The sequence below is a fragment of the Rhinolophus sinicus genome, linkage group LG05, assembly GCF_036562045.2.
Source record: "Rhinolophus sinicus isolate RSC01 linkage group LG05, ASM3656204v1, whole genome shotgun sequence".
In the NCBI taxonomy this organism is placed as follows: Eukaryota; Metazoa; Chordata; class Mammalia; order Chiroptera; family Rhinolophidae; genus Rhinolophus; species Rhinolophus sinicus.
The window spans coordinates 1,934,053-2,078,231 of record NC_133755.1 but is presented as its reverse complement, the minus strand read 5'-3'; positions in this window follow the sequence as shown (position 1 = coordinate 2,078,231).

Sequence of the window (144,179 nt, the reverse complement as noted above, 5' to 3'; positions counted from 1 at the left end):
AATCGAGTGACGTGATCGTGGTGAGGAAATGCATTATTGAACAGTGCTTCCTGCTCAAATCCACAGGTATTTTCCATTTAGGAGTCTGGTCACTTACAACGCTGAAGATGACTTCAGAGGGAATAAATAATTCAAACTGAAAGAGGTGAAGCTTTTAAATTCAGAAAATGGTTATTAAAATCTACATTTATCACAAGTGTAATTATAGCATTAAAATTCTCTTTTCCTTTCTACTTCCTGCTTATATTACACTGAAATTTTCATCATTTATAATTTTGAGTTGTACACTGTGTGAGACACAAAAGTTTATACATCTAAAAGAAAAAATTGTCTCTGAAATATGGTGGAAATCATATTAGCAAAAAAAAAAAAAAAGCATGACTTCTGTACCCCAAGTCTAGAAATATTTAGTGATGAGAGTAACACTGAACACAACTGTAACTTGCAAAACTGGAAGACCTTGTCACAGCCAGGGAAGCACTGGGTTAGCCACCGAAGGTTCTGTGCTCAAGTTGTGACTGTCACCCGTAGATTTTAATTCCAGACCCTCAGTTACTTCCTGTAGAAAACCAGGCTAGTACTTAATTCAGAGATGTGCTGTGACAATTAAGTGACTTCATTTATAGAAAAGTGCTAGATAAACTCCAGGATGCCACATGCAATAATGAAATAATCATACTGCCTCTTCAAAATCCCGAATGAAGTCCTCAAGCCATTGACAAAAGAAAATATTAACTTGAAAAAGCTCAGCAGTATAACGAGAACCAAGAGTTATTTTCGCTGCATAAAAATAAACAAATGACAACTAAATAAATCAGTAATAAACAAATCTACTAAAATAGAAAAAAGGAAAGCATGAAATCACAGGCTTGTCCCAGGGCTTGGTACCTGGTAGTTGCGATAGACTTGAGAGAGACGGTTTAGTGAGTCCAAGTACGCAAGCGGCGTCCTTGGAAGAACACTGTGTCCAACTCTAGTTCACAAGGCCTGAAGCTGGAGCACCTGCATTTGCAAACCAGCCCAAAGCTGATTAAGCAACTAAATTAACCTTTCAGTCCATTGGCTTCCTTAGTAATAAAATTGGGAAATTAATAGTCCTGCCTCTGTAAGGGTTAAATTAGTTGAGATGCATAAAACACTGTGTAAGCATTACTAGTATTAGTATTATTGTAGTCTGGTCTTAAATATATCTGCCAAACACAAAATAAAACATGTCTCAACAAGGATGGACCCGGGACACGGCAAGTTTCACTCAGTTACACATTACTGGTCTGTATCTACACATTGCTTTTGCTACATCTCGCTTACTCTAAATGCTCTATGATAGCATTTTTTGAACACAATAACAATATATGCTGTGTATAGTTATGGTGAACTGCTGATGTGCAACAACCCCAAAACTTAGTGAGATTTTAATTTGCTCATAATTATGCGGATTGTGAATTATTTGAGGATCTAGCTGGGTGGTCTGATCTCTGATTCATGTTAAATCCAACTTAAGGGACATTCACTGAGCAAGATGATTACACCATATATATACACATAGAATATATACGTGTATATATGCATAGAATATATATGTGTATATATACATAGAATATATACATGTATATATACATAAAATATATACGTGAATATATACATAGAATATATACGTGAATATATACATAGAATATATACGTGTATATATACATAGAATATATGTGTATATATACATAGACTATATATATATGTATATGTATATCTATTTCTATATTTCAGAAGCTGGAAATTGAAATCAACCATATTAACTACATATTTACATATCATAAAAATTATAATATCTAGCAAAAATTATCAAAACATGTGCACAAACTTTACATTAAAAACAAAACATTGTGGAGACAAATTCCAGGGATAGCTAGAAAAATGAGATACACCAATTTCATGGTTTGAAAGCTACTATTGTCAACACGGCCATTCTCTCCAACTTTAATATATGGTTTCCACAAAGTTGTAATCAAAATCTCAGAAGACTTTTCTTATAGATATCGACAGAAAAATAGGAAAATTCAAAGGGCCTTGAATGGGCAAAATTTCTTGGAAAACAAAATTGAAGGACACATACAACCTGCTCTCTAGATTTATTTACAGGACACAAGTCTGACATTGGCATTCAGATAGACATGAAGGTCGAAGGCCTACTTTATCCAGAAGTATACCCCTTCATATGTGATCAACTGATGTCCAACAATGACACCAAGGCAATTCAATCGGGAAAGGTAAGTCATTCAACAAATGGTACTGGAAAAACTGGATATCAATCCAGAAAAAACAAATGATCCTTGATGTCTGCTTTACACCAATGCTAAAATTAATTGTAAGTGGGTGATAGACTCAAATGTGAAAGCTATTGTTCAAAAGATTTAGAAGAAAACAGAGTACCTTCCTAATTATTTGGTAGACAACTATTTCTTTAAATGCAGAAAGCATTTTCAAAAATGATTAATTAAGTAGAGGTGTTTAAAATTATAAATTTTTGCTTATTGAAAGAAGAGAATAAAAAATAAACTATTTATTGGGAGAATATTAAAGAAACATTTATAGACAGATCCAAGATGGCAGAATAAACACTGTGAGTGCTTCCTTCCATGAACACATTAAAATTACAACTAAATTATAAAACAATCAATCTGGAGAACCACCTGAAGTCTAGCTAAACAGAGTTTTATAACTAAGGATATAAAGAAGAAGCCACGTTGAGACTGGTAGGAGGGCTGGAGACTCGGAACAGGCCCACACCTGCATGTGGCAGTTGAGAACCAGGAGGGCTATCTTGGCCACAGGTTCCCCACAGAGAAGGAACAAACCCCAGTCCCACACCAAGCTCCTCAGCCTGGAGTATTGGTGGCAGGAAGAGGAACCCCCACAACATCTGGCTGTGAAAATAGTGGGGATTCTGACCATTGGGTGGGACGGAAGGCAGTGGGAAACCCAGGTGTCCTCTTAAACAGCCCGTGCGCAGACTCACTTGTTCACAGGCACTCACCTTGGGCTCCAGCGGAGGGAAAGTGACTGGGCGGGGTAGGGGGAACATCAGAGGCATGGGGGAGGGGCGACCAAGGAGTGTGGCTTCAAGGGCTGAACTGAAGAACAGCCACCATTTTCCCTGCATGGAGCACCTCCTCCTGTGCTGCTGGCAGCTGGCAGGCAGGCGCCATTTTTCATGCATTGAGCCAGCCGGCTCATGGCCAAATCTGAATCTGATTAGCCCGGTGAGCTCCACTGTTCCACCCTGCTGACCCTCTGGGACCCCACGCCACCCAACTCCCCCAGTGCTGGAGGCACTTTCTCTGCAAGCAGCCAGCCCCACCCACATTGTACTCATTCTTGGAAAACTATGGGAGTTTGCAGGCTCTGTAATGGCGGGTGGCAACTGGCATTGGTGAGCTCTGAGACTTTTGCTGAGTAGCTCTAGGCTCAGTACTGGCACCAAATCAGAATCTATGTTAACCTGATGCCCACAACTCTTGCCACTCTAGTGACTCCTGAGACCCTGTTTCACCCAACTCACATAACCCGTGAGGCTTTATAAGCAGCTGAACCTTATGGGAGCTGGCAGGTGTCAGCAGGCCTTGGAGTGTCCTGGCTTTTTGTGGAGCTGCCCCAGGCCTGGTATTAGTGACAGACATCCTTAGTGTGCAGTGTGGTCTCTCTCCTGTGCCTACAGGATTAGCACAGGCAGCAAACAACTGCAAATCACTTTGCAGCTCTTACCAGGTAGTCCCCAGCCAGTCACAGGTAGAGGCTGACCTGGGCCTACTCCAGAGCCCCTCGCGAGAGGCCCCAGAATCAACATACTAGGAGGTTGTCTTCAGACCATAGCAGAGCACCGCCCAATTAGTTCCACAAGTGGCACACACAAAGGGCAGTCCCAACAGGCACCAGAGCCCACTGGGGCAAATCCCATTCAGTGGCGTAAGCCTCTCACACAACAGCCTGTAAGCTGTGGATGTGACCTAACCCCACAGCCAGTCGGCCTGATAAAGAGCTTCCCAGATAAGAAAAAGCTAAAGGAGTTCATTACCACCAAACCAGTATTATAAGGAATGTTGAAGGGACTTATTTAAGATGGAAAATAAAATCGCAATTATGAATAACGAAATGGCAATAGCTACATATCTAGCAACAATCACTTTCAATGTAAATGAATTAAATGCTCCAATCAAAAGATGTAGGAGGGAGGCCTCTGGTGAGCCCCTCGAAACCAGCACTTTGGGGTCACTGCTGGGCCCATCTCACAGCCGTACTGAGGAATACAGCTTCTAGCTTGGAAAGGTTACACTGGGGCGCAAGTTAAGATGGGGTATAAGGACAGAAGGGTCTGACGAGGTGGGGGACATACTAGTGATGGGAAAGGTGGCTGTTTAAAAATAAGTGGTGGTGGACGTCATAGGAATGGCAGCAGCAAGGTGGTCTTTAGTTCTCCTCCGGAACTTACCACAAATTGAACATCTACAACCCATCAAAGACTCTCTGCTCATCACACAGAACAGCTAAGAGACTCGGACGAGAATTACTCAAAGGTGGGCAAACTGGGCAAGCAGGGGAAGATGGAAGGGAGCAGTATGGAGACACGGCCCACATCCACGGCTGTGGAGACGCGGGGGCCCCAGGACACAGAACAGAGATCACAAGAGCCAGGAGGTGGGCTCTTTCTCTGCGTCCCACAGCTGATCTCTCCTGCCGAGAGAGTCGCATTTCCAGTGTTTGAGGCAGTAAACTCAGCTGAGACCTCCAGGGGGCCCTAGATTGAACAAAGGAAGTAAACACCATACATGGGCCCCTCACCCCACTCTCCCAATCCTACCTCTGCTCTTCCAGAGTCTCAAGCTGGCCCCTGAACTGCAGAGTAATGTCAGATTATAGAGGAGCCATAGCGCTCAGGATCTGGGAAGACCTGGCTTGCAGCTCTAACTCAAGGAAAAGGCTAGGAAGAGTGTGATACTGCTGGGCTAGGAGACAGAAGACGCCTCCATCCCCAGCCCCCACCTTTTCTGGCCTGCCTAGGACAAGGCAATTACAACTGCAGAGACACACCAGGAGTCAGCAGCAAGTGGCAGAGGCAGCTCTGGGCTTTCAGCAGCTCAGAAATCTCATGCCATCCACACACACACACACCCATGGAAGAAGTGCCCAAAGACTCAGGAAACCTGGGCACAGGGCTGGCTATGGTACTCTCATCTGGTGCGCATACGGGCAGGCAAGAGCAGAAACTGCACTGACTTTGTAAAAACTACCATCCAAACCCCATAGCCCCACTCATCTAGATCTGAAGTGCCAGGGTCACTCTGGGCACCAGGTGGCGGAATCTGCCTGCACAAGATGCAAAGGACTCTTTGGTACAGCAGAGGACAACATGGAATTTACTTGGTGGGCTTAAGCCAAGACTGGCACTGCCTTTTTTGTTTGTTTGTTTGTATTTTTGATATTTTTGCCTGTATTGAGTGTGGGTTATCAGTTGTTTCTACACGTGAGTGCATCTGGCTTTTTCTTAGTTGTTGTTGTTGTTGTAGTTGTGCTTGGTGATTTGTTTTGTTCTGAAATTGCCCCACCAGGGCCCAGCTTAAGAGGCACAAGATTCAATGCACCCAGAGACCAACTCCAGACCAAACCAGAGTATAACTGGGTTTGACCCACCAGTGACACACCCAGAGGGAATTCTCTACAGGCACAAGAGCCCATTAGGGGCCAATCCTCATTTGAGTGGTCAACCCTCACACAGTAGATCATCCACAGTGGGCAGAGCCAAGTCTCACAACTAGTTAGCCTAGGAGTCAATCCCACCTATGACAAGCCAAAAGCAATTAAAGCTCAACTTTAACAGGAAAATATACACAACACAAGGGTCACCTTTGGAGCACATGCACAGGAAAACAGGTAAGTGGTGCAAGTCAAATATAAAGAAAACATACCACATAAGATAACCCAGCAAACACCGAGAACCCTAGGGCATCTACCTAATCCATTGAAGCAAACACAGAGAGTCAGCCAGACTGTGAAAACAAAGAAACATGTCCCAAATAAAAGAACAGAAGAAACCTCCAGAACTGGTATCAAATGAAGTAGAGGCAACCAATCTATCAGAGACAGAGTTCAGAACATTGATGATGAAAATGTTTAAGGAGCTTAGTGACAACATAAGGAAGGATAGAGAAATTATAAAGAACAACCAGTTGAAACTAAAGAACACAATGACTGAAATAAAGAACACAGAACACACTTGAAGGAATTATCAGCAGGTTAAATGAGGCAGAGAAATGAATCAGTGACTTAGAAGACAAGTTAGCAGAGATCACCCAAGCGGAACAACCAAAAGAAAAAAAGAATAAAAAACAATGAAAATGGTGTAAGAGACCTCTGGGATAACATCAAGCACAACATGTGCATCATACGTGAAGAGAGGGAGCAAGGGATTGAGAACCTATTTGAAGTAATAATGACCGAAAACTTCCCTAACCTGGTGAAGGAAACCAACATACAAGCCCAGGAAGTGCTGAGAGTTGCAACCAAGATGAACCCAAACAGGCCCACACCAAGACACATTATAGTTAAAATGGCAAAGGTTAAAGACAAAGAGAGAATTCTAATAGTAGCAAGAGAAAGACATACATACAAGGAAACTCCTATGAAACTATCAAATTACTTTTCTACAGAAACTTTGCAGGCCAGAAGGAAGAGTCAGGAGATATTCAAAGTGATGAGAAACAAAGGCCTACAACCTAGATTGCTTTATCCAGCAAGGTTATCATTTAAAATTGAAGGAGAGATAAAGAGCTTCCCAGAAAAGAATAAGCTAAAGGAATTTATTACCACCAAGTCAGCATTGCAGGAAATGTTAAAAGGGCCTCTGTAAACAGAAGATGAAAACAATCTAATTAATGAAGACCAGAAATACAAATAACAAAATGGCAATAACTGTGTACCTATCAATAATCACTGTAAATGGATTAAATGCTCCAATCAAAAGACACCGAGTGGCTGAGTGGATAAGAAAACAAGACCCTTGCATATGTTGTATACAAGAGACCTCAGATCAAAAGACACACACAGGCTGCAAATGAAGGGAAGATATTTCATGCAAATGGCAATGAGAAAAGGCTGGAGTTGCAATACTTATATCTGACAAAATAGACTTTAAAATGAAGAATATGTTAAAAGACAAAGATGGGCACTATATAATAATAAAGGGATCGAACCAACAAGAGGACATAACCCTAGTAAACATCTATGCACCTAACGCAGGAGCACCTAAATATATAAAACAGATATGGACTGACATAAAGACAGAGATCAACAGTAAGACTATCATAGTAGGGGATTTCAACACACTTCTGACAACAAGGGACAGGTCTTCCAGACGAGAAATAAACATGGAAACAGCCATCTTAAATGACACATCGGGCCAATTGGATTTAAGTGACATTTTCAGAGCATTTCACCTCAAAGCTGCAGAATACACGTTCTTCTCAAGTGCACATGCAACATTTTCCAAGACAGTCTACATGTTAGGCCACAAAGCAAGTCTTGATAAATTTAAGAAAATTGAAATCATACCAAGTGTCTTCACTGACCACAGTGCTATGAAATTAGAAATCAACTACCGGAAAAAAACTGGAAGACATACAAGTATATGGAGGCTTAATAACATGCTACTAAATAATGAATGGATCCACAATGAGATCAAGGAAGAAATCAAAAGATATCTTGTCGGATTCAAAAGAAATCAAATGAAACTGAAAACACAATGACCCAAAAATCTATGTTTGCAGCAAAAGCAGTCCTAAGAGGGAAATTCATAGCAATGCAGGCCTACCTAAAGAAACAAGAAAAATCACAAATCAGCAGTTTATCTTAACAATTAAGGGATCTGGAAAAAGAACACCAAAATAAGCCCAAGGGGTGTACAAGGAAGGAGATAATAAAGATCAGAGTGGAAATAAATGAAATAGAGACCCAAAAAACAATACAAAAGATCAATGAATCCAAGAGCTGGATTTTAGGGAAGATAAAGAAAATCGACAAACCTTTAGCCAGACTCATCAAAAAGAAGAGAGAGAGGACCCAAATTAATTAAATTAGAAATGAAAGAGGAGAAGTGACAACACACACCACAGAAATAAAGAAAAATGTTAAGAAATTACTATGAGCAACTATATGCCAACAAACTAGACAATCTGGAAGAAATGGACAATTTTCTAGAAACATAAACCCTTCCAAGGCTAACTCAAGAAGAAATGGAAAACCTGAATAGACTGATTACTAGCAGGGAAATTGGATCCGTAATCAACCCTCGAATAAACAAAAGCCCTGGACCAGATGGCTTTTCAGGTGAATTTTACAAAACATTCAAAAAAGAATTACCACCCATTCTCCTCAAACTATTTCAAAAAATCCAGAAGGAGGGAAGGCTCCCAAACACTTTTTACGAGGTCACTATCACCCTGATCCCCAAATCAGACAAAGACATTACAAAAAAAGAAAACTACAGGCCGATATCCCTAATGAACATAGATGCAAAAATCCTCAACAAAATATTAGCAAACAGAATTCAGCAATACATTAAAAAGACCGTACACCATGATCAAGTGGGATTCATTCCTGGTATGCAAGTTTGGTTCAACATCCATAAAATCAATTAATGTGATACACCACATTAACAAAATGAAAAATAAAAATTATATGATCATATCAATAGATGCAGAAAAAGCATTTGACAAAATCCAGCAGCCATTTATGATAAAAACTCTTAAGAAAGTGGGAATAGGGGGACCATGTCTCAACATAATAAAGGTCATATATGATAAACCCACAGCTAACATCATACTCAATGGGGAAAAGCTAAAACCATTCCCCTTAAGATCAGGAAAAAGGCAAGTTTGCCCACTTTCTCCACTTCTATTCAACATAGTTCTGGAAGTTCTAGCCACAGCAATCAGACAAGAAAAAGAAATAAAAGGCATCCAAATTGGTAAGGAAGAAGAAAAATTGTCATTATATGCAGATGATATGATACTATATATAGAGAACCCTAAAGACTCCACCAAAAAAACTATTAGAACTGATAAATGAATTTAGTAAAGTAGCAGGATACAAAATTAATATTCAGAAATCAGTTGCATTTGTATATACCAATAATAAAATATCAGAAGAAATTAAGAAAACAGTCCCATTTACAATTGCTTTGAAGACTATAAAATACATAGGAATAAATTTAACCAAAGAAGTAAAAGATCTGTACTCAGAAAATTATAAGACACTGAAGAGAGAAATTAAAGAAGATACAAATAGATGGAAACACATACCATGCTCATGGATAGGAAGAATTAATATCGTTAAAATGTCCATACTGCCTAAGGCAATATACAGATTCAATACAATTCCTGTCAAACAATCAAGGACATTTTTCACAGAGATAGAACATACAATCCTAAAATTTATATGGAACCATAAAAGACCCCGGATAGCCTCGGCAATCTTGAGAAATAAGAATAAAGTGGGAGGTATCATGATACCTAACATCAAATTATATTACAAGGCTACAGTAATCAAAACAGCATGATACTGGCATAAAAATAGACACATAGCTCAATGAAACAGAACAGAGAACCCAAAAATAAATCCATGCCTATATGGCCATTTAACCTACGACAATGGAAGCAAGAATTTACGGTGGGGTAAAGACAGTCTATTCAATAAATGGTGCTGGGAAACCTGACAGACTAATGAAAAAAAATGAAGCTGGACCACCTCTTTACACCATATACAAGAATAAATTCAAAATGGATTCAAGACTTAAATGTAAGATCTGAAACCATAAAACTCCTAAAAGAAAATATAGGAAGAAAGTTTACAGACATTCCCCTGAGTAAGATTTTTACTGATACATCACCTCTGGCGAGGAAAGTAATAGAAAAAATAAACATGTGGGATTACGTCAAACTAAAAAGTTTTTTCCAGCAAAGGAAACTATCAATAAAACAAAAAGTGATCCTACTTGAATGGGAGAAGATATTTGTCAATGATATATCCAATAAGGGGTTAATATCCAAAATTTATAAAAAACTCACTCAGCTCAAATCCAAAAAAACAAACATCCCAATTAAAAAATGGGCAGAGAACATGAAAAGACATTTTTCTAAAGAGGACATACAGATGGCAAACAGACATATGAAAAAACGCTCAACCTCACTAACCATTAAAGAAATGCAAATAAAAACCACAATGAGATACCACCTCACCCCAGTCAAGATGGCTATCATCAATAAATCAACAAACAAGTGCTGGTGAGGCTGTGGAGAAAAGGGAACCCTTGTGCACTGTTGGTGGGATTGCAGATTGGTGCAGCCACTGTGGAAAACAGTATGGAGGTACCTCAAAAATCTGAAAATGGAACTACCTTATGATCCAGCAATTCCACTCCTAGGTATCTATCTGGAGAAATCCAAAACTCTAATTCAAAAAGCTTTATGCACTCCTATGTTTATTGCAGCACTATACACAATAGCCAAGACATGGAAACAACAGAAATGCCCATCGGTAGATGACTGGATTAAGAAACTGTGGTACATTTATACAATGGAGTATTACGCAGCCATAAAGAAGAAAGAAATCTTACCATTTGCAACAACATGGATGGACCTAGAGAACATTATGTTAAGTGAAATAAGTCAGACAGAGAAAGACAAATACCATAAGATCGCACTTATATGTGGAATCTAAAGAAAAGAATACATGAATGAACTAATCAGAAATAGTCTCAGAAACATAGAGGAAAAACTGAGGGTTGCTAGATGGGGGAGAGATGAGGGAGAAGGTGAGGGGATTAGAAAGCACAATTGGTAACCACAAGATGGCCACGGGGATACGAAAGTCGGCTTGGGGAATATAGTCAATAACGTTGTAAAGATTTTGTAGAGAATGCGATGGACACTTGTCTTCTTAGGGAGACCACCTCAGGGATGATGTAGATGCCTGATCACTGCACTGTACACCTGAAGCTGAAGCTGAACAATAATGAATGTCAACTATAATTTTATATATATATATACACACATACATATACAGTCACAAGAAGTGGAGTATAACATTAGGACTAGAGATAGTAGAAATGTAACGGCTGTACGTGATGTCAGAGGGGTAGTAGATTGGGGGAGGGGGGTTATCACTTTGTGAGCGATATAAATGATAACTGTCTATTACATTGTTTTGTACACCTGAAACTAATAAAAAAAATAATTAATAAATAAATAAAAGAAGTCATACAGAGAAACACACACACACACACACACACACACACACACGACACAGGAGTGCTGAATGTATAAGAAAACAAAACCCTATATAAGCTGCCTACAAGAGACTCACTTCAGCTTGAAAAACACACACAGTTGGAAAGTAAAGGGATAGAAAAAGTTACTTCATAAAAATGGATTCAAACAAACAAAAAAAGTGGGGTAGCAATACTTATACCAGACAAGATAGAATTTAAAACAAAGGCTGTAACAACAGCCAAAGAAGGACCCAGTAATCCCACTTCTGGGTATTTCCCCAAAGAAAGCCAACATGCTGCTATGAGGGGACCTGTGCATCCATATGTTCATTGCAGCTTTGTTTACAGTGGCCAAGATGTGGAGGCAGCCTGTCCACTGATGGATGAATGGATAAAGAGGAGGTGGGACATGTATACAATGGAATATTGCTCGGCCAGGGAAGGGAATGGGTTCTTGCCACCTGCAACAGCATGGATGGACCAGGAGGGTATTGTGCTGAGTGGAGTATGTCAGACAGAGACAGACAGATGCAATGTGATTTCGCTTATATGTGGAATCTAAAGAACAAAACAAACAGACAACAACAAAAAAGACAGAAACAAACTCATAGATACAGAAAACATTTTGATGGTTGCCAGATGGGAAGGGGTTAGCGTATGGGTGAAAAAAGGGGACGGGATTAAAAAGTACAAATTGGTTGTTACACAGTAGTCATGGGGATGTAGGGTACAGCATAAGGAACATAGTCAATAATATCTTAATAACTATGTATGGTGTCAGACGGGTACTAGATTTGTTGGGGTGATAGGTGGGAAGAGGTTGGGGGTCAGGGTGAAAAAGGTGAAGAGATTAAGAAGTATAAATTTGTAGTTACTAAATGTCATGAGGATGTAAAGTAAAGCATAGGGAACATAGTCAATAATATGGTAATAACTATGGTTATGGTGCCAGGTGGGTACTAGACTAGTCAGGGGGATCACTTCTTAAATTATATATAAATGTCTAATCACTATGCTGTACAGCTGACATTAATACAAAATAATATTGAATTTCAACTGTAATTGAAAAATTAAAAAGGGTAGGAAAGGTGAAGGGAAATAAGGGGCCCAGATTTCCAGGTATAAAACAAGTGATGGGAATGTGATATACAGCATGAGGAATATGGTCAATGATATTGTGATAACGTGGTACAGTGTCCGAGGGTTGCTGGACTCAAGTGATCAATTCTTTAGGTGTATAAATGTTGAACAACTATGGTGCACACCTGAAACTGTTATAATGTTGTATGTTAGCTATATTTTTAATAAAAATCTTTTTAAAAAAACGTATTTATAAAGGTACCATATGATATATATGTCAAAGAAATCATATCAGTGATATAAAGTGTATTCCTATAAATTGATACTTAAAAAGACATAAAAGAGTAAAAACATCACTAAGGACCTAAACAGGCACATCCCAAATAAGGTTCTTCTCCTGGCAAAAAGCATGTGGAAAAAATTATAAAATGATCCTTTTTAGGTATATTAAAACCATATAATAATCAACACACACATACAAAATGGCTAAAATCAAGACAACTGACAATAACCGGAGTTAGCATACGGAGCAGCCGAAAGTTCCCTCATATATTGATGATGTCCATGAAAATTCATACAACAAATTTGAAAATATATTTGGCATTATTTATGATACAACTATGCTATCACTCCTATATATGTACCCCAAAGAAAAGAAGGCATATATCTAGCAAAAGACAGTACAAAAATATTTCTGTAAGCTTTCGACATAGCAATAACAAATGACCTGTACATGCCAACACAACAGCGTCACAGAGGGTCTCACGGAAATAGTGATGTGTTGTAAATGCAGAAACTGTGATGAAGCGAAGGCCTTCGGCACAAACGGGTGCGGTGGTGGCCGGTAGCACGCATGTGCGGAATCAGCAGGCTCACAGAAGCCTTTGTAAGGGAGCTCGCACATTAATATTAAACCTGGGACTTCAGTGTAGAACCATCTCATTCCAAAACCCAGGTCTTTGCTTTTTGCTTCTTTGCGACTCCATCTTTTAAAAAATATGTCTGAGACACTCATTTAGTTAGGAAAAAAGTCATTTTTTGAGCTTCAGTGTGTATCCATGCGACCTTTTAAACACTTCTCACTAGCGGTGCGCTACCAGATTTTATAGTCCTGCCACGTTCTTTACCTGCCATCAGAACCTAGAGCAGCTATCTTGGCTTATTTCCAATTCCAACTGGCTCCATGTCTCTGATGACAAGCTGGTCTATATGATGGCGATGACTGAAGAGCAAAGGGGCTCCTGGAACCTGGAGACCAATGGACAACCAGACTTCATCAGATTTCAACCCAAAGATGTCATTAGGCGCTTCTGTTCTGCCAAGGTCAGCATTAGCTAGGTGGGTGCCTGGACTTGCTGCCTTTCTTAATTAAATCAGATTCCACTTTCACCCACGCCCAGGAGACAGAGCAAAGAAAGGATGGTTTCAGCACCCTTCCCCTTCAAATACTGTAATAATTACCTAAGCGGTGCAAGTCCAGAATCAGAGGTCCCTGCAGAGGGTGCCCTGACAGGGAGGCCTGCTCTCTGGTGCCTAATAACAGGCAAGGATGTCTCCCACCTTCCTCCCTGCGACTTCTGCCTAATAACACCTTCGACGTGTCCCAGTTACACCTTTTCAGCATTTTAAAAGGAATTAGTGTGTTGACTGCCTCCAAAACTCGTGTCCACTGTTGTCGACCGGATTATACTGCTGCAACGCAAAGCAATTATGGGAGCGGAGGCGCTCAGCACGCTGGAAGGAGGGTGCCCTGGGCAGCAGTCTGGATGGGCGTCTCCTTCTTGTCATTCTTGACAATCGCCTGACATTAGAGGCGTCACCAGTGAGAACCACTGGAGATGGTTCTCACTGGTGACCAAGTTCGAATGACACAGGAGGTGGCTCCACGTGGTGTTAGAAAGGGGTCCGCTGACCAATCAGAGCACGCCACACACCAAGAAGAATGTGGAAGGGGTGTTAAATGACTTAGGCAATTAAGATCTTGGAGGATCTCTAACAACAAGGAGAAGTGGGCTTTCACCTCACTGATGAGCCTGCACCGGCTTCTGTGCAGTGCTGGGCAGACTTATGAACCCCGAGACCAATTCAGGGACCTGCCATTATTATAAAAGGACAGCCATTTTTTGGGGTTTTATATCTGTTCTCGCACAAATACACTGTGCTAATTCCACTTCCAGTGAAATCTGGATAGAAAAAAGTATAAAAGCTGTTACTGTGGACATACAGAACATTTCTGTATGTAATCTCTGAATCTGTCTCCCCACTTAATCAATACTCAACTAATACCCCAAGCTTGGGACATGATTGAGGAAATTATCATAAAAGTACACAATTGATTATTAAGCAAGCATTAAAAATGCTGTTCAAAAAAATTTAAGTCATGGGTAAATTCTTGCTGTCCTATTTCTAATGAGTTCCCAGCACCTGCCTGAGTGTCTAGCACAGAGAAGAAATTCAGGGTGTATGTACTGAAGGAATGAATTAGTGAATAGATGAATAGATAGATAGAATGTGATGCTAAGTTAAAAAAAAAAAACTAAAGTCAAAATTGCATACTTAGATGGAGTTATGTAAAAATTTATAAAAAATATTCAAGGAAATGTCAACCAAGTATTAGTAGTGATGATTGAATTACAGTGTCATTGCTGTGTTTTCTTTCTACTTTTTGATATTTTCTATACTAATGATGTAAGGTTTTTACAGTGCTAATAAAAAATAAAATAAACTTTAAGGGAGTAAAAACACCTTTACACATAGTAAGTGAACCCACCTTCCCTGGTCTGTGTCAGGGCTTGTTCATAGGAAGTTATCTGCACGACTCAGAGCTTTACTGATCCACAAAAGAATCAAACTGGAGTCTCAAATCATCCTCTAAGTGACATCATCTGTCAGTATATTCCCAGACACTTTGATCTCTGCCACCAGTGTAAACAAAGTCAGATCTAAAATGTAAAGCTTTAACATAAAAATGAATCTTCAGCAAGCCAAGAATAAAGGAAACACATCTCCCATGAAACAAATCATTTGCTTCAAAGAAGTGGTCTCTGCTAGAAAGTTGACACACCATTCGGCCCAATGCCACCCTCTGTACTCTCGTGGGTCGCTTGTTCATGTGTCTGTAACACTGCAGGCCTAAGCATAAGCTTCAGTTTATTTCTCTCTCTCTCTCCCCCCAAATGTGTGTGTGTGTGCGCTTAATATATGCATGTACACATATATTATAAAAATATGTGTGTATATAAAAATATGGTGCTGGCAAGTCCAAAATCTGAAGGACCAGCGTGCAGGCTGCAAACTTAGGCAAGAGTCAGTGTCTCAGTCCCGGGCCTGAGTTCTGCAGACCGGCTCGTGGGCTGAGAACTCAGAATGGGATTCAGGCACCAGAAAGCTGGTAAGTGTAAGGAAGAAAAACCTACGAGGAAACCAAGGGCCGTAACCCGTGAGGCAGTCTTTTCAATTGCATCACAGTCTCCTCAGTTCCCTTTAGTTCTCACGAAAACATCCACCAAAATGCCTCCAGCTGCCGCCCACCGTCCAGTTGTCACGCTTCTCCTAAACTTTAGGTTTTTATGACCACAACCCCTAACACAGGGTCCACTCCACAGGCAGCTCAAGAATCCAATGGCTTCCTGAGTGGGTGACTCCGGAGAGAGCAAGTGAAGGGCGCGACGCCTTCTGTGACCTGGTCTTGGTGCCACATGCCACCGTTTCTACAGAATGTTCCTGGGTGCAGAGATCAGCCTGTTTAACGAGGGGGAGGGGTCTCTAAGGGCAGTGAGAGGAGCGGTCTTATGGGTCGCCTTGGAGGACGCCTGGCACGGGTGTTCCGTGTCCCACTCGTCATCCAGGGGCAGGGGTGACGCGCTGCAACACATGGATGGAAGTGTAATGTTTTGCAAGAACGTCCCGGGGCAAGCACAGGTGAGATGACGTCTAGTGATGTAACTCCTGCCTGTCTCCTTCCCATAGTCGCCTTCTTTCTTTTGCCTCCTCCATTGCCGTCGCCAGCCACGTTCTCTTTATCTCAGGAATGCGTGTCCTGAAACAGAATAAAATTGGTGTGCAGAAATGTATTGTGTGGAAAACACGTCTGGGAAAAGCAGGAAAAATCCGGCCCTTCCATATCCCATCACTCTAGATGGAGATGCTGTGAGCCAGAGAGAGGAGAGCGGACGAGAGACCAGGGAAACCAGGAGATCCAATCGCAGCTGAGACCTAAGATTGCCCTTGTAAGTGCTGCCTCCGAGGCAAGACCCAGACAGAACACTTGTGTCAGCCTCTGATAATGTGACCGCGCAAGATTTTCTAGTGCCCCCACCACAGCACAGAAGCCAAAGAAAGCCGCAGGCTCAAAGGAAGACTTGCAACAGCCAATAGCTGAAGAACCTGAAATGCCCAGGGACAAAGGAGAAATATCGAAACCTGTGTGAACTGACAGCCAAGGACCAGAGAAACCACTTCCTGACGTCTTCTCACTCCATGAGACCCGGGGGGGGGGGGGGGGGGGGGCATGGACGCCCTGAGGTGTGTGTGTGCCCAGTGGGTGGGGACTCAGACTGTAAAGTGATGACTAGAAAGTGGTTATGCGTGCCTCACACTCTGGGTGTGTAGTTGTGCACCATCACCACCCAAGCCCCACCTAGAAAACAGCTTGTATCACTGAACATCTCTTACAAGGCTCTAGATTTTGAGGTGGCCCCAGTCCTACATGTGACAAGGAAAATGCCTGGTTTCAAAGACTTTTCAGTGATAACAGTGGCTCACTACAAACATTTGTTAAAGCATGCTAACCATAGGTTACAAAAATTTGTCCGTTTTAAAGTTCCTATCTGATACCAGATTCACCCAGGCACCCAAATAATTGCTTCACCTACAGAATCTCATCCAGCCCCATTTTCTGGAAGAATACTATGGCTTCAAACGTCTGGATGGCATTGTTAAGTGTGTAAACAGCCCACCCTGTCTTGAAACTCTCTCCATCTCCAAGCCCCAGTTTACAGACCACCTAGCCAGGGCTCTTCTCAATTTCTGTGTTATAATTACCATTTCCCACTACACTTTCGTACTAATTTGTGTTACATTGCTGATTTTGTCAGCCTCTGTCTGTGTGTATTTCCCTGTCTAGGTCTTAGTTTCTCAAGGTGACAAGTTGTTTATTTTCATGTCTATAGAAAGAAGCAGTGACTTAACCAAAGAAATAATTGAATAAACTATCATTTCTTAAATGCAAGCAAAAATATGAAACTGGCACCCTCTCATGCTGCCTTTTAAAATTAATCTCTGTAATGTTCTCTTCTCTTGTCTGATCCATCCTTCTCCGTCCCACAATCACGCCGCCCCCCGACCCCCCGACACCTCCCACAATGCAACCTCGCTGCAGAACAGCTTTTCACATTCCAAGTCAGAGCCATCTCAGGCAAAGCTCAGGTAGAAGCCGTCTGGTGTCCTGAAAAGCAAGGCAGGACACAGCCTACTGGACGAGGACACGACACAATCAGACGAGGCTGGGTCAAACCCTTCGTGGCGACGGGCCAGCTGTCTGACCTGAAACACGCTGCTCCATCTCCTGACTTCACTTCCCAGTCTGTACGGCAGATGCAATAATAACAGTGTCAGAGGGGCCTCAGTGTCCAGAGAAAAACCCACAACGCAGAGCTCAGATCAGAGGCTAGTGACACAGGCGTCATCACAGCCTCCCCACTGCTGCCCGGTGCTCTCCTCCTGAGTTCCCCCTCAGGTCAGCCAGCTACACCCAGGGTCGGCTGCCATGGTGAGGAACGTAGCCACGCTCTTTTCTTTCACTCTCCCTTCCCCAAGTGAGTCTCCACGGAGCTGAGAAGCACAAGCGATGGATAATTGTGCTCCAAAGCACTGAGACCTCAATTCAAATACAAAAGAAGGGAAACTGAGTCACAGCATGCACTTCAGAACTGCAGAGCCTGAAACCCTCTGTCAGATTCATGTAAGTCTCCCCAGTCCTCCACCCCAATTTCCTCAAGCTGCTCAAGTAAAGCTACACTTTTCGCGAACACCCCATGAATTCACCAATTCAGTTTTATGCAGCTATGCAAACACTGAGCTTAATTTTGTTTCCTTTATGAATGGGGCAAAGAATCTCCAAAGGTAGTAAATCAGGGTCAATTATTTTGGTTACCAAGCCCTTCCCCATGAAACTCCAAGTCAGCAGTTGAAATGACCAGCCTCTTAAAAATAATTGAAAGCAGACATCTGGAAAACACTGGTTACTGAGGCATTCATAGCCTCCAAAACATACTCTATGTCTCACCAAGCTTTAGATGTTTTGTTTTTTTGGTTTTTCATAAAGGAGTATTTTTCATTTTCTTTTAAACAGAAGCTTATCGCCAATGAACATGAAAGACAAATGTCAAAAAAATTTTACTTTTTTATTTCAGCAAGTTAATGTCAACACGTGTTACTAATTTTCGCTACCCAGCCAGTCTTGGTGGGGAGTCTGGAAGCATGGCCAAGCAGAGTTTAATGAGCTGGGGGTCGTTCAGCAGCACACACTTCACGGGAGACCAGATGTGCCGGTCACTTACACCCTCCACATGTTTTTGGGGAAAGGCTGCCCCCACCCCCACCCCGTGTCTGTGGCAAACCACTCAGTTGCTGTACAATTCTCTCATTTTAGGTCCTATCCATGCATCCTCATGCATTCTCCAAGACCATATTAACCCCAGACACAGGCTTCGAGAAATAACGTCAACAGCCCCTGTCAGCTGAAGCCCCAACATCACCCTTCCTTTTTTTTTTTCAAAGAAGTGACATCAACAACACACATATTTCATCTCTTGTGGCTCATTGACTTCCAATCCCTTCACGTACAGGAAAACAACTCCCTGTCCACTGAGTACATTTCTGTGAGGTGAACAAGCTAAGCTTTTACTTTTTTCACTTTATTTTTATCTGAAGTGCTAAATCCACATCAATCTGTCAATTTTGAAGAAACGTGGCTTTTCTGTGAGATCTACTTAAAATTGCAATGGCTTTTTAACCATTCACCTTTTAAAACAGAAGAAATAGGCACACATTTGGGCATAGGCATAGCTCCTTTAAATAATACAATGGCTCCAAGACCCCAAGTGGTCACAATGATGATTCTTAAAACAAATAAACAAACTGGCCTCTGACTGCTTTTAAGTGCACGTGACATTGATCCCATTCACTGAACAACTAGTAACGTGCAGAGCATGTGCCACACATGAGGGCATTCAGCGTCTCTGGTGGTCACACCAGAGGGACCAACTTATTCTTAGGCCACGATTTCTGGTTTCTAAGAACAACAATCCAGGACAGAGGAGCCCTATACATGGGTTGTGTGGAAGGTCAGCTGTTGTACGTCCTGCAAACCTTTGGCTTTGTACTGCGACCTTCTCTGGGCCCACAAACACCTCTGCTTGCACAGTGAGGTTTGAAAGGAAAGTAACTTGTCTTATTCATCTTCGCATCTTTAGAATCTAACAAAGTAGCTGGTTCAAGATATGTGATTTTATATATGTGGAGAGAGAGACAGAATAAACACATGAACTACTGGTGATTCCATCGAAAAGCGAAAGTCTCTCTAAGGTCCCGAGAAGTGACCATTAGCTAGATAAGTTGAGTACGAGAGAAACAGTGTGTGTACAGGAAGTAACTTTCCCATGGGTTCTCCCTCCGCCTGCAGACGCCCTTCCTACCCACGCTGAGTTTCTCTGAAAATAGGGTCCTTAACGCCAAGGCACCAAAGACCAAGTGCTCAGCACCGGAAAGAACTGCCAAATCTGAGTCAGAATACCTGGGTTTTCCGTGGAAGTCAGACACCTAACTCACATACTCATTCATTTAAGTAGTGTAGCTCTACCCCAGACACGTGTTTACCAATGGACACAGCCTGGAATGGTGACCAAGCAAAGGGAACCAAAGACATGAGGAGGGTGACTCTTCAGGGTACAGTGGTCAACCAGAGTGTGAGTCATTCTGCAAAGGAGTGTGTAAAGCTTAGAGTGGAGAAACAGCCAACGACAAGGTCCGGTTTCTTGAGGCATGTTTTGTGTGTGTGTTTTTTTCCCAGTTAAGTGAAGATTCAGTGTAAGTCTTTATACGTCTTATGTGTCAACAAAGCTCCTAGAAGGCAAATATATAACCTTATCACTAAACATAATCCAAACACAGCCAACTTTCTAGATAATTTAGACCACGCTCCAAGAGTCCCTCAAGTTCCTGAGTGTAACGTACTAGAGGAGGAAGATTGAGGGACTTTGCTAATAACAGTCATGGCGATTGTAATGAAGACGCATATGTGTATAGTCCTTACTTTTGGTCACACACTGTCCTAAAACTTACATGTACAAAACTCATCTAATCCCGAAAACTCCATAAAACATTGAAAACTCTATTCGTATCTTCATTCTCTACATGGGCACTTACACACACAGAGTTTATTAATCTTGCTCTAGGTCATTACAGCTATGAAGGTCGGGTTTGGGTTTCAAACCAGGCTTTCTGACTTCATAATGATATCACACTCCATGGCCAAAATTTTAGAGACTCGTGTTTCTAAATATCTGTTGTAACTTTATATTTATCATTTAAAACTTGTGGGAAAAATAAATAGAAAAGAAAATTCATTCCAGTAATTTCCATTTAACAGAATTAGGCAAATACCAGAACATGGTAGAAGCAAATAAACCAAATTGAAAACAAGGGACTGGATTGTCTTAACCTTTTCAACATTTCACCTGAATTTTTAATCTCTCAAGTGAATACTGCATCAGAAAATATTTTTAAATTAACTCATAACTACATCATTAAATCTCATTTTTAAAAACTTCTGTGACGCATACCTGCTATTATTGTACCTACGCCATGGACATGTCAGGTTGCCGCACGTCTCCAGACTGTGAGAAATATGAATGCTGGAAGTATTCCATCTGGTTGGAGATTTCCTTTAGCAGGACGGCGAGTGCATCTCAGCAAAGCCCACCACGGAGCATGCGCTTTTCCTGCCTGAGTCAGTGAACTTGCACAAAAAGAAAACCGTGTTCCTTGACCTTAGGCTTCACCCTGGCTCTAGCCAACCACATCTCAAAGGTGTTTCCTTAGTCATTGGAAAAAATGCAAAAGGCTGTGCGTGATTTAGTTATCCCATGGCCACACTTGGTGTCACCACTCGAAAATATATTCTATATATAGCTCATTAATTCATTAGGTAGAGGAGACTGAAATAAGTTTTAAAAAAAACATGATTTTATAATATAAACAATTTAAATACAATGCTTACAGACAAGTTACCAAAACTATACAAGAAACCAGAGATAGAAAATCGGAAGCATGGGTTCCTGTTTTAGTAATATAATAATGTAGCATGATCTCCCAAATGACATTATTGAGAAATTAAAAACCTTTTTAAAGTAATTTTTATCGCCTTTAGTATACTGGAAATAAAATTTCAAAGACTGGCTTTATTTTCCTACCAAAAAAATGCTGTTAGTAAGTTTAACGCTACATTGAACATAAATGCTATTAATGAAAAAAACGTATCATTATAGCAAATTGTTAGTAAATCGGGCCTTGAGTGCATTTTTCATTTAAAGACTATTTTGGGTGGGCAAATGTGTTGTATTTTGTTCTTGTGCTTACGATGTGGCAGCTAATATTGCTTTGGTTTAATTTCCCAAAGTAAGCTTGTTCGGCTGCCAGATGAGAGCAGGGCAGTGACTTGCTGTCTCCACCGTCTAAACAGTGAAATCTGGTTTTCTTTGTAAGTAACAACGTGGATTGAGGGTTAGGAGAGACATCGCCCCCAAATGCTAAGTGAACAAATTAAAGCAAACTTGGAAAGAGAAAGGCACCCTCTTGAGCTGCCACGCCTGGGTGACGACCCATCAGCTCTGCGGGCTCCATCACTGCTTCAAGGTAAATAGAGAGGAAGGAGCAGCCGTAGGGACGGGCGAGGCGCTGTGTGCTGGGCCCCGGTGGCCATGGAGTGCGACGAAGCCCGCGTGTGCCACTCCGCGCCGTGGCACCCACGCACCACTCATTCCCTCGATGCGACACGTGTGTTGAGGATTCCTTGGCAACCGATTTCTGAGGAGGACGAGTAAAGAATCCCGGCAGCTGGTAACGCCGCTCGCAGCAAGGGCGTCCAGTCAGAAAGAACCGGGTCTGAATCCTTGGTCATGAGCAGACTGTCCTCCAAAATCTGTTTACATTTGTTTCCGTGTTGTAAATTTCACATAGCACACACAGAGGAATATTAGAATGCATGTATGAAGAAATATGTATGTTAAACATACATCGTACCCAGGTGAGAGATGAGAGAATGATAGTTCACATTACACACTTATGAACATTAAAATGTATAGGAAATGAATGCTGCCTAGCGATTACATTTACGTATTAAACCACACACCTGAGGGGTCATGAGCGCCAGCACTCCGGGTGACTCTCCATTACATCACTGCACACTGCCTGCTAATTATCTAACACGGGACTGGCACGTGGAACTAATCACATAGGAGGATAGCACATTTCAATTCAAGAAGCATGCAGGTCCCATCTGTCCAGCTTTTAAAACTCAAGTTCTTTCTAAAAGGGAAGACTCGTTCCCCTTTGCAATGCTGCCGTCCTCTCTGAAAACGGAGAAAGAAATCTCCTTTATTTTTCTGGCAAGATTCTCTATACACACTCCCAGAGCAGGAATGCGCACAAACTAACCAACCCACGGTCAGATGTTGCAATTCAACACTTCACAATGTGGCTGTGCGATCTAAGCAGCGAAGGACAAAGTCCACGTGGCTCCAGGGACCTGACAACTGGGCCCACCGAGACTGGGTCTCGCCGCTCCTGAAAGCAGAGCTGGACCTGAGACTTGATGCGGGGCCACGCAGGCTGGCGTTTCTGCTCGTCCTGCTGCCTGCTCAGCTTCCTGCATGCAGATGGCAGAGACAGCCTTCCAGACAGGACATACTTTCCCTTCCCAAGAGTAGCCCCCTATCTACAGGTGAGAAAACCGACATGGGGATGGTGAAATGACTTGTCAGGTTGAGCCATTGAGAGCAAGAACAGAGCCCCATTTGCCACGACCTGGATGGATCCCGAGTGCATAATGCTCAGCCAAGTCAGTCAGACAGAAAAAGGTCAAGAACCACATGACTTCACTCATGTAAAACAGAAAGCAACAAACAAACAAGCAAGGCAAACAAAGCTCAGAGACACAAACAACAGCACAGTGGTTACCAGAGGGGAAGGGGTCTTCGGGGAGGATGAAGAGGATAAAGGGGGTCAGATACTTGGTGACAGAAGGAGACTAAATTTTAGGTGGTGAGCACACAATACGTAGATGACGCATTACAGAATTGTACACTTGATACTTGTGTAATCTTACTAGCCAATGTCACCTCCATCAATTGAATTTAAAAAAGAACAGACCCCCAGTGTTTATGCCTACCCACTCGCCCAGACTGTTGCTCACGTGTCTTTTGTTGTGACAAGTATCGGTTACTATATGAAGGTGACAGGCAGGAGGAGGTCCCCAGTGAGCTCTCCTCAGGGGTCCATCAGGACTGGACTCTGGTGCAGGGTTTGGGCTCCTGAGCAGGGAGAACTTGGAAGCAGAGTGACGGGCCCACGGAGAGAGGGACACGACAGGGACAGCTCATGCATCCAGGACTGTTATAGGGTCGGACGACACGACAGAAATGTTTGCAGCCCACCTTCTTGCCGCAGCAGGCAACTAATCCATATGAGTTTTCTTCCCCTCTAAGGCATCTCGCGTCAACTGAAAGACAGCACCTGCCTGTCTCTAGAATCCCATGCCAAATTAGCATCGACAAGCAAAAAAACTCCACCCTCTGCTTCTCTGTGCAAAATTGAAATGGGGCAGGGACAGTGCCCTTTCTTTGATGAGTCAGGAGAGAATTAGAAGAGCTTTCATGAAGCAGCTGGGATTCAGGTTCAGGTTCAAAGATTTCCAGCAGCACATTTGGGTGATTAAGAAAAGCAAATGCTTAATTTCTGACTGGCTTTGTCTGCTGTGCCTGACACTTCCGACGGGCTTCCAAGATATTTAATCCTTTCTTCCCTCCCTCCCTAGTAAAAGCAGTCACGCATTTCCCTTATAATGTGGCATGTTAAGATGATATGGATTTTCATGCCTTTGGCTTCTGTAAGCCTCTGAATATATTTCATTAGTAAGAAAATTGTCTCCTGGGGGGACCTGGTGATGGGACTGCTTGTCTAAGCACCTTGGAAAACTGAAATACCAGGGAGATCAGCCCCAATCACCTTTGCTTGAGGATATGCTGGGCTTCATGGGGGAAAAAAATGAAGAAGGCTTTGGGATAATAGAACAATATTTTTTGTGTTTTTGGGGGGGAGGGTTTCATTGTATGTGTTTTCCCTAAGATTTTATTTTGAATTTTTTGAAGTAAAGTAGAAAGAAAATAAACACCCTAATTTATACCCTAAACATATATCAAAAAAAGAATGGTTTCCATTTAGTCAAATGTGCACATTCTCGCATGTAAAATTTCCCCCTTGAACCGTTTAATATAAGTAACAGACATCGTGATTTTCTATTCCGATAAAATCCAGTAAGTTCCTGCTAAGAATGAGGGCATTCTCTCTTATGAACAATGCCACCTCAGATCTAATTATAAAAATACCTGAACTCAATAGCATCATAAAATATCCAACCTATATGCACATTTCTTCAGTTTTGACATAAACACCTGTTATATCTCTTAGATTTCTCTTTTTTTCTTTTCCTTTTTCTTTTTAGCAACTGAAATCCAATTAAAATTTGTATTGGATTCAGTTGTTATGCCTTCCTAGTCTCTTCTTATGGAATAGGCCTCTGTCATGTGTTTAATTTTAATTGCACTGTGTTGTTTAAATGTGGTCAGTGGTCTTGTACAATGTCCCATTCTCCAGCTTTCTGTGATTGTTTCTGTGATTCACTTGCTCCTCGGTCTGCTGTAGTCTCTTTGCACTGTAAGTTAACTCTAGGACCAGAGGCAACACATTACTGCCATGGGCCAGGTCTGGTCCACAACATGTTTTTGTGAATAAAGTTTTACTGAAACACAATTTTACTCAGTTATTTACATATTGTCTATGACTGCATTTTCGTTATGATGGAGTTGAGTTTATAACAGAAAGCCCAAAATGGTCCACAAAGCCCAAAACATTTACTCTTTGGCCCTTTCCTTAAAAAGTTTGCCAGTTCCTGGTCTAGACATTTGATTAAAGTCAAACTAACCACACTGGGCAAGAATCCTTCAGAGGTGACACTGGGCATGTCCTTTGCGTGGTATCACAAGGCATTTATGTTAGGTTGCCCCCTCCCATTGTTGCGGAAAAAGGGGCGAGGATGGAGAAACACAAGACGTGCTCCCAGAGGGCAAGGAGAACTCAGCTTTATTACACTAGTGGGCCCAGTGGGGTATTTCCCAAAGAACTGAGCACTGACTGGGGTCAGGGGCTTTATTTTATAGGGTCAGGCCTCTGGGTTGTTGGGGGGGGGGATCTGGCCGGGGTGCCAGGAGATCCGTCCCTAGCAACTGTGATCCCTCAACTTTGTTTTGACAGGGAAGCCTCTAACTATGGTGCCTGCAGGAGTCATCCTGATAAGGTGTGGGAGGAGGAGGGGGATGGAGCTCTTAGGGGGAGCTTGCCGGGGACAGCTCCAATAAGGGGGAGACTGAGCTCCCAGGGGGGCCTGCAGGAAAAACCGTCCCAACACCATTAGTGATGCTCACTTTTCTCATCATCCCTCCACCGAAAAGCCACGGTTTCCTTTGCAGTTACTAAGTCATCTGCAGGGAAGTACTTTGACACTATGGTAATTTCCTTTTCCAATAATCTTACAACAAAGATTTTCATTAAAGATTTTTTGCCTAAATCAATTACTTCTAATCCGTTATGATTTTTCCAATTTTTAGATGACGTTCTGGTATAAAGAAAAAGTATTGTTTTTTGCTTTTTTGTTAGTTTTGCTTTCCATTTTTGAATTTCACAGCAAATTCTTGGATTTTTACTAATGGAAAAAACCCTACACTTATTTTTAATGGTCAAACTGTCTTACTATATTTGCAATGGGAGCCTCTTAAAAATGGTTCTTGTCTTTTTGTCACATGACACTTTTAAGTTTAAGACTCCCAAGCTTACTGACACATCCTCAAAAGCAGTGGATCCATTCTCTGCCCCAGAGCCAGAGCAGCCATTGCTCTGCAAAGCCTGGGCACTGGCTCACTATTTCAGCGGGGCTGTGAGTAGTTAGAACTAGGAAACAAAAACCTCACGACCTGATTTTGCCCTTTCCAGCTCGCATTTAACATTAGAGTTTCCCTTCACACACATTTGTATCAATTGTTTCATCCTGAAAAATTATGGCTCATTGAGGTACTAACATATTGACTTATTTGCCTCATCCTATAATATAGACAATAATTTTGAAATTCCAAAAGTAGTGTTACTCGTAATCAGAAGCAGGGCTGCATGAAGAAGCCTGCGCATGAAGTCACGATTCGTGTTTCTTCCTCTTCTCTCCTCTTCCTCCTCCCCCTTGCTCAGGATATATCCTTGGGATACACAATCGGGGCACTGTGTGAAAATTTCTCTGCTACAGTGTTTTCTTTGCATGATTATAAACCTGTTTACAATTTTAGGCTTCTATGCCTTTTTCATTTAATGTTTCTAGCATATAAAACATTTTTACGTTTTCTTTATCTTGGATTCCTGGGGAAGCCATCCACAAGAGGTACCGTGCCTTGAAACCCCACTGCAAAGTGACCTCAGAGGTACCAGAGGAATCTACTGACCACCTGAGCTGTCCCACTGGGCACTGGAAAGCACCAGGCTCCAGAAACAAAGTGCTGGAGAAGCTGTTTCAGGAGACATATAGCAAACATGTCAGAACCAGGAAGAGCTGGCCCTTCTTCAACGTCCTTCCATCACCCTCTACTGACCAAGTGTCATAGTGTGCCAGCAGGCAGAGGACAAATATTTTCAGGGTCCAGCTCCATCCTCACGGAGTAGGAACTGAAGGGTAGATTTGGAGCTGAGAGCCAATAAATGAGTAACTGGTGGAGATATGTTCCCAAGCTCTTTCTGTGCATTTCTATGGCTGCCACTTCCTTCTCCCAGAGCCTGTGTAGGACAAACAGGTCACGTGTCCACTTCCTCCTCAGGAACCTTCACACTCTTTGAAATTCAAAGCCTTTGTTGCTTTGTGACTTCAGTTCATTGAAGGGTTCCAAAAACGCTAAGATTTGGTAAATAATCTGGCTTTTCCTCACCGTTTGCATGGTGGTGATGTTCTTTTGTGGCTTTCTTCTTCCTAAGTGGAAGTGGATCTAGCGAGTCAGTAATTCAAGACCTGGACAATGCAATGTGTTTGTGTCATACTGGGACACAGGGACAATCATGCATTGGTGGCAATACAAGTTTGTAGCGCCAGTCTGATGAAAACCTGGTAATACTTGGTCAGATTATAAATAAGCAATACTTCTCATGGCTACATGTTAAACTAAGTTCTCAAACAGATCCAAAACGGACATTTACAAACATGTCTGTCACACCACTAACAGTGAGGATGGAGACCCAGGGGGGGTCTTGGCATCTGTCACTGGGGGCAGGTAGGTGGCGTGTGGTGGGCACACCATGGAGGCTTAGGCAGCAGTTCAGAAAACTAGGTCAGACGTAGTCAGAGTGACGTGAATGCAGTTTAACGACCTCCCTGTTGGCATGCGCAGTACTGTGCATTTACATAAATTAAAAGTAATGCATATAAACCAATAATGCAGCCTTTGCAAGAATAGGTATGAACAAAAGGCTATGTGTGCATTAACATATTAGAAAGACGGCCTGTGAGCGCAGAGGAAATGGGATTGGGAAATGCGAATACAAAGAAATAAATAACAATAACTAATAAAAATGATAGTCAGCAATTACTGTGTGCTTAGGTTACAGTACTTTGCACAAATTAACTTTTTAATCCTCAGAACAAGCCAAAGAGATTGAAGCTATCATTATCTTAATTTTACAAATGAGAAAACTGAAAGCCCAAAGAAGTGAAATAAATAATCCCAGATAACACAAAGAACAAAGTAGTAAATAAAAAAAGGAGATCAGTGATGACAAGGGCCATAAACTGAGAAAAATGATTAACTCAATCCTCTGTGCCTGAAGTTGAATAATAATGATGATGATGATGATGATGATGATGATAAAATCAACAGTGGCTGCAGCAAAAGATAGTCCTGAACTGGCTTTCCTACAGTGTTCATTGTAATCTGTGTACTGTAAGCACAATCTAAGCAGCTATTTTAAAAAGAGACTCCAAATTACATAAAAGTTTATTTTGCTCCATTTTTTAATCTTAGTTGGCTATTTCAGCTCAGATCCCATCACGCTTTGTTATGCTTTGTTTCTTTCATGTTGCATTTAACCGGCAGGAAGGCAGAAAGGACCCTGAGATCCCCCATCCGGTTCTGTAAGGACGTAACCTGTACTTAGTCAAAGAGCCAGACCTGGTCACAGGTTAGAAAAGGTAGTCAGCTCCAGGTAACACCCGACAGGTCTCTTAAAAAGACGAAGGTGAAAACAGGTATCGGCAAACAATTTTCATTCCTCTCATTCCTTCGTTCAGAGGAAAGTATCCCTTATTGTATTTGTCTTCCACTTTCTCATCAAAGAAGGTATTCAGGTTGCTAGCAGTCTAAGTCCGCAACTTTAATGTGTTTAAAGTAACTAAAGATTTCAGGCAATATTTACACCACAAGGAGTCAAACACTTTCTTCTCTACCCTTGTATTTAATGCTTCCCACACCCAGCGTCGGCACCACCCTAACATCTGGCGCCTGTGCGTGCCTCCCAAAGGTGGAGCTGCATGTGGATTTGGGGTGGCAGCAAGTATGTCCAGGACGCCAGGAGCCCACAGAGCACTGCGGACACAGGTGACTTCCGTTACTATAACAGCAAGCCCTCTCTCGTGCCTCAGCTTTCCACTCTGTCAAATGTTGTATAGCACAGGGAAGGGATGGAAGTGGAGACAGTTTTGTCAAATCAGAAAACCACCATCATGAAGAGCTTGGGTTAAGGCCCAACATCATTGCCAACTGCACGCTTGTTGGTTCCAGGCTCCCTGAGCATGAATTGCTTTTGTTTTGCACACTTGCTGTATCAGGCAGCATGAGCTGAGTGACACCGCATTCAAACAAACTCCAATCACAGTGGCCGAGAACAACATGTCCACATACATGGAGCTGTTCTGCATGGTTCTCACTCAGAACCGGAGCAGACACTGTGGCCAATCTCTGCAGAACTGTTGCAAGCTCTGGCAGCGGCAGAGAGAATGGGCTGAACTTGCAAACCCACCAATCAGTAATGCACACACTGCTACTACTCACATTTTGTTGGTGAAAATACAGCACAAGGAAGCACTGTCCTCGCCTGTTCCTAGAAGGCAGAGATTTGGGAACACTTCGTAAATGGCACTAAGGACTGTCACAGTTGCAACTGTTAAATAAAAATTTATCTTAAAAAGAGCTTCTCAAACTGAGGCAGCCTTGCTGTGGTAAGCATCTCCCACACACACAAAAAAAATTTAATAATTTTCAGTACAGTGTACAAAGAAAATATTTGTATTAGTCTTTTGTTTTTATTTCTTTTGCTTGTATTTGCCATGACACGTTCTTTTTATTATCTGGCAATCAAACGTCCCACTGTTGGAAGCTTCACCAAAGGTCCTATTTTAGGGCCCCAGAGTGGGAGGTGGTGGTTTGTTTTCACTGGCAATGCGTAAATCCCATGACAGGCACTCAGCGATTCAATAAAAATGAGTACGTAATTTCACAGTAGGTAATATAATAAGACATTCCTCCAGAAAAATACACAAGTTCTAGGGATCCTGACAGATCCTAGCTATTGACAAGAGAGCAGAGCAAACTCTCCCTCATCCAAACCAGTCCTCACGCCATATTCTAGTCTGACCTGTGGAGAGACAGCTACGCATTCACACGCTGGACTCCAATACCGGCTATACTCGCTCTAATTCACCTCCTACTTGTGCTAGCTTTGATTTTAGCAGAAACTCTACTGCTCTAAACTGCACAACCCAGCAGCCTTTGTAAGAGACATGGTCAGAGTCGGCCGGCGGGGAACGGGCAGCCGAGGCCAGGCGGGGCTGGAGCAGAGTTTGCAGTGCCCTCCTCGCTCCCTCTGGCTGTGGAGCTGCCTCTGACAATGACAAGGCTCATCCACACCGCCACTCTCCTTTGGATGCAGCAATGTACTAGCATCCCCGTGCCCCCTCGACCCCAGGATGGGGCAGCTTCCTGCCATGGGGGCCCTCAGAATCCCACCTTTCCCCCCTGAGTATGTCCCACACCCTGGATGGTCCCTTCAATAAAGTCTATTCGTTTGAATGACCTATGGTGGTTCTGAGTCCTGCCTGTACCCTGATGACACAACTGTCCAAACCCAGTCACCATGGTCACGTGTGTTTGCTACCGTTCATTCACACACGGGTCAAATCACAAACCCTTTCACCCCAAAATCAAACCACTTCTGTCTTAAATGGAAAAGAGCTGAGCTCTGACCATGTAGGAGCTACTACCAAATTCTACTCTCTCCTTCTCAACTTCTGGAAGCCAAGTCCTCAAAATTTATAGCTCATGATGGTTTCCCAAGGTTTCCTTCCTATGAAGGTTTATTGAGTGTCGTGGGTTTTTTTCACAAGCTAGGCACTGTGCGAGCTCTAACCTCACGTTTTGCTTATTTCAGTTTGCCTGTTAGTGGCCAGCTAATCTTGGAACGCCTGCCAATGATCTTTTATTGTGTGCTGACTCCCACCCAAGAATTAGATGGTCTGTTGCCCTTAATAAAGGGTGTGTGTGTGTGTGTGTGTGTGTGTGTGTGTGTGGCATTTTCTTAGCTCAAGTGACACATGCCCCACCATCATTACATCATGGTCCCCAGCACCCAACTGGAGCTTTTCTACTTAGTCATTTGGTCTTGGGCTCCAACAACCTCATCTCTGCTTGGGTGTCTGGCTCCTGGGGCAGCCAACGGGGAGCACAGCGGAAGCGGATGTGACCCGGCCAGGGAGGGGACCACACCCCCCGAAGACAGAGGAGCCATGACTCCCGGCTCAGAGGTCAGGGCCGCAGTCTGGGGGTCCTTCTGAGCAGCAGAGCTCTCAGAGCTCCCCGTGGCCTCCCCAGACATCCACGTTTTCAGTTACAGTTTCCTTCCTTTGTTTCCCAAGCTCTAGGGGTATCAGCTGCCTTACACAGCTGCTCTTCTGTGATGCCTCTGTGCTTTATTTGTGTCATTCTACTGCTGAAACATTGGGTTAATAATTCTTCATACTAAATGCTTCTGTTTATGTAGCTGCTGTGTTCTCTCTCTCTTGACTGGTCTCTGACTGATATATATGCCAAATACAGAAAACGGATGCAGTATTTTTAAAAATTATACATCAACGTACCACCCAAAGACTGCTGTCATGAATATTTTGACCTCTTTCTGCCAGCATTTTCTATGGATAAATATGGTTTGAGACTGACATTCATTGTCAGGACTACGTATATAAAAACAAGTGCCTGTTTTTCTATCACAAGATAATCTTGGACAGATATTCACCAAGTTAGAGAGGTGTATATAGGATGTTTTGTTGATATATTTGGTCACGTGTTTATTCAAAATTTTACAGGAGACCCTGTAAGGCACCTCAGAGATATGGGCAATCTTACCCAAGGGCAGCAACACTGACGTCCGGGAGAGTCGCACTAAGTAGGTGCCAGCGTGGGACAGAGAAGCAAAGAGCCAGAAGCAGGAGCTGGCAGAGCGTCCTCTGCTTCCCAGCTTGCTCTCGGGCACAATCAAGAAGGTTCGCACTTGGTGCTTGGACGTGGTGCCTTTGGCTTGAGTACCAGTGGGACTGAACTCCCGAGTGATGTTGCATGACAGGCACTATGACCTGTGCCTGCAGGCCAGGCTTGTCTTGCTGCCCCAGGCTCACCAGGGGTCGTTTGGGACCCCTGAGATGCAGATACCCACATGGGATTAAGTGCACAAGCTATTCAGTGGGGCCCAGCTCTCTGCAGGACTTAGGGGGAGGGAGCAGGAGAAGGTGGCACCATCTTGCTATTGTGACACAGGCTGACACCTGTACAAGGACAAGAGGGACAGAGGGCTGGGCACGAAGAGCCTCAGGCTCCTACTGTCATCAGAAAACCCTGGCCACGCTCAAGGGAAGTCTTTCCGTAAAATAAAAATGTTCGAGCCAAGAAACACATAACGCCTGGCATATTACCCATGCCCAGCTGGTACTGGTGAAAGTCTAAACGAGAAGAAAATAGCCCACCCAATTAGCACAGATTTTTAATGAAAGTAATATATTTTCTAACCATAAGCACTTAGTTTGTTATTAAAAATCAGATTATATATAAATGGGAAAGGAAGAAACTGAAATTATTCGCAAAATAAGCACTGTTAACATTTTGCGTGTTTTATCGAGGGCCCTGCTACACGGTCCCCTTGTTTTCACAGAGGCGTAAACATACAGCGCCCCACGTGGGTCAGAGCCCAAGTGGCTGTGTCTGTCTAGGGCACGTAATTCATCACATTCTCTCATTTAATGTTCTTCCCACAAAACTCTCCACAGCAGAAGGACTGGTGGGGAGCCACACAGAACTCACTGCAGCTTTCATCGGGCAGATGAGTAAGATTGTTCATACTGCTCATCCCGCAGTAAGAAAACATAAAAGTCTCCGTTACAATTTATTTGCTCCCTCAAGTACAATACCAGTCCCAGACATGCAGTTTTGTGCATGTTGCTCTCAGCTTCTTTCATCGACGTCCAGCCTCTTCTTCCAGATGTTTCTCAGCTATCTCACCATTTTGTAATGCGGAACAATCTGGCTCTTCCTTAGCTGTTACCCCATAATTTAGGGGTCCAAACCCCTCCTGATGAACGAAACGCCTGTAATGGAATCACATCCGCTGTCCTCAGAAGACGGGCACTGATATGTGAGCACGTCCCTGCTGCTCCTGCTCCTCTGCAGACCACCTTTCTCACACACGAGGCTGTCCTCGGAAGAGTGGCCATAGATCAGTGTTTCCCTTATGGTTGGGAAAGCAAGGTCCACTTGTGTATTCACTCTTACGTCACATAAAATACACTGTAGATATCATTGCATGTCAATAATGGCTGATAATGGTTCTCTTTGTGGGAATGCTATATAATTTCTTTATTAACTCCACTAGAAAAGGGCATGTTTTATGGACATATATATAATATGTGTACATATACAATATATGCTATTCTTTAAGGAATAGCTTTCGTGCATTGGTATGTGCGTGTCTTGTGGGGCTATTTGCAAACTTATATTTTTCATTATGGTACATTCCTAGATTTGGAATTTATAGACATGTTTTGTCAATTTATACTCTCACCAACAGAATGAAAATAAGATGTGCCTTTTCACTCTAAAATCAATTTGGTTAGGCTTCATAGTTTGACCTCCCACATAAATATTGTCTGAAAAGGTTTTTTTTAAGCACTAAAACTACTTATGTTCATATCTTCATTGGAATATCATTGGACATACCCATAACTTTGGTGAAAATTCCTTTCTTGATGATATTCAGTTTTACAAGTTTTCTCTGCAAAGGTCTTCCACAACTTCCGGTACATGCATGCCTGTCAATTTCTGTCATTAGTTTTCACTGCTGCATAACACATTGCCACACACACAGTGACTTAGAATGGGATCAGAATTCTGGCCGGGGGTGGCCGGAGCCTGTGCTCAGAGCCTTCCTCACCAGGCTGAAGTCTAGAAGCCGGATGGGCTGGGTTCTTTCCTTGACGCTCATCCAGACTATTGTCCACACACATTGCCGTGGTTATAGAACTGAGGTCCCTGTAGCTGGCTGACAGGCAAACTCCACCATCTGCACCCAGAGGCCACCCACATGTCTTGCCATGTGGGCCCCATATTCAAAGCCAGCAACAAGGTGTTTCTCCTGTGTTGAATTCCTCTCACTCTGAATCCCTGCCCTGTGCTTCTGACCTTCCACCTTGACTGACCCACTCATGAGATGAACTCAGGCCTACTTCCTGTTCTTAAAGCCAGCTGTGCCATGTAACCTCACCTAACCATGGGGCAGCTCTTCATGTTTGAAGTTCTAGGGCTTGTACAGAAAATGAGCATGAGAAGGCAGGAATTAGCGGTGATGCATTAAAATCATTAATTGTGACATTCAAAATCTTCTATAGCTATACAAATATTTGTCTGCCTGAAAATTTAGTAACTAAAAGTATATTTCAAACACTCTGCTATTACTGAGGATTTACCAACATTTCCTCCATCGGTTCTGTTGCTTTTTATTTATTTATCTTGAGACCATCTTTAAGTGCACAAACATTTTGGATTCTGCAAACACTGAGCAATCCAGCACCCTGTGCCCACATCTCGGGTCTGTAAGACTGTCAGTTAACCTTTTTAGCTACTCACGTCTGTCATTGTTAAATACTGGTCCTCTACATCTGTAACATTACTTATTTTTCTTTAAAGTACACATTAATTGATTTTAATGTATCCATAGGTTTTTTTATTGATGTTTGTCTGGTATGTGTTCAACTTTTGATCCACAGGGAAGTCAATCTTGTATGTATTCAGAGCTATGCCTTCTGTCTTTGTGCTTCTTTGTCTTTTCATATTTTATCTCTAATTTCCATGTTTTGCAAACAGAAGAGGATTTTGAAATCTGAACTTACTATGCAATGTTTACCCAAGCTGAACTTCACTATTAAAAAGAATAAAGTGACACTTCAATTATTTATATATACCAGGATGCAAAAAAAAAAAACATTTTAAGAGATGTTAACACTTTGGTCAACGTTGCTCAAGCAGTAGTTCACTGTAATCAGAAGTGCCTGGATGCTGATGGTGACCACTTTGAGCACCTCTTGTAATTGCAGAAGTCAAACGTGACTTGTATTCATCTTTTGTTATTGGTATATATTAATACAGTTTTTTCCTTTCTTAAAATGTGTATTCATTTTTGGCACCCTCTCTATATGTGTATTTCTAATTTCTTTCATATATGAATAAGTTATATTTCATAATGTGCCTTATAAAAAATTTATAATGAATGTATGAGAATGATCAAGTTTCTTTATTTTCTTCTTTTTTTTTTTCTGTGTTGCTTTTTTCACTATTGTCAGAAACCTTAACTTTCTTGTAGGAACCTATTCAGTCAATCATCCATTTTATGGATTGCTACATCTTCTGTTGAGTCTATTGATTTTAGTGTGAACATGTGATTTTTCTTTTTATCCTTGATTTTCCTTGTTTGAAGACTACTTTTTCTGATATATAATACACCCACTCCATTGTTTCGCTTGTTTATTTTTCAATTAGTGTTTGCACGGCATGTTGTTTCCATCAGTTTACATTTAACCTATCTATATAACATTTCAATTTGATTTTTGTAGATAGCATATAGTTGAATTTTGTTTGCTTTTCTGTTTATCCAACTACTTTGACAATCTCTGTCTTTTATTTAGTGTTTAGAACATTTATGTTTAATACAATGATTGTTTGCATTAATTAATTGTGGTTGGATTTAAATCTACCTTGTTTGTTTGTTTTCTCTTTATCTCCTTTGCTTTTTATTCTTCTGTTAACCTGTTTCTGCCTTGTCTTGGATTATTTAAACATAATTTAGTATCCCATTCCAAAATTTAGTAACAGAACTTCAAAATACATGAAACAAAAGCTAATTAACTAAATGAAGAAACAGAGAAATCCACCATTGTATTTTACAATTACAATATCTGTCTCTTTATGAAGGACCTATACACTGAAAATTATAAGACATTTTTAAAAGAAATTGAAGAAGACACAAAGAAATGGAAAGATGGTCCATGTTCACAGGTTGGAAGAATCAACATAGTTAAAATAGCCATGTTACTCAAAGCAATATATAGATTAAATGCAATCCCATCAAAATCCCAATGGCATTTTATAAATAAATGGGCAAAAAATCATCAGATTTGTATGAAATCACAAAAGACACTGAATAGCCAAAGCATTCTTAAGAAAAAAGAACAATACTGGAGGTATCACACTCCCTGACTTAAGCTTGTACTACAGGGCTACAATAATCAAAACAGCATGGTATTGGCAGAAAAACAGATACATAGACCAATGGAATAGAACTGAAAACCCAGAAATAAACCCACCTAAATATGGACAGATAATTTTCAACAAAGGAGCCAAAAACATACAATGGAGAAAAGACAGCCTCTTCAATAAATGGTGCTGGGAAAACTGGAAAGTCACATGCAAAAGAGTGAAACTAGACTGCTACCAATCACCTTGTACCAAAATTAACTCAAAATGGATAAAAGACCTAAACATAAGACCTGAAACAATAAACCGCACAGAAGAAAGCATAGGTACTAAACATATGGACCTTGAGTTCAAAGAGGATTTTATGAATTTGACCTCAAAGGCAAAGGAAGTAAAGCTAAAAAAAAATTTTAAAAATGAATGGGACTATATCAAACTAAAAAGCTTCTACACAGCAAAAGAAACCACTGACAAACTAAACAAGCAACCAACCGAATGGGAGAAGATATTTTCAAACAATGCCTCCAATAAGGGGCTAATATCCAAAATATACAAGGAATTTGTACAACTCAACAACAAAAAGACAGAGTCCAATTAAAAAATGGGTAGAAGACATGAACAGAAACTTCTCTCAGGAAGACACAAAAACAGCCAACAGATATATGACAAAATGCTCAACTTCACTAGCTATTAGGGAAAATGCAAATCAAAACCACAATGAGCTATCACCTCACCCCAGTCAGAATGGCTGTCATCAACAAGACAAATAGTAACAAGTGTTGGAGAGGCTGTGGAGAAAAAGGAACCCTCATACACTGTTGGTGGGATTGCAGACTGGTACAGCCGTTATGGAAGGCAGTGTGGAGGTCCCTCAAAAAATTAAGAATGGAATTATAATACCATACGACCCAGCAATCCCTCTCCTGGGTATATGCCCAAAAAATCTGAAAACATTTATCTGTAAAGATGTATGTACTCCAATGTTCATTGCAGCACTATTTATGGTGGCCAAGACATGGAAACAACCAAAGTGTCATTTGATAGATGAATGGATAAAGATTTGTTATATATAAACAATGGAATACTATTCTGACATAAGAAAAGATGAAATACTGCCATTTGCGACAACATGGATGGATCTTGAGATTATTATGCTAAGTGAAATAAGTCAGACAGAAAAAGTCAAGAACCACATGATTTCACTCATATGTGGGATATAAAACTGAGAGCAACAAAGGAACAAGACAAACAAATAAAGAAACAAAAACTCATAGACACAGACAACTGTTCAGTGGTTACCAGAGGGTAAGGGGGGCAAGGAGGTGGTAGAAAAAGGTAAAGGGGGTCAAATATATGGTGATGAAAGAACTGACTCTGGGTGGTGAACACACAATGTGATATATATATATATATATATATATATATATATATATATATATATATAATAGAATTGTATACTTGAAGCCTATGTAATTTTACTAACCATTGTCACCCCAATAAATTTAATTTTAAAAAAGGAAAGAAAAAAAAATATCTATCTCTCAGTAATCAATAGAATGAGTAAACAGAAAATTATCAATGATCAACAGTTTCAACTAACTTAATGTAATTGGCATTTATTCACTCTCCACCCAACAGCAGAATGTACATTATTTTCAAGTGCACATGAAACATTCATCAAGATAGACTAAATTCAGGGTATAAAACAAACCTTAACAAATTTACAAGAATTAAAATGATACAAATATATTCTCCTACACAAGGGAATTAAAGTAGAAATCAATAAAGAAAGATATCTGAAAAATATCCAAATGTTTGGAAATTAAATAATATACTTTCAAATAAAACAAGAATTCAAAAGAAAATCTCAAGGTAAATTATGAAAGATTTAAACTGAATAAAAATTAAAATACATCATATCAAAATTTGTGAGATTCAGCTAAAGAAGTGTTTAGAAGAAAATTTATAGCACTAAAATGCTTATATCAGAAAAGAAGAAATGTTTCAAAATAAAAGTATCTGCCTCTAGCTTAAAAAAGCCAGAAAAAAAAAAATAGTAAATTAAAACCAAAGAAAGCAAAAGGAAGAAAATTTTAAAAATAAAAAACAAATGAAGAAACAAAAACTCATAGACACAGGCAATAGTTTAGTGGTTACCAGAGGGTAAGGGGCAGGCGGGCAGTAGATGAGGGCAAACGGGGTCTAACATATGGTGATGGAAGAACTGACTCTGTGTGGTGAGCACACAATATAGATGATGTATTACAGAATTGTACACCTGAAACTTATGAAACTTTACTAACAAGTGTCTGCCCAATAAACTTTAATTTTAAAAAAATCAATAAATTTCAAAACAATAAAAATAAAGAAATAATTCAAAAGCTAGTTTTATGGAAAGATAAAGAACATTGATAAATTTTAAGCAAGACTTATCAAGAAAAAAATAGAAGACACAAATTACCAATATCAGAAAAAAAGGGCATATCACTACAAACACTACAGATATTAAAAATAATATTTAGAGAATACTAGTAACAATTCTCTCCCCATAAATTAAACAACTCAGTTAAAATAGACTAATTCCTTGAAAGCTACAAACTACCATAATTACCTCAAGATGAAGTAGGTAACCTGAGCAGGCCTATATCTATTAAAGAAACTGTGTGTGTACTTAAAATAACATTCCACAAATAAAAGTACAGGTTATATGGTTTCTACCAAACATTTAGTTAAGAAATAATATGAGTTCTACACAATGTCTCCCTGAAGATGGAAGAGGAAGGAACCATTCACTACTTATTTTATGAAGCCACTAATATTTGGATATCAAAACCAGATTAAGATGCAAGAATTTTTTTTCCAGTCAAGATGGTGGAGAAGGTAAATGCTGTGCTCACCTCCTCCCATGACCACATTGATCACAACTAAGCCACAAAACAACCATCATTGAGAATCACCTGAAATCTTGCTGAACCAAAGCCCTGCACCTAAGGATATACAGTCGATTGGGAGGGATGTCTCAGCTGCGGAGGTTCCCCCTCCCCCACCAAGGAGCGCGGCGTCCCAGCCCCTCCCCAGCCCAGGTTTCCAATGCCGGAGAGAGAAGTCCCCATAACTTCTGGCTGTGAAAACCTGCAGAGATTGTGGCTGAGAGAGATGAGGGCAGCTGGAGCCCCAGGTGCTCCTCCTAACAGGCCGCGCACGGACTTACCTGCTGACGGACTCACTTGCTCTGGGCTCCAGCGCTGGGGCAGCAGTTCCAAAGGTGGCAGGAACATACGGGGAGGAACTGAGTTGTCTGGTTTCAGGTGACGGCTGAGGCTCTGTTGAGCCCTCCCCCTCCCTACGCGCAGACGCAGCGCATGCAGACGTCACACCTGAGTCTCCATCACACTGGCTATCACCGGTCTTCTGCCCCACTCTGATGCTCTGGGACCACACCCCACCCAGCTTTCGGGCACACCCAGGCGGCTTCCAGTGGCTTTTCCTTACAAATGGTCTGTCTTGGCTCATGCTGCAGACTTTCCTAAAATCTCTCAAAGGTTCACAAACCCGAACAAGCAGCATCTGGCTTCGGCGTGTCCCTTATCTCGGGCTGAGCAGCCGTAAACCCAGCATTAGCGGCAGCCAGCCTTGGTTCACAGCTTGGCCTCTCAAGGCCCCTCCAAGTACAGCACAGGTGGCGGCCATCTATGGATTGCTTTGTGATTCATGCCAGATGGCCCTGGGCAAAGCACAGTCTGCACAAATCCCACTCCATAGGGTCAGCCCCTGCCCCACAGCTCCTCCACTGTAGTCACGGCCAGTCCTCACAGCCAGTCAGCTTGAGTGTCAGTCCCTCCCAAGGATATGCAAACAGCAAACAAGGTTCAACTACAACAGGAGAGCACACACATCTCATACAAGGGACACGCCTGGAGTGCCCAGTACTGGTGACCCAGGAGATTGCACCACTGGGTCCCACAGTACACCTAGTACATAAGGCCACTCTACTAAGACCAGGAGACATAGCAGCCCAACCTAATACACAGAAACAAACACAGGGAGGCAGCCAGAATGGGGAGACAAACATGTCCCAAATAAAAGAACAGAACAAAGCTTCAGAAAAAGAACTAAACAAAATGGAGACAAAGAATCTATCAGATGCAGAGTTCAAAACACTGATTATAAGGATGCTCAGTGATCTCAGGGGGAACTTCAGCAAAGAGAGAGGACACATAAAAATGGTCATAGAAAACATAGAAAAAGAACCAGTCAGGAATAAAGAAACAATAACCGAAATGAAGAATACATTAAAGGGAATCAACAGCAGGCTAGATGAAGCAGAGGATCGAATCAGCCATTTGGAAGGTAAGGTAGCAGAAAATAATCATCCTTTGTGATTAGATATTCTATCCTTAGATTTATATCCTTCTAACTTCCATTTTTAAGTAATTTTATATACCTCATTTCAGACTATTTATACCAGTGAATATAGACCTAAATCTCTACTAATCAATCACTTGATAACATAAAAATTTGCTTGTAGGCATGTGAACAGTTCTCTGAAGATATTAAGTATAGGATTTTGATTAAAAATATAATATCCAAAGAAAATATGACCTTGTTCCTACATGCATAAAATATCGGCATTCTCTGTCATTGGAATGAAAATGATTAAAGACAAGGTGCTACTTTCAAAACACAACGTGGACTAGAAAAATGGTAAATCTTTGCTTTATATGTTAGTACACCTATTTCCACTTTTTTCTTTCCAGTTTTATTATGTTGATTTATAAAAATGTATCAAACTTGGAGAAACCTTGGAAATGGTATCTAATCAGCCTTAATTCCTTTCATATGTAGAAGAACCTTATTAATCATAGAAAACTAATTTGTGTTACTTCAACTACCTAAAGCCTTCTGTGGAGTTTACACTGTATCCTAGAATTAACTTAGCTACTGTTCTAATGATTCAGCCAACTGTTTTGTGCAGGTTATTATGTTTCACATTTTGATATTTTACAGTAAATTATCCACCCCTTCAATATGCCAAACACATTTAATGACATTGTAAAGTTGAAGTTTATAAAATTTTCTACAGTTTTTCTCTTAATAGTAAAAAACCTAGAGGTTTTATTATAGGTGGTATAAACTAAAGAAAATTTAAACCAAGTGTTCAAGAGCAATATTGACCAGATACATGCATTTATTTAACTGAAAGTGAGTAGGAGATAAATATCAGGTATTTTTCTTTAAGCATCAATTCTTCTAAATGTCTTCAAAACAAAGTGAATCGGATGATGGAGTTGTTGGGCTCCATTTAAATATGGAGACCTCATTTACTTTCTAAATAATTTTTTTTTTTTTTTGTTATTTATAGCAGGACTAAGTATAATGTGAAATGATAAATGGGTTAGGGGAGATTTTGAGGGACAGGTTTCAAATCAGTATTTAATAATCGTCACAGAACTTACAACATGCCAGCCACTGCATTACACATATATCATCACATGTAATCCTCACAGTAATCCTCTTATTATGGCCCATTGTAAATATAAAACAATCACTTGCCCAGAGTCACAGATCTATGACTATATCAGAACTGTGAATGTGTGTCTATCCAATTCTCCCCTCACTGTAGGCTGTCACAGTGAAGAGAAATGAGAGGACATCACGTGCTGGGGTCATGCTTAGGCCGGATGTTTGGTTGGAATTCCTGGTACGTATTTATGCATCAAAAGAATTTACATGTCTCAAACCTTTCATGGTTGTAAATAACCTCACCAAGACTTATTCTGCCATTTATTTTATTTATGGAACTCATTCTTTGAAACTGCATTTTGCTTTGTGATCTTAAAAATCAAGGAGTTGCTCTTCCTTCTCAGCATATCTGCTGAAAGCACCGCCAAGATGAGGATTTCCATAAAAACCTTTGGGGCGGGGGCAGACATCATCCTCAAGGTGGAAACACCCAATACAATAAAAAAAAAGTAAAGACCAAGATCCAGGGAAAGGAAACAACCCCCCTCCCTCTCCCTGATGGGCAAAGACGGACCTTCGTGGACAGGCAACTGGAAGACGGTGTACTCGGTCTGACTACAGCCTTCACAGGAGTGCACTCCCCGTCTTGCGTTGAGACTCTGTGGTGAGCTAAAGGATGGAGGCAGTCTTGCTCCCCTCCCAAGAAGAACGAGCGGGCTGTCCTGCAATCACAGGGTGGGTGAGAACGGCCACCTTAGTCCCCTTTGCTGGCAGTGAATGTGCTGCAGAGTTTCATGGCCAGCCACGCGGGCAGACATTACTGTGGCAGGTGTGGCCTGACCAAATGCTTCAACAAACAGGAAGGCAAGCGACTGCGTGTGGCTTCATAGAGTCAGGAACTTACTTCAAAATCGAGGAAGAGAGGATAACATCCCGAAGGTCTGCTTGTGTATGGTGGAAGTGCCAAGCAGTGATCCTCAAGAGAACAGTGAGAAGAAGGCCTGAGATTCCAGGCCAGAAGCAAGGAGGTGAGCCGTTGGCTGAAGTCGAGTGATGGAGTCGCTGCTGAGCACATGGCCCCGCGGAGCCCCTAGGATGCTAAGGGACCACATCTGACGGACACCAGGATTCAGGTCCTCCTGAGACCTGGAAGGAAGAGGATGAGAGCAAACATGGAGAGACACGTGGGACACTGGCGCTCACCAAGCCACACTATAAACCCCAGGGCTGCGTGGCTTCAGTAAACAGAGATGGAAGCCAGGACTCAAAACCTGAAGTTATCCTGTATCCAGCCCTTTTCCCCTCAGAGATTAACTGGAGCTTCACTCTTTGACATTTCGTATTGATTACCACTTAAAATTTTTGGCTCTTTTTCCACAGCCATATGTTTGGTCTTATTTAACAAATCCTAGCACACTGAGACTGCTCAGTAAATTTCAATTTACTAATAATGGATTCTGTTGTATAGAATCCACTATTAAAGGGATGAATACGTTAAAGAAAAAATATTTCAAATAGTTGCAAAAAAAAAAAAATTATTCCTGAAGGTAAATCACTAAATTGTGTGTGAAACCAAAAAAAACTTTTTGTTGAATATTTGAGGGGTTTATGCTCCACTCATCGTATTCCTTTTAGGATCTTTGAGGAGTCTACAAACACAGGTCCGTAATCACGCTGGTCTTTTGACGTCCAGCTCAGTATGTTCTCCATTACTCACAACTGCCAGAAAGAGGTCATTCCGAAATGGAGTGAGGGAAAGTTGAAATTCTCTTGGATAAACAGCAAACAGAAAAGCAGTAACTCTGGGCCACAGAAAGTTCATGATGCCCTCACTCTATTATTTTCATTAAAATCATGGTGTTCCAGCACAGATGTCCAGGCTTTAAGAGAACACATGCCTTGAGGACAACTCATATGCAACGATGAAAGACTAAAATTCAACAAAGAAGCAACTCATTCAGAAGGTATGAGGAAATCTGTTCATATATGTATATTACTTGTGAAGATTCAATGTTTCTCAAATTAAAGGATTACTTTTATTGCAAATAAAATTGTTATATGTGCACATTGTCATTAAGTCTGATGATGGAATTATATCATTTATCTTTGAGAATTTAGTGGTAAGCTACAGAGCGAGTTCAGACTCAGACATAAAAATAGGTTGTGGCATAGTACTTTAATCAAAATTAGATTGCCAAAGATAAAGAAAGACATGCTGTTTGGTGAAACCAAAGAACCTGTTTTAATGAATCAGGATATGATGGTTGGCATTTTAAAGTCATCACCAGTACATAAGGAATGAAAGTTGGCCCAAGTTCATAGGAGTAGTTAGATGGTGGTGACTGAGCCACTCAAAGCGACTTATCTGGGAAGTATGGCTCTTCAGCTTTATAGTTCTTATGGACAAGCACAAGAAAGCAGTTAAGATTCAAATCAACATTTCAAATCACATACATTGTTGTGAAATAAAATCATGGTACAAAGTTCCTCTTTCCCCCAATAGTGGATCAGAGGCCAACCCTACAATATTTTCATCACACAGCCTTTTGATTACAGGTAAATAAACATTAACCTACCTGCAAATCATCGAGTCTCTCTCATTGGTAAAATGAATGGGTCAAATTAGGTCTAATTTTTTTCTAGTTATAATACATAATTAAAACATATTCCAACGTTCCCTTTACTTAAAAATATTCTGTGATTAAATGTTGAATACATGGAGTTGATTAAACTGCATGGGTGCCTATAATTTTGAATTGAACAACTAGATGGATGGACGGCAGTACGATTTCCTGCGATAGGCAACCTGGGAGTGAACAGGTATGAATGAGGTGGGGACACACGCTGCAGCTGGACAAACTGCGAGTCCCATCTGGCATCGCCCGGAGAATGCAAGAGGGGATGGTAGGGAAGCAAACTCACCTGATAATTGGGCTTAGGGAAGAGTTCTAGGTGAAAAATGCACATTTTAGAGTTCAGGGCTTTTAGGTACTAGACAGAACCATTTGCATTAAGCAAAATAATTTTACAAGGTGATATGCAAATACCAGTCAGGAAAAATGATTGCAGCTCAGCTTATTCATAATGGGAATGAGGAAAAAATAATAAAAATGTCTTCTAAAAGTCAAATCATTAAGACAGTGGCACACCCATGTGGTGTAATCATAGTGATCATTTAAATTGATATTTATAAGTATTTTTATTAAATTTAGGAAACGGTTATGTTGCAGTAAGTAAAAAACTTATGATAGAAGCAGTCTGAATTCAGTTCTAAACTTTAAAGCCCGAAGAAAGAAAAACTAGAAAGCATGGTCACAAAATAACAGAAGTTATCTCTTCTTATGGAAACATGGGTGAATGGAAACAAAAATTCTCTACATTTTTTGCGTTTTCAAGATACACTCCACTGGGTATTTATTAATTTATATTACAAAGTTATTTTAAAAGCAGAAAAAGACAGCTTCGATTATAAGTAGCTAGAGATGAGTGCCTAATAGCTTTCTTCAGCAATTGCTAAGGGAAAGCAATAAGACAAATTGACCACCTCGTGAGGGAAACTTAATAAACAGAAGACTGCTGATGGATGGCATTGATTAGGATGAGGTTTCCAGAGCCCAACTGGCCAGCAGGTAATCAGCCCCATCTCTACTTCAGTGCTAGGAATATCTGCCTGCCCACTCTGGACACCACTCTGCTGGTCTTACTACACTGGCCCACCCCTGACCTCCCAGGCCAACAAAGCACCCTTGACCTTTGCCACTGATTGATTGCTTCTTGTGTGTATCAGCCAGATTCACACTAACACCATCCCCATTTCTTTTTCTTTAAAAAAAAAAATGTATTCAATTTAAATTAATAATGCAAATGTGATCCGTTTGAAAGAATCTCATGAAAAGATTCCTTGATTAAGAAACTGTAGAGAAGCATTGCTTTTCTGATGTTTTGCAGGAAATTTAAACTAACGTGTGTGGTAGGAGGCGAGCAGTCCCCTGCACAGGGTGCAGCCAACAAGCTGTGATGAGGTGAGAGAAGGAAGAAATTAAACCATCATCTCTTAGTGAGACACCATCACTGCATTTGAGCATGTTGTGAGTTGCGAAGAGTAATATCTTGCCCACATGTTTTTTCATGAGAATTTAATGACCCATATGAAAAAACTTGGCACAGATTCTGCCTATATGTATTCTGCTGACACCAGCTACTATTTCCTTATCGCCATATTTCCAGTTCCTTCTTTCCCGCCTCTAAAAAGCTTTTTTTTTTTAATGTGCCCTTTTGATCCCTCCCTCCAAATGATCACTTCTTGCAGTTCCCATCTTAGCAATTCTATTCCTACAATTGCTCAGGTCAAAAATTCAGTCAGCTGTCTCTCTTTCTCACACTTCATAGTCAACACAACGGCGAAAATTTTGGCTCTGCCTTTAAAATCCTCCCCTAACCCATCTGTTCCTTGTCAATCCCTGGACCATATCCCAGTCCAAGACACCCTCTCCTGGCCCCTGGACAACTGAAGCATCTTCCTAACTGTCCCCCTCCCAGTGCCCTTGCTTCCCTCTGTCATCTCATAGAGAAGCAGCTGGACTGGACTGCTGCCTAAGTTCGGTCACTTCACAGCTCTCCGGGGGCTTACCACTTCACAGGCCCTTACGTGTCGCCTAGAACGCAGCCTACATCTGTCCTTCGCTGCTGGCAGCACATGAACTGTTGCTACTTCTTTCAACACTGGAGTTTTCCAGGGAAAAGTTGAGGACTGTGAAAAGAATGAGAGAGAAAAGAAGGTGACAATGGAAAAAGCAAAGGTGGGATGACAGCTTGACACTTGTTTCTGTTCTTCAGGCATCATGCTTTTTCTCAGGATTATCCACATGCCTGCACAAGAGCCCCTACATTGCTTTGAAACTCTAGAGCAGGACCAAGCTTCTGAATTTCCACTCCTCAGGAACCAAGCTAGCTGAGAAAGGGCACGTTCAGTTCTGCCACTGTGTGGCACAAATTTTAAAGACTTTTAAAGGGCAAGAATTTAAAAAGTTAAAACCACCCCAATACAAAACAGGTCAATCTGAACTGAAAGAAGACCCAAGGAGAAGACCCACTGCTCTATTCATAGGGAATGTTTCTCAGTGTTACAGAAAATAAGTGTGTGTGTGTATGTGTGCACGTGTGTGCATGTACATGCATGTGTATGTGTGTGTGTGCGTGTGCATGTGTTTGTTACATAACATGGTTGAGTAGACACTGATATGGAGGGCTGTGGGAGAGTTGGCTGCATAAACGGAGCCCGTCCGCCTCTCCTGACAGTGAGTAGAGATTGCCCTGGTTTTGCTAGACCTTTGCAGAACACGTCTTTGCTTATACTTCTGAAGAGCAGCACAGATTTCAACGTTTACTTATTAAGAAAAATAACTAGAACACATTAGACTGGCTTAGGATTTCTACTTCATGAATTAAATGACAGAAAACAACTTAGCCATAGCTACAGAGTTTTGAAGAAAATGATTTGCCCATAGACCACTATAATCCCAGACAGGACTCAAAAAAAAAAAAAAAAAGATTATTTTCCTATTGAGCATATTGACTATGTACTCCAGTCAACCAGTAAATAAAACAATGGCGTCACAAACGTACACATCACTGACAAAGGAGCAGGGGTTTTAGAAAGAATGAAGTCAGCCATAGAGCATCATGCAAACGATACCATACGCAATCGATTCAGTAAAATATGAAAACAGCAAATGACTGATGAGAGACTAGGACAAACATTCCTGAGCAATTCCCCGCACCCCACAGCCCAGCCCCAGTTATTCTGGGAAGAACGGATATATGACCCAGCTGAGCTGAATAAAACCATCCCCTGGGCTCCCCTCTTTAGCTGGAGCAGAGAAGAGGTCGCCCTCCTGCAGCAGTGAAACAGGAGACCTGTGACCCGTGGAAGAAGCCTGCCTGCCAGGATGCAGCCACACATTGAGAGACAGACAAGAAATGGAGCCAGAGTCCTCATGGCACCGTGTCACCTGTGAGGCCCTGTACCAACACTGTCCTTTCACAGTGTGTTCATCCAGCCCACAGTCTGCATCATACCCGAGCTCGTTCAAGTAACATTTGGGTCACGTGTCACCCCAAAATACTGACTAAGGCAAAGCACTATACGTTTTTAAAAGATTTATTGACCTCCAAATTGCCAGAGTAAAAAATATATATAAAAGATAACACATACAAAAAGCAATATTTTGAAAGCAAAGTTATCAGTATATTAGGCTAAAAACAACGTGTTTTAGAATAACAACGTCTAAAAGGAAGGTCAGCTTTACCTGTCATTGAAATTATTTTAAATAAAACACATTATGGGAAAATTGGATTAGGTAGAAAAAAGTCCAACCAATGTTAAAACATGGGCAAATGCAAATAGATACGCTGTGTGAATGTAAATTTTTTAAAACCAGATGTAGCAATATTATTGAAAAGCAAAGTGAGGTTTTAGGTAAAAGAATGAGTAAATAATCATTTTTATTGATGAAAGATGCAATTGAAAAGCTCCTATAAACATTTATATTCCATTCAGTTTTACCTGGAAATATTTAAGGCAAATTCTTGGGGCGGGGGGTGCGGGGGAAGTTCAAGGAAATGCTGGTGGAAACCCAGCATTAATACCTGATATTATCACACCACTCTCAGTCTTGGAAAAATCAAATAGACAAAAATCAAGGAGATTTTAATAATATAATTGTAAAGATTGTTCACATGTATGCGTATTTATATCTAAAGCCTAAAAGCAAAGAACATACTTTCCTTTCAAGCTGAGTGGAACACTGGAATAATACTTTTAAAAGGAGAGGTGTTCAAATTTCATTCAATGTACCGCAGATGGATCACCAGGGTTTAGTTCCTATTTTATAGCCAGCATCAAGGGCAGTGAACCAACAGCCTCTCACACTGTAAAGATTCCACGTGATGGAAAGGTCTCTCTTCTTTCTCAGGAAGAAAATTTCCCAGTAATTTTGCCTTTCCTAGATGACAGTTGTTTAGATTTCAAAGGCTTTCTCTAAAAGAATTCCAAGGTATATTTCTCCCATGGCCACTCTTCAGGGTTCCATCAAAGGGCCAAGTTGTGGTAATGAAAGGAGCTTTGACTGTTAAACGTTTGTTCGCTCACTTACCATTCATTGAATAAATATTTATTTTGCACCGTCTGTGCACCACCAGGCACTAAATTTGCCAGTGTGACCAATGTAGGTTTCACATCACTTGCCGTGGGAGGCAGGCTAACGTTCAGCGACCAGCTCTGGATGACTGACTGTGACTGTGGGTAAGTGAAATCACCTTCACTTTGATGTATGAAGGGACTGCTTCCGTGTGTGAATTGCCTAAACTCGCACGAGCCCAGCTACGGAGCCTCAGTCCTCACTGCCAAGGTCATCGGCCATCATTGCTTGCTCGAGGGGCTCCAGATGAAGGGGCATGACCTCTCTGGCGTGATCCTGTCCAGCATGGACGTGGCGTGTATTCGCTGGCCCCATGACTGAGCAGTAGTATCATGAGAGAATGAGGGCCAGCCAAAGCTTCCCATTGGTGCTGGCGTTAAAACAGTACTACACTTAGCAGAACGTGGCAGAAATGCAGGATGTTCAACAGCAACCAACCTGGTGTGCCAACTCTCCTCATCTCAGCACTGGTGCTACGGGCCTAGGAGAGGGAACAGCAGGGAGGATGACAGGAAGGACACAATCCCGTCCCAACGAAGGCGGTCAGCTCCATTCTCGTGAGGCCTGGGGCGTGAATCAGTCAGCTGTCTCCAGCACGTGTCACATCCATGCGGATCACCTTCCAGGCTTTTCTTTCTCGTTGGTTTATACACAGTACAGAGCAGTGCAGAAATTGATTCTGTTTTGTGGACAGACATTGTAGCAACTACAATTTCTCTTCTCTTTCTTAAAACAGCCATTAGTACTTAGACCTGCCCGGAAATTAGCCTGTCTCGATTCCTCATTTCCCAGCGCACACATGCCCCCACCTCAAAGACACACGCCTCACTGGAGTCTACAGGCCAGTGTGGTGGCCTCCTGACGTGGCCTCAGGGCCTGGCCTCAGGGCCCTGGTGACGGCCGGGAGGAGCCTGTACCTGCTCCGGGCAGGCGTGACGGCTCACCTTCCTCACGGTGATGTTCCACACGGCGCTGGTGCGAGTCTCACTGCACACACTTCCCTGCGGTGCCTCAGTTTGAGCAAATGACTCCTGCCCCCTTCACAAAGGACATGGAGGCCACGCGAGCTCGCCACACCCTTTGCACTGTAACAGATAACCAAGAAAAAGTGGGAAAAGGTTTCTGCATGGAGAGCATGTGTCCAGAAAGTAAATGACTATAATGTAGTGCCTAAAACATATGGTTTTTAACTATTTTCATCCTGGAAACATTGGAAATTCTAAACGCTCTCTCATAGAAAGTCACTTAACTTGTCCCTCTTCTATTGTGTGAAACAGAAGTCATTAAAAGGAAGTTCGGAAATAATTTTAATGGTATAAGAAAATATACAATACATAAAAATAAGTGAAAAAGATAGGTTAAGACATTTATAAGTTTTGATTCCTGACATGTTAAATAAATGTACATTCATAAATAGAAGAAAATTCAACAAAATATTAACAGTATGGGTTTCAAGTAGTTTATCTTCTCCATGATTTTCCTATGTGTCCCATGAGTATTATTTTATAACTATGAAAAAATTATGACAAAACTATAGTTTGTTTGTATTCCTCAATTTTTAATCCAAAAGTGCCTTTAAGGAATAGCTCATACAAATACTTATGCTTTCCAAAATAGTTTTAGTAGTTTCTAAGGAAAGATACAATAATAACGTAGTACTATCTCTCTTAATTGGTAGGAAATCAATAGGTTAAGAATAGCACGTCCCTGGGAAATGGAAGTTGAACATTTTTTAGATTTTCACTGTACACCATAATAATTACTTTACATTTTTCACATAGCAATTAAGGCCCAAGGGCAGGGTATTTCTTAGCAGTTAATAACTATCAGGGTTAACTACCAAGGATAAGCCTTTTCTTTATTGCTTAATTCTATCAAATCAATTTAGTTCTCATTTTTACAGAGCAGAAGTATCTTTTAGTGAACCAATATAACACAATTTTGAATATTTGCTTGTAAAATGAATGACTTTATTCTATTAGCATCTTTTGTAACATCAGAGATGTATATATTTCAAAAATACTGGGTTGTAAAGAAAGCAGCAAATATTTCAAGATATATTTAAAAGGGAATTAATACTCACTGATAAAATAATAGTTAGTAGGAAAAAAATTCCACCATAGAAAAAGTCTAAAAGGAAAAAGAAAAAAACAAACAAAAAAAAGCATCAATCCCAATGGTGTCTGAGGTTGAAGGCAGAGAAATGAGTCACAGAAGAGTCTGCCTAATTGAATAGGTGCCCTGTTCTTGCACAAGAATGTCAGGTCAGGAGGAGAGGAGGCAAGCAATCACATTTTCCTTTGTATTATTCCACTTTCAAGCAAAATAGGTAATGAAAGAGCCTACTGTAAACTGAATTTCAATATTGTCTTATCCTACTGACTTGCAGTGAGAAAAACATTTCAACTCTTTTAGTCTCCATTTCCATCATGTGACCAGCTATGGTTATGATGAACTTCATCCAAGACGGATGAAAGAAAGGGATTATCTCACATGTGAACCCTTGCCCAGGGCAGAGCCCCGAGAGCACTGGGCTGGGAGGCACCCAGAAACTGAAGAGGGGCTCCCAAGGGACCGAGTGCCATATTGACCGAAAGGCACTTGGTCACGTGTGCAAAGGAAGAGTGGCCCATTCAAGCCGGCTAATGACCAATCCCAGAAGATTACTTCTCAGTCCCCTACACAGTTATATGTTGATGAGGCAGAAAGGGGTTAATAACAGTGAGCCTGAAGGGGGGCTGCCAGGCCTGCATCCCCTCCCCAGGAACTGCCGAGGCTCATCCCCTAGAAATAAATCTAAGATGTCCAACACTTCTCCTAAAGAAAGGAGATAAGACCCAACTGGTATTAACTGGTTTCTCACACATGCGCAAACTATTAAAACCTGTCCATAAATTGAACTCAAGCCTCATTATAATGCAATTAAAATAAAATGAACATCAAGGCTGTTCCCCTCCTTCCCCCCCCCCGGGGGGGTTTTCTGTGTGCATTCTAGGTAAGAGCATGCGCAGAAAGAAACTAGTTACATAACCAACATATGTCAATCAAATGACCTCAGTCTATACATCACGTCGCCTGCTATAAGGAAATTTACCTACTCTTTCCTATATAAGAAAAAGCGAACCTGAGGTTAGGTGCAGTTGTCTGCCCTGGCAACTTCTATGCTGGCATCTTTCTTCTTGAATAAACTTACTTCCTTGCTCTCCTCATTTCAGGCTGAGTCTGTGAATTTATTCATCTTTTGCAAACGACCAGGGGTTAATTCCAATGACACAACATATATGTTATCTTGCATAGACAGACAGACAGACAGACAGACGGACAGACAGACAGACAGATAGATATAGATGATAGATAGACAGACAGACAGACAGACAGACAGACAGACAGATAGATAGATGCTGACCTATAAGATACATGCAATAAAGTCTAAAAACCTTAGGTATGCAATTTGGTGTTTTCCAAATGTACATAACTGTCTAACAATAACTGAGACAAAGATATAGACTATCACAACAGTCCAGAAGCTTCTTTTCAGCCAACATCCCTCCCCAAGCTACCGACTATTCTGACTTTTATCACCACTGGTTAATTTTACTTGTTTTTAAGTTTCACATGAATGCAATCATACCCTGTATGTTCTTCTATAGAATAATGGATTCTCTCCTTCAAATTTTTTACTGTGAAATTTATGTATGCTGTTGCATATTGTAGGTTTGTTCTTTTTCATTCCATAAATGCACATCATTATTTATACATTCTGAGGGTAATGGACATTTTGTTTTTGTTTTTGTTTTTTTAGCATGGTCTTTTATAAATGCAGCTGCTGCAAACATTCTTGTATGTTCCTTTTTTAAAAATTTTTGCACATACATACGCACTGCAGTTAGTGATATACCAAGAAGAATTGCTAGATTATGGAAAAAGCATATGTTCAGCTTAATAAATACTAACAAAATGTCTTCTGAAAATGGTTATACTGATATATTCTACCACCAGCAATGTATGAATATTCTAATTGGCGATTCTGACCAACACTTGATATTGCAAGGTTTAGTATTTCTTTCATGTTTTATTTTTGTCTTTATTTTTAATTTATCCATCTGGTGGATGGGTAGGTATGTTAGTATCTCATGGCTTTATTTTGCTTTCCTCTGATGACTACTGATGTAAAAACATCTTCATATGCATTTTTTCCATATAGATATACTTTGTTCAAGTTGTTTGCCTAAATATTGTGGAGTTGACTGTCATTTCCTGACTGATATTAGATATTTTTAAAATTTGGATAAAGTTTCTGTTAAGGAATTGTATTTTACATAATTCCTACTCTCTGGCTTGCCTTTCCCCCTTCTTATGTAATCTTGATTTTTAAAAAGGTTTTAATTTTAATGAAATCTAATATTTCAATAATTGTCTTGTTATTGTTTTTGTGTTTTGTTTAAGAAATTTTGCCTGTTCCAATATCATGAAAATATTTTTGTCTGTAGAAGCTTGACTGTTTTACCTTTTAAATATAAATATATTTACAATTTTTTGTTCTATATAGGTTCTTGAATCTGTGACATATGCATTTTTCAGCTTATGAAAAATCTCATGTAATATTTCTTCAAATATTGCTTCTTTCCCAATTCCTTTCTCTTTTTTTCTTGAATTTTAATTATATATATAAATTACAACTTTTTACCATGCCCCATGGGTTTATTACACACTTTTGTTGCATTTTATATCCACATTTATCTCTATATACATGCTGCAATCTGGACATTTCTTCTGAGTAATTTTTATATCCTTTAATGTTTATTTTTTTCATTTTAGTCACCCAGTTTTCAGTTCTAGAATTTCTATTTGACTCTTTATCATTGATTCAAGTTCTTTTCACATTTTTCTCTTTTTTTCTATTTTTAATATAGTAAGCATATTATTCTAAAGTTCCTATTTTAAAAGTTTTGGATCTGTTTCTATTGTTTTGTTGATTTCCTTTTTCTGTCTCTGTTTTCAGTCATTTGGTCTTGTCTTTTTGTAGGTCTGGTGATTAATTTTCTGAGTTTCAAATACTGTATGTGAAAGATTGCATAGGTACTAAATGATGTATTTTCTAAGTAAAATTTTATTTCCTTTACAGGCAAACAATATGGAGGTCCCACTGATCCAGTAGAGGTGAGTTTTAGGGTTTGCTATGACTGGATTTTTCTCTGCAGAACCCTTACTCCTGTGCCATAGATCTCTCCCTGGAACATAGGATTTCCAGGGTTTCAACAGATTGTCTGGAACATTTATCGGGGACCCTCCATTATGACCTTCCTTAAACTCCAAACTTTGCTCCATAGCACTGAAACTGTTGAACATTTTTGTTCATCTCTTTACACCCCAGATGCTGCTTTTATTCTTATTGTTACTTATTAAGAGAGTTAAATACTTGTTAAGGGAGTTTTCCTCTGACCACAGCTAGAGTTGAAGTCATCAAATGCCTGTAGATCTAACTGGGCTTCACGTATCTCTTTTTCTCTACCTTCTACCTCAGCTTTCTACCTCTTAGAAAAACCCAAAATAAAAGTTCTCTCTCCCCAGCTGAGTGAGACTGTTGCCAGATCCTGGATGGTGGTTTTAATTTGGCTTTTATTCCATATAAGGCAAATTGTCTAAGACCCTAAGGAGCAAAAAAAGCAATAGAAAGTATGAGTAGTTTTACAGGGTTTTTATTTCCCTCTGAAATTTGACCCCTCATGCCCAGTCCTCCTTCTTTGCACTCCAGTGTTTTAAAGTCCCTGCTCTATGCATTGTATCTAACCTAAGTAAGAAGGTCAGATGAATACACGCTACCAGGTAATGGCCATAAGAGAAAGCCTGGTTCTCTCATTATGTGATTTTACACTGATGGAAAAATAGAATACCTTTTAATAAATTATATCATAATCATCAAAGAAGTCTGTATGCTTATAAAACTTCTGTAATAAATTTCCTTTATACAAAAGTTTGATGTATTTACTCAATAATTACAGTGGTACCTTGGTTTTCTAACATAAACCGTTCGAGTTCTGAAAAGTTCAAAAACCGAGGCACGGTTTCCACATAGAAAGTAATGCAAAATGTATTAATCCGTTCCAGACCTTTAAAATCAACCCCTAAAACTGCCAATTTAGGATGAATTTTACCATCTAATGATACCATAGATCCATAAAATTTACGGCATTCATAAACCGAAATGTTTGTCAATGGAGACATTCAAAACCTGAGGTCCCACTGTATTTATGTTTCTTGAATTGGTGTATGGAATAATCTTTATTTATTCAAAAAATGTTTTTTGAGTGCCAATTATGTGTCAGGTTTCAGATTCGCCAGCAATTCCAAGATAAATAGGAAATTACTCAGCATTAAGTGTTTTAAAATGTATTGAAGGAAGCACATTGGCATTGTAAATGGGCGAACAAATTTCTGTGGTAACCAGGAGGAATGAGACTTAGCCACCAAAGACGTCTTCCTGGAGGAAGTGACATTTGAGCTGAATGCTGAAGTTTGATTAGTATTTAGTCAGGTAAAGACATGTATAAATTTGGTGGTTAGGCTCAAGCCTAGGAGTTTGTAGACTAAGGAATCTCAGGAAATGGGAGTAGTATTTTCAAAACACTAAATATGAGAGAAAGCGGATTATTAAGGGATGTGCAAATGGTATGGAACCTCACAATACAAGAAGGGAGTGGTAAGAAATGAAATCAGAAAAGCATGTATGAATCAGACTGTGGAAAATCTTTTCTGTCATAGTCGGAATGATAGGGACATAGGTCAAGGATTTTAGACAGTGACCTATTTAGATGGAGACATTATGCAAGAGGCATTGGTGAACACATACTTTGTGAAAATCCAGTTTAGAGCCAGCTGCTAGAACCTCTGCATCAATTAACTGGACCTTGAACCAAAATCATGAATGTGTAATTGAAAAGAAGAGAAAAGTCAGTATATCAATCCTTTTCAGCTTTCTATCATCATATGCTAGAAAAAGTTAAATTAGTTATGTGTTCATAGAATTAAATCAATGTACATCCCCCAGACAACAGAAACCAAGTTAATTAAAATGCTGGGATCATATGGAATGCTTTATAGTCTATTTAAACTTACTGCCAATTCAATGATGACAACAATTCTTGATTAGCACCCAGAGTAACAATTAAACTGGTCTAAAGAATATTACACTTTTTATTACTCCAGTAAGCTAGTATGATTAATGTAATGTTAAAACAACCATTGAAATATTATAAAAACCAAAGAAATGAAAAAAAGATGTGCAAGTCCACACCAGTCTGACACAAGAACCCAAATGTCAGAATGACACGGTCCATGTTTTAAGCAGCCATGTACATCAGACGCTTTCCTGAAGTTCACTGGTTCTTGGTGGCAAAGGAGGTACTTGCTCATATTTCGGGAGCTCTTTTGCTTAAGCAGCACTCGTTGCTGCCCATCCTTCGCACTGACACGGTGGTGTGTTCGGTGCTCCTGAAAATCACTTACAGCCTGTGGTCAGATGTAGACTTCCTACGCGGACTGTCTTTTCATTTGTCGAAGACATTCAACTCAGAAAACCATTGCAGGGAACTATTTTCTTTACTTTGTGGCTCTCATGATTTCCCAGGAAGTGTGCATTGAAAGGTCTACGTTCTGGAATCTAACGGGGCCTCCAGTTCCAGGACCTTACTTATAGTGAGTCCACCTGATTTTATTTTATGGTCCCGGCAAGGGACTATCTCTTGTGAGTGACCTTTTAGTGAAAAGAGAACAGCATCCAAAGAATCTTCTTTGTCTAATAAATCATCTGAGCCACATCAAACGTGTTACGGCATAAAGCCCAGCATTTATTTTTTAAAAGACGGTCTTCATCTGAGCCTGGATGGGGATAGTTCAGACACGTTTACAGGTATCCATCTCTTACTCACGCATCAGGAAAGAATCTGATACTGAGCTCCAGTGACATTCTGAGCATGGAAGAACTTGTTCGGCAGTTTATGCTGTCCACCGATGATTTGCTGTGGGACAGGCACACTTAGAAGTCTGTACCATCATTGTAACCCATTTGCTTTAGGGTGATGATGTAGGAAGACAGCTTAGATGTGATATTCAGAAGCAATAACATCTGGCAACATAAGGGGAAACAAGTGTGATTTTCAGATGGATGCATGAAATTTTATTTTATTTGGGTTAATGTATCATAATAAAAATTATAGCCCTAGGTTGTCCTTGCAAAAGCAATCTATACAAATCCTCAACCAAAGATTCTCAGTTGCCTTGTCCCCTTAGAGAAGTAAATTATTGAATCTGGCTATGGTCGTTGTCTGGCACCTTCTTAATCTTGTGTCAGAAGAACTGACTGATGACTAGAGACCTTCCTTGTACACTTCTTCTCAAGAGGAATGTGAGCGAGGCCATCGATGTAAGAAGGAGTTAGCATAGATCATGGAGGAACTTTTAAGACCATCTAAATATTTTCAGCTCTCCACTACGTGGCAAGAACAACGATTTATAGAGTTGAGAGCAGAAGGCTGGCCTGTCCTGATGTGAATGTTGAGCTGTTCTGGCTGCTCAGTGGAAGAGAAAACTGGGGGCAGTAGGGGGCAGGCGAGAAAGCGGCTGTTGCAATAAAAGAACCGAGAGCAAACGTGACTGCCGCTGCCATGTGCAGCAGGCAGTGAGCCGGTGGGCGGACTCTGGGTACATTCCATGTTTAAAGAAGAGCTGACCAGATGAGCTGATGCATTGAGGTCTGGTGTGAAGAAAGAACAAAGTTCACGGAAAAACACTTGGCTTGAACAACCAGAAGTTGAGTTCTCATCTACCAACATTGGGAAAGCTATGGAGAAGCAAGGCATGAGGTGGGCAACAAGGTGTTTTGAAGTTACTGATCTGGGGACGCCTGTTATCCAGACAGCACAGTTGTGTGGGCAGCTGGGTATGTCTTCCGTTCAGAGGAGAGGTCTAACCTGGTGGTCAAATGTATGGACAATCAGCACGTAGGGGGTATTTGAAGGAATGAGATGAAATCGACCACTAAGAAAATTAGTGCTGAAGAGGATTAAGCACTGAGCCTTGTGTCATTCTTGAGGAGGAACAAGAACAAAAGACTAAGCAGGTGTATCTACCAGAAGAATTGATGTTAGTGAGACAACTAGAAGTCTGGAGCCACTGGTGTCCTGGAATTGAAGCAAAAACAATAAGGATACATTAGTGGTCATCCATGCTAACTGCTGCTGATAGACGAAGTAAGAGAGGCTGACGAAGCAGAGTCCGAGCTGATTTTCACAGCCAGGTGCCATGGGAAGTCCTCTTCCGGACACAGGACCCCGGGGTCGGGGTCACAGCATGGGGCAAGGAAATTACTTAATGTTACATGCCATAGGGGCTAATAAAATTGACTATATAATTACTTTATTGACAAATGCAGAGTTTCTCAGTTTGTTGTTGAGTGAAAATGAGTTACAGAAAAGCAATTGCCATGTAACCCCATTTATAAAAGATCAGTGAGGCTACCACAGAGAGATGGCCCAAGCCGGCCATCAAAACGTTCCACAAGTTTCCTCTAGGTAACATGATGTGGGGATATGTATTCCTTTCTTCATATTTTCCTTCTCATTTCACATTTTTTCAAAGAGCTTGTATTGTTTTTCCAAATAAATGACATTTTTCTCATTAGAAACGTGTTTTTCATAGAAATTTAGAAAATAAAGCAAGATGAAGAAAAAAATTAGAAATCACATAAATTCTCCCATTCTGAATGAGGGTCACCATTGACTTTTCTGCTGTTTATCCCTCTACATATTTATTTACATATTTCCAAATAAAAAGAGGGAAATGATTTACCAATTTATAGTGACATCAGTGTTTCCACTTATACTTGATCATAAGTGAATTTAATGTCACTCCACAGTCTCATGAAATGTTGTTAATGGCTATGCCTTATAAAATATACATAATTCATTTAACCAGCTACCTATTCCTGTTCCTGAACAATTAGGAGGAGAGCTGGGTTTCCGAACTGCCATTAGGAGTTAATGACCTAGGTTTGTGTCTTTTCCAAAACAATGTGCTCTCATAAAAAGACGCAGCCAGTTCTGGAACAAGTCTACACGGCAAGTGCTCAGAAGAGAGACGGTGACGCTGTCTATCCAGCTCACAGATCCCGGGGCAATTTGGTGCCATCACAGCTGAGGAAAATGTAACATTTTCCCTCTTCTGAACATTTCAAAGCACATTAGGTCAGCCCAAGGTGGAAAACCTTGCAGGAGCTTGGCCAGGTTATATCACCTTTCCTGGGCCTCAGCTCTCTCATCTCTAAGATAGGAGTGATGGCCCAGGATATGCTTGGGCGGTACTTGACATAAGCCAAGGGACACTGGGTGCTCAGCAGAGGGTTCAGGTCCCTGCAGCTGCTGCCAGTACCGCTGACCTGGCCCGTTGAGGAGCCACGCATGCCTGCACCTTGTACTGCTAGTGACTATGCCATTTCCAAATAAGTAGGAATCGTGCCACTTCAAAAAAAGTGGAGCTTACTGCTCAGTTCCTGAAAAGTCATTTTGAAGGACATTTCTGATGTGCTATACTTTATGGGAACTTTATGGTTTGAAGCACATTGTGGAAGGTGAAGTTTAGAAGCGGCTCCTTGCAGCTCAGGGATGTGTAAACCCAAAGACGATGTGATTTTGCCCCAGTACATCCAACGCCCCATAGCGGAGAAGGAGCGGGATCAGGGCGTTAAAAGTGGCAGTGGGAGAGGGGACACGGGATTCACTCAGCACTCCTTGTCGGGACATCAGAAGAATAGCGGACACTGCGGTTAGCTCACCTGAAAGTCGGAGGTTCTCCTCCCAGATGAAGGACCCCAGCTGGCCCTCCGTGGTTCCCAGTCCCCCTCTAAGAGGATATCGCTGAGGGGGTTTTGAGCAAGTGCCCCTCCGTATGACCTATCAGTGCAGGCCCAGGGACTCCAGGTTTCACAGGCTCTTAAAGACCAGGCTCTGGTTTTACGTGGTAGTAGATTTTTCTAAAATGTGGTAAGCTTCCAATTTATGTGCTTTCAGGCACTTTACAACGAGTACAAGCCCGCCTCCGCCCCTATGCACACTCATATTTTACCTTCAATTTATGTCCTAGTACCAAGTTCTCTATCACTGATGAGCTCAGATGGCCATTTATTTCTCTCTTGTGAAAACAGTACAGGGGTTGAGACCCGGGTCTGCCTCTCCACATGCTGCAGGGACCCTGCTTCCTTTGTCTTTCTGCTCTGCCACCCTGAAACGTGGCGTGCCCGCCTGGCGCTGCAGGCAAGGCACAGATGAGGCAGGGCTGTGACTGTCTCAGGGGCCCACCAGTAAAGGGGAGGAGGCATGCAAGACGGGCAACTGGAAGTCTGCCCCATGCACGCTGTTACTTTTCACATTGTTAATGACTGTCTTTGCCATTTTTCCAGAAAATATGGTAACTGTCCCCCACACTTACAAAAACGCATCCCCACTGCAAAGCTAGAATTTTTCAGAGAAATCCAAGAAGCAAAGAAAAGCTAATGGAAGCTAATTTCTTCTCATAAGATGAGAGCTATTTAGACAGCTGTTCTACAGGTGATCAATTCTCAAAAGGTTCTTTCCAAATATTACATAACCACTGTACTGGCCATAGTATTTTGAGTTAGTAACATATAAGAAAATCCTACTTTTTCATCAAAGAAAATCATTTTGAAAGTTGATTTTAAAATATCATCATGTCTTTGGGTCAAAATTCTTTCTAGAGGAACACATCTTAAATTCTTACAAAAGTCACACGTGACCTTGGAATGTCATAAATCTGCAGAAAATGATTCCATAAAATGGACATGACAGACATGTGCTGTGTCTTTAAAACCTAAGTTCTAAATATTTCCTCTGCATTTTCTGTAGATTCGATGAGGGATCGAGTTATATGGAAACAAAAACTAGAGTCATAGCTGTCAAGTACAATGTCACCCACCTACGTACAGTAAGTATTCTCTTCTTAAATCTTCACGTGACTATCTTTTAGTCGCTTTATAAAATAATATCTGTTTGATCACTGCTTTTATTACATGTATATAATCAGTCCCTTTATTACAGCAAACAAAATATTTCATATTTTATTTTTGCAGTAGGCACAAAATTACACCATATGTGAAATCCCTTTTAGTGAATGCAGCAAATTACCCACATCTTAGACTTTCACATATACTAACAACGTTGTGTTTTAATTATAGAGACCATTTCTTTAATCTGTCACATACAGCATTTAAAGAGTAAATAGGAAAAAGATAGAACTCGCCCTTGTTATTTTTAAATGCTGATTCTTTCCCTATCTAAACAATGTAAACACGATCATTAAAGTATAGTTGGAAAGCATAGAGAATTAGGAAAAATAAGTCGCCCATATCACAACAAACAATGACAACCACTGTTAACATTTCAATGTATTTTCTTCCAGTTTGCATGGCTACAACATATCACGTGCCTATTTAGGTTACACTATTTCTCAACTAGCGTTTTGTCTTGAATGTAATTTAATAGTTCAAGGAGGAGATGCACCACCGTTTATGTAGCACTGCCAATATTTGTGTAATTTGGTGGTGCCCAGTTTTTCGTAATTGTAAGAATATTGTAGTGTTGAGCATTTCTAATTATACTCAGTACACAGAGCTAGAAGATGTGATCTACGACCACTCCCCACTGATAATAAACACAGAAGTATCCCTCTCCTCAGTTAGCTTGCTGCAGTGGGGAGATAAATATTCAAATGAGTCGTCTGAATACAATGTGCTCAGTGGTCCGGCATTAAAGAGACAAGAAAGACTAATACTGACCGCTCACTAAGCTTTACTTCTAAATCTAAGGTCATTTCTTTTGGGAAAAAACTTCCAGCTGGATGTATAATACTTGAGTCAGTGGGCAAAGACATTTTTAAAGTTTTTGAGCAAGTTGGCCACCATTTCCAGATCAACATTAAAAAACAGTGGTGACAGTGTGTACCCTGATTTTGAGGTCTCACCAGTCCTGCCTGGGTTGCACCACAATGAAGTATAATGTAGGCTTTCAGTTTGAAATAGATGTTTTATCACAGCAAAAATGCTTTTTCTTTTACTGATAAAATAAACAGTGAGTTTCAAACTTCACGGAATTCCTTCTCAATTTGCATTGAAATGAGCATTCAGCTTTTCTTAATTGACTTATTGATGTATTGTCCTTAGTTATTTTCTCTGTAAGTGTACTCTTCAATTTATATGTAGTCATGTTTTAAGAATATTGATTTATATTCAAAAGTGAAATTCATCTATCATTTCCTCTTTGTACCACATTGTTTGTTTTCTTTGTTTTATTTTGCTCTCAGACCTCTGTATTCTTTCTAGAATAAACTGAGTTACTTTCCAGTTATTTTTTTCTTCCAACCACATAGATGTGTAATCTGGCTGAGTTGTTTAGCCTCTCTTCAGCTGCAGGATGTTTATAACCACTGGATCCCTACCTAATAAAATCGTGAGGACTCTCTAAAGCCCAAGACAGTGCCTGGGATACTTACATACACCATTTTCATGCTCCAAACAGGTTAATAATTATTTGGTAACATCTAAACTGTCACCTGAATATCTATTTCATCCAAGCTTGAAATAATTCATCAATAAAAGTAGGATAAACTTGTACATACTTCTGCACTTTGGAACAGGACGTAGATTGTCTGAAGACTGGTGATCACATCTCCGATAACCCTGCAATTCCTTCATTGGGTGATCATTGATTTCTTGGCCTCTAAAATACAAAATTGGTTGGCTTTTATATGTGTCTTGTATAGAATTTCTCTACTTTATTTCTACTTTGCAATATTTTAGAATCTTTTGCAATCTGGATAATCTAGGAATTTCTCAAATCAAGTCCTGGGTCCACTTTGTTAAAAAGTTATTCATACAATTTATCACTTTTCTCTCACATTTTAACAATAGCAGCAAGAAAACAACATACTGTACCTTTCACACTTTGCTTGAAAATCACCTCAGCTGTCAAATTTCATCATTTAAAAGTTCTGCTCCCCGTATAACTGCAGAACACAGTTTCACATTTCATGACAACTTAGGTGTTATCTATGATGATTTAGATTTTCTCTCCCATGCTCCACAGTTCCCCTGAGCCCTCTCCATCAAAACTGTGAAATTCCATATTTCTACTAACAGCCTGTTCATGGCAATCTGAGCTTTTCTCTCATTCTCTTCAGAATTTTTCCAGCTTCTATCCACTGGCCAATGGCAAAGCAACTTCCCATTTTTAGGTACTTGTTACAGCAGCGCCTCACTTCCAGGTATCAAAAGTCTCATTCATGTTCTATTGCTGCTGCAACAAATTACCACACACTTGTTGGCTAAACACAACAGAAATGTGTTTTCCTACCACTCTGCAGGTTAGCAGCCCACCTGAGTCTCACCAGGATGAAATCAGAAGCCCTAGGGGGCAGCCCATTTACTTGCTTTTTCCAACCTCCAGAGGCCCCCGGTTCCTGGGCTCATGGGCCACTCCCGCCATCACCAACGCTCTCTTGTCATTCGTTACAGTCACGTCTCCTTCTGACCCTCACCCCAGCTGGTAGAGAGCTCACAGAATTAGATTGGTCTCGCCTGGATAATCAGGATAACCTCCCCATCCCAAGGACCATTCTCTCAGTCACGTCTGCAAAGTTCCTACGTGAGGTAACATATTGACAGATTTCAGGGATTAGGGTATGGGTGCCATTATTCCACCTACTACACCATCTGAGATGGTTTTTCTAACAGTGCTCAATAATAGAACACATTCCAAATTATGTAGCAATTTCCTTCTCATGAGTTAACATCTTGCTTCCATTACTTGACTGGATACTGTCTTGTGGGCAGACAGCAAATGCTTCCAGACATGGCATTGGCCTTGAAGACTTCGGTTAAGCAGCAGTTATTTAGAGAATGCACTTATTCCTCTATGTTTCCATTAAAATACAGGTTCACCTGAATGCAAGACAGTGGTCTAGAAAAGAAGAGACTGGCATTCAGTGCCATCAGAGCTAAATGAGAAAGTGTCCCCAGATGCCACGGCCTGCCTGGCCCACATCACCACCCCTCTGGACAAGCGCAAGAAATCACGCTGCTCCTTACAGAATGATGCAAAAGGCATCCAAGTATCCTGGAGTTTCAGCTAAGGCCTCAGAGCTGAGACTGGTGAGTCATGAGCACGTCAGCTTTCCAGGGGGAGCTGTATACCATCCTACAGGACGTGCGGTAAGGTAGCCAGGCTGAAGCAGCAAACATAAGACTATGGGGTTTGTACTATATAATGAACTGTAGTGTCACACTGAAGAGGTTTACTTGAAAGGAACTTACAGGAAGACAGGACGTTCTATTACAGGGAAAAGGGAGGGCGGTGCCTGCTTCTTCACTCCAAATGAGGGAACCTGAAGACACCACGCACAGGTAATAATAACAACAACAACAACACATTTGAAATGTTTGCCACGTTCTTGATATCTTCCAAATGTTTTCCATGAATTGATTCAATCTTCACAAGTTTATAAAGTAGGTTTTACTATTTATTTTCCCCATTTTAAAGCTAAGTAAATTGAGATCCATGAAGTGATGTCTTCTAGTGACATAACCCTTGACAGACCTGTAGAAATGTACAGTTGTTCTCAGTGCTATAGAAGAGCGTTCCGGGACAGCTGGACAGCTGTCTTCTGAAGTTTGGGGACACAAAGTTTGGGGTCTGCCCCTCATCTAAAGAAGCCTCAAAATGAGGAGCTGGCAGGAGGAGCCCTCACTGTCAGAGGGAGGAGAGATGACAGCCTTGCAGCAGCCTGTGGCTCTCAGAGGACAAGGATGGATGAGCTTTCCAAGACCTGAAAGGACAGCAGGAGAGAGAGCTGAGTGTTCGTAGCATGGAGGGAAACATGCCCAAGAGGGATGCCTCCCCAGGAGGGGAAACTGCCTGTGCAGGAACGCTGGGAATTGGCTAGAGGTCAGCCAGGGCAGAAATCGCCGACATCAGAGGAAGGTACTGTATGGATGTCCTAGCAGGAACCTCTGAGGATTCCACAAACGCGGACCATGAGACACTCAGAACTGGACGCCTTCCCAACAGAGAGCATTGGGAAGAACAGCCAAGAAAGAACCACAAGGAGTAGCAAAATAAACACTCGGCCATTTTATCTACAGCTTTTCTAGTTTTGGGGAATCCACTCAACTTTTATGAGCCTCAAAATCCTTATTTATAAAATAAGAGCAGTAACCGTACCTTTTTTTTTTTTTTTTTTTTGGGGGGGGTGAGGTGCTGTGAGGATGAGATCTAATGAAGAAAAAGCACTTGGCACTGACCCACACCATTGAGCCAAAGCCTTGCAGAAACAGGTAACCTGGCTCCAAGGTGCATGTCTCAGTCGGCTGCACTATTTTTCTTTCTTGAAGAGACTACTTCACACAGATGAAAGGTGATATTTTTATGTATACTTCTAAGGTGAAAATGTACACATGTGAAAAACAGAAGTCACATGTGAAGGACTGAAAACTGTTAGTGATTCCTTTACTTTATTTTAGCTATAAACTACAGGCAGCTAATTCCATTTCAAAGTTTTCCTAGCACCTGTTTTATACAGGATAACATGTAAGGCGCTATAAGTCATAACATCTGCATGTGATGAATGAGACGTCAGTCCTGACTTTTGAAGACTCAGAAGCTCACAGGGAAAATAATAACTCAAATAAAAGAGCTGTAAAGTGTCCAACAAGGTTAACATCTTGTTATTATCTCAAACTGCAGAGCGAGAGTGGGACAACTTAAAAGAGAAGTTAACACACACACACAGGCACAGAGGAGGACAGAAGATGAAGATTGGCTGTGAGTCTCAAGAATTCCGGGCTCTCTAATGTTTAGCCCCATCTTTCCTTGGGGAAGTGGGGGTCGTAGAAAACCAAATACCAAGCTTAAAAAATCTATATGCAATGGGAATTTCTGAAAGATTTTTTAAGGACTAAAATGCATGAGAATGATATTGATTTACAGAAAAGGGGTTTATACTGTTTTTGGAAAGACAAAAGGGGGTGTAGAGACAGAGAGACCCAGTAGGAAAGCATTGTAGAAGAACTTACTGGCAAGAGGTAACAAAATCATGAACATAGACTGTGAAATTAGAAAAAAAGACAGAACACTTAAGGGACTTTTTAAGATACAATAGCCAACATTTATAATACTATTTGGAGAAATCCAATAATGGAAAATGCAGCAAATATCTAAAACAACTTACAAAAAAGCAATTTCATAATATAATAGGGAAGCCAAAAAGACTGGTGTAATGGGAGTCATTAACAGGAAAATAATGAAGAACTGAATTTGTCTCTGTATTAACTAACTGAACAATATGGAAACTTTAAGAGTTAACAAAAATAGAATACAGATGAAGCAATGGGACCATAAAGCATAAACATTAGCATCGCAGACTGCCTGACTTCCACATTTCTGGAAAAATGAAAGAAGTCACAATATTGTCATGACTGGACAGCTCAAAAATTTGACTAATAAAATGTATCCTGAAGGAAATGGTCATATACATTTCTGGAGTGTTTAGTGATACTACATATGAGAGGAAATTTTTACTTTTATAGAAATAATAAAAGCCCAATATAGCAGTGGAAAGGTAAAAGGAAAATTGGGCCATATATGAGGCTATTTGTCTATTCTTTCTGATCCTAAGATGTTGCAGATGGAGTTATTTGTTTGTCAATTACACTTCAATAATGCTGGGAAAAATGGAGTAAGTAGGGTCATGGGTAGTGACTGCTTTTGTCAGGTTATATGTAGAGAAAACACATTCGTATCATAGGTTGATTAAAGTGAGCATCTAACATTAGGACAGTCATTTGTTCATGTAGTGACTTAAAAATAACACATTCCATGGGTATAAAAATATGGGTTTTTCAAAGATATTTTACATACTTGTCACTGACTCTTCAACCTTGCCATAGGGTTGGCTGGGAGAATTGTTACATTTCAATTCTACCAAGAAGGCATTTGTGACATCTGAAAGCTTGATGTCAGAATTTGTGCTCGGATGGAAGCTAAAAACAGTGTGCCGAGTTTGTAGTTCTCCTTTGTAAGAAGACGCTATAATTTACTTTCCTGTACTAAGGCTGCATGGTAAAAAAAACAAACAGATGATAATTATGAGCCATAGCATGTGTGGAGGGGAGGCTGTGCAATATTTTTATGATTACTGAGATTAATGTGGATAATAATAAATATACTATCATAATTTTGATTTTAGTGCACAATCCTGAACAAATACCCAAAGGAAGATTTTTTCAATTAAGAACATAACTTACTTTCAATTCTTAAAAGTTATTAGTTTGATCCTGAATCTAAAGCATAGCTAAAGCTGCATTCAGCAGAGAAGAAGTCGCATCAAATTCATAACTTCTATTTAGTTTTCTAACACAAATCACAAGTCCAATAATTTACAAAGAAGAATTTTTACCTGACAGGAATGTGTTAAAGTGCTCATTAGTTTAAAACTAAATGAACACCAGTTATACCAAAAAAATCAATTTATTAAGAACTATAATCTTAGATTATAATCTAAAAGAAGAGAAAACGTGTCCTCACACAGAGATACACATACACGTCAAATGAAATGCCGTTTGCTGTTTTGCCTATTGTTCACCCCGTGGACGGGAGACAGAAATACTGTAGTTAGCTGCAATCACCTCACACTCAACCTGAACTGTGGAGCACAATCTATGGAGAACAGTCAACCACCCTGCACAGCCGAGTTAAGACTTGTCCGTTGGAGGAGAAGTGAGGTAACAATAGAAGCAAACATTTCCAACTTACTTTTATTGTTTGAAATTTCAGTCTAGAAATTTCAGCCAGCGTTTGATTTCTATTTTGTCTCATCCTCCCTTAAAAAAAAAAAATCAAAGCTGTTGTGCTCCTTTTATAACATACCAGCAGAAAATAATCCTTATCGTGAGTTCCTGAAGAAATGTGAGCATGTACATTAATTATTCACCTAGAGGAACAATACAAGCCTACTTCAGAACTAAATTTTGTGGGCTCAGATCACATAAACTGGGCTCTATTCAAAATCTTAGGATCCTAAAATTTATGGGTTTGGTCATTTAAAGCACTAATATTTCTTGACATTTTCCTTTGAAATACCCACCCTAAATAACCTCATTGGAAACATTAATTTCAGTTTAGGAAAGCTGCCTCATTTATTGATAGTAATAAAACCACAGATTTGTTCAAATAGATAGATGAACGGCTCCAAGTTTCATTAACAGTTCTCTGCACAGTCACTTGGTGAGATGTGGCAAATTTTCCAGCGCTCTTTACAGGAGCAGATGGTCAGACACAGTTAATAAGGAGCCTTCGGTTATTTGCATATTCATTAGATAAGATCAGTTATCCCTCAGCCAGAACAAAGAATTACACAAATGGCATTCATGTTTCCTCCCATTAACACATTATTAAAAGCAAAATGTCTGTGTTAAAAATGAAGCAGATAGTGATCTGTGACTGTACAGCAACCCAGCATTATCCATTTGGGTTTTGAACATGATAATAAAGGCATGTTGCCCTGGTGTAATTTATTCCCGCTTTTATACCAGAGAACATGTGGAGGCATGACCACATTTCCTCCTGCACCTGCTCCCTCCCAGTGTTCTGGCCTATGCAGATGATTGCCAGGGGAGAGGTCAGGTCAGGAAAAATTAAATACAGTTTCCTTTTAATTAAAGAAAACGTTGACCAAAAAAGTAGAGAGAGAACTAAAAAAAAAAGAAAAAGAAGAAAAACCTGATGAGTCTGGAACGCTTTTAAAATTGCTATCTGATGACTCTTTTGTTAATAAACACAGAAAAAGTCAGATAAAACATCAAATCATAATTTAGAGTGTAGTAAATACAAAAGATCAACTAATTAATTTTCAATCTGATTTCTAATTTAAACAAATTCAAATAAAATTACTTTGCCTTCATGCTATGGATTTGTACTGTCTCTTACTTTGTCATTAACATATAACAATGCCTGGGAAATTGTCCGAAATTGAATATAAATGACCTTGCCATTAATCAGAAAAATCAAATAAAGCCATTTCTATACAAAGGCCTAGTTTCTGGAGGATAAATAAAGGCACCTGTGATGGAAACATACAATGTGGTGATTGTGTCACTGCCAACTCCTGGCCACGGATGTGGGTGACAAGGAAAGTTGCTGCTTCTAGAATTCCCTTGTCCAGTATGATAAACACTAGCCACAGGGAGCTATTTGAATTTATATGTTAGGTATGTGTAGAAAGCTACACTAAATCGCACTTTTCTAGAAGCTTCCTGCTTCAGGTGGACAACAAGCTCTGCAGGTAACTGGAAATGACTTGCAGGCAGTAAACAAGCAGTAAATTACTGCAGCAATAAATGGTGAGGTATTTATATTAGAAGCTAAAAGGGAGGGTAATGTAATGAATGGTCTGGAAAAGGGAAGAGGTACATTTGGGAGCAGTTCAGAATCACTAATGAGGGAATTTCAAAATCTAGACTGATAAATCAACAGAGCCTTCCATCTACTCACCTACTTTATAGATTCTCATAATTATTACAGAATAAAGAACAGTTTGACAGATTTTGAAAGAAACTATTTTGTACGCGACTGCCCTTTTTCAGCTGAAAAAGAAGAAAGAAATTAATGTGCACATTCTGGCATTCGTTCAACAAACACTACTGAGTACTTTAGCTTATGTCAAGAACCCCTGGCGTTAAGGTTGCACGTGCAAGGTGTTCATTCCTGAAGTGCTGAAGACACACTTACATGTCAGTAGGCCAATTAAAATGTACAGGTTAACCCCCTTAACATACCAGGGGGTTGGTGCATATTACTGAGCAATACAGCAACTCAGAAGAACGTACTTTGCAGGGAAATAGAATTAAAGACTTAAGAAGAAAATACAAGCGATAAACTCAGGTTGGAGAACATGTGGAGAGAGAGAGAAAGAACACAAGAAGGGAGAAACCAGGTTTTGTCTATTCTTAGGACTACAGCAGACAGGGGAGATGAGACCAGTGATGAAATTTGATGAAAAGAAGGCCCACCGATCAGAGTCCATGCCAGACGCCCTCACAACGGACACCACCATTTTCTTATGTCCTTTTAATGAGAAGTTCACAAGTGCCTGTGGAACTGGCGGTTGCAGGCAATCACCCGTGGTGACTTGGGTGAAGGTCCCTCGGGAGAGGGTGTGAGCAGGAATTTGAGGAGCAGGGCTTGTGCCACAGAGAGTGAGTTCTTGGAGGAAACAGTAAAGGTCACCACTGAAGAATTAACGTCAGTGGTGACCAGCAGGGAGCTTCTGTGCTGCAGCCCTGCTGACCCAGGTCAGGTCAGCATGTCCCACCGCGTACACCCACCATCTCTTCCACTCTTCAGCTTTATTTGTAGCACAGAAACCCTGGGAGCCCAACCAGCCCTGGGGAGAAGCTCAACTTTCCTAGTGCCCTGCTGACAATGTCGGGGGTCTGAGCTGCCAAGCGCGGGGCCTGCATCTGCCGACTCTCCTCTCCCTCCCTTAGCATTGCCAGGAAGCGGAAAGAAAAGGCTGGTGTGAAAACTGTGACCAGGAACTGGAGGACTAACTCTACTGATGGTGGGAAGGGATCCTAAAGGGCATAAGAATGGGAGGAGTGGGAGCCTTTCCAGTAAGTGAGGAGGCGAGAAGTACATCTCAGACGGAAGGGGCCCTAGCGAGGTTCCTAGAGCCTGCCCACGACTTGGACCATCTCATCAGGAGTGGTCTGAGCAGGTCAGATACTTAGTGACAGTTGAGGCAGGATTTAAACCATTAATACTCCTACAGCTGTGCTCCTGTTTTCTGGATGGCAGCTTTCAGGTTGTGATGGTGCGTAAGCTACTAGGAGCGGTTTGCTTTAAAAAGCCTGACTTGAAGAATTCCTGAAAGCTGTTTCAAGTAAAAGAAAAATCTGAATCATTTGAATGTAAATGACATTTTCAAGGACTATCTTGATGCTCAGACTAGGTGGACAGCTAAGAATACATCTTAGCTATACAGCGCACAAAAACTATAAATGAGGACAAAGAGATTTAGTGAATCTTAATTTTCATCATGTTTTTGAATGAAAGACACTCCAGATCTCCAGCAGCTGTGGATGGTGGGAGGCAGGACGGGACCACACCTCCCAAAACAGAGGGATTCAGTAAAAGCGTATCCTGAATGGAGGGATCGCCATGCCCATGTGCCATGTGGTGCCAAGAAAACTGGCAACCAGTCAGCACACCCTGGAGGTGGGATGGATCTCTGCAGAAACTGAAAGGCTTTGGAAAATAACTGCATTTAGGGTTCTCCCAATAAAATGGCTGGGTGCCCATCTAATTAATCTACAGCAAAGTCCATCAGTTGAAAACTCCCATCCATGCATCCAAAGCTCCTAACCAGCATTTTAGAGTCTTATTTTCAAATTAAAAGAGATAACTAAGGATTACCAAGTATTTGAGAAAAGCTTCCAGCATGAGAGGAAAAACAAAAAAAAGAAAAATTTTAAAGCATAAAAAAGATAAAGAAGAGAAGCAAAAGAAGAATAAAAACACCTTCAAGGAAGCAAGAAAAATGTAAAGAAAAAATGAAAACTTTAAAATGAAAAAAAATCTCGTTTTCTCAAATAAACAAGGAGACAAGGGAAGATACTTCATTCCTGAAACAAGATTAGGAAAATTATATATTAAAAACATAAATACTGGGACATTCATTGAATTAGGAACATTTCATGGAAATTAAAATATCATAGCAAAATCAAAATGTGACACGTGAAAAATAAGTCAATTAATTCCAAGGAAAGCAAATAATCCAAAAAAAAAAAAACATTAAATGTTATCACAGAACACTACTTGTCAGGAGTATTTTTACTTAGATAACAATTTTACTTAGATTAAAATTGTGTTAAACATTATCTGGAAAGTAAACAGAATGATGATGTGAGTGGCATAACAGTGAAAATTTCCCATCTTCCATAATAGAAATTCAAAGATGATTGAAATTGGTGCAACAAGAAATATCAGAACAGGGATCTTGTTTAGAAACATAAAATAAAAGAAATAGTAAAACAACATAGGAAGAGAAAGTCGGGACTGGAAGAACAGAATTCTGGCTCCTGACCTGTGTGTGCTTCAGCAAACACCCGGACATCTCCATGGAGTCCTCCTGTGAAAAGAACTTTTCCACAGTTTGAAGAACTTACTTAGGTATCATGCTTTTTGAAATAACTATCTTCACTGTATGATGTACAAATGAGGGTATCAGAAAGATCTATTTCAACTGCATTTGAACCACTGTGTTTTGGGTCACTTGTCTTTGGTGAGAATGCAATAATTATGTAATAAAGCTAAGTGAGGCATAAAATCATTTACAACGTGTTTTCTTGTAAAATTCTAAAATGATTTCATTTAGGAAGCAAATGTCTACAGATAAAGTCTTTACTTAAAACCAAATCTTGGATGGATCCAAGATGAAAGAGTAGATAAACACTGTGTCTGCTTCCTTCTGTGGACATATTAAAATTACAACTAAATTATAGAACAATCAACCTGGAGAACCATCTAAAGTCTAGCTGAACAGAAGTTTTGTAGTAAAAGATTTAAGGAAGAAGCCGTGTCAAGACTGGTATCTCAGCCATGGAGATTCCCACCGGGGGAGTGAGGAAACCCAGCCCCACACCAGGCACCCCAGGTTGGAGTGCTGGTGCCAGGAAGAGGAGCCTCCACAGCATTTGGCTGCGAAAACCAGTGGAGATTCCAACCATTCAGGTGGGATGGAGGCTGCAGGAAACCTAGCTGTCTTCTTAAAGGGCCAGTGCACAGATGCATTGGCTCACCAGCACTCACTTTGGGGTCCAGCACAAGGATGGTATGTCAGGGGGTGTCAGAGGAATGCTGGGGGTGAGGGTGCAGACAGAGGTATGTGACTTTAAAGCAAATGCTGGAGGACAGTAGCCATCTTTCCTGTGTTGAGCCTTATCCCACAGGCCAAATCTGAATCTGATTGGACTGGTGAGCTCTGCTGGCTCCACCACGCTGACTCACTGAGACCCCACCCCACCCAAATCCGCCAACATGGGAGGTACTTTATTGGAGGGCAGCCAGCCCTGACTGTATTGCATCTTTCTTAGAAAACTACTGGAGTCTGGGCCACAAGTGTGCAGCAACTGGCCTCAGTGTGCTCTGAAACTTTTGCTGAGTAGCTCCAGGCTCAGCACTGTAACCAAACCAGAATCTACATTAACCTGGTGATGACAACTCTTCCCATTCTTGTGACTCCCTGAGACTGTGCCTCACCCAACTTGTACAGCTCATGAGGTTTTATCAGCAGTGAAACCTTAAAGGAGCTGGCAGATGGCAGCGGGCCTTGGGGTATCCAGGCATTTTGCAGAGTTACCCCAGGCCCAGCAACGGTGGTAGCCATCCTAGGTTCCTAGAATGGCCTTTTCCACATGCCTCTAGATTTCTCATAGGCAGCAAACAACCACAGATCACTCTGTAGCTCCTACCAGGTAGTACCTGGCCAGTCACAGGCAGTGGGTGACCTGGGTCATACCAAGCCCCTGCCAGGACATCCCAGAACCAAAATTTTTGGAGGTTGGCTTCAGAGCACAGCAGAGCACCGCCCAATTAGTCCCACAAGCAGCACACACAAAGGGCGGTCTCAACAGGTGCCAGAGCCCACTGGGCAAATACCACTCAGTGGGGTAAGCCCCCTGCACAGAAGCCCATAAGCTGTGGACATGGCCAGACCCCACCCACTGCTGTGCCAATAGTAATCAAGGCTCAACTGTAACAGGAGGGCACACACAACCCACACAAGTGACATTCCTGGAGTAGTCGGCAAAGGTGACCAGGAAGACTGTGCCAGGGCCCCACAGGGCACCTGCTAAATAAGGCCACCCAGCCAAGATTGGGGGACATAGCAGATCTACCTCATACATAGAAACAAATACAGAGAGGCAGCTAAAATGAGGAAACAAAGAAATACGTCCCAAATGAAACAGCTCCAGAAAAAGAACTACACAAAATGGAGGCAAGCAACCCACCAGATACAGAGTTCAAAACAATGGTTATAAGGATGCTCAAGGAACTTAGTGAGAACTTCAACAAAGACATAGAAAGCATAATAAAAGACACAGAAACCACAATAAAGGACCAGTCAGAAGTGAAATGACTGAAAAGAGACTGCACTAGAAGGAATAACCAGCAGACTACATGAAGCAGAGGATTGGATCAGCAATTTGGAAGACAAGTTAGCATAAAACACCCAATTGGAACAGCAAAAAGAAAAAAGAATCCAAATAAAAATAAGGATAGCTAAAGAGATCTCTGGGACAACATCAAGCATAACAACATTCACATCATAGGAGTACCAGAGGGGAAGAGAGAAAGCAAGGGATTGAGAACCTATTTGAAGAAACAACACCTGGAAACTTTTCTAATCTGGCAAAGGAAATAGACATAAAAGTCCAGGAAGCACAGTGATTTCCAAACAAGATGAACCCAAAGAGGCCCACATCAAGACACATTATAATTAAAATGGCAAAGATTAAAGACAAAGAGAAAATCCTAAAAACAGCAAGAGAAGGACAACTAGTAACTTATAAGGGACTTCTCGTAAGATTGTCAGCTCAACAAAAACTTTGCAGGCAAGAAGGGATTGGCACAAAATATTTGACGTGATGAAAAGCAAGGACCTATAACCAAGATTACTCTACCCAGCAAAGCTAAAAATGGGTAGCTTTAAAATCAAAGGACAGATAAAGAGCTTTCCAAACAAGAAAAAGCTAAAGCAGTTCATCACCACCAAAGTAGTATTACAAGGAATATTACAGGGACTTCTTTAAAACATTAAAAAAAAAAAAAAAGATATTTCATGAAAATTGAAACAAACAAAAAGCTAGGGTAGCAATACTTATACCAGACAAAATAGGCTTTAAAACAAAGGCTATAACAAGAGACAGAGAAGAACCCAGTACTACTTCGAGGGGACATGTGCATCCATATGTTCAGTGCAGCACTGTTTACAGTGGCCAAGATGTAGAGGCAGCCTAGCTGTCAGTCAATGGAGGAATGGATAAAGAGGAGGTGGTACATATATACAGTGGAATGTTGCCCAGCCAGGGAAGGGAATGGGCTCTTGCCATCTGCAGCAACATGAACGGACCAGCAGGGTATTGTGCTGAGTGGACTGTCCAACAGAGAAAGACAGATGCAATGTGATTTTGCTTCTATGTGGAATCTAAAGAACAAAATAACAAACAAAACAGAAACAAACTCATAGATACAAAAAAATTCTGATGGTTGCCAGAGGGGAGGGTGGTTGGAGGGGTGGATGAATAAAGAAGAAGGGATTAAGAGGTATAAATTGGTAGTTACACAGTAGTCATGGGAATGTAGGGTGTAGCATAAGGAATATAGTCAATAATATTATAATAACTATGTATAGTGTCAGATGGGTACTAGATTTGTTGGGGTGATAGAAGAGAGGGGGTTTGGGGGCAGGGTGAAAAGGTGAAGGGATTAAGAAATACAAATTGGTTGTTACAAAGTAGTCACAGGGATGTAAAGTACAGCATAGGGAATATAGTCAATAATATGGTAATAACTATGTATAATGCCAGGTGGGTACTAGACTAGTCAGGGGGATCACTTCTTAAATTATATAAATGTCTAACCATATGCTGTTTGCCTGAAATTAATGTAAAATAATATCAAATGTCAAAAAAAAATTAAAAAATAAAAGTAAATTTAAAAAAACAAACCTTTTCCCTTTTGTTAGAACCAAAGAATGAAAAAATTAAACATTTTTGACAAAATTATCTAAACATCTTACCAATCATCAATTTTTAAGAGGAGCAGTACTTAATTAGATTTTATAAAGAAAGAAAACAAAAAACAATGCTTCCTATCAGCCTGATGATCGCGGTGTAAGCAACAGCCATCAGTCATTTGACAGCATGGACCTTAGATGTGTTGGGATGAAAACAGTACTTTACATCTGTGGTCTTCCTCCCACGGCACTAGTGTACTCCTGAGAAGAACACCCGTCCTCCCAACTGAGGGACGTTCTACCAAACACCTGATTAGTACTCCTCAAAATGGTCAAACTCACCAGAAGCAAGACGTTTGAGAAATGGTCACAGACAAGAGAGGTCTAATGAGACATGGAGACTAAATGGGATGTGGGATCCTGGATGAGACTTTGGAACAGGAAAAGGACATTGCATAAAAACTAAGGAAAATGAGTCAACTATGGAATTTCATTAATAACGATGAACCAATATGGATTCATTAGTCGTGTCAAGTATCCCATGTAAGATGTCAGCCATAAGGGAACCGGTGTGTGGCATATGGGACTGTCTGTACTGTATTTGCAGCATCTCTGTAAATCTAAAACTATTCCAAACTAAAAGTTTATTTTAAAACATACTTAGTAATTCAGGGTTACTCACAGAAAAATATGATTCAGTTTGCATTTCTGATTTAGTACATTTTTAACAGATGAATGATAATGACACATCCCAAGTTAAATAGTATTTTTACCCCTTTTTTCAAAATGAGGACCTGGGGTCCTAAGATATCTGGAAACATACCCAACTCCAGCCCTGTGCTTTCAACAGCCGTATTTTACTACTTTAGTGCATCTGCTATTTCTCACCCTCATAAATATTAAGACCTGAGAAATTTATATTCACATGTCCCTTCAACTTTGATGGTTTTATGCAAAATATAATGGCTTAAATATTTCTCTTAAAAACCTTGAGTCTTTAGTATAAATAATAACTAGCAGAAAACGATATCTCAAAGGTAAGATAATTTTTGTATCATATTCTTTTGCAAAAGAAAATGACCTGTCAAACTTTAGAGTCTCAGTACATAATAGACTAGATAATCTGTCAAAATTTTGCTTAGAACAATGCTGGATATCCATGAAGCCTTTGCTGTGCACTGATTCTATCTCTTCAATCCATGTCTAAACAACAACTGATTTAAAGCCTGCACACACGCCTTTTTCTTACGGCTAAGCTAATACTGTTCTCTTACATGGAATGATGACAGAATAAAAGAACGCTCAACTCATATACCACTTGTTCGGCACTTGAATATGAGGGGAACTATGTTAGGGTTTTAAGTTTTTAATGGTAGCATCATCCAAATTAATAAGATAGGTATTATTTAGCCAAAATAAGTATTATTTTTATGCGCACATACGAAGTCTGACAATTAAGTTCACAAACTCATTGCAACAATGTTGCTAACCTTTTTTAAATCCCTTTTTTGAGGGATTATTCATTATGAATTTGTACCAACTGGACAAACAGTTAACCAAGTTTACTATTTGGAAGTGCTGAAAAGGTTGCATGAAAAAGTGAGACAACCTGAACTTTTCGCCAACAATTCATGGCTCTTGCATCACGACAATGCACCAGCTCACACGGCACTGTCTGTGAGGGAGTTTTTAGCCAGTAAACAAATAACTGTATTGGAACACCATCCCTACTCACCTGATCTGGCCCCCAATAACGTCTTTCTTTACCTGAAGATAAAGGAAATGTTGAAAGGCAGACATTTTGATGACATTCAGGACATCAAGGGTAATACGACGACAGCTCTGATGGCCATTCCAGAAAAAGAGTTCCAAAATTGCTTTGAAGGGTGGACTAGGCACTGGCATAGCTTCCCAGGGGAGGACTTCGAAGGTCTGTAGTGATATTCAGCAATGAGGTATGTAGCACATTTTCTAGGATGAGTTCGCAAACTTACTTGTCCAACCTCATACACAAAAGCAAACATATTGTCAATTGATTTAAAGCCTTTTTTAAAAAAACATGAAAATTGCCATAAAAATGAACCTGGTATGTCAATGTGTAAAATACAATATTAAAAATGTAACCAACTCATGAAATATGCACACTAATTTATTAAGGATTTAATAAATATAATATATATCACCTATTTAAATAAAAAATATCTTTAAGGCAGCATTTCAGACAAAAGGAACACAAGTTGGAGGTGAAAAGAACAGAAGGGATATGGAATTCAATTCATTTAAGTAAATGAGATAGGCTATAAAAATGCAGTGAAATTATAAAAACTAGTTGTATCTAAGACTTTAAAAATAGAGTCCAAGATTGAAATTATGTAATTTCAGTTTTAAATTGTTGGAGAGCTGAAATTCAGACTGTTTCAATCACGTACTTCTCTTCTGAAGAAGGGTAGCAGGACAAACAGCATTTGAGAAAAACAAGTCAGCATCTAGGAAGACCAAGGTAGAAGGACTCAGGTGATGAGAAGATCATCCTGGGAAGCACTGCAGTGACCCCGGGAGGAAAGAGGGTCACAGCTATGACACGGACAGAGCTGTCTGAGAGCAAATCTTCGGGTTTTTCTTGCAATTGTCAAATGCTAATGATATATGAGAAAGGAGAAGGGGACCAGAGGACAAAAAGAAAATAAAAACATCCTCAAACGTTGCCATGAGGTTTTCATTCTAAAGAAATCAAGGAAAAGGTGCCCTTACTTTTTATTATCACTTAGGACCCTTTTTCCATAACAAACACTTCTGAACCGAGGTAATTGCTGCCCAGGCCCCCTATTTAGAAACAAAACTCCAAGCCATTGCCTCAGGCTTACTGACTCTGTTAAAAGCTCTATAAAATGCATTCTATTCTGTATCTTGAAAAATGAATTCCTAACGGAATATATGGCATTTGTAAAAGGTTTTAGAAAATTTTGTCAAATTAATATCTAGTCTAGCAATGGAAAAACTATCAGAAGGAAATTGGGTTAAAGAAATTATATAAATAACAAGGAGAAATACATAAAACCACCTCATTAATCATTTGAATGAAAAGTCGGGTTTTTGTAGTTATAGAAAGTGACAAATATTTCCAGTGATTTAGTAGAAAAGGGTAGCTAACTCATCTAAAGCTATGAAAGCAGATATAAAATCACTTGAAAAGCTTTAAAGTGCTATGTAGATGCTGAATGTTTTATTATGAGACATTACAATGACACAGAGAAAACTGGGTTGTTTATTTATTTATACCCTGTCACAGGGGGCACACTGCTCGTCTCCTCCATATCCAGCATTACCTCCTTCCTTACTAGCACAGGGTTGATTTTATTTGGGGGGCTATGGGTCCAACATAAAACAACATCAGCTTGAGGCGATGCCAGACACAGTTCTTGCCAATCACGTGGGCGTGAGTCACTGATGGGGTCTCCTGAAAAACCCCACTGAATACACTGACTCACCGGTGGGTTCTCTCTCCAGTCCACTTTCCTTCTTCACATCTGGAAGTGGAGATCTATGGCTACATATGGTTGTAACCACAATGTGACCAAGGAGGAAAGACCAAGGACAGCACAGAAACCTCATGCACGGCGCTCTGACCCCTGGACCAACCTCCAGAATCTCCTGTGATCATCAGATTAAGGCCATTAGTCAATTCCAGTATTCTTGGACCATGGCTTTTGGGTTTGCCTTGCTCTCACATGAATTAATTCACTATCGAGCTGACACAACGCCCCTCTTGTTGACAAAAGACAGTCCCGGTGCTGTGTGGGAACAAGTGTAACATAAACTCTGTAAGAGTGGACTGCCAAGAGAATAAGGACGGAGAACGTGGCAAAGCTGGACTGATTCGCTCACAGAGCTTAATGACCGATGGCACTTCTCAATAGTTAAAACAGGCCGCACACAATTCAGCACTGAGCTTTCTGACAACCCAAACCAGCGCCAGGACATAACCCAGGAGGACGTCATAGAACCCGTCACATAAGAATACTCTAAATGTTTGTGACAAGCACCGCTTTTCTGGGGTTTGCAATGACTGTGGGCCTTCACCAAAGGGACACTGTGAGCCCATAGGAAAAAGATGCCTCGGAGTCGAGGTGCAGAGACAGCCCTGCAAAGACGGGACCGAGAAGTCATGGTGCTCCCGCAGGGCTGATGGGCACAGGTGAGCAGACTGTTGCTGTGTGTCACCTCTGTCCCTCCAGAACAGAAACACCAGGGAAGCTGACGTGTGGGCCTTTTGCACATTGGTCTCAATCCTGGAACTGAGGACAGCGCTCAGTACTGGTCATGTAGGAGGTGCTCAGTCAATGTTTCCAGTGCCCTGTGGGAGCCCCTGCTCTCCGTGGATTTGGAACGCAGAGACGGTGACAGGGCACCAACAGGCCAGAGTGTCACCCAACAGGCTGCAAAGAGTGAAACTGTCGCTGGCGTGACGTAAAATCCTATCAGCCCCAACTATTTGGTCGGCGCAACATTGGCAATATGGGGGGCAGGGTGGGGTGCATTATAAAACACAGCAGCACAATCACTGACAGTGGGCCTCAGCTGAAGAAAGGAATTTGCCTAAGTTCTCACAACTCGCAAATGTAGTAGAGACATAATTTAAACCCAAAAGAACCAAACTTGTGGGCCCTTTGAACATTATAGTGTACTTTACTGATGGACGATTTCTTACCCTTTAGGCAAGTCTGGACGCGCTAAGGATGTGTCTTTGAAAGAAGAAAGGAAGGACTTAGGCTGTAGTGGAAATAAAACTGACCCCTCACCCCTCCACCCCTCCACCGCTTTAGTCCTGCTGGCAGCAGCGGTTCGTCACTGATCAGCCCAGAGTCACAGAGGAGACCTGGCTGGAGACAGTTAGAGCGTGTTCAGGACAAGCTCAGAGCCCAGGGCCAGGGAGCCCCTTCAGATGACAGCGGTGGGTGGTGGCAATGGCTCTCAGGCGTGCCTGGCTTGTAAAGCAGCCCAGATCCAAGTATGAGGTGACACACTGGACCAGTGCTGGGGACAGAACAGGGTGCTCTGGTCTTCTGACAGGCGTTCCAAGTTCCTCATCTTATGCTGTCACCTTAAATGAACTTCTTCTCCCTACCCTGCTGTTTAAAAGTGAATGCTAAGTGTTTTAAAATGCAATGCTTTGGGATGGTTTATGTTAAGAAGCGTCTCTACAGTTCCTTCTATGCATGGAGGAGGCCTTATTCTATTCCTAATCGTTTGCACTGAGCTCTGGGCTTTAAAAATCTTTAAGTAGTCATTTAGTTCAACTGAGTCTCCACACATAAAGAAGAACTTGCAGAATAACTTGGTAAATCTTAATTTAGGATTTACCACGTGAAGGGCAGACGCAGGGGTGAGCGTTGGACTAAAGGGCCATAGCAGCTGGAGCCCCATGGCCTGAGAGAAGGAGGCACACAAATACCTTTTAATCCATGATCGCTTCTGAGCTAAAATGTGCCTCTGCCAAAGGCATCAGCTGATCACTCTTTTTCTAGATATTTCTACTGTCTACCAACCTTTTTAATCAAGGAGATTGCTGCCAGGAAGGACACGTAAGGGACAGCCATCGGCAATCCTGGAACCTCGGATGGCCCAACAATCCCGGAGGTTTCCAGAAATAGCATCATTTCCAGGAAAAGTAGACAATTACCAAATGTCCCCTAATAGATTATGTCTCTGGATTTGCAATTCCCAAGAGTTCAATTACGTTTTTACAGTAAGGCAGCCCCAACTGTGCTGATTTTAAAGGAGGTGTTTTAAATAAAATACAGCCTTTTACAGATCAATATAGTTTGCTTTTCTAAAAGAAAATAAAATTTCAATCCAATTACCTGTTTCAGAACACCTTTAAAGAAAAACTATCACTTACGGCAAACTCTGTTGACAGCATTTGCTTTAGCAGAAAATCATTTTCAGTCACCTTAATTGCACAGGCAAATGTGAGGCTGGGGTGTGAAGTGGAGAAATCAACTTGCAGTTATGGTGACATGGGCACAAAGTGTCCAGTATTCATGAAGACAAAAATAAAATGCAAATTGGAGCTTAGATCAAAGTTCCAAATATCAGAAATTGAGTTATTAAATACTGCTGTTCTGCTCTGCAAAAGAGGGAGGTCTGAAGGAAAAACTGACACCGTCCTATCACATAGCACCTGAAGACGCCAGCTGTAACTGGTTGGCTATCAGGAGAAAAGATAACTGGTGACAATTTGCCAAAATATGGCTTTCATTGGAAGTGGCATTTTCGAGTTATGTTATGTGATGTCTACGTATTATATAAAATATTTTCAGACATCTCACTGCTTAAGGCACTACACTGCTCTCTGCCTATTCTCATGTATCTATACTCTGTGACTACAGCAAATAAAACTCTAGTTGTACAGTGATTAATTTGTTCCTCATTAAAGAATCAAAGGAGAACACCAAAACCCCAAAAGACACGCACTGCGCAGGCACCGACTTTTTAGTAAGAGGGGAACCTGCAGTGCACGGTCACAGCTTCATCCGACCTGGGGACACATCCAGCGCTCAGTGCTCCAGGAGGGCTGCTCCAGTCCTGTGGTCCAGTTCCATATTTTCCCTTAGGATTCCAGCATGCTGACACCTGGACACTGTGGAGGAAGCTATCTGGGGACTGGAGACCTGTAAGTTAAAACGAAAGTGGAGATTAAAGCTCTCAGGTATAGAGAACTGACCAAAGGTTCACTGTCCTCTCACCGTGATGGATAAGGCTAAGTGACCTTATCCCTCCACCCTGGCGTGGACACTCAGAGTCCTTTCCAGTCCTCCATACAATGACTCTTCTATTCAGCTGCTAAGGTGGCCCAGGACTCCTCAAAACAGTGCATATTCAAAATGCATTTTAGAATGTGTTTTAAAGGAAATGCTTGAAATAGGCTTTCTATGGATTTTAGAGATAAAATAGACACTGGACGCCTCTTTTCATGTGTTTCACTATAAGATATTTTCTAACTTTTATAAGCATCTGAAAATTGTAATCCACAGCTAACTAAAAAAAGTTGCTGGGATTTCTGTTCAAATATTTATGACCTCTTTCTTTAGGTGAATTGGGTGGATGGCCAGGGGTCAAGCAGTCCCTACGAAGCACACGCACACGGCTGCGAGATTTGCTAACCACACCTCCCAGGTAGGCTGGTCAGAGATGAAAAACCTAAAGAAACCACTGAGCTTTGTGTTCACACTGGCTCCTCTGTCCCCCACCCCAGATCCCCTGGGGTGTCACAGAGGCCATCCAGGCAGACGTTGTGTCACAGCTGAGGAACTCTGTAATTCAGAAACCCTGATCTTTGGGGGCTGCTGACAAACCTGCCCCTCCTGTCTCCAGGAAGAGATGTTTACTTCTCTGGGTTAGCAGGAGACTTCTCTCACCTATTGCTCTGGGATGTCTCTGAACAGAGATGTCTCTAAATCTCCCCAAAGGGAGACTATTTTTACCTTTCCAAGGCTGCCTGCTTTGAGAATATTCTTGAACAAAGCAATCAATAGCAATCAATATCCTTTGCTCAGAAGATGTGCAGAAACGCCAGACCCACAGAGAATTACCTCCCAACCGTATATTTTTATATCTCTTTGTCAAACCATACCCACAGAGTGTCTTGTATTTGTTGGAAGCTTGAATTTCAAAGTTCCAAGTAGTTCAACAAATTATCTTTGTGTTTTTGGAAACGCCGCCCTCCATGACGTCTACAAATTCAATTCAGACTTACAGGGGTACCAAGTGCAATAATTTCAGGAAGGGCCTTTTCTATGGTCCAAATTTTATCTCCTAAACTCATTTGTATATATTATTATTGCCCGACAGAAAATCCACTTGTAGTTTTTAATAAGTTTCGGATTAGGAAAACTATAGTTTACAGTATAGCAGTGACACCTATCAAAGGGGGACACATACCCCACAACGTTGGTTCGGATTTGGGGCCCCATTTTTTTCAAAACTCTGTCCCCTGACATGTATAACTTAGGTTAATTTATGTGCAAAGTTTTTTGATGAATGAAGAGTCAGCTGGAGAAAGAGTGGAGGAAAAGAGTATGAAAAACATGAATTCAGCAGCATGAAATTTTACAAAGGGAAGAAAAGGAAATGCAGCCGCTAGTGGTGGAACAACCCAAAAAGCTCAATGAAACAACTTAAATGAAGAGCATCTCAAAGTGACACACACCGTCCATCTCTTAACAGAAAAGATACATCATAAGAAAACAAGTCACTTACAGTATCTACTTTGGATGGAACATTATTTAACTGGGACCTGAAGCCCTTCATAGCCTCAGTCTCAAACAAATATCCATTTATGTTCAATTATGTGTGATTATGACGGTAGGAAGGCAGGCTCATCTTTTAGAAAGTGTTTTCACTAGGTATCAAAATTCTGACAAAAACAGAAAGTTCAGTGAAAACTCTTACTTTACTGTCATCATTAGCATTTGATTTTTACTATGTGTCCATATGGCGCTGGGCATTTATTGGCCTATAATAGCCCACAATGTTACCCCTCAATATTTAAATTAGAGTAGACCCCTGGCCAGGCGCCTACCCGCCTATATTTATGCACATTGAAGCCAAGCCACAGTCGTAAGGTGAAGGGAGCATGGTGAGAGGACTGGGTTCCCAATAGTAAAGCTGCTCTGACGTGTAGGTGACAAGGCTTCCCGTCGACAGAACAAGACGTGCCCCCCCTCTGCCCAAGAATACCACCCCGTGGGTATCAGCCAATTAGGAAGTAACTTCGCTCTAAGTCCCAGAAAGGAAAAAGGAACATATCACAACTTTCAGAGTTTAAATCAACACACATGATGAAGGCATTTAAAAAAATTATGAGCAAATCTGATTTTTATTTCAAAAATTTACTAAAGAGTGTCGGGGGTTCCGAAGAATATAAAGAAGACAATAGTTGGAGGGACATAAAAAAATGGAAAAATAATATTGTAATAAACAACAAATAAGAGTGCGGGTGAGAGTGTCCCAGAATGATTCAGTGTGCGGGAGGGAACAATCACTAAAACCCGAGGCAGCTCAGAAGAATTACGTAAGAGAGAAGAATATTAAAGTTAGATGTTCAACTTAATAGAATTTCTTTTAAAAGAAGCTTTTGTAATGACTATACTGAAGTTGAGGTCTGTTCCTTTTGTCCTTTTCAGATGCAGTGAGTATCTACTAAGTATCAGGACACTGTATTTCTGGTTATGATGACCTAGGTCGTCTAAACCGACCCTTCTCCTAATAGAAAGTAACCATGTCGGACGAAATATTTTAGAAGCTCCTTCAAGTATAAAACGGCTGAGAAGACAAGAGATCTACGGGGAAGACTGTGTTGGCAGGCAGAAGGTCACAGGAACACGTGCTTGTGCCCTGAGGTCATCTGCGGGTATGGCCAATCTGTGGCTTCAGTGTGGACATTCTTCTAGTCCAAGGAGTAAGAAACCAAAGCTCAGGGCCTGCCTAGGGCCGGGGGTCAACACGAGACCCTGCTCCATGGAGAGGGGACCGCGAAGGGAAACCCCCAATGTAAGTGAAAACCCAAAGGTGCCTTGGTGGGATATCAAAGGGGACACTCCTGGCCACACTGGTGGGGATGTGCAGAGGGATTTTGCATCGTTTGTGTGGCCTAGAGAATTCCAAGCTGACACGTTGATTTTTAGGTGCTGAAATATTTCTATCAAGGCATTTGGTAGAAATAATTGTAAATCTTCTGTGGAAAAAACATATATTCACTCTAGGCCTCTATGAACACTCACAAATACTTTTTGCAAAGACCATAACCTATAAAATAGTCAAAAACAAACAAGCAAGCACATAGAAACGTATCATCAAAAACTTCAGGTATTGGAAGTATCAACTAACACAAATTTAAAAATAATTATGTTTACTGGTTTTAAAGAAATGCAAAGGTTGAAAACATCTTCAGGTACTAAGAAACTATAGAAAATTTGATAAAAGGACAAATGAAACAGAAGTCCTATTGAGACCTTCCTGGAGCTTCCTGGACTGAGCCCACAGTCGTCACCAGCTGCTGCTGCCCCTGGACGGGGACACTGAGGCCAAGGGGGGCCTTCTTCCCAGGAGCCAGCATCCCGCTCGGTTCCCTCGGGCTCTAGGCCTCTCCACTCACAGCCTCGGAAAGCACACAAAGTGTTCTCTTGTCAGAGAGCTGTGGTGTGCTTTCTTGGACAGCAAAAATAACAAGGTTGCTGTGAGCAAACAGGAAGACGTAAAGTAACCAAAACCTGTCCTTGAAAAAGGCCAATGGTTCCCACTCAGCGGGGTTCTCCTGAAAAGCAGCTTTGTTTTCTGCACAGCTCGAAAAGAAAAGCACTGCTTAAATGACCCAGAAACTGAATTCTCACTGGTAGGACTATCAGTATCCTATAATTATTTGGGACGCACATATAATAATAGAAGTTTTTGTATTTCTCTAATTTGCAAATGAAAGTGCCTAAAAATAATGGGCTTTGCATATAATTGACGTATCTTAAGATGCAGGAGACAGGACCTCCCTACAACTGATTTTTCCATCAGTCGCAAATGTATATCCTTCAAAATTATAGTCCTGAACTCAGCACTTCACCGTCAAATGTTGCCAAGAAGATTAAGGCTCATAGAATTTAGCTGAACTTCAGAATGTCACCTTATGTCCACAATACCTGTAAATTTTGAATATAATAGAAGACGAGGGAAATAAATTATTCCCTTTTCTAGAACTAATAGAACAGAGCTAACAAAGTCTTCACTTAAGTACCAAAAAACATAAACAAAAGCTTTCTACCTTCCTGTCTTCTTACTTTAGTGAAACTAAAATTCCTTTTTTGTTTATCCCCCAAGTGAAACTCTCTTGTTCCTGAGGGCTAAGAATAGGGTGAGTTGGGTTTGCTAAGTGTCTAGATCTATACCAGCACCAAAGATGAGTGAAAAGAGGTGAATTTTACTGAAAAGAAAACACCTGGAATTATCTTCTCTCCATCCCATTGTTAATTTACTTTTTTAAAAAAGTGAGTCCCACTGACTCTGCGTGGTGAACACAAAATGTGATTTATAAATGATGTAATACAGAATTGTACACCTGAAATCTATGTAACTTTACTAACAATTGTCACCCCAAAAAACTTAAAAAGAAAAAAAAAAGTGAGTCCCTGAAATAAAGCCTGGTTTCGTAATAATTTTTGTTGCCTCCTAAAAGTGAAGGGCAGTCAAAAAGTCACTTATTTGAAGGAGCCATTATTTACTGGGGGTTTCCTTAACTCAATTAAAACTAGAAATACAGGGAGTTTTTGTGTACCACGAGAAAAGCAGAGCCAATCCCCGGGGTAAACTCCCTCTGCTAATGGGCCAGCTGCCAGACGTATGGGAACCACCCCAAAGAGAGAAGGGTCTGCTCAGAGCTTCCCCTGGTTATGCCAAAGGGGCCCTTTCAATGGAGGTGGGAACCTGTGCAGTTTCGTGACGTACTTCTGCCAAGTGTACGTGGAGCGAATGTCCCAGGCATTTATTTCTCCACCAGGTAAATGCAGCTACCTTAAATAACTCCATTGCCTTCCGCACATTCCCATGACAGGTGTTTCCATTCTTGGATGTTGCTGACCTTCTAAACTCGTTATTATGTAACATTCGATTTGTTCACATTTACATAAAACTCTATGGAGTCACAGAAAAGTACGTACACTCAGAAGGACTTTGTGAAGGTGTCTTTCTAGTCTGTCATTCCTTCAGTTCAGAATTATAATGCATCATCCTGTTTCTGAGAGGCATTAGGTGACTTTAGCAACGGACTGTAATATTTAACAACTTGTTGCCAGTTATCTTTGTGTATGTCCACCCTCACCCTTCCACACGTGAGCAACATAGAGCCGCACAGTAAGCATCCATCTCACCTCCCACATGTGGCACGCGTATGTCCTGTCCCCATTCCTCCCTGACACCCACGCCTCTGCTAAGTGGGCTCATCAGTTCACCAGTTGGGGGTGATGACTGCCCCGCCCTGGCTGTAGCACCCCCACCTTCCGGTACGAAAATGCCTTAACTCTAAGGACTGGTATTTGCTAAATCAGCTCCTGCCTCCTCAACCTCTTGCCGCGGACCTTCTGTCACAGACCCTGTCTTCTCCGGCCGGTCCCTCCAGCTCAGTACCATGGGGACATGCTTTCTCCACTCCTGCCTCGGCAAATGCTCATGCATGTCAAACATTCAGGCAGACTAAAAGCCTATTCAAAATAAAAACAAAGCATCTCACGGCTGTAAAGAGGCACCTTCTCCCTGTCAGAGAAGCCTAAGTGGGAAGTTGGGACTTTCACCTGCAGCAGGTGGTAAGAAGCCCCCTCCATGATGTTGGTGGCAACCACGTGGGGAGCTGTCATGAGGTGCCTCCCTCCATTAGCAACAGGCTGATGGGGAACCGGACTGTCCCCCACATGGCAGCACCAAGGCAGCACCTTCCCTCTGCCAGGGGAGCACCACAGGAAACCTGCAAGCACAGACGATTTCAGTAAGATCCAGAATCTCATTACATAATACCCAAAACATCTAGGACACAAACTAATATCACTCATCATACCACCAACCAGGCAAATCGCAACATGAAATGAGAAAAGACAATCAACAGATATCACTACTAAGATGACACAGAAGTTGGAATTATCTGAAAGGGATTTAAAATCAGCCTGAAATATTAGAAAGTCTTGGCAAAGAGAAGACATAAAGAAAAACTAAGGAAATTTTAGAGTTGAAAAATACAATAAAGAAACTTACTGAATGGAGTCAACATCAGATTTGAGGTGACAGAAGAACCAATCAGTGAACCTGATATTGAGTAACAGAAATCACCCAATCTGGACAACAGAGAAGAGAATTGTGTGGTGGGAAAATGAACAGAACCTCAGAGATCTGTGATATTGTTTTTTTTAAAAAAAAAAAAAATCCTAGAACTGATGCACTGATGTTACTGGAGTCCAGGAGGAAAGAAGAAAGAGTGCAAACTTGAAAGAGTATTCAGAGAAATATAGCTGAGAATTATCCGTATTTCACAGCGGGCATAAATCTACAGATTCAAGGAGTTGAGTTAATACCAAAACGGAGAAGTCCAAAGAAATCCATGTTCAATCACATCCTAATCAAACGTCTGAAATTTAAAGACTACAAAAAACAAATAAATAAAAAATAAACCTTAAATGCAGTGAATGAGAAAGGATAACTTACTTAAAAGAGTTAACACAATTCAAATAAAAGCAGATTTCTCGTGGGAAACAATGGAAGCCAGAGGAAATGGGCCATATTTTTCAAGTGCTGGAAAAAAAAAAAAGAACTGTCAACCTACTATGCGAAAATATTTTATAGGAATTAAGGGGAATTCAAAGACCTCTCAGATGAAGAAAAACTAAGAGATTTTTGTCATCAGTAGACTTACCTTGAAAGAATGGCTCCAGGAAGTTCTCTAAAGAGAAAGCAAAGAATAAAAAAAAAACCTAGTAGAAAAATAGAACAAAGTAAGCAAAAATATGGGTAAATACAATGGAAGTTTATTCTCCTCTTTTCTAAATTATGTTTGAAAGTCAGAAAAAAACATCATAACATTGTCTAATTTGCTTCTCAAAGTCTGTAGAAAATATATTTAAGGCAATAATATTATAAATGAAGGAGATCAAAGAGATTTAAAGAGAAGTAAGGTTTCTACACTTGTCTCAAAATGATAAAATGCAGTACCGGGAGGCTATGATGAGTTACCTACCGTGTTTCCCTGAAAATAAGACGTAGCCGGACCATCAGCTCTAATGCATCTTTTGGAGCAAAAATTAATATAAGACCGGGTCTTATTTTACTATAAGACTGGGTCAATATAATATAATATAATATAATATAATAAATATAATATAATATAATATAATATAACATAACATAATATAATACCAGGTCTTACATTACTTTTTGCTCCAAAAGACACATTAGAGCTGATTGTCCAGCTAGGTCTTACTTTCGGGGAAACATCGTATGTATAATTTAATACCTAGAGCCACTATTAAAAAATCTGTACAAAAATTACAGTAAAAAATACTTGACATAAACCAAAATGGAGGACTAACAAAGGTATACATAACACACAGGAAGGCATGAAAAACAGAGAAACCAAGGGAAGATGGAACATACAGAACAAAAACTACAATTATAGCATTAAGTCTTAAGCACAGACAGGCTTAATCCCCCAAAAATAACTAAAAATGAATTAACTAATTAAAAGGTGGACATTCAAATTGAAGCAATTAAGACTATTCTAGAATATATTGCATTATATTTTTTAGTTATCATCTAGAAAATGAGAAGTTACCAGACTACTACTGGATATATTTCTAAAATGTATATTCATTTATAATTTGTAGACTAGATGATAATTTTTTGTTTTTTTAAACCATAATTCTGAAAGAGTAGGAGGTCATGATAAAGTAGACACCAATGCCTGGCCAGGACTTGGGACAAAGAACAACGTCACTTGTTAAAATGCCGCCTACGTTTGGGAGTGTTTTTCTGCTCTCCTGAAGTGGACACGTCTTCTTCATTTCTAATACAGAGTTCCATTCACTTGAAACGCCAATTTCAGGGTATTTGTGTCAGAGCAAAACCATGTATACTTCTGCACAAAAAGTTATTGCAGTCACTCCTCTCTAGAGTCCACACCAATGTATAAGTATTAACTCAAAGATGATTGTAGTTTGCTGTATAAAAGTTGACACAGGTTTCTCACAGGGAAGAAGTAATAGAAACAAAATAACAGAAAAATGATGGAACTTGGGGTGGAAACAGGTAGCAGAATTGTCCTATTAACCCTGTGAAGTTGTTTCTGTTTAAATTTTGCATAATAAGGTGTAGACTCCAACTCCTTGTCACCACAGTGTCTCCAGGTTTAGATGGTAAGGGCTTCTGCTCTGGCTCCTTAGCAAACTAAGAAACCTCAACAATCCTAGGACGGTCTACTCATTTAGAAAAGTAAATACAAATCAAACTAGGATTTATTTGCACGGAGTGTGAGCAAGGCACACACTATCATTTGGTTTTTAAACTTCTAAAACAGTTATTTTTCCATGTATCCATGAAGCCTGTTAAATCTATGTAATCTCCACTTGATTTATTGACAAGCTGGCCACATGTTTTCACCATGGAATGCTGCTTTGCAAAGAAGGGGGAAGAATTATAGGCTAGGATGAAGAGCACAGACATGAAGCACTCAATGTTTTAGCTTTATGAAAACATCTCAGACTGTTTCAACCTTTCAATTTACACATAACTGTCTTTTACATTTGACGAAGTCACTTCAAGTTGAAGGGATGTGGCAGAAGATGGAATTCTTCCTGTTTTCGGATTCTCATTGGAGGAAGACTACCCGTTGACAGAGGAGAGGGCAAACACTGCCGACAAGTCGATGGGTAGTTTAAGACAGTATAATTCAAATAACAGGGTCGGGGTGACACATAGGTTCCATTTTTACCCCTACCTTATGTTTCTTACTCAGTACAATCTTGATATAATAGAGAACGTGTGACTCTCTTTATATAACCATTTGCCACACGTGAACACCCACACTTACACACAAGCAATGTTGCATAGCAATATTAGGCAGATTTTCCAATAAATGTCGAATTATTTTAATTAAATGAGCATGTTTTTCTCATTTTTCTAAATCAGTATAAATGTTGCATTTTGAAAGACATACTCATCTGTGAACTGGCCCCACCCTCCTCGTATGCAAAATAGAAACACACAAATGCAGAACTGTGTGCTCTGATGGGCTGGTTCTCGAATCCACAATGTGAAATAAATCTCACCTGCACAAATACAGTCCTGGTTACTGGTGATGGGTGTGTACTGACCTGGAAAACTAACAAAATGCCAGCTATGAAATGGAGTGTGGGTCATGAACTCTTCAAGCCAATATTTAAACCAATCCAAATGAACACCTTTATAAGAGCAATTGTCTTGCTGAAATCACAGTCCCCAGTTGGTTTATAATCAGCAACCAAGGGGGGAAAAGTTGTTCGATCATGTCTTCGTGTAACTATAACAAACTTAAATGTAAAGAAAATCATCTCTTGCTGGTAAACACCAAATGTCTCATTAAAAGCATTCAAGATTTGCCCCATTAGTTTCAACTGTAAGACTCTGAGACTCAAAGCAAGATAAGAGGACCAAAATTGTGGCCGGCCAGCAGGAACTTCACTTACCCTGCGTAAGTGATGTACACCCTGTGCCATTTGCTTGAGAAGCCCATAATCGCATTCTTATTGCATTTTCACTCATTAAGATTTGGCATGTCTATTAGGCTGAATTACTTCCCATCATTTTGGCTTTGAGGCCATTTCTGATTTCCATGCTGCATTATATTTTAATAAGTTTATTCACTTATCTAACCAGTATTTTGAGGATCTATTAGGTGCCAACCACCATTCCAAGGGTACAAATAAGAGTAAGATGGTTTCCTACTCATAAAGACAAGGGAAAATAACCCCAGACAAATGTCTGCAATCCAAAGTCAGAGTTACCAAAAGGAAAAAAAAAGTGATATGATAACACACATGAGCAAGCCATTCTCTTGATGAACGCGAAGTAACAACTAAGCTCTTACACTAGTTCCAGCCCTGCCCTTCTGCACAAATGGATGAGCAGGAATAAAACCATCAGGAACATCATGGAGAAAACATCTCTGCATCTAGCATTTGATACCCTGATAGGCCTTTCCTTTTAAGCCATTTTAAAATAAAACTAAAAAAAAAAAAAAATTGGGCTACTCTTTATTCTTCTGCATAAGCCATGTGCCTCTTCCAGCGAAGGCAGTAAATCCATGAAGAGAAGAACACCCCAGCCACGGACTGAACCAAGCGCAGTAGCTTTTGATCAAGAAAGCGCTTCATCTAACAGCTTTCAAACCATGGATCCTGCCGTGTTTCCCCGAAAATAAGACCCAACCGGACCATCAGCTCTAATGTATCTTTTGGAGCAAATATTAATATAAGGCCTGATCTTATTTTACTATAAGACCAGGAATATAATACAATAATATAATATATATTATATTATATATAATATAATATATAATATATAATATAATGTATATATAATGTATATATAATATAACATAACATAACATAACATAACATAACATAATATAATATAATATAATATACTGAGTCTTATATTAATTTTTGCTCTAAAAGACACATTAGAGCTGATGGTCCGGGTAGGTCTTATTTTTGGGGAAACAGCGTAGCAGTTATCATGGGAAAATCACTTATTTTTCTAAAGCTAGAAGGAAGTATTTCAACTAGTAATGATATATAATAAAGGTTTTTTTAAATAACTAGAAAAATAGTTCCCTAGCCTACCATGAACTTGGTTCCGATGCTGTGATGGTTATCTTATCAATTTAGGAGAGCAGTTCACTTCATCTCTGCTGAATCAGAATTTAAAAAAAAAAAAAAAATCAATTTCCCAGAATGTATTTGAGCTTCTTTTCAGATATCTGGTTAAAATATTTATCTCAAAGTAACAAAGTATCAAATAATCGTATAGTGTCGATTACAGAAATGACACCTATCTTGATGGACTAAAAGTAATTCAAACATGATGTACTGGCATTTATATTGCAGATAAAACACACCTATTTATCTCAAATGGCACAGACAGTGGTGAAGCAATGTTTCCAAAGTCACGAAAATAAGGTGAAGTGTGCAAAGCAGCAGAAGCCAACAGCTTCTGAAAGTCAGGCCATGCCAGCCTCCCGTCATTTGCCAGCGAAGAAATGCTGATTTCGCTCTGCCGGCCTGTGTCCGGTATCTTTATGTCCTGTGGACTTGATGACATTTGATGGTAGGGTCCATAACTGGGTATCGTCAGCTAAATTCAACGTGTTTGTATATGAGAAACACACCAACAAATCTCACACACACACATACACACAGACTCATAAAGATTGTCTCAGGACTGAAATCCGTCTTGTTCTGTGTTAAAACATATGGTGTATGACAATGCTGTCTCAGGGGAAAACTGCTGTGGCGCATAAGGCATTAGCACAGTTCATTGTAAAACTAAACTGAAACATAAAGAAAAACAAAGGGGAATTGTCATGGATGTTAGCGCTGCTTGGCCCGCATTTCTTTCCTGCATCCCCTGGTTTCTGCTGCTTCCTATACAAGCCTGTGACACCCGAGGGCCCTGCCAGCCACTGGAGCCCACTCGGTCTGGGTGGGCAAGTCTAGAAATGCTTGGAGATCAAGGAAACCTCTGTGTGAGCTGAAACAGGGGGCAGCAGGAAACTTTCTGGAAGGTTCTCCGACCCTGGGATGGCTAGCAACAATTTAATTGTACGCAACTGCATAAACCTAGACAGCATTTCACGTACGGAGAAAAGAAATAAAGCTGGCTTCACTATTTCAAACTCTCAGAGAACTCAGTAGTTTCAGTGCGGGAGGCAACAGTCACAGAAAACCTCATCGTCCTGGGTCCTGGGCAGGCCGGCAGCAGGTCGCCCAGGAGCAGCACGCTGTGTCACTGAAGTGGGCACTTGATGTGCCCAACAGGGCACAGCTGCACCAGCTAATCTGTGCCGAGGAAAGTTGTCCAGAGCACGATAACCTAATGTGCCAGGCAGACCCAGGGCTCACCCACAGGCTGCCCTGTGGGTTCAGGAAAAACAGACGGCAGCAAAACCCTACAAAAAATACTGATTATGAAATAGCCTTGAAATACATGGGACTCAGTACTAGTTGCTTTTCAGGGTTATGTGAAATCATTCTGTGAAGAACAGACTTGTATTTTTAAAAGGCCTGGAAGAAAAACAAACAGCCATTATCAGGAAACGTGAAGCGTCAAAAAACAACCAAGTGCAATACGTAGTGAAGACCACAAGCAATTTCGTGAATGACTGTCAACAGCTTCTGACAGGCACACCTTCTAAATCACAAGCTGGGCACACAGCCTGTCCTTTCCTGCCTGGCTTTGCAAGGGCACCAGCTAGCACCAGTATTGAGCTCAACGTCTAGTACAGTTGCTAAGGGACGCAGTCGGTGCCTCTACTTACGTCTCTGTGTACTGCTAATCAAGCTCGAGCCCACCAGACTCAGGGACGGGTTTCAAATTTAACCATCGCTCTCATTCAATCTGGTTATTGCATCAAGCTGCTTATGCCAAGGAACTTAAGTGCCCCACCCATTTCTGGGTTTGTTTCTGCAGGAATCGGGCCCCAGGGGCCTCGGCGTGCGGATGTTAAGAACACTGTTCCTTACCTCGTGTTTCCTCTTTCCCGTACTCGGTGCTCATCAGTACTGGTATGCCAGCTGTAGTTGTTTCAATATCCCTTCTCTGCCTCGTTTGACCGCACAGATCTCCGTGCGACAGCCGTGTTATTTGTCGTTTCTGACATGAAGCCAGTATTGTGTAACTTTTTTAGATTTTTATTCCGAAAGCTCAGAATTAGAATTCCTCTTTGAAAGATGGTACTTTTTTCCCCTCTTTTTTTCAAAGTTTAACTTCCTTGTCTGTAGTTATTTGCTGGTGGGTTTATACGCGTACCTATCACAAAACCTGCAAAAGAAATGTAATTTACAAAACTTCCAATTTGATCATATTGGAGGAGCACTGGAGAAATTACATTTATAACTATCTACTAAATTCTAGAAGCATAACCCTACATCCTTTAGCACTGGTTATCACTAGTATTACAAGCATTGATATTCATTGTGATTAGAGGTCAGTTTTACCTTCTACTGTCATCTCACTGTACATAGAAACGCAGCTGCCGCTTAGAGAAGCCATCAGTCTGGCCTCAGGTCACACAATCATGGCAAGTGACAAACGTGTGTTCAAACCTAAGCCACACAGATTAAAATGTCTGGTGTTTTCTATTAGCAAAAGAACTCATGTGGAATTTCAAGTAGGTGAGCACACGATAATGTGGTTCATACTTCATACCACCCAAACACTTAAGTCGCTTAGTGCTGCAGCTGCTGCTGTCAGCCAGCGCACCGCTGTGTCCCTGACACTAGCAGGTACACGTGGATGATGCATGAAGAGCCTGCGTGGTGGAGAGGCCACGGATTCCCTGGGCCTGGACTGCAGCCCTTGGAACACGATCCTGTTAGGTCAGAGGACCCCTTGTGCCTACGAGTTTTCTGCAAGCAGACGCACATTTTTAAGTGTCAACTCAGTGGAAACCACTCTGTCCACTCTCTCTGAACATGGACATCCTTCTGGCTACTGAACCCGAAAGGCTGGATACAATGCTGTTTCTACTGATCCTCATTGGTGGGGCCTTATGATGGGGCATCTCTGAAATGCAGTCTCTGAATTCCTCAGCTATTCATGCGGGAGCCAGGCAGATATGCTCAAATCAACACTCCTCCACTGGCTGCGCTGCAGATAGGAATTATCCCAGAGCTAACGGGTCGTGTCATCTGTAGACGGAGGCGACATGGAAGTGGATGTGCGCCGCGCTCAGCATTAACCGTCAGGGCGAGAGCTGCCCTGCAACCTGCACCTTTGCGGAGCTTGCTTCCAGTGGCAGCTTCTGCCCGGAGCAAATGGAGGTGGGCCCCAGAGGTCCGGGCTCAAGCACTGTCCCTTCTAGTCACTAACTTTTCTTGCATCCATGTTATGTGTTTACCTGAGTTTGAGTTCCTGTCACATTCCCTGCGTAGCAAAGGTCCCCATCTCTAAGGCTTTGGAAGAGCCCTGTCCTGTGTGCCCCACGCACGGCGCCCAGCTCAGGGCAGTGCTGCTGTAAATACAGACCGTGTCCATAACTTGCAAGTGCCACAGATTTTTTTGAAAAACATCTCCTATCGATGTAAAATTCATTTCTTAGATGCTAAAAAGAAATACTTCGACTTCATCTGTCTGAGACTACACTGGTTACCGCCCACACAGCTGCAGCTCAACAAATAGACTTGACCACTTCATTATCTTGAAATCTAGGGACCTCGCAATATCACCTTCAAAGGTAACTCTCCAGAGTCTTCACGTGCTGTCAGAAATCAGTCAAGTTTCATGCAAGTGGAAAACGTGTGTGTAGAGTGTAGAAAGTACTGGGTGCAAAAGTGGAATCAGTTAGCTCCAGAGACAAGACATGTGCCACCAGGCACTCACTGCCTCCCCCCCCCCAAACTATTGGGGTGACGTGGTGGAATGATCCCCAGAATGGGGGCTGGGCCACTCCTACAGCAAATAGCTTCTGTATCTCCACCACATGTTTGTTTTCCAAGTTCCCACCAGAGTTGATTCCTACCAGCTAAGCCCTAGATGACACAGGCAGGGAGAGCTCTTATGTGGAAATGCTCACATTTGGGTCATAATAACCCTAAAAGGCCAAACTTGCTAGAAAAGGAGTAAAAGGATCTTTCACTGGTCAGTAAAACTCCCCAAATACTTTTGTTTACAATGAAAGTGAATAAAGGGAGACTTCTGGCTGAGGGCTGTCATTCCTCTTTCTAACCCAGCTTTCCACTGGCTGACCTTCCGGAAGATCTCTGTCCCTTTAAGGTAAGTCTGAATGAGGGTTCGGGACGCTCAGTGAGGGGCAGGGGTTGAGTCACCTTGCATAAAGGTCAATCCACAAAAAACTCATTCGGTCCTGAAGAGCTTTGTACGGTTCAGGGCTTGTGGGAAACACTCTATTACTATTAGAAGACAGAAAGGAACTATAATGTTAATACCAGCTTTCTCCCAGCAATGTGACATGAACACACCCATTAGCCACTTTGGACCTCGGGTCCTCACTTATAAAATTGGAATTTTAGTGATTGCCCTGCCTCAGAACATATGTGATAATGACCTAATAGTATACATGAAACAACTTTGAAAAGTATAAATCTACAGTTGCTACTACTTGCTAATTTATTGTTGTTATTATTGTTATATCTTTAATGAGTTGATATTAAACAAAGCATTACATGGAGATTACAACTAAATATATTGTCTACATCAGCTCTTGTATCTGTGTAGAGGACACATGTTTTGCTATTCTAAAATTCAGCCAGTGAGCAATTTTTTCAGGCATAAATTATTCTGAAAATGATGAAATCTGAATGTGGCATGTAGTAATTATGATAAACCTGACAGCCTACACCGGAAAACGCCATAATTGCTATATCAAGGCCTTTAACTAGTGTGACAATATATCACCACTTTTCTCTCTTCTGAATACTTCCCTATTGACAGTGGACTTTGATTCTAAAAGCATGTTTTTATGTAAGAAGAATGTTCATGATGTATTGCTCTCAACTGTGGTTCAGACAGGAATAATTCTTTGTCACTCAAGCCCTGGATAGACCTGGAACTACAGAATTCATTTCATGGATTAGAGAACCAGTAGTTTGCCATAAATAACTTACACTAGACAAAGGTGCTAGAGTCCAGAAAAACTCCCTATGTGCCATGCATGCAATGCAGGTAACAACTGTGATCACTGCTACGTAAACACAAATTAATTATGTGACTGGGAGAGCATACAGAGGCAATGTATCGAATCCCAAGGTCAGAAGGAATCACGAGGGCCCAAGCAGTGTTTCCTCTTCACAACCAGCAAAGACCCTCCCAATCTCTACTTGCACAGCTCCCCAAGAAAAGGGGACCGCTCCAGAGACAGCACAGGTGTTTTCTCTTAGGTCTGAGGCTTCCAAGAACATTCTTCCTACTTACACCTGACATCCGTCTCCTTCTGGCCTCTTCGGCTCACTTGAAGCCGTACACAAAAATGGTGAACGCCTCAGCCACGTGAAAACCTTTCAAGTATTTGCTGGCAGACTGTAACAGTTGCTGGCATAACTCTGCTCGCAGCCAACATCGCTGATGCCTCCTCGCAGTTCTGAAATAGTATCCCATGAATCCCTTCCTCCCCCTGGTCATTTCTCTCCCGATGGTCTTTTTATACCTCACTTAAAAATAGTGACCTGGAATGCAAGTGTTCTGGTCAGATGCTAGAGGTCTAAGCAGGCAATGTTCCTGCTGATAGAGATGAAGATGACACATTATATGTTGAAAATAACACTTTCCCAGACAGTTAGAGGGTTAGGAAAACAAGAAGGAACTACCGTGTTTCCCCGAAAATAAGACCTGGCTGGACCATCAGCTCTAATGCGTCTTTTGGAGCAAACATTAATATAAGACCCGGTCTTATATTACGTATTAGAGCTGATGGTCCGGATAACACGGGGAAACACGGTAAGTGACGGGTTAAAGCTTCCAGGCAGGGAGGCCCACTCTGAGATGAGCTCATGGTAGCTGACTCCTCCCCTCGGAGGCACCGACCAGTTCTGAGCGTGGCTGGGGTTTGAGTTTGGCTCAGGCAGAGGCTGTTGCTGGTGGAAAGAGGAACCAGCGAAAGTTCGCCACCAAGAAGGTGTAGGCCCACTAACTGGGAGGCCTCCACCATCCACCTGGTTTTCACTAAAGACAGCTGCCGACTCTGGAGGCTACAGGGGAGCTGAAGCCGGGCACAGAGCGGCTGAAGCTCAGACCGTCACCTCTTCTGATCTCCTCACAGCACTCGGGGCTCCATGCAATTCCAGGGCTACAATCCTGAAAACAGAACTCGCCTGAGGTAAAAACCCTAAGGGCGTGTCGAACTAACACTAAAGATCAATAACAAAGATCGAAGTGGGCACCTGTTGATTACGAATATCCAGGAGCTGGGAACTTCTAGGCTTGGCTCCTGGAAAAAGACCGTTTCTAAAGGACAGAGAAACTGGACAAGAATTTGGAATTCTTTTGAAAATCGACATGTCTTCCTAGCAACACATCAAAGCAGAAGCTGCCCAGAATATAACTGGAAATTATTAAACATACGAAGAGGCAAGACTACATGACAAATAAAAACGGGAAAGAAAAAAAAAGTAAACGATAGAATCAGACGCCAACATGGTCAAGGTACTGGAGTTAATGAAAAACAATAATAACTGTGAATAATACGTTCAAAACTATTACACAGGATTAACCAAAGATGTAACAGACAGTATTTGCTACCACATAATTAGAATCTATATAAAAGTATCTAAATGATAATCTAGATCTAAAACACAAAATACCTGAAATTTACAACCTCAGTGAATGAATGTCATAGCCTGTTAAATGCATCCAGAGAAAAAATGTGATCTGGAAATTAGGTTGGGAGTAAATATCCCAACTGAATAACAGAATGAAATTACAGAAGAAAAAGAAAGCACACGAGGATGGACCTAGAGAACATTGTGTTAAGTGAAATAAGTCAGACAGAGAAAAACAAAGACCATATGATCTCACTTACATGTGGAATCTAAAGAAAAGAATAAGTGAATGAACTAATCAGAAACAGTTTTGGAGACATAGAGGAAAAACTGAGGGTTGCTAGATGGGCGGGGGGTGGGGATAAGGGGGAAGGTGAGGGGATTAGAAAACAGTCGGTAACCACAAGATTGCCACGGGGATACAAAAGTCAATTTGGGGACTGTAATCAATAATGTAAAGATTTTGTAGGGTATCCAATGGACACGTGTCCTATTTGGGAGACCACCTCAGGGATGGTGTAGATGCCTGATCACTGCACTGTACACCTGAAGCTGAAGCTGAACAATAATGAATGTCAACTATAATTATATATATATATATATATACACACATACACGTATATATATATACATACATATATGCATATATATATATATGTGTGTGTGTGTGTATACTTACAAGAAGCGGAGTACAGCATTAGGAATAGAGACAGTGGAAATGTAATGGCTGTGTGCGAAGTCAGAGGGATAGTGGATGGGGGAGGGGGGTTGACACATTGTGAGGGATATAAATGATAAATGTCTAACTATTACATTGTTTTGTGCACCAGAAACTAATTTAAAAAATAAATAAAAATTTTTAAAAAAGAAGAAAGCACACGAGAGTGTAATATAAATATGGGACACATTCAAAGTGAAATTGGAGTCTCAGAAACAGAAAACAGAGAGAGGGGGCCAAACGCAATGAGATAAGGACCAAGAATTTTCAAACACTGATGAAAGGCATCAAAACAGAGCCTAAGAGGCTCAGTGGGGAAAAATACAGAGAAACAATACTTAGGCACATATAGTAAAACTGATGAAAAGCAAAAGCAAAATTTTAAAAGCATCAAGAGAAAAAAAAACACGTCTTCAAAAGAGTGCATTAAGACTGACAGTCAACTTCTCAATAGAAAAAATTTAAAAAAGCAGAAGCCTGAAGACAATGGAATATCTTCAAAGCACTGAAAGCACTTCAGAATAAATGCTGTAAGTGTCCAGGTCATAGTGTGAACATACGTTTTCGTTTGTCTTGAGTAAATAGCTAGGAGTAGAACTGCTTGGGAAAGTGATGCGTTGGGTTAACTGCCTAAGAAGCTGCCAGACTGCACACATTCATAATCCAGACCCAGCAATTCTGGCACATGACCAACAAAAATGTGTGCAGTGTTCACCAAAAGGCATGTACAAGAAAGGTCCCAGCCTCACTCTTTGTAACAGCTGCACACTGGAAACACCTGATGCAATCAACAGTAACATAGGAAAGTAAATGGTGGTGTATGCACCTCAGAGAACATCATACAGCAATGACAAGAAATGATCAGCAAATGATACACAACATTACGGATGAACATGGAAGCCACACACTGTGTGAGCCATTCCTATAAAGTCCAGAGATAGGAAAGCTATTCCTGCTGTTAGGACTTGAGGTGAGGGCAGGGACACGAGGGGGCTTCCAGAACGCTGCAAGTTTTCTGTTTTGTTACTCACCTGTATGCTGGCCACGCGGTTGCAGCCCGTCTCCTAAAGCAGATGCCACATGAGCCACGATTTGAAGGCGCAAGAGGAGTTGGCAAAGCAAAACGAAGAATGAGGAGGGTCTTGCAGAGCAGGGACAACATATGCCACACACAGAGGCAGGCGGCAGAGGAGACGGTGGCCTGAGAAGACACACAGGTGGTCAGGAGCAGGAAGCTGTGTGGGGAGATGCCCAGAGAGGGACTAATTGACAGGTGGAGATGAGGCTTTGACCCTGGTCAGAGACGCCGCCTCAGTGGTGGACAGGGGAGATGGAAGGGTAGCATCAACTTAATTGTAAAGACAATTCAAGGCACTGCGTGAATAATCAGGCCTATTTTCTAATAATTTAATGAATTGTCTTCTCTCTCTTGTTAGAGTACAACTCTGTCTGCAGTCCCTGGACTGTCTCTGATTTTGTTGTTGATTTCTCTCTCTCTCAGTACAATATTTGCCACACTGTTAACATAAGAAGATACTTATGCTTAATTGCATGACATGGGCATCCTTTAGGGAAGACACCGCAATTATTATAACGCTGACCCTCTGATTGGGCTGATGGGCTCCGCTCTGCCTGAGATGCCCAACCTACCTCACCTGGAAAACGCCTACTCAGCCTCCAAATCCCAGGTGCGGAATGTGATGCTTTGTTCCTTGCATTCCCACAATGTTTGCTCACACTTGTGTGTAGGTTGTCCTGTGTTTTTATCAGCTCACTGGCTAGTCCATGTATCTCTATCTGGTCCCATCCAAGTGCCTGTTACAGCACTCAGTCAACATTTCTGGAAAGAAATGCTGTAATCTCTTTTCCAGTTTTAAGCAAGATGGTGATATTTCTTGATCAAAGTGATGGAAAATGAAATATGTGGAGACACCATTAGGCTATTTTTGTCCTACCACTCAGGCATCTGAGTAATGGAAGTGTTACAAGATCCAGTTTTCAGCAGCCCATAATCATGCACAGAAAAATAATTTAAAATAATGTTAACAATTGGGGATGATGATGGTATTTTCATCATTTGCCCATTAAAGAACGCTCTTCTGGCTGGTGTTATTTCAAAGTTTATTTTTTCCCATGCTGTGAGGCAGGACGGCATCCAGTGATAATCGGCTGATTGTGGAGAACTGCAAAGAGGATACACTGAGAATATTCACTGGTTATGCTGACAGCCAAGATTATCACAGTGATCTCCAGACGGAGAGAGTCATTTTTGTCAGCGAGCACCCAGGTGCTAAAGCGATGTGTGCAGCATGTACAAATCAGCTTACGAGCTCTGCTTGCCCCATGCTGGCAGTTAGAACAGTGACTTTCAAAAGAACCATGTCTTTAAAGAGTGGATCATAAGCTTAAAACAAAAATGCTACCACAAAAACGGTTTAAGCTTCAAATCAGGACATCATTCGCTCCTCCAAACCATACAGGAAATCATTTAAGAAAGCAACTGATCCATTCAGTAAAGAACAGAAAGTAGACACTGCCACGTATTCTGTAATTAACCATCACTTTTCTGTAAGGCTGGGACTATTTTCTACACGTGAATATGTTCTTTCTCTTGTCACACTAATTACAAAAGATGCATCTCTACACTTCTGAGTTAATTATGAGAACTGAGTTCTAAATTTCAAAGTTATCTAATTCTTTAGTTATCTGTAATAATTTTCAAGCTTTTTGTTGCAGGTATTTATTTTAATCTCATCTTATTTTAGCTGGCATTTAATTATGCTCAAAGACTGATTCTTTGTCAGATTTAGTATTGGGCTTGAATTTTTGTTTTTCATGACCACTGTATGTTGCAAGTTTCGAGAGTCTTACTGTGCTCTCAAAGGGTCTTGATGTTCATTCTAGAAAAGAACAGCAGTTGAGATCCCAAAAGGTAAGACCTCTTCCTGTGAGGACAAAACTATTTTAAATAATGTTGGGAGATGACTACATAAATTATCACAACAGAAAAAGATTTTATACTGATAAACCCAGAAAAGGCACCAAGTATCCAAATGTTAGGAACACTAACAATAAACTTTTATGTGAAACACTCTAAACAAAATACGATTTAAATCTTGCTACCAGATTCCAGTCCATAATTCAATTGAGGGATGTCTATATTTATCTTGTTTTGTCTTCAATTAATGCATCAGTTTGTTTCTTCATTTTATTGGATGTTTTAGGAATGTCCGTGATAACTCGTAGACGCCCAATACTCCTTTCTGTGGCTACCTACTCTCTCTGACCACTGCTGTAATCACTTCAGCTACTCTTTGCAATCTAGATTATTCACCATCTCTCAGATCCAACCTACTAACCAATCTAGTCATTTCTGAATTCCTGCCTTAAGATTCAAGTAGAATGTATATGCCCGAAGGGTAGCATTATGTTTCACTCAACTTTATCCAATACTTAGTCCAATACTAACCTCTGTTGTGCCAAATACAGCACCTTAAAAATAAAAGGCATGTTGATTTAATGAACTTAATTTCACTGAAAGTCATTTACACTTTGGCTTCAGACTGTGATTGTGGGCTCATATTTTAAAACTGGCACGTAGATGTCAAATAAAATGTGATTTGTCAGAGACAAGCACTAGTTATATTGAGAAAGGAATGGGAACAGCATTGATGTACAGTTTGGCTCATGTCCCAAACACTATAAAACATCCACACATACACTGTGTCATAAAATCTTTACAACAAATTTGAAAGTGCATCTTAGTATCTCCCTTCTCCCTATGGGAAACCAGAGTCCAAATGTGAAGCGCCCACGGCTGCATGTGTCAGGCCATCAGGATTCAGGGGATCCTGCATATTCTGACTCCAAAACTTGTCTCCTGATATAAGTGCTGATGAATAGAAGGAAAAGCAGCAGGAGAGCTGGCCCGGTGGCTCAGGCGGTTAGAACGCCACGCTCCTAACTCCGAAGGCTGCAGGTTCGATTCCCACCTGGGCCAGTGGGCTCTCAACCACAAGGTTGCCAGTTCAATTCCTCGACTCCCGCAAGGGATGGTGGGCTCCGCCCCCTGCAACTAAGATTGAACACGGCACCTTGAGCTGAGCTGCCACTAAGCTCCCAGATGGGTCAGTTGGTTGGAGAGCGTCCTCTCAACCACAAGGTTGCCAGTTCGAGTCCCACAAGGGTTGGTGGGCTGCGCCCCCTGCAACTAACAGTGGCAACTGGACCTGGAACTGAGCTGCGCCCTCCACATCTAAGACTGAAAGGACAACTTGGAGCTGAACGGCCTCCACAACTAAGATTGAAAGGACAACAACTTGACTTGGGAAAAAAAAAAAAAAAAAGTCCTGGGAGTACACACTGTTCCCCAATAAAGTCCTGTTCCCCTTTCCCAATAAAATCTTTTAAAACAAATTTTTTTAAAGCAGCATGAGCTTTACTTGGAAAGCACAACGAGAAATGTAGTTGCTGATGCTTCAAAAAAAAAAACAGTGAAACATTTGGAAAGCTTCCCCCACCCACCCACATCTTCTTTTGGCTTTTTCCCTCTGCTCTTTGAGAACGGTGAGCCAGGAAGAACCACCCTTTCCTCACTGGATTGCACAATTCTGTGTTCTCCATGGTTCCCAGGACTCTACAGTAATCACCACTGAGTATTAGGAAAATGATCGTATTTCAGCAAAAATTTCTTTATGACAAGTGAATAAAGTAAAAGAAAAAAAAGAAAATGAAAATGTACCAATTTGAGAAAAAGAACGAGTGAGTATTGCCTGTGTCATATTGTTTAGGAAGGAAAGAAAATGAAAATACGTTCTAAGCACGTAGGTCCCATTTCAGAATTTATAAATGGCACCAATTTTGTAACAAGATAGGAAAATCAACTCTGATAAGATTTACTCTACATAGCACTATCCCTACCTATCAAAAGCTTCCCAAATCATCTTTCTTTCCTTCTTTCTTTCTCTCTCTCTCTTCATTTCTTTCTTTCTTCCTTTCTCCCTGCCCCCTTTCTTTCTTTCATCTGTTTAATAATTACCACAACATCATAACATCATATTTCCCAAATCATTAAGGAACCCCCACAAATTTTTCCCAAGAGCATTTTTTGTTTCTGACACCCTACTCACTAAACCCAGCTCCCCACGAGGCCAACATGTACTCTGTACTGTGTGGTCACATGTCAGCTTCTTGATGAGGTCTAACCAGACACCCCCGTTTAAAATTGCTATTGGCGTCCCCCAGACATTCCTGATCCACATACCCGCATACCCTGTTCCATTTGTTTTATTCCCCTGCCGTCCATGATTTCCAGAAAACTCACTCATTTTATACATATGTATACCTAGCGCTGATTTTCTGTTCCTCCCTGTGCCCTCTCTCCAGGGAACATACACACACTTGGGAAGGGGGAGCGGGCGTGTCTTTGCTTCACTGATGGTTCCCAATGCCCGGAACAGCGTCACTCACGATAAATACTTCGTAGTGACCGAGTACAAGGACTTCGTAGGCATTAACCCACTTACTTCGCACCACAACCCTAGTGACATAGGACTACGAGGGTACACGTTTTATAGCTGCAAAAGCTGAACCGAGAGAAGTCCAGTGTGAGAAGACCAGTCTGCCACCCCGAGCAGATGGCCACTCAGTAACAAGTTGGGACTCCCAACAGGGTGAGCGGCCTCAGAGCGCAGAAAGCACCTGCTAGAGTCACGGTCGCTGAGGGCATATCCACAGAGCAGACGTGCACAGCAAACAGGTTCCCGAGCTCCCCAGGGCTTTTCCTTCCTAACTTCAAAGTACCAGGCTCTGAGGCTCCGTGAGCACTCACTGAATCCCGTCGGGGAGCTGATGTGTGGGCGGGCAGACCAGCCAGGTGTGGAAAGGCAGGCGTTGCTGCTCTGCCAGGAGGTGCACCCAGCCTGTGCTGCCCACACGTATTAGCAGGTTTACAGCCGACCGGGCAGCTAGCCAGGTGTGGAAGAGGTACTGACAGGTGTGCAGGTAGTGACATCACAGCCTCACAGAAATCCGTCTACAACTTCACAAAGAAAATAAGAAAATATCCAGGTGACCTACCGAATGAGCCCAAATAGCCCCGCATAAACAAGCAAAAAAAGAGAGCGCTCCTACTTCTAAATCAATATGGTTGTTTTCTGTAAACTCCACTGTTTAAGGACAGATGTGATCACAGTCATTTAATAGAGAGATGGTGGTTCAATATCCTTCTATAGATTCCATTGCAATGATAGGAAATACAAACCATGTTCAAGCTGGAGGCATTTTCCAACTCCCTGAAAGCATACAGGTTTTTTCTATTAAAGAGAGAGGAAGTTTTGGTATTATTTGAATAGAGTTAATTTATGAAAAACAGCTGACATATCCGGGATGGATTTGTCAAGTCCGTGCATAATTAGGACATTGTAAGTTCAGGTGTGTACACATCAAGCCATTGCAAAGATGTCACTCCTTCCCACACAGAAAACAGTACGGCAGTCCTGTGTACAAATATTGAACTATTTTTTTAAAGGTACCGCGATATATTAATAGTCATTAATTTCATCTGAATATAAGAAGACATTTTCATCTCTTTAAAGCAAGAAAAGGGGTTTACACAACCCTGCAAAGCCCTGGGTCAGTGACTTGCACCAGCAACCAAAACCCCAAGCTCCCCAATGTGAGCGCTTGGTTAGAAATCGCCCCCATCAGCCCTTTTGGTAAAGACACACAGGAAGTCGCACCCAGGCACCTACTGCTGGTGAGCGACAGGGGCCCAGGTGATGCTTCTTCTCCTTCCGTCCTTCTGTCTGTGCACCAGTGACCCTGGGGTGTGGGCTGGGCTCCCTGCAAGTCCTCAGAGCTCCATTTGGGACCCACGTTTCCAAACTCTCTCAAGTATGCGAGCACCTTCAAAGCATCAAAACAGATTCCGCATAATAACGCCCGCATGATTGGCACCTATTGACAGAAAACAGATGATGGCAGAGAGTTATTAAAAATCCAGTAATAACCTGGCACGGTTTCGTATTTTTTAATCACAACAACTATACACTTTTAAAGAAAGTTGAAGACAGAGGTACAAGAGTTTGTGCCTTCTATCAGCGATGTCTGTGGCACTCACGGGCCCATCGCAGGAACTCATCGCCTACACCCGGCCCACCAGAGGGAGCCCCGTCCACAGCGGCAGCCACATCACAGGAAGGAATGTGGGACTGAGGAACGACGTGGGTTTGTGTGGTGTTTCTTTTCCTCAAGTCCTTCGGCCTTTTGTTAGCAGCCTCTCCCCTGAATTGTCAGGGCCAAAGGTCTCTTATATTTGGGGAGCAAAGTACAGATAAATCTGTATCAGCAGGATTTCCTTGTCTCTTTGGGGACTAATGTTATGCCTGAACCAAAAGGAATGAATAATCTTGGCAAGTCTGGCCACTTTGGAAAGCTTACAAGGCGACATGATTTTGACTAGATTCCTTCAATTACCAGAAGCACTAGCTTCTTCCGTGCGTGGGCACACGTGGTCTTCTGTGCGTGGGCAAATGTGGTCCTTCATAGGATAGTTTCCCTTTTCTGAAGCCCATTTGTAAGAGTGGATACAAGTGTGGCTAGAGGGGCCCTGGGGCCTCATTTCCTCATCACCCCATAAAAGATCAAGGACACCATTGGTGACCAGTAGCAAGCGTTTCTTAGGTGGAAAAGAAACAGAAGGCTACTCCTAGAAATACACTCTAGAAAAAATATTTTAAAAATCTTTGAGTAATGAAACAGGTCCAAAGTAAGCTGTATTCCATGGGTTTTCTGGACTGCGTTTACAGATAAGAGGCAACTCTGAATCATCTGAATCATCAACTACCACCCAGCATTATCTCTGAGTTTAGGGTACACATCTTGGCACCAGAAAAGGAAGAGGAAAAATCAGAATGAAATACTGCAGCCTTTGCAAGGCAACCTCAGCCCAAAGACTGTAATCAAGATCATTGAAAGTTGATTAGTTCATCGGAAACTATAGATCTTGACTATGTGACTTTTTGCCATGAAGCTAAAGGCAACTTACATGTATCAACAAGAAACAGGTGATATTTGGTTTCATAAGATCTATCTAGCAACCTTTTAAACCATGTATGAGGTGTGATAAAAACTACGGTGAATGCTGCTGCCGAGTGCCGTCCAATGGAAAGGCAGGGATCTTCAATATGGGATTTCAAGCAGCACATCAAACCTTAGTAACAGTGTGTGACAAGTTTCAACTTGTTTGGTGCAGTCAGCCGGGTGTGAGCTACGGTTGAGAGAGGTGTGTTTTAGAGTGTGCCATAAATCATGACTCATGAACAATGCATGAAATTTTGTTTCAAACTGCAAAAAAAGTGCTCAAGAAACACAGGAAATGTTAAAATCAGTTTATGATGATACTGCAGTGACCATGATCTGGCACCGTGTTCTGGCTCTTCCCCAAAGTCAAAATGACCATGAAAGGTAAATGTTTTGAATCAATTCAGGACATTGAAGCAGTCATGACAGCGCAACTAAAGACACTCACGAAAGAGGACGTCCAGAACTGCTTCAGGAAGTGGCAAGAACGATGGGATAAGTGTGAAGTGAGGGGGTGTATTTTGAGGGGAATTAATGGCAATGTGTCTTCTACTGCAATAATTTTTTTTATTTAAACATTCACCGTATTTTTCAATCATACCTCATATACCTTCCACTTTCTTTTCCTTTCCATTATTTTTCTTCAAATTTGAGCTGTTTTTAGAACAAAAGACACACAAAACCATTGTTTAGAGTGTTTTGAAACGCAATGGGAAGGGGGGTTTGTATATGTTTGTGTGTGTGAGAGAGAGACAGAGAGGGAGGGTGGAGAACATCAAAAGCAAAGAGTATTCCTTACGAAGGTCCTTCTACGTACTCCCGGCTGTATTCACAGCAATCAGAGCTGTCTCCAGACACTGCCACTATTAGGCTCATGCCATCATTTTGTTGTCCCTTTTGTTGCTGAAGCCTGTTCTTTAATATGTGTCTAAATAATTTAATTTATGGATGGGATGCTGAGCAGTTTCAGTGAAAAAGGAGCACAAATCCTATGAATCTTAATATCTGTCACTTTACTCTATGTCCTTTCACATCAATAAAAGGGAATTGCCAGCCCTTTCTAAAAAGATCTACACAAGTCAGTAGCCTATAGCTACTGATGATAATAGCTAGATAGGTTTGCATTAAATGCTTCAATAACTGATGTGCAAAAGTGTTATTTTTCTGAATATCTGCAAGACACTTTGGAATAGCACTAACTCAGCTAAAACACAGAGGAACGAGCGTCTTAATTTACATTATAATTTCACAGTGAATAAAGTTGAACCAGCTAGAAACAATGAAAAGACAAAAACCGTCCATAATTGTTAAATGTGGTTTTCATCATTGTAAGTTCTTCTTTAAGAGAACTGACATTTTATCATGCCAGTGTCCTCACCCATTTATTAGAAAAAGCACTGGAGAAGTGATCTCCGTTTCTAGTAAAACGTATGGGCACCTACATGCGCGAGTCTTGGTGCCAGACAACTTGTGGTGGGGTGAGGGCTGGATGGGGGGTTAAGCAAGAAGAGGAAGTGGAGGGGTCCAGTGAGGAGGAGAAACCATAAATGACAGGAAAATAGAGTTTGAAATGTAACCATGCATTAGCTGCACAGAATCGTGCCTTGCTATCATCAAATAAATCTATAGTAAAATCTCGATCAGAATGTTTATGGAATTCTTCCAACTTAAATTAAATATGGATCTTAAAATGTTTTAACTCACGCTGATGAAAAGATGAGCACTGATCAGCTTTTCTGACCAAATCTAATAAATTGATAATTGAAGGTCATTGTCTTAAACGTCAAGTGTTTTCATTCTAGAACACAGAAGTGTTCGATGTGGACAAGTGCAGGGCAGATCCTACTAGGAGACCTTCGAAAAGGGTCCATTTTATCAATTCATTAGGTGAGGATTTGTTTTTCTGCTTTGTAAGTGTTGTATTTTTTAAGAAGACAAATAGGAAGGAAGAGAAACAAAAAAAGGAAAAGAGAAATACAAGTTTAAAAAGAGAAAGGAAATATTAAAAGCTTAATTCTAGGCAGACGGAGGAGGTGGCATAGTTCTGAACCTCCCACATCATCAGACAAAGCAGGCAAGTCCTAGACCACCCAAACCCGCAGATGGCACTTACACAAACACCACAAATGTTTTCTCCCAGTTCTGGAGGTTGGAGGTGGAGATCAGTATCGGTTCCTGCTGAGGGCTGACAGGGAAGGGTCTGTCCAGGCCTCTGTCCTGGGCTTGTGACAGCTGTCTTCTCCCTGTGTGTTCACAATCTTCCCTCCATGCACGTCAGTCTCTGTGTCCAAACTACTTCTTCTTATAAGGACACAGTCCTATTGGATGAGGGGTCACCCTAATAACCCTCATTTTAACTTGATCACCTCTGTAAAGACCCCGTCTCCAAATAAGGTCCCATTTTGGGGTACTGGAGGTTAGGACTTCAATCTTTTATAGGGGACACAATTCAACCCATAGCAAGTGTCTCTTCGTCCTCAGATCAGTCTTGAGAAAAAAGCAGGACTATCTACCAGATGAAGCAGCTGACTGGGGACTCAGAGCATTGCACCCACAGCTGGTGGAGAAGCAAACGCAAACGCTGATGAAAGACCAGGCCCTTAATCACGATGGCACAGAGCACAGCTGTGCATGCGAATCCTCCTTCACTCGGCAAACACATGCACACACGCGCTCACACATGCACACACGTGCACACACAGATACACAGTCCTGGAACTGCAAGCAGGGACCTGAAGTGGACTTTCTGACTAGAGGACACTCGACTAGGAGAGACTTCCTTAAACACTACACTTCATTTATTCTTTTGATCCAGTGATTCTCACCTCCAGCTGCTTATGAGAATTGTCCAGGAGGCATTTAAATGCTATCAATGTCCAGAAGGCTTGGCAGACCAGGTGGTTTTCTGAACTCCTCAGGTGTTTCTGTTTTTCACCCAGGATTGAGGATACCATATTATTAGTAAGAATTGTGATATTTTTCAGACTGAATACAAAGAATAACCAAAAACAAACAAACAAAAAGACCAAACCCATGTCAGTCATTAATAAAAACCACTGTGCACCGGCAGGGAAAAATGTAATTACTGAGCACATCTTACGTATCCAGTTCCATACTAGGCACGCTGCCTTTCCTTTTCCATAAGAGAAATATATTTGCTGGCACTAAAATGTGCTTCTCTAACACTCTGTGACAAATTAACCATGTGACCTGGGGACAAGCCATAAACACTGTGATTCTTTGATTTCTCATCAGTGGAAGGAAATTATGAAATCAACCATTTCTATCTCTCAAGAATATCTGACAAATGACTAAGAACAGGAAAAGGACAGTATTTTACAAGCACAAAGCACGTTACAAGAAAACAATTGAAAACTAGAATGATCACTGTTGCCGTCCAAGGACCGCGATGTGATTTAGCACAATTCAAGCTTCTTCATGTTACTTGTCTTGTGCACATGAGCAGTATTTTTAAACATTAGAGAAAGAAAACAATTATTAATAAGAAAGGTGACCCCGCAGCATTCAAACTTTTAAATGAAGCTAGTAAATATACTGGCTTTTTTTTTCCTATAATATATGGAATTGGCTAAAACACTTTATATCTGTGTACACCTCAAAATCTGATAAAATATGAAAGAACTGAGCTCCTGATGAAAAAAAAAAAAAAGCAGAATCCAGAGAAACAGAGGCAAGGTGTCAAGAGGGCAGAAATCTGCAAAAGAAAATGAGGAAATAAATGGACATTTACCGAGTTCTAATATGCAGCACTCTCCTGGGCATTTGTGAAATCACCACAACTGCCCAGAGCTACGTTTCCCCTGTTCCATGGCCTTTTCAAAGATTTTACAACCTGAGGTCCATTAGTGACCTCTCAATACTCTTCCGCTTGATGCCAGGAGCCGCAGAAGAGCCGGCGATGCAATTCCATAAACAGATCCAAGCCTCCCATGGGAGCCTGTCCGCGCCCACTCTCCTCTTCTCCCTTCCAGAAAGACCCCCAACTGTACCTGGGGTGTGAGCCTCCCAGCTAAGAGATGACACTTCCATGCCGCTCTCATAACTAAAGCAGGACAATAAGATGCAAGCAGAAGCCGTAGAGTGGGACTTTGAGAAAGGTCCAGGAAAAGTCTAGACCTTGCATCTACCTCTTAGTACTTTCTTCCCTTCTCACCTGGGAAAGTCCCCTCAGATACGATGACACAAATGTGAGCCTAAGGATTTCTTAGGGAGACGGATGCAGGAGAGGGAAGGGTCCTGGAGTCCTCTGCACTTGGCGTGTTTGAAAAGCGCGGGGACCAGTGTGGCTGGAGTTGGTGGGTGAGGAGGATGGTGAGCAGTAAGGTCCAGCTGGGAACCAGGGGCAGGATCACAGAGGGCCTCGCAGGAGGACTTTGAGTTTAATACAGAATGAGATGTGAAGCCATTGCAGAATCCCAAGCAGAGGTGTGACAGGATCTGATGTTTTAAAGGATTAGTCTCTGTTTCATATGTAGTTAATAAATCATAAAATGGCAAGAGAGAGCCGCACTTTGAGACAATTTATATAATCCACGTGGCGTTAAATTAACACATAAAAAAATTTCACACATTAAAATCAATTATCCTACTTCCTATTACCTGAACCTACCTGAAAGGCGGACAGTGAGAACGTGGGCTGATGCAGAATATGTGGGCCACACTCTCTGGGCACAGACAGAAGGCAGGTGGGAAGACTCTGCAGTGGAAATGGAAGCTGTGAGGCACTGCTACCCGCTAGGACAGTGGGGAGCAAAGGTGCTGCCTGACTATAGGTATCTGGTTAAACAGTTCTAAGAACAGACAAAGATCGTATTGTGCTCTGCGGATGGTGAACAATGAGTGTGGGTTTGCACGTGTGCATTCTGAGATGCCGTTGGTAAACCCAGATGGACAGGTCCCATGGGCAACTCAAAGAAGAAATCCAGGAGGACTTAAATTGGGAGTCAACACCGTACAGAATGTAAGTGAAGCTTTGGGCAGACATGAGTTTGCTGAAGAAGAAACTATGTAATCAGAAGAGTAAAGGACTTAAGACTTGAGCGTTTTACATGTAGTGGCGTTGCAAAGTCAGATGACTCTGAAATGGAACCTGAGATGGACTGGCCATAAAGGCAGGAGGAAAATCAGAAAACCACGGTGAAAACCCTGTAAAGAAAGGATTTCCAGAATGAGGGATTGGTTAAGCACGTCAAATGCTGCTAGAGTATCAAATAACATGGGGACGGAAAAGCATCTACTAGATCTAACAATGTAGCAGGATGGTGGGGTGGGGAGAAGAGGCAGTAAAGGGGAAGAGAGTGGGTCTGAGTGACGGTTGATTAAGGCCACATGAGCAGGCTCAAATAATGATGCAAGGACTTTATCCTTGACTAGGATGGCTGGATATACACAAGGGAGAGGAGATAACAGAGCAATGTTCTGGAGAAGCAAAATGGGACAGGCACCAACGTGTAGGTGGAGGGGATAACTCTGCATGGGAGTAGCATGACTACCTGGAATACCTTGACAGGAAAACATGAAGAAAAACATGGCTGCACATGGTCGTGAGTGGTACGTAGCTGGCAATTACTGACTTGAATCTTCTCTGAGAAGTTGAAAACAAAGTTATAAGCTGAAAGCAAGAGAAGGCAGGACTGCAGCATTTCTGGGGGGATGGAGAACTTTCAACACAGCTGTTGCATAGAGTAGAAAGCAGCAAAGGAACAAGACAAAGAAAAAAAACTCATAGACACAGACAACAGTTTAGTGGTTACCAAAGGGTAATGGGGGAGGGAGGTGGTAGATGAGGGTAAATGGGATCAAATATATGGTGATGGAAGGAGAACTGACTCTGGGTGGTGAGCACATAATGTGATATATAGATGATGTATTATAGAATCGTATACCTGAAATCTATGTAATTTTACTAACCATTGTCATCCCAACAAATTTTAATTAAAATAAAAAGACTTTAAGACCTATAATTATAAAAAAGAATATAAAATTATAAATTTTAATTCTGCTTCTGAAGAAAATACCATAATCTCGCTCCCAATTTAATAAAATCAAGTTACATAACAAGACTTTTTATACTAACTTAATCTCCTATGTATAAATAGTTGGGTTAACACATGAAAATAAATGTAATCTCTGACTTTAGCAAAGCTTTTGGCTAAGTTGTTCATATAAAAAAAATAAAAACACTGAAATGTAGTCAAGGTATAACTTTTTGTACCAACGTTAGCAGTTACAGAGACATTTAATTTTCATTGTTTTTTTTGTTAGTGAATGAGGGTGCTCACAGCTCAGAATCAGGGAATAAGATAAAAATATTTTTTTTAATTATAACAGAGAATATAACTGCCCTTTTAAAGTTACAAAGAAGTGCCATGTGGGCCAGCCCGGTGGCTCAGGTGGTTGGAGCACCATGCTCCCCACGCTGAGGTCGCTGGTTCAATTCCCACATGGGCCAGTGAACTGTGCCCTCTACAGCTAAGATTGTGATAAGGGGTCTCCCTGGAGCTGCGCTGCTGTGAGCTGCCAGACGTTGGCGTGAGCTGCTGTGTGCTGCTGCGGGTTGCTGTGTGCTGCCATGAGTGGCGGTAGCCAGCGTGAGCAGCCAACAGCCGATGAGAGCTGCTGTGAGTGGCCGACCAACGACTGGCGACCGACTGCCTCAGCCGGGGGGAGCACAGGCTCATAACACCAGCATGGGCCAGGGAGCTGTGTCCTACACAACTAGACTGAGAGACAACAGCTTGAACAGGAGTTGGGGGGAGGCGTGAGAAGGAGGGGAAAAGAAGAAGTGCCATGATAGCTTCAAAGAGGCAAGATGAAAAAAAACGGCTCGTTATGACACAGAGGTTTGATCAAGGGCTAGACTCTCAGATGGGGCCTATTGTAAATCTTAAATAAGAGTATACATATTAAAGCTAAAAATAGTGATTTGCACAAATTACTAGCTCTAAAACAAAAACATTGCTATTACGAGGATGCTTGCGATGACAATGACATTTGAGGACCAAGTGTCCTATAACTAGAGTATAAAGACAGAAACACAGGTGGGGGCCAGGTAAAGATCTGGACACAGTGTTTCGGAGCTGCTCATCAGCGGGAGGCTGGCGTGGTTTCAGAGGGGAGTGTGGCCCAGGGGCCTGGGCCAGGCAGGTGGCCTGGGGTGAGCAGAACAGGCCGCAGGCCGGGAGGGGCTGCAGCAGGAGCAATGGGAGACGCTGTGTAATGAGGTGGAGATGCAGGACGTGCAGGCCGTCGTCTCTGCACATCGAAGGGAACCGAGAAAGGGCAGGAGGACTCTGGTTCGCAGCCTGGGTGATGGAGAGAAACAAGGTGCCAGTCACAGAAACGAGGAGTGAGGAGAAGGTTTGCAGGGAAGGTCAGGTAGGCTTCACACCTGCATCACATGCTTCACTTGCATCTTACCTTCACCCAGAAGGGCTCTGGCCCCCAGCAGTGGGCCTAGAAGGGTGCCAGCGAGCTGCAGAGGGACACACAAATCCTGTGTCAGCCCCCAGGACACCCAGAAATCACTGATGACCCTGGAGCCCTCTCTAAAACACAGTGACAGCTGGTCCTTTGGTGCCTGTCCTTTACCAACTCCCATTGTTTGGGGCAGGCATTTGCTTCAAAGCCATGCAAACCAAGATCCTCTCTTCAGTCTTCCAGATAACTTTCTATACACCTGCTCAGAGGCCAGGCAGCCTGGAGGGAATGAAAGCCCTAACTGGCCCCATGCTGACTTAATCTCTAAGCCTCCTGTGAAGAAAAGTCCCCAATTTTCTTAGTAGCAGCAAATGCTGGGAATGGCTAGGAGCTGAGACACCCAGGAGAAGAGAGGGGACAAGTCTAGTGGAAAGAAAGCTGGACTGTGACACACGTATAATTTCAAGCTCTCTAATTAACCTGCTGTGTGACTGTGGGCAAATCTCTTAATTTTTCCCCACTTTGTGGTCCTTCCCCTGTCAGAGGAGGGACAATGGTATTTACCAACACCCCACCCCCCACACACCCCAAAAGTGTGAAGATTAACAAGACACAATTTATGACGCACCTTGAGCCCTAATGCTGAAACGTGCTACAGAAATCAAAGTTTACCTGTTTCCATTGACGCACACACAAAATGAATTCCAATCGTGTGGCTTCTGTAACGGTACCTCTGACTTTATATAAGATGCTTGTGCACGTGCACAAGTAGCTTATTCATTAAGTCCCTTTTCCCCACCAACTGTGGTTCTCTGCTCCGCTTAATTAGCTAAACCTTCCTGAATGCATCCTTCTCAGGCTCTTTTCTTCTTGGTTAAACGTGCTAAAATAAATGGTTTCCCTACAAGTTAAAAAAGAGACAGTTTAAATGTGGGAGGAAACAAAGATTGAAATAAAGAGCTGTTGGAAATAAAATGATTTTTTCCTGTTGGTCAGTGTTTTATGCATCTGAAACTTACATTGCACTTGTACTAATTGGCCAAAGCTTGCTTCAACTCTTGTGGCTGAGACAGAATCCCTAGCTTGCTACTTGCCACAGTTCTTTTTCTTTTCTTTTTATTTTTAATGCACTATGCTGCAGACAAAGATTTGTGTAGCAGAAAGGAGCTGCTTTTTTCTCCATTTTTCTCAACAGGGAGTAAAAACGTCACCCAATGGTGAGAATAAGTAAGTAACTTAACAAAAGACAGTCTGCAGTTGAGATCCTCAAAAGCTAAGCATTTATAATGAAAAGAAAGAAAATGAGGAAGGAAGAAAGGAAGGGAGGAAGGGAGGAAGGGAGGAAGGGAGGAAGGGAGGAAGGGAGGAAGGAAGGAGAGAAAGAACCAGTGTTTATTTGATTAGAACATGCAACCAGGCTTCTCCCAGGAGCAAATGCCAGCACATTTCAGATGTTGAAAACCTCAGTGGTTGGCACAAAGTCCCCTTTGCCTACAGGGCACCTACGTGAGACTTCAACATTGTCACTGTCAAGAGAAACTGAGGTCCACTCGCCAGAACTTGGCCGAGTGTGCTTGAGAACTGTCCATATGCCTCTGTTTGCTTGTAAGTGAAGCTATTAAGTTGGTGCAAAGGTATTGCGGTTTAAAAGGTTAAAAATGATTGCAAAAACCGCAATTACTTTTGCACCAACCTAATATTACAATCACCTGCAAGGCCATTATCATGGCCTTTGTCCAGGGCCACTGTGGCACTGGCCATGTACAAATGCTCCCTGCTGAACCAGGAAATCGGGTCCCCAGGATGGATTCTCTCAAGGAGCTGAAAGACCGATCAGGCCAATTTAAAGATCCCTCTTCCACTAGAAAATTAGGTTAGCACCTAAAATGAAGGTTGTAAAGATGACCACGTATTGAGTGAGCCCACTCATCTGTGAAATGTCATTCACTGTGTGTGTGTGTGTGTCTGTGCTCTCACACCCACACTCGTCACTGTGGTTCATGAGCCTGAACGCCTGTCATTGGCTGAGTGGGGAAAAGGGCAGAAGAGAGGACATCCTGCAGCTTAGAATGGTCAGCCTGACACATCTTCTACGCACTCATAGGAAAGAAGCATCTGCATTAGGAGTGTACCCTCCCCCCCAAAAAAAAAAAATATGATATTGAGTGAAGTTAAAGAGAAAAGCAGGAGATACAAGAGAAAATGGGCAGTGGCATTCTTACAGCATTCTTCTCTCTATGGTAAGTTTTTCATTTTGACTTTTTCCTAACTATAATATCTATACTAATATATTTAATAAAAATACCCAAAAAATTGGGAATAGACTTGAAGTTTTGTCAGAGTGAAGAGATCAGAAAATCGTCTTACCAAGAAAGCAAATGTTAAGCTAGACAAAAATATCAAATCAACCATTTTAAAACCTCTGAATACTGACCAAAAGCAAACAACAAATAGAGAAGTGTTTACTCAAGAAAAACTACTGAACTTCGCATGATGGCAATGGGAGCCTGCAGTGACCTGGGGGGGCTGCTTTCCTGCCTCCTGCCAGCTCGGTGACGGCTTCCAGGACAGAGAAGGGAGGACACAGAGGAATGAGAAGACGCAGGCGTACTCTGAAATTGCCTGAGCTTGAATGTGCTTCTCAGCCTACATGGATCCATCAGCACAGGGAAGAAACTTTACTGGCACAAAGAGTTTGAGCTGCCCATGTTGCACTTTTTCTGGAAAACTATTAGAGACCAGCAGGCCCCTGGCAGGTGGCAACTGGCCTCAGTGTGCTGAGACTTATTCTGAGTAGCTCCAGGCTCAGCATTGACACCAAACCAGAGTCTACCTTAAACTGGTGACCACAACTCTTCCCACTCTAGTGACTCCCTGAGACCCTGCCTCACCCAACTTGTGTACTGCATGAGGCCTTATCAGTGGCTGAACCTTAAGGGAGCCCGCAAGTGGCAGCAGGCCTCAGGGTGTCCTGGCTTTTTGTGGAGCTACCCCATACCTGGTACTGGTGGCAGCCCTCTTCAGTTTGCAGCATGGCCTCTCCCACATGCCTCAAGGTTTAGCACAGGCAGTGACCAACTGTGGATCAGACTGTAGCTCCAACCCAGTAGTCCCCAGCTGGTCACAGGCAGTGGGTGACCTGGGCCTGTACCAGGGCCCCTCCCAAGAGGCCCCAGAACCATCATACTTGGAGGTTGGCTTCAGACCACAGCAGAGCACCACCCAATTAGCCCCACAAGTGGCAAACACAAAAGGTGGTCTCAACAGGCACCAGAGCCTATTGGGATGAATCTCACTCAGTGGAGTAAGCCCCTTGCACAGCAGCCAGTAAGCTGTGGACATGGCCAAACCCACCAGCCAGTCAGCCGGAGGGTCAACCCCACCCCCTGACATGACAATAGCATTCAAGGCTCAACTATAACAGGAGGGCACAAACAACCCACACAAGGGACACTCCCGGAGCACCCGCAGCAGGTGACTAGGAAGAGTTTGCCAGGGCCCCACAAGCACCTACTACAGCAGTCCACCTGGCAAGATTGGAAAACATAGCAGATCTACCTAATACATAGAAACTAATACAGAGAGGCAGCCAAAAGGAGGAAACAAAGAAATACAACCCAAATGAAAGAACAGGAGAAAACCCCAGGAAAGGAACTAAATGACATGGAGGCAAGCAACCCACCAGATACATAATTCAAAACAATGATTATAAGGATGCTCAAGGAACCAAGTGAGAACTCCAACAAAGAGATACCAAGTATAAAAAAGGACATACAAACCATAAAAAAGATCCAATCAGACGTGAAGAATACAATAACTGAAATAAAGAATGCACTAGAAGGAATCGCCAGCAGACTAGATGAAACAGAGGATCAAATCAGTGATTTGTAAGACAAGGTAGCAGAAATCACCCAATTGGAAAAACAAACAGAAAAAAGAATCCAAAAAATGAGGATTGTTTTAGAGACCACTGTGACAACATCAAGCATAGCAACATTCACATCATAGTGGTACCAGAAAGAGAAGAGATAAAGCAAGGAATTGAGAACCTATTTGAAGAAATAATGACTAAAATCTTTCCTAACCTGACAAAGGAAACATACATACAAATCCAGGTAGCACAGAGAGTCCCAAACAAGATGAACCCAAAGAGGTCCACACCAAGACATATTACAATTAAAATGGCAAAGTTTAAAGACAAAGAGAAAGCACAAATTGGTAACCATAAGAATGCCACCGGGATACGAAAGACAATTTAGGGAATATAATCAATAATGTAAAGATTTTGTAGGGTATCTGATGGACACTTGTCTTATTAGGAAGACCACTTCATGGATGGTTTATATGACTGACCACTGCGGTGTACACCTGAAGCTGAAGTTGAATAATAATGAATGTCAACTATAATTATATGTGTGTGTGTGTGTGTGTGTGTGTGTGTGTATGTATTCATATTCGCAGGATATGGAGCACAGCATAGGGAATAGAGTCAGTGGAATTGTAACAGCTATACACGATGTCAGAGGGGTAGTAGATTGGAGGAGGGGGATTATCACTTTGAGGGCTATAAATGTCTATTACATTGGTTTGTACACCTGAAACTAATTAAAAAAGACAAAGAGAAAATCCCAAAAGCAGCAAGAGAAAGTCAACTAGTTACTTATAAGGGAGCACCCATAAGATTGTTGGCTGATTTTGCAACAGAAACTTTGCAGGCCAGAAGGGATTGGCACAAAATATTCAACATGATGAAAAGCGAGGACCTATAACCAAGGATACTCTACCCAGCAAGGCTATCATTTAAAATCAAAGGACAGATACAGAGCCTCCTAGACAAGAAAAATCTAAAGTTTATCACCAACAAACCAGGATTACAAATGTTAAAGGGATTTAAGACGGGAAAAAAAAATTAAAATTATGAATAATAAAATGGCAATAGCTACATATCTATCAACAATTACTTTCAATGTAAATGGATTACATGCCCCAATCAAAAGACAATGGGTGGCTGAATGAATAAGATAACAAAACCATTACATATGCTGCCTACAAGAGACTCACTTGAGATTGAAAGATACATGCAGATGGAATGTCAAGGAATGGAAAAAGATATTTCACAAAAATGGAAATAAACAAACAAAAAAGCTGGGGTAGTAATACTTATACAAGACAAAATAGACTTTAAAACAAAAGCTATAACAAGAAACAAAGAAAGACCCAGAAATCCCACTTCAGGGTATTTATCTGAAGAAACCCAGTGCTATTTCGAGGGGACATGTGCATCCAAATGTTCATTGCAGCATTGTTTACAACGGCCCAGATGTGGAGACAGCCTGGATGTCTGCCAATGGAAGAATGGATAAAGAGGAGGTGGTACATATATACCATGGAATATTGCTCGGCCTGGGAAGGGAATGGGTTCTTGCCATCTGCAGTGGCATGAATGGACCTAGAGTGTATTGTGTTGAGAGGAGTAAGTCAGACAGAGAAAAACAGATGCAATGTGATTTTGCTCACATATGGAATCTAAAGAACAAAACAAACAAACAAAAAAGAAATAGATACAGAAACTCATAGATACAGGAAAAAAAACTCACAGATACAGAAAAAAAAGAAATTCTGAAGTTATAAAGTCAATGACTGAACTGAAAACTTGACTGGGTGGGCTCAACAACTGAATGTGAGATGGTGAAATAAGGAGTCAGTAAAAGTGAAGACAGGTCGATAGAAATAATCCAATCTGAACAACAGAGTAAAAGGATGAAGAAATTGCAGAATAATGAACTGAAGAATGATAACTGTGAGACAACATCATTCAAACCAGCGCATATAACAGGAATTCTGGGAATAAAGAGTGGAAAGGGGAAGAAAAACAATGAAAAAAATGGCTGGAATCTTCCCAAATTTGGTGAAAAACACCAAGCATTTCCAAGAGGTTCATTGAATCCCATGTAGAAAATCCTCATCTAGACACATCATAGTCAAATCAAGAGAAGCCAAAACAAAGAGAAAATCTTGAAAGTGTAAAGGAAAAACGGCTCATCACATACATAGAAGTACTAATATAAGTAATGACTGATTGTTCAACTGAAACAATGAAGGCCACAATGCAATGGAGTGACATTTTTAAAGTACTTAAAGAAAAATGTTAGCCAAGAATTCTATATTCAGTGAAACTATCCATTGAAAGTGAAAGTAAAATAAAGACATTCCCAAACAAAGACTGAGGCTATGTGGAAAGCAGCCATGCCTTATAAGAAATATTAAAGACATTCTTGCAGGCTACAAAGACATGACATAATACAGTAACTTGAATCCATAGGGAAAAAATGAAGAGAATTGGAAATCATAAACAGGAATTTTCATATAAAAAACTCTAAAAATCTGTATCTTCTCTTAACTTGTTGAGCTAACAATTATAACAATGCAGTATTAGGTATATACCATATACAGATATAATATATGTGACAGTAACAGAACAAAGGAGGGGGCAAGAAATGGAGCTACATTGGAGCAAAACTTGTATATTTAAGGTGACATTAATCTGAAGTAAATTGTTCTACTATATGATGCATATTGTAATCCCTAGAGCAGTCATTAGAAAAATGACTTTAAAATATAGCAAAAAAAAAAAAGGAATTAAAATAGTTCACTAAAAAATATGTGCTTAATACAACAAATCAGGATTAGAGGCAAAAAAAAAAAGATATGAGATATACAGGAAACAAATAATAAATGGCAGGTATAAACATAGCTGTACTAATAGTTACATAAAATGTGAATAGACTAAACACTCCAACCAAAAGGCAGAGATTGACTGATTGGTTTAAAAAGCAAGACGCCACTATATGCTATCTATAAGAGACAAATTTTATATTCGAAGACACAAAGAGGTTGACATTAAAGAAATACAAAAAACGATATGTAAACCTTAACCATAAGAGAGATATCTTTTACAATCTCAGATAACGTCATGGGGATTAAACCTTATTTCAATGACTAACCTCATTTTTAATAAAAATAGAATTTAAGACAAGAAATACCACAAGAAAGAAGGAAATTTCCTAATAATAGTCAGTATGTTTAAAAAAAAAAAAAAAGGAGGAAGCAACATATGTACAGGTCTTGTTTTCTCATCCATTCAGCTACCCTATGTCTTTTGATGGGAGCATTTAGTCTGTTTACATTTAAAGTAATTACTAGCAGATATATAGTTACTGCCACTTTATTCATTGTTTTCTGATAGTTTCTGTATTTCTTCTCTGTTCCTTTCTTATTGTCTTGCTCTCTTCCCCTGTACGTTGATGACTTTCTATAGTGTTGTTTCTGGATTCTTTCTCTTTATTTCTTGTATATCTCTTATAAATTTTTAGTTTCCAATTACCAAGTGCTTCATATATACCAAGAAAAGGAAGCAGACAACAGTGGGAGACACAGGCAGTAATCAAATAGTCGCACTTGTGGCAGCGGAATTACAAAATAAGATGAACAACGCAAAAACAAAAAGGAACCCAGTTCTCCAAGAGAAGGAAGTAGGCTCAGCCCCGGAAGTAAGGGACATGTCCCCACGCAGGTAACGCTGACCTGAGTCTTGACTGCAGCCGGGCACCTAACTGCGCTGGAGGGAGAAGGGGCGGCGTGCACAGGACCAGGATGTGACAACTCACCTGAGCAGGAGAGGGACTGTCTGGGAGTGCGACCCACCATGGATACAGCTGCAGCCTGGACAGTGGTGGCGAGCAGACGCTGACGACAATGACAGCGGAGGCAGTGCCTGGTCAGCGACAGCATCCAGGTCTTGGAAAGGGCTGTGATCTTCACTCCGGACCTAGCAGGAAACAAGGCGACTCCGTGTCACACGTACCAACTACCTGTACACTTGCATGTGACCAGTGCAAACCGTCGTCATTTATTCACACCGCTTAGATCTCGGGTCTAGAAAAGACGCAATAAAACGTTCAGTGCAGACAACTCGCCGCACAGATGAGGGAGTGCGGCAGTGAACCCCACTATCTCCACAGTTCCCAGAATCGGGGATACCTGGGTCCTGATGCTATCATGGCTGTCTGTGCTCAAACAGCTGACTTGTAGGCACCTTTTCTCTTATGATCTCGGACGGCGTTACGGAGATTAGACCTCATTTAATGATCATCCTCATTTTAATACAATTTTTCATTGATTTAATAAATATTTATTGAATGTGTATGTGCCAGTCTCTGGCTTAATAAATTATTACATTTTAATCACGGTCTGCAGGGACAAGTGCCCCGGATATGACCATGGGTGATACCCTCATTTACTACTTGATGCTGGACGACCTCGTAAAATTCCTCACTATGGCCCATTCTTCCAATTACCAAGTGCTACTGAATGATCTACACAGAAGGAAGTATTTCATAAAACCTATGCCTGAAAAACGTTTTAAAACCTTTTGTAAAGGGATTGCCCCACCCCCAGTTTCTAAAAGTGAATATTTCTTCACTGTAATAAATTACTTAAAAACACAAAAATATAAAGAATACAAAATACACTCTCAATCCCACCACACAAAGGCAAGCACTAATAAATATATTGGCGTATTTCTTCTAGATTTTTGCTCCCTATGCAGTTTTTTTTTTTCAGGTGTTATCTTAAAGTTTATCTCTTTTTAAACTTGGTATTTTTACCATAGCTATTAAAAACTCATTGTAAACTTTATTTCACCTTCTGAACATCAACCAAATAAAATGACCAAATTCCTCTGATTTTTCATTTTATTTTGCCATCAGAAATAGTACTGTAATAAGTGCTTCATTCACACAGGTTTTGCCCAAATGGAGAAGCCGATAACATTTATTGTGTGTTTACTGTATGCCACATACCACACCTTCCATGCAGAATCCTATTTAATCCCCACCATAATCCTGTTGGGTAAAAGTGTTGCTCATTTTCTCCAGACCAGGAACCTGAAGCTGAGAGGTGAGCGGGAGACGCAGAACGTTTATTGAGTGCCCACTGTGTGCTACCCTTTGACCCGCAGGCTGGCTGCACGGAGTGGCGGCTCTGACCCAGCCTGGGGTGCGCACAGCCGGGGAATTGGGAGATTTCAGGCTATTATTTATTCCCTCAGGGTACATTCCCAGAAGTCAAATGACAGCTCCTAAACCACTCGCCTGCTTTTATAAGCCACGGAGTTCCACTCCAATTAGGAAAGCGTGAGGGCACCCGTTATGCAGGGGCTTTTGGTTTGCTCTCATCTTGCAGACATGAAAGAGGCACATTCTTAATAGTGGAGCAAAACGAGCCTCTGCAACACCGATGTCTTAACTGATACGTTTTAATATAAACATTGCACACTTAGTCCCCATCCCGTCTATGCACAACGGCTGTCACTGGGCACGGCCACTCGCAGTGTCACACCTGGAGGCGCCTAAGTGGCTTTCTGCGAGGACGAAAATAAAAAGGAAACCAAGGGGAAAATGAGGCAGAAGAGGACACAGCAGTTCCCTTTAACAGGAGGAAAACTAAGTGAATCTGAGGGCTGAATACTGAAACCGGGGTTAAAAACAGTCTCTTTAGCAGGTTACCTGTTTTGTGGGATTCTTTGCCCCAGGTGCCTGCACCTTGGGGGGGGGGGGGGCAGCCGTTAGGGCCATTTGGTGTGGCTGTCCAGACAGGACAAAATTTATTTCTCATCAGGATGCATGGCTCTGTAAGTTTCCTGTAAAAAGCCCAGACTCTAGGGGTGGAGTTCATGTGCCTTTGGAAAATGGTGACAGTGTATTTAAGGAAAGAAAAAAGGGGTGTTTTCTAAATAAGCTCACTACGTACGGGTTTTAGGGACTAGAACTCACAAAAAAACTTCAATGATTTCAGTGTAAGTGAATCTAAACTATCTGAATAAAATTTCTCCTAAATTGCATATGTACATGTGTTTTAAAAATCAGAACAAAAAATGCCTTGGGCATAACACGTTGCGTTATTTTGAATTTCAAAAAGAAGTGTGTCTATCACACAGCAGCCTCTAAGTAGAGACACACAAAAATAAAAACAATTAATGCCCAAGTCGGCAGCAGAAACCCCTGTCCTCAAAGCCCCGAGCGCGCATTCCTGTCATTTAATTTATTAAACTATCACCTTTCCCGCCCCCCTGGGTGGCCCGGAGCCCCGCGTGCGTTCAGAACTGGCACCGCCCCAGGGGAGCGGGACAGCCGCCCACACCCAGCGCGCTCTGCAGGGCCACACGCGCCCCGACGGGACTTCCTTCCGCAGAGCATTTCACCCAGTGTCAGCAGAGGCCAAGACCTGAAAACGCAATAGCTCATTTAAAGAAAACAAAACCAAAGTGAAAAACTAAGAGACTAAACCCACGACCTCATCAGAACTCTGTCAGCGGGCCACGTGGCGCTGTTCCCAGGACCACGCAGACCTGCTAACAGGACACTGACGCGGGAATGGTACACGGGGGTTAGTGACATACACCAGACGAAGGGATCAATGCGCGACAGAGGCCATTTCCGCTCCCACTTGATAATCTATAAAACGTTCTTCCTCTAAATGAACCATTGAGAGCGTCTGGACGCGTGAGCCAGGACTCAGGTGCAGCCAGCAGTGACACGCGGAGGTAAGCGCGTGCTGGCTCCCTACTCCCTCGGTCCCTTCAGCGCTGCTGGTTCTAGCTGTCCTACAGCCCTCATCACTGCTTTTGCACATTGCTAATCTTGTAGGGCTTTATTCCGCCCACAAAGCAGAAATTATTACCGTATTTTGCAGATACGGTGCTGGAGTTTTAAGCAATTTATGCTCTAGTAAGTGACAGAGCTGGCACTGAGATTTGAAAGTGCCAGTCTGACCCTAATGCCTTTGAAAGTGCCAGTAGCTGACCTTCGGGCGATACTCCCACTGTTGTTTAGATTCACGTGTCTATTTGATGCCCCTCAGGTAGAGCAGCTCAAGGTCACATATCTCTTCCCGTCTGTATTTCCTGGCTGGAGGCTAGGCCCATCAGAGGTCTTCATTCACTTATTAAGTCTTTCTGAGTTCCTGCCATGTGCCAGATACTAGTTATTAATAAAACAGAAGAGGAAAATTATGAAAATTATCCTGTGTCACTAATTGGGGATAGAGTGACAACAGCAACAGTAAATGAGTCATAAGTCATATTAGAAGATGAAAAGGGCAGAAATCAGAGCAGGATAAGAGGAGACTTGAATGAAGGAAGGAGTGGAATGAAAGAATGAATGCATGGTCTCTGATTCCTAGACAACATGTTTTCCAAAAGGAGTGCCCCTTTTGTGCTCTAGACAGGGAAGGCACGTAAGGCAGGGTGTGTGCAGTGTTTCCCCTCTTCCTATGAAAACACAGCTTGAGACTTTTTTCTCACATCACGTTCGGCAGTTTCTTTCATATTTTCTATTTTGCTCTGTTTCTATCTCATTTTTCCTTAATTTTGTTATATACCAACTTTTTAAAAAAATTATCCTTACATATGTCCAACATTTCTCCAAATGTATCCTTTTCTCCTATAGACTCTTCAAAGGTCCTTTTGCCCAAAAGAATCTTACTGTTCCTTCTAGAATGCCTGAAATACCTTAGATCTCAAAAAAATACTAAATCAATAATCATATACACCTTCAGACCCTGCTACTGTGAAGGCCACCCTGAAAGAGGTTGTCTTCCTGTGGTAACACTCCGGGTGAAAGTGTGCGTTCAGATTGGAGGCCTGCTCGGCAGTCCTCTCCAGGACATTTACTTCTGTGACCCATTGCACGGTTCGTCTGGTGGAGAAGTTTGAAAAATTCCCCAGGGAACACAACATCCCCTGTAGCGTTTACAAATGGCGCAAGAGATGGACATCAGAAGGAACATAAAAAATAAGCTAAATTGTATAAAAATAAGAAACTCAAAAACACGTCCTTTAAAAGGATGGTGAACAAAAGCCGCCGTGCACAAACTAAACATTCTCCATTCCTGATTCATCAAATATCATTGAGCGCCTACTCTGTGCAGTGAAACCTGCCAGCCATTCAAACTTATCTTAGTTACCAAGACATGACACCCAAGGAACAGCTTTGACTCGTCCCTCTGGTTCATCGTCCTCCCCCGAACGCCATCCGTTCCACCTCGGAAGTCTCCCTCCCATCAGCACCTCCTCTCCCTTCTCACAATCCTGGTTCATAGGCCTCACTCCTATGCAGCACTATTGTGCAGGCTGTAAAGCCTACCCGCTCTCGTATGCGGGGACCACTCACAGAAACCTACTCCAAACCCTCATGGTGGACACTCCACAGTGGAAAACATACAAGGAATTTAGCCTCATCTGCAGTAACTGCTCTATCTTTGTTGAGTCCCCAGGTCTCTATTCAAATTACTTCACAATGTGCTCTCATCAGATTCTTCTTTCAGGAAAATAACATAATTATTCAGCCAGAATGAACAGCTTTATTCACATCTATGGTTTTTATACTCAATTTTAAATTGTTGCCCTCAAAACAGGGTGGCCCTGACATTGTTACTTCTGCCATATTGAAGTGGGGACTATAGCGGCCAGAAGCCTGTGCTCCTGCAAACAGAACCCCACAATGGGAAGGGCCCAGACTGGCCCTGTAGATAGGGACGTGCGTAAGCAAGCCACCCACACTTCAGTGGTCCTCAAAGGAAGACCTGAAGTGTGTGCCTGAGAGTGGAGTCTGGGGATGGGGCGTGGGTGTGGTGTGCGTGTCCTGTACGAGGGAAAGCTCAGAGCAACCGGAGACTTTCTCACTGCGTTTGGGCCCAGGGAACACATTCCATTCTTCTCTGCCCACCCCTCCAAAAGGAGCACAGTCCCCGGCCTTCTCTCTTCATAGGTATTTCAAACATGTGAAAGTCTACACTCAGATGAGTGAGGTACACTGAAAGACCCATGGGAACGTGGCATTTTATCATTAAGAGCGTTTACCTCTAAAATGGGACAGTGCAGGATATGGAGAAGAATTTCTACAGTATGAACAGCAAGGTTTTTAAAAACAATGATGATCTGAAGGAAACTACAGAAGATTACAAATTCCATCATTTAACCAAGACACGGCCTTCACTTGTTCTCGTTAGAGTCAATGCAGACATGGATGTCAACAGGCAGAACGAGCTCAAAGCCCAGCAAGGAAATCACTTTCACGGCCTAACCTGATGGCTAGCTGCACCAAATCAGAGCGTAGCTTCACTCGGAGGGTTTTTTTTACCGTGTTTCCCCGAAAACAAGACCTAGTCGGACCATCTGCTCTAATGCATCTTTTGGAGCAAAAATTAATATAAAACCCGGTCTTATTTTAATATAAGACCAGGTATAGTATAATATAATATAATATGATATAATATAATATAATAATACTGGCTTTTATTTTAATAAAATATAAGACCTAGTCTAATATAAAAAATATAATATAATATAATATAATATAATATAATATAATATAATATAATACTGGGTCTTACATTAATTTTTGCTCCAAAAAACGCATTAGAGCTGATGGTCCAGGTAGGTCTTATTTTCTGGGAAACACAGTATCAGAAAGCATCTTGCTAGGGATAGAAAGCTCTGGTATACAATGTCTTTCCCCTCCTTTTCCACCAAGTCATTTATTTTTCTAATGGGCTAAAATACCTTGGATGCAGCTCGGATAATATTGGGCTCCTGGGCTCTGAAAATTGTTTTGCAGAGGACTGTGAACTCCACGGGCTCTGAATTAATGATAAAATCCAAGTACAGAGGAGAGAACTTTTCTTGATGGGAAAGGAGGTGCATGGGCAGCCACAGGTCAGGTGGGGACAATAGTAAATGAGGGGCAGAGTGTGTGGGGGGACCAGCTTCCCAAGCCCCCAACACAAAAATGCCAATTAAGGAAACACCTCTGCACAAGAGACTCTTTACCAAAAGGAAGTCAGACATAATAGCAGCTCAGGGCCTGCTGTGGAGCAGCAGGGGAGATCACCACAAAGACCCCGGGCCCAGAAAAATAGCCACTCGAGTGGTGAATATCCTTTGAAAGCAGCTGCTGAGAATTACCAGACTCAGAAGAAATGAGGAGGCCGCTATAAATGGGCAGCATGAGAGGAAGTGCACCTCAGCATTTAGGGGGAGACAGGGCCTGCTCAGCACCAAGAAATCACCAGTCAAATGAATTTTCAGGCCGCAACGCCACTGCAGGGCTGAGGACAGCTGCACGTTTTGTCAATCAGGGAAAAGACGCGTGCTTGATAAAATATTTTTCTCAAGTTGTTTAACAAGTGGCTAGAGTTAGTATCAACTTTAGGGGAACAGAAAAGTCACTTAATGATTCATGTATTCATTTAATGAACATCAGTTAAGAACCTCCTGCTAAATGTTAGACATTGAAAAACTGGTAAACTGTGGCTTCATCCCTGGGCTCCGAGAGCTCACGGCCTAGTAAAGACCGAAGTGTTAACGTGGTTCCGTTACTCATCTCTTGGGCTTCCCAGCTGGTCAGTTAACAGTGAGCCCAAGTTTCTCGGTCAGTGCTGATTAGTCTTTCTGGAGAGACACAGTCTGCAGTGGTGACACAAGGGGACTGAGTCCTGTCTCTGCCACTCAGTGGTTATGTGCCCCCTTCACAGGGTTTCTCAACCTCAGCCCTGGTGACATTTGGGGCTGGATCACTCTTGGGGACAGAAGTGCCCTAGGAGTTGTAAGACACCTAGCAGCAGCCCTGGCCTCCGCCCACTAGATGGCAGTAGCACCTCTTCAACTGTGACAACGAAACACGTCTGCAAATGGCCCCCTATTAAAAATTGTATTTGGGCACAAGACGAAAAACTCAAGAAACCAACTTTGCTGCTTTGACTTTCCATGTGCCTCTATAAAAAGAAGAGGATGAACTAAATTATTATAGCAGTCCCTGGTTCTGAACCTTTAAATTCTCTTTTACCACGGAAGGTGTGATAGTCACAGGTTCTGGGGATTGGGACGTGGACATCTTTGGAGGGCCTCACTCAGCTGACCACAGTGGGGCAAGTAAGCAATGCCACTGTTGCTACAGCTCACTTATTCAGCAAATACAGAAACATTACACAGCCCTCCCCTGAGTGTAACTAAACACTAACTGATAGTGATGATGGTGGTGGTGATAATCATACCATTAGTGTAATGTGAACGATGTAACAGGAAGCACTTAATTCTCAAAGAGCCTCAGAAGGGTCCAGCCCCCAGGAGCAGTGGAGGGTAGGACCATCCCCCAGAAAACAACCATAAACCCCAGCTAACCTAGTACAAAGGCAGTAAACGGAGGAGACTCTACATTGAAACACAGGAAAACAATGGTGAGATTTAGGAATTTGCAGCTTTTTTCTAAAGGGCATTTTCTAATCCACATGTGGCTCAGGGCTGAGCATCTGAAAGTTAGGGTGAAATCCTGGAAGAGAGGGAGCCACTGAGAGGTGAACACCAAAATCTGCACATAAATTCTGCCCAAATCACTGGGAGACTGCTAAATACATACATGCATGGGGGATGCCCCAGGGGACCCCACAAAACATGCAGCAGCTTAAAGCAGAAAGAACTGAGTGTGAATTTCAGCTGCTGTTCACTTCAGGGGAGACAGAGGCTGGAGTTTGAGTTCAAGTTCACTGCCCCCTAAAATAAATTCACCATGTGCTTCAATGAAACAAAAATACAGTCTCTACAATGTGTCATTCTTAATATTCAGATTACAATTTTAAAAATCACTAGGCATATAAAGAAACAGAAAAATGTGACCCAAAATCGAGACCAAAAAAAAAAAAAAAGTCAAGAGAAACTAAACCCAAGTCCCAGATGCTGAGATAAGCAAAGAAGAACTTTAGAACAGCTGTTATATGTTTAAGGACTAAGAAGAAAATACACTTACAGGGAACAAATGAATGGGGAAGCCAAATAGAAACTCGAATGGTGAAAAGTACAATACCTGAGACGACATATTAATGGGCAGCCTTAACAGCTAATTGGAGGCAACAGAAAAAAATAATAATAATAATTTATTCCTGTTGAGGAATAAAATAATCTGAAGAGCGATAAGTAAGGCTGAAGTAAAATAAGCATAGCTTTAGTAAGCTGCAGGAGAATGCCAAACAGCCTAGCATATGTGTACATTCAGGCCAAGAATGAGAAGAGAGAGAAAATGGGGCAGAAAATAAAATATTTAAAGAAATAATGGCTGAAATTTTGATATATAGTGATAAATATTACCTAATAAATCCAAGAAACTCAATAAAACCTGAGCAAAATAAATAAGAAGAAAAACCAAATTAGGCTCATCTCATAATGAATCTTGCTAACCCTACAAATTTGTTAAAATCCAACATTAAAGACACAATCTTCTATGCACCTGGAGAGAAAAAGCAAATCACACACAGGAAAAAAATAATAGGAATGACAGCTGACTTCTCGTCAGAAATGATAGAAGCCAGAAGACAATAAACTGCCTTTTTTTGAGCGCTAACAACGTCCACCCAGAAATCTATACCTGAGAGAAAATATCCTTGAAAAAAAGTGAGGATTAAAAAAAAAGACATCGATACAAAATGTTTCACCAACAGACCTGAACTATAAAAGATGCTAAAGGCAAGTTCTTCAGGCCTAAAGGCGTAACACCGGATAGGTGCTTACGAAGGAATGAAGACACCAGATTCCACAGATGGCTCAGGAAATGCAAAAGGTTGCAAACAGGCTTTCTTTGTCTCATAATTTACATTACAGTTTACAACAAAAATCACAACAGTGTGTTGAGGTTAGTAATGTTTGTGCACATGCTGGGTATTATAACACTAAAACAAGTTCTATTGGAAAGCCCTGGACAGTGAAATAAGGCAAGAAAAGGGGTCACATACGGGAGGAGTGAAGCCAGTCTCCATGCACAGCTGCTGCGATTGTCTACATAGAAAAAGAAGTTTCAAAACAACTACAAGGAGCAATAAGATCGCAAAGATGAGGTCACTATACAAAAGGAAATTGTGTTTCTCATCCTAAGAGCAAAAAGAGAAAATTTGAAAAAAAAAAAATTGCAGTAGGCTTTAAATAATAAAATATTTAGATATAAACTTAACAAAAATGAGCAAGTTTTTTATATTTAAATAATTTAATATTAACTCTAAGTTGTGTAAAAGATATAGCTTGTGATCCATAAAGCAAACACTAAAAAAATGCAAAAAATAAGATAAAATAAATTAAATGGATATAAAATGAAATGCAAAACATATTTGACTAACCCAAAAGATGGCAGGAAAAAAAACCTATCAGGAGAATAAAAATCAGATGAGCTCTCCTCCCCCACAAAAAAAAACTAATAGCACTCTGCTAGACCTAAACCAAACCATTAGATGCAAATGGACAACACATCAAATGGACTCAAAGGAGGAGCGAAGTGGATAGAGCTACATTTACAATTAACTCAGGGCTCAAAATTAACCCACTTTGTAAACACGTAGTCAATACAGAATTGTGTGTGGTGAAATTATTTTCTGTAGCAACAACACAGCAAAGACCATTTCATTAAATAATGTTCTAAATAAATACCATGGTATGTTGTGAGTCCAGACAAACATTTGGAATATTTGAGTCTTCATTGTGGGTTCAGTCCACTATTTAAAGGACAACAGTGTTATAAGAGTGTACTTCTCCCACGTCTGCAAACAATTGGAAATCCAAGGTGGAAGCAGCACAAGAACAGAGAGGCAGCCTCGGGGACAGTCACAAGAGGGCCCAGCCCCCAACCTCTCCCAGGCACTGACCTGCCATGAAATCAAAAGGCGTTATCCATCTTTGGAAAAGGAAAGGAGACCCAGAAAAGGGCAGAAGTCCCAGCAGACAACATGTAGGTAACAGAATTTTCTAAAACAATAAAGGTAGAAAGGACTAACTTTTTGGTGACAATATGCACCAGAATTTAGAGAAGGACAAAGTTAACCAGTGACTCTCTCTCTCTGACATTTTGAAAAGTTCAGTAGATTCACAAGGGACTGAAGAGAGGAAAACACGACTTCATTATCTGAAAAAGGGCAAAGCCACCAACCACTGACATCCAGCCAGCATGTTAAACAACAGATGCCAGACGAACCTGGGGACGTCTGTGACAGGAGGTGGTGGCAGAACCCTTGGGAAGCCAAGTGGGATGAAGGCGACTGGACAGGAGGGTTGTGCTGAGAGGCCGGAGGGGCCTGTGGAAGGCGTGGGTGCTACAAAGAATAAAACACTGCCTTTTCCGAGGAGCCTCTGCCATGTTCCCCTTCACCCATTCCAAGGAGAGCAGGACGAGATGGGGTCATTGAGTTTAAGAGTCAACAGGGTAACCAGAGAAATGTGTTTCAACTCTCCCTAACTTGACTGGGGGACTTAGATAACTTCAAGGTTTATTGTGAAGCCAGAAACAGAGCTGAGCGCAGGAACGCTTCCGGGTGACTTAACATTAATCGTTCAAGATAAGCCTCACTCGATGAAGAGAAAGGCAACTAGCACAGGCAAGAAAAGTAAAAACTCCTCCTTCCGATGCTGTAGACTCACGGAGGCTACAGACAGGCTGCGGGGGGTGGGGCCGGGGTCCCCCTTACACACACTGCACCGTGCATACTACTGCACTCTTCCACACGGGAGCCCTCCAACTCCCACCACAGCCGCCCCCCGAAACCTCCTTGCTCCCTCCTGCCAGACCAGCACGCCTGAACTTCACAGTTACGAGGTTAGGGATGATTTGTGCTCTCTCCCACTTCAGTTTTTCAGCTCTCTCCCAAGTCCAGTTTTCCCTTGCATCTAAGGGACAAAGGACTTTTCAGCAGGTGCCCAGCTTTCTGAGTTTGCAGACGTGATCTGTGGCCTCCCACCTCACTTCCTTTGGGTCACAGTGTCACTGCTCTCAGGAGCATCTAGAACGAATGTTGTCAAACCGCCTGCGCCGTCCGCTCTGCAGGTTGTGTAACAAGCATTGCAGCACTGACAGGTTTATGATGTGCTGCACTGTTTGTTCAATACCCTGCAACCCTATTCAGGTGGCGTGTTGCCTCTAGAAGAGGAGAAAGGGGAGCCATGCAGGGATGGACACTCTTGCACACGGCACTCTAACTTTTACTCTCACTTATTCAACAACAATCACCATGTCTGCATTGAGCACTGTGCTCGATTCCCAATCTACCAAAACAAACAAACGGCATACCTCAGCTCCTGAAACTTACAAACGCAGGAAAGAATATAAAAGGGAAACAAACACTGGCTGCGGGACCCAGGCCAACTTTCAATCTCTGTGCCCCCTTTCTTCATCTCTGAAAACAAAAAGTATTAATGAAAAGATCAATAGCTACCACTCAAATTTGAAAAAAAATTAAATACGCTAAGTATAAAATACTAAAATAGCACCTGTTCTGTAGTGCTCTATAAATATTGGAAGGCAGAATATTAGTGGCAGCAATAAGCAGCAGTCACGGCCGAAGCAGCCGCAGTCGCAAAGCAGGCCAAGGGCATGTGCAAGGATGTCTGCACACCTCCCAGTGTGAAGCCTTGAGAATACCATTCTCTGAAGAATGCAGCTTACCCAGTGTATCCACTCTGTCACACGATCCCCTCACTGGGAGGAAAAACTGGTGTGGCTGGCACATGATGCCACCTCCGGGAATTCACAGCCTGTGTAAACCCTTCCCCTTGAATAACTGTTGCTACCAATAGAACACAGTGATGTTGAGGGTGTTTCTGTGATTGGGCTACAAAAAAGTGTGACTTCTCTCTGGCTTTAATGAGGCACCTGTCTTGTTGGAAGAGCCCACACGACAAGGAACTGAGGCCTCCGGCCAACAGCCTTCATTAAAGTCAGGCGCTGACCTGACATAACAGGCAGGTCTCTCCCAGGTCGGGGTTCAGCTGCAACCGCAGCCCTGAAACCCCTCGACTGCTGCGTGTGGAACAGCAGGACGCAGAAGACCTGCTCAGCCACATCCAGACATCTGAGCCACAGGAACTGGGAGAATGTGTGTTGTTTTAAGCCGCTAAGATGGGGATCATTTGTTATACGGCAGTGATAACTATCACAAATAGCCAACCTAATTCAGGTGCCTTGAGATAGTACGTAAATTGGGATTTCATAAAGACAATAAAAGGATGAAAAGTTACCAAATCCACAAGTCTGGTATAAGGAATATACTCCTCTGATTAAACATAAGGACACACAACAAATAACAGACAGTATCAGTGGGGTTTCAATATGAATTTTCTATTCCATCCGCAATAGGAAACTGTTTTTAAAAAAATCAGTCAGGTGTGATAATGAGCATCGCCTTTGCTCTAAATCCCTTTCTTTCTACACCACTTTGATTTGCCGTCACCATCACCACCACTCTCAGGTTTTCTTGAACCCATTTCCTGTGTCTGGAGCTATTTCTATTTCTGGGGGGGGGAAAGTCTCATTTTATGTATGTACTGAGTCTCCCCAGTGGAATTCCTAGGAGGGTTTGCGTCTCTCCGTGATGCTCCCAAAAGGCCTGTCGTCACTCACCTACCCTCAGGGAAGCCCTCGCTGAGCACGTGCCTGCCGAACACACCATCACCCTTCACCCCGTGTCCTGGGCTGCCTGCAACATGCTGAGAGAGACAGCCTGACGATGGGGAACTTTGTACCTGCTCCCTCCTCAGTAGACGACTGGAGTCTGAAACTAAAAAGAATTCCCTCTCTCTGCTCTATATCTCAGCTATTTTCTGGCTCTGTCATCTTTTCTTCTGCTCCCTGAGCACACGCACACACACAGAATCTGGAGACAAACAGGGCCCTTCCTGTGAACTGTCACTAACCATCCCCCAGGGCTGTGACAGCACAGGAATTGTACTTCTCAACCCAAGGCTATGCTGCCTGTGTTAACATAAAGCTAGAACCTCACAGCCAGTCTGCACAGACCACACGTTCTAATTAAAACAGGAGCGAATAACATACAAGCACACAACTAAAAGTTAAATGGGTGATGTGGCCTGTAGGTAATATAAAGGACCATTTTTATTTGGGGAAAGAATCATATATTACCCTCGATACTTCTTAACTCTCTTGACATACATTTTACAAGTGCAAAGCCTAATTGTTTCAAATAAAACATAGGATGGTTTTAAGCAGGCAAAACAAAGCAGGTGTCATGGGCTGCCCCATGCTCTCGACAAGCTGGTCCCTGGGCCAGGCCATCGCAAAGAGGGGGCAGAGTTCTGACAGCCACTTTGTACCTGGCTAGCGTTGATCCCTCTTTTCAACCCTCTAGCTCACAATCGTGGGTATCCAGATTTACAGTCCTAACACTCACCAGATTTCCAGTCACAGGTTAATACATTTCTAATTTGAAGCAAAGACAACAGCCAAGTGAATTTTCTGCAGTTTTCAAAATTTGTAATGGACATTTGCATAGGGTTGTTCCTCTGATGGATCCAGAAATGCTGCCCACCAAGGCTCGCGTGTAGGCTATGCCACTTACTGGAGCCCTTTAGAAACCTGTGATGGACATGGCAGACATCTCCCTGGCACTCAATACGTGCCAGCTACCACTCAAAGGCTTTCGATATGTTCATTCATTTAAGCCTGGAAACAGCACTAAGAGATTCAGGCCTCCTGGCAACATCCTTGTTTCACAGGTGAGGAAATATAGACAGCAAGAGGCTAAGTAACGTCCCCGAAGTCACACAGCTGGTAACTGGTAAGGTAGTGATTTGCATCAAGCTGGTTTGAAAGCTGATGTGTTTAACCACTAGACTATAATGCCTGTTGATCTGTTTGATCTGTTTGAGCCTTTTAACTGTATCATTCGAGAGAAAAAGAGAAAAGAGACCCGGGGGGGGGGGGGAGGGAGAGAGAGAGAGAGAGAGAGAGAGAGAGAGAGAGAGAGAGAGAGAGACAATGAGTAGGAATTACAAATAATTTAAGAGAAGAGCTTGATTCCATCTGTTGGCTCAACTGCTGGATCCTGTGAGGACATCCTATGCAAGGACCAACGGCATTAAAAGAAACCGTGAGGCTAAAACACTGTGCTACCAGGAGGCAGTGGGATATGACATCATTTGAGAGAATTTGGGATGGAAAAGGAAGTGTCATGCAGGGTCTCAGCTCCCGCTCCCCACACAAGAACGCAGGACATGGTGAGGCCAAAAAGGAACAACAACGGAGCCATATGTGGGGGAGTCATACCACTATAGTCTCGATGACGCTGGTCGAGACACAAAAGCAAACATCTGCCAGGACCCCAACGAGGGGTCTTCCTGCTCCCCCGTCTCGCTGGTGGCCGGTGAGACATAGGAAGTAGAATCAACATGATCCACAATCCACAATCCACGCTTGCGAACCACGCTTGCTAACTGTGGCATCAGCAACCCGCACGTGTTAGCTTAGGCACCGCAGTTATATCATTGGCTAATGGCTAACTGGTTACAGCTGATGGTCATTTAGCCACAGCTGAGGGGCATCTATGACCCGAGCCAGCACCTTCCCACGTGAGGCCGAGAGCCTGGAAACTGCTCTCTGGGACTCCGTCCCCACAGAAAGGAATAAAAAGGAACAGAGAATTACAGAAGGAACCACAGTGGCTTCCATTACAGTCATGGCTGAAAATGTCCAAAATCCTTCAGTCAGTAACTGACACGGTTTTACAAAACCAAGTAAAATGATTTATGAGAACTGGGACCTGCTTGGCTTTGGCTCAATTCAGAAAGAGTTTAAAGAAATGTATTATTATAACCAGAAGATTCTACCAAGGAAAGTAGTATTTTAATTGACATGGCCAAAAGAAAGTTAACTTTTATGAGAAATTAACAACTTTCTCTCATGAAGTGTGAAGTGAATATTTTTCATGCAGATGTCAACGACATTTTTCTTGATATCTCTCAATATAGTAACACCTGTTTTACTTTATTTTATAGCTTACCACTTCACAAACCAACAAAGAGGAGATTCAGCTTTATTGTTAATAAAATGTAAACAGCATGCTGTTTCACAAAACTATTGTAAAAAAGAAAAAGAGCAATGTTCATGAAGGAGCTGGACATTTATTTATCTGGTACCCATTCACTGTTCATTTACTCCTTCGTTTATTCATTCATTCATTCATTCATTCTCAGATTACAGATAAAGCAACTGAGGCTTAAAGAGATTGAATAAATTGCCAAAGCTTTTATATGTATTTTTCAATCTATCCTTTGCTTTATCTCCCTATAGTGACCATGTGACCTGAAATTCCTATGTCACCTTTGAGAGAAGTAGACTGTATTCCCTCTCAGCTGGCCTGTGGCAAAATTATGTGGATTAAACACAAGAACTCTTTTCCAGAATAAAAATGATTCCACAAAGAATTATTTTGGAAGCCCTGAAAGGTACCTCCAATCAACAAGCCGTTAGATAATAATTTAAACTGATCTCTTCGGTTATTTAAGGAAAGCTAAAATGTGTGATATTGTTTAATTCTACTCAGCTTCCACCGCAGCACATGACGAAGACACTAAGAGCTACCGCAATTTGTAGCGAGCAGTCCCTTACAAAGTGTTATCTTGCACAGATGGCATGATATAAAACTGTTAGGATTATTATTGATTTCCACTGAAGAGAGAGACAACACATTCCCATTTTAAGAATGTCCTAGGGCAGAGAGAGAATAACGATACCTGAGAGTCTTAATTTCAATACTTTGAAAAAGGCAACTTCAGAAATAATTATAAACACATCAGTTATTCAGACAAGAAGATTTCAAAGTCTTCACAATAAATAGCCCTGGGTCTTACTGACATAAAAATTGGCTGTTTCTACTCGAAATCTTTTGTCTGCTTCTTAGTGTGCATTAGCTCATCAGATCTGAACACTGCAAGTATCCATTTGTAGCCAGCTCTTGAATTTAAAAACACACATGACATATTGATACATTTGTCTTCCGACATCTGGAATCAGTGCTTCCACAGTGGTTGGTGTTACATTTAAAATCAGATTAGTTTCCTCTTTCGTTTACAAACCCCTCAGGCTGCAACTGATAGCAGGTGGGCAGACCGCAGCCTGAGCGCCCACTCTGGCCGCTGCCTGTGCTTATACGGGCCTCCAGCTAAAAATGGTTTCACGTCTTTATAGGACTGTAAAAAAATAAATAAGAAGAAAAAGCAACAAAGACTGGATGTGGTCTGCAAAGCTTAAAATATTTACTCTCCAGGCCTTGACAGAAAACGTTTGCCAAGCCCTGGTCTACAGAATAAACTCCGACTTCCTGGTCTTAGCATCCCCGGGTCCTGCTAAGTGAACTCAGTGTGTTCCTGTAGCTTGTCCTTTACCAACTCCATCCAAGCCACGTTCATGTCAGGTTACTGTCACTGCACAGCAGGCTACCCCAGAACATAGAAGCTTACAAACAACTTTGTATTCTGACCTAATGTTTCGTGGGAACCATGTACGTGGTAGGCTCCCTGCTTCTGCTGTCGGACGTGGATACACAGTCATAATCTTGCAGGAGAGACACAGGACAACCACTATTTCTTGCAGAACCAAGGGAGAACAGCATCCCTGCCTAGGGGACCATGAGGCACTCTCATGTAGGGTGAGCGACAGTGTGTAAAGAATTGAACTGAGCCAGTGCCCCTCCCCCCACCAGGAATACCAGGAAAAGGTCCCGTAAGGAAACAGCAGGGCTCTGAAATGAAAGTGGCATTTGCCAACATGAATCACCTACCTGTTGAGAGGTCCCTCTGATTAGTAATGACACCAGGACCCCAGCAGGTACAAACCAGCATTTTTTGGACGTTTTCACAACCACCCAGGTGCTCAGGGCAGACCAGAAATGTATCCCACATGTCACCATGGCTACAGAAATAATAGTCTAACTTAATAAGTTCAGAAGTTGTTCAAAACTTATTTCAATACAACTTTGTAACGTTCATGTTGGTAGAACTACGAACACAATCCGACCCACAAAGTAACCAACTATTTGGTGTAACAAGGTCCCACTGAAGGGAGTTTCTTTCAGTTCAGTTTTTGTCCTACCGCATCCTCTCCTACGTGTCTTGTCCTCTGCGGTCAGAGTGACCTCTAACATTCTCCACTGTCCTTGCACGTCCTACTTGGCAGCGAAGAAGCCCGACGGTGCCCCAGCAGGCACGTGTGCGCACACGCACGCTCGCAGGCCCCTTTTCAGTGTTGATCAGTAGTGACCATGTTACCTCGTAACCTCTGAGCAGCAGGTGACAACCCCTTCGCGGAAGGTTACACCGAGGGACAGAGAAGGTAGGGAACGCAGCACAGCTCAGCCGCAGAGCCCGATGTGGGACCGGGTCCTTGGAACGCCAGGTCCCCCGCGCGGCGCATTTCAAGGCGGAGCCCTCCAGCCTTCAACTCAGGGACGCACCCTGGCTCCGGAACACCTGGATGCAAAAGCTCCTGTCCGGTTTTGAAAAATGTGGCCCGCAGCTTCCATGCCCACATGGCTGTCTCTCAGTTCTCCCCTGCGGTCTTCCTTCCCCTGCATGGAGGTCCCGCCTCCCACAAACTACAGCTGTGTCGGCCGCACTGTGTCCACTCCACGTGTTTCAGCCCATAAGCAGTCAGAACGCCTCCTACCGGGTCGACACCTCCCACGGAGCGGAGGCACCAGGGTGGCCCGGACAGGGTCCCTGCTGCTTTGAACCTGCAGTTGAGCACGTCCTCTCGGACCCTTCCCATCTCTCCCAAGGCGTGCAGTTTCCTCTGCCTCTGCGCTCCCCTTACACCTGGTCAGGGTCACAGAACTAGCGCTTGATTGTGCTTTAATTGCATCTGGTGAGGTTTGTGTCTACTCCCTGAGCTCAGCTGGAAAACTCTTTAAAGGATCACATGTTATTCAGTAAAGAACTTACCTGGCTTTGGGGGTAGGTATATTCCCCGTCAGGGGCGTGCCCACATATGCACGCTTACCTCTTAGAGAACCAAAGCTTTAAACAAAATTAACCATGTGGGATGCGAATCGTTCTAAAACGCTTTACGCATGTGATTGCCTTCTTGAAGAGAACATGTGGGATGCATTTAGTCCTTTTCTCCTGACCCAAGGTCATCTTTACTTAGCACAGCCATTACATCTTTGTACACAAGGATTTCCTCAAGTGTGGGCGGGCTGGAACCGCTGGGAACGCGTCCACCTGGGCCTCCGGTTCTGGTTTTTATTAGCTCTCACGTGGTTTGGAGCACTTAGTGCTAGGCCGCCAGTGGGCCGGCCGCCAGAGTTTTTCTGTCCACTGGCCCTCTCACTCCCAAGTTACTTCCAGTTGGCATCCCTAGGAAGTCAAATTATTGAGCTCACTTGAGATTTAAAAGACTTTAAATGAGATAAGTAGGCCTAAAGCAACTTCCGTACACGTTAAGCACACACAGTTTAGCAGGTGGATTTGCATCGATTTTGCACACTCAGTGGCCATTGTGCTTTTTGTCCCCATGTGTTTGTTGAACAAATGTTGCTAGAGCAGGCCCTGTTCCAGACTAGGAATAAAGACGTGAAGGACATCAACCAACACCGCTCCCTTTGTGGATGGCGCACATTCTAGGAAGGAGAGAAACAAAATAAATAAAGTAATACAATATGGGGTACTTATGGTAGAAATAAGTGCAATAGACAAAAATAAAGCAGAGCTGAGGAACAGGGACTGTTAAGAGCCGTGGAAATTGTGACATTGTCCTGTGCGGAGGCCTTCTCGCCGCGCCATCTTTCAGGTGGGGCAGCCTGCGGGGTCTCTGCTCCCGCTCCCCACACAAGAACGCAGGATATGGTGAGGCCGAAAAGGAACACCCACGGAGCCATAGGTAAGGGAGTCATACCACCACGGTCTCACTGGAGGCTGGGCCCACCGGACGTGACCTGCCATCCGCCTTTCCGCCAACCGACCGACCGACGACTCTCCTCCACTCTCTCGACTCTGTTCCTCTCTCTCGGCCCTCCTCTTCTGCTCTCTTTGGTTCTGCTCAGCTCTGCTCAGCTCTGCTCGGCTCCTCAGCAATCCTTCGTAGCCGCAGCAGTTATACCAGCGGCCAATTGGCTAACCGGCTACAGCTGACGGCCAACCACCACCGGAGCCAGCACCTTTCCACGTGAGGCCGAGCGCCTGTAAACTACTTTCTGGGGCTCTGTCCCCACAGACATGATATTTTAGCAGACACCTGAATGAACTGAGTATCTGCCGTTGGAATGTTCCAGGCAGAGGGGACAGCCATGCAGAAGCTCTGAGAAGCACACCTGACGTGTTCAAGGCAAGGAGGGAAGCCAGGGGACGTGTAGTGGGAGGTCCAGGCAGAGTCCGAGGGGCCCACACAGGGTCGCGCAGGGGATTCCAGCAACTCGGGCTTCGGCCTGGACGTGATGGGGAGTTATTAAAGGGTCTGAGCCGAGGAGTAGCATGACTTGTGTTCTAAAAGGATGCTTCTGGCTGCCAGGTTGAACACAGAGTGAAGGAAGAGCAGACGTGGGGAAACCAGTCGAGAGGCCACTGCAGCCCCCAGAGAGAAAGGACAGTGGGCTGGGCCTCTGTGATGGCAAGAAAGGTGGGAGAAGTGCTCAGACTCTGCACAGATGTAGCAGACAGACCAGTAGGGTTTGCTAACATTTTGAATATAGAGTCAGAGAAAAGGGGGGAAAAGACTACACAATTTTTGTCATGAGCATTTAGAACACTTGAGCTGCAATTTACTGACATGCAGCTGGAACTGATTTCAGATGCTCATTAGGTGTCCCAGTGGAGCCCCCAGATATGTGATTTGGAATCCCAGGGAATATATTGAGGCTGGAGAAATAAACATGGCAGTTATCAGCAAAAACGGTATAGAAAGCTATGATACTGAGATTACAGAGGCAGAGATCACCTAGGGCTGAGTCACTGGCCACACC